Raw genomic sequence first — 144,179 nt, 5'->3', positions numbered from 1 at the left:
ATTATTTTTAGTCCTAAAATTTGCACCTAGGTCGCTGGATGACTAAGCTTAGCGACCCTAGTGGCCGACACAAACACCGGGCCCATCTAGGAGTGTCACTGCAGTGTCACGCAGGATGTCCCTTCCAAAAAACCCTCCCCAAACAGCACATGACGCAAAGAAAAAAAGAGGCGCAATGAGGTAGCTGTGTGAGTAAGATAAGCGACCCTAGTGGCCGACACAAACACCGGGCCCATCTAGGAGTGTCACTGCAGTGTCACGCAGGATGTCCCTTCCAAAAAACCCTCCCCAAACAGCACATGACGCAAAGAAAAAAAGAGGCGCAATGAGGTAGCTGTGTGAGTAAGATAAGCGACCCTAGTGGCCGACACAAACACCGGGCCCATCTAGGAGTGTCACTGCAGTGTCACGCAGGATGTCCCTTCCAAAAAACCCTCCCCAAACAGCACATGACGCAAAGAAAAAAAGAGGCGCAATGAGGTAGCTGTGTGAGTAAGATAAGCGACCCTAGTGGCCGACACAAACACCGGGCCCATCTAGGAGTGTCACTGCAGTGTCACGCAGGATGTCCCTTCCAAAAAACCCTCCCCAAACAGCACATGACGCAAAGAAAAAAAGAGGCGCAATGAGGTAGCTGTGTGAGTAAGATAAGCGACCCTAGTGGCCGACACAAACACCGGGCCCATCTAGGAGTGTCACTGCAGTGTCACGCAGGATGTCCCTTCCAAAAAACCCTCCCCAAACAGCACATGACGCAAAGAAAAAAAGAGGCGCAATGAGGTAGCTGTGTGAGTAAGATAAGCGACCCTAGTTGCCGACACAAACACCGGGCCCATCTAGGAGTGTCACTGCAGTGTCACGCAGGATGTCCCTTCCAAAAAACCCTCCCCAAACAGCACATGACGCAAAGAAAAATTAAAGAAAAAAGAGGTGCAAGATGGAATTGTCCTTGGGCCCTCCCACCCACCCTTATGTTGTATAAACAGGACATGCACACTTTAACCAACCCATCATTTCAGTGACAGGGTCTGCCACACGACTGTGACTGAAATGACGGGTTGGTTTGGACCCCCACCAAAAAAGAAGCAATTAATCTCTCCTTGCACAAACTGGCTCTACAGAGGCAAGATGTCCACCTCATCATCATCCTCCGATATATCACCGTGTACATCCCCCTCCTCACAGATTATCAATTCGTCCCCACTGGAATCCACCATCTCAGCTCCCTGTGTACTTTGTGGAGGCAATTGCTGCTGGTCAATGTCTCCACGGAGGAATTGATTATAATTCATTTTAATGAACATCATCTTCTCCACATTTTCTGGATGTAACCTCGTACGCCGATTGCTGACAAGGTGAGCGGCGGCACTAAACACTCTTTCGGAGTACACACTTGTGGGAGGGCAACTTAGGTAGAATAAAGCCAGTTTGTGCAAGGGCCTCCAAATTGCCTCTTTTTCCTGCCAGTATAAGTACGGACTGTGTGACGTGCCTACTTGGATGCGGTCACTCATATAATCCTCCACCATTCTTTCAATGGTGAGAGAATCATATGCAGTGACAGTAGACGACATGTCCGTAATCGTTGTCAGGTCCTTCAGTCCGGACCAGATGTCAGCATCAGCAGTCGCTCCAGACTGCCCTGCATCACCGCCAGCGGGTGGGCTCGGAATTCTGAGCCTTTTCCTCGCACCCCCAGTTGCGGGAGAATGTGAAGGAGGAGATGTTGACAGGTCGCGTTCCGCTTGACTTGACAATTTTCTCACCAGCAGGTCTTTCAACCCCAGCAGACTTGTGTCTGCCGGAAAGAGAGATCCAAGGTAGGCTTTAAATCTAGGATCGAGCACGGTGGCCAAAATGTAGTGCTCTGATTTCAACAGATTGACCACCCGTGAATCCTTGTTAAGCGAATTAAGGGCTCCATCCACAAGTCCCACATGCCTAGCGGAATCGCTCCGTGTTAGCTCCTCCTTCAATGTCTCCAGCTTCTTCTGCAAAAGCCTGATGAGGGGAATGACCTGACTCAGGCTGGCAGTGTCTGAACTGACTTCACGTGTGGCAAGTTCAAAGGGCATCAGAACCTTGCACAACGTTGAAATCATTCTCCACTGCACTTGAGACAGGTGCATTCCACCTCCTATATCGTGCTCAATTGTATAGGCTTGAATGGCCTTTTGCTGCTCCTCCAACCTCTGAAGCATATAGAGGGTTGAATTCCACCTCGTTACCACTTCTTGCTTCAGATGATGGCAGGGCAGGTTCAGTAGTTTTTGGTGGTGCTCCAGTCTTCTGTACGTGGTGCCTGTACGCCGAAAGTGTCCCGCAATTCTTCTGGCCACCGACAGCATCTCTTGCACGCCCCTGTCATTTTTTTAAAAATTCTGCACCACCAAATTCAAGGTATGTGCAAAACATGGGACGTGCTGGAATTTGCCCATATTTAATGCACACACAATATTGCTGGCGTTGTCCGATGCCACAAATCCACAGGAGAGTCCAATTGGGGTAAGCCATTCCGCGATGATCTTCCTCAGTTGCCGTAAGAGGTTTTCAGCTGTGTGCGTATTCTGGAAAGCGGTGATACAAAGCGTAGCCTGCCTAGGAAAGAGTTGGCGTTTGCAAGATGCTGCTACTGGTGCCGCCGCTGCTGTTCTTGCGGCGGGAGTCCATACATCTACCCAGTGGGCTGTCACAGTCATATAGTCCTGACCCTGCCCTGCTCCACTTGTCCACATGTCCGTGGTTAAGTGGACATTGGGTACAGCTGCATTTTTTAGGACACTGGTGACTCTTTTTCTGAGGTCTGTGTACATTTTCGGTATCGCCTGCCTAGAGAAATGGAACCTAGATGGTATTTGGTACCGGGGACACAGTACCTCCAACAAGTCTCTAGTTGGCTCTGCAGTAATGATGGATACCGGAACCACGTTTCTCACCACCCAGGATGCCAAGGCCTCAGTTATCCGCTTTGCAGTAGGATGACTGCTGTGATATTTCATCTTCCTCGCAAAGGACTGTTGAACAGTCAATTGCTTACTGGAAGTAGTACAAGTGGGCTTACGACTTCCCCTCTGGGATGACCATCGACTCCCAGCAGCAACAACAGCAGCGCCAGCAGCAGTAGGCGTTACACGCAAGGATGCATCGGAGGAATCCCAGGCAGGAGAGGACTCATCAGAATTGCCAGTGACATGGCCTGCAGGACTATTGGCATTCCTGGGGAAGGAGGAAATTGACACTGAGGGAGTTGGTGGGGTGGTTTGCTTGAGCTTGGTTACAAGAGGAAGGGATTTACTGGTCAGTGGACTGCTTCCGCTGTCGCCCAAAGTTTTTGAACTTGTCACTGACTTATTATGAATGCGCTGCAGGTGACGTATAAGGGAGGATGTTCCGAGGTGGTCAACGTCCTTACCCCTACTTATTACAGCTTGACAAAGGCAACACACGGCTTGACACCTGTTGTCCGCTTTTCTGTTGAAATACCTCCACACTGAAGAGCTGATTTTTTTGGTATTTTCACCAGGCATGTCAACGGCCATATTCCTCCCACGGACAACAGGTGTCTCCCCGGGTGCCTGACTTAAACAAACCACCTCACCATCAGAATCCTCCTGGTCAATTTCCTCCCCAGCGCCAGCAACACCCATATCCTCCTCATCCTGGTGTACTTCAACACTGACATCTTCAATCTGACTATCAGGAACTGGACTGCGGGTGCTCCTTCCAGCACTTGCAGGGGGCGTGCAAATGGTGGAAGGCGCATGCTCTTCACGTCCAGTGTTGGGAAGGTCAGGCATCACAACCGACACAATTGGACTCTCCTTGTGGATTTGGTATTTCGAAGAACGCACAGTTCTTTGCAGTGCTTTTGCCAGCTTGAGTCTTTTCAGTTTTCTAGCGAGAGGCTGAGTGCTTCCATCCTCATGTGAAGCTGAACCACTAGCCATGAACATAGGCCAGGGCCTCAGCCGTTCCTTGCCACTCTGTGTGGTAAATGGCATATTGGCAAGTTTACGCTTCTCCTCCGACAATTTTATTTTAGGTTTTGGAGTCCTTTTTTTACTGATATTTGGTGTTTTGGATTTGACATGCTCTGTACTATGACATTGGGCATCGGCCTTGGCAGACGACGTTGCTGGCATTTCATCGTATCGGCCATGACTAGTGGCAGCAGCTTCAGCACGAGGTGGAAGTGGATCTTGATCTTTCCCTAATTTTGGAACCTCAACATTTTTGTTCTCCATATTTTAATAGGCACAACTAAAAGGCACCTCAGGTAAACAATGGAGATGGATGGATACTAGTATACTTATGGATGGACTGCCGAGTGCCGACACAGAGGTAGCTACAGCCGTGGACTACCGTACTGTACTGTGTCTGCTGCTAATATAGACTGGATGATAATGAGATGTAGTATGTATAAAGAAGAAAGAAAAAAAAAACCACGGGTAGGTGGTATACAATTATGGATGGACTGCCGAGTGCCGACACAGAGGTAGCTACAGCCGTGGACTACCGTACTGTACTGTGTCTGCTGCTAATATAGACTGGTTGATAATGAGATGTAGTATGTATAAAGAAGAAAGAAAAAAAAAACACGGGTAGGTGGTATACAATTATGGATGGACTGCCGAGTGCCGACACAGAGGTAGCTACAGCCGTGGACTACCGTACTGTACTGTGTCTGCTGCTAATATAGACTGGATGATAATGAGATGTAGTATGTATAAAGAAGAAAGAAAGAAAAAACCACGGGTAGGTGGTATACAATTATGGATGGACTGCCGAGTGCCGACACAGAGGTAGCTACAGCCGTGGACTACCGTACTGTACTGTGTCTGCTGCTAATATAGACTGGATGATAATGAGATGTAGTATGTATAAAGAAGAAAGAAAAAAAAAACCACGGGTAGGTGGTATACAATTATGGATGGACTGCCGAGTGCCGACACAGAGGTAGCTACAGCCGTGGACTACCGTACTGTACTGTGTCTGCTGCTAATATAGACTGGTTGATAATGAGATGTAGTATGTATAAAGAAGAAAGAAAAAAAAAACCACGGGTAGGTGGTATACAATTATGGATGGACTGCCGAGTGCCGACACAGAGGTAGCTACAGCCGTGGACTACCGTACTGTACTGTGTCTGCTGCTAATATAGACTGGTTGATAATGAGATGTAATATGTATAAAGAAGAAAGAAAAAAAAACCATAGGTAGGTGGTATACAATTATGGATGGACTGCCGAGTGCCGACACAGAGGTAGCTACAGCCGTGGACTACCGTACTGTACTGTGTCTGCTGCTAATAAAGACTGGATGATAATGAGATGTAGTATGTATAAAGAAGAAAGAAAAAAAAAAACCACGGGTAGGTGGTATACAATTATGGATGGACTGCCGAGTGCCGACACAGAGGTAGCTACAGCCGTGGACTACCGTACTGTACTGTGTCTGCTGCTAATATAGACTGGTTGATAATGAGATGTAGTATGTATAAAGAAGAAAGAAAAAAAAAACCACGGGTAGGTGGTATACAATTATGGATGGACTGCCGAGTGCCGACACAGAGGTAGCTACAGCCATGGACTACCGTACTGTACTGTGTCTGCTGCTAATATAGACTGGATGATAATGAGATGTAGTATGTATAAAGAAGAAAGAAAAAAAAAACCACGGGTAGGTGGTATACAATTAAGGATGGACTGCCGAGTGCCGACACAGAGGTAGCTACAGCCGTGGACTACCGTACTGTACTGTGTCTGCTGCTAATATAGACTGGATGATAATGAGATGTAGTATGTATGTATAAAGAAGAAAGAAAAAAAAAACCACGGGTAGGTGGTATACAATTATGGATGGACTGCCGAGTGCCGACACAGAGGTAGCTACAACCGTGAACTACCGTACTGTGTCTGCTGCTAATATAGACTGGTTGATAATGAGATGTAGTATGTATAAAGAAGAAAGAAAAAAAAAACACGGGTAGGTGGTATACAATTATGGATGGACTGCCGAGTGCCGACACAGAGGTAGCTACAGCCGTGGACTACCGTACTGTACTGTGTCTGCTGCTAATATAGACTGGATGATAATGAGATGTAGTATGTATAAAGAAGAAATAAAAAAAAACCACGGGTAGGTGGTATACAATTATGGATGGACTGGCGAGTGCCGACACAGAGGTAGCTACAGCCGTGGACTACCGTACTGTACTGTGTCTGCTGCTAATATAGACTGGATGATAATGAGATGTAGTATGTATAAAGAAGAAAGAAAAAAAAAACCACGGGTAGGTGGTATACAATTATGGATGGACTGCCGAGTGCCGACACAGAGGTAGCTACAGCCGTGAACTACCGTACTGTGTCTGCTGCTAGTATAGACTGGATGATAAATAATGATATAAAAAATATATATATATCACTACTGCAGCCGGACAGGTATATATTATATAATGACGGACCTGCTGGAGTGGACACTGTCTGTCAGCAGAATGAGTTTTTTAATTTTTATAGAATAAAAAAACACCACACAAGTCACACGACGAGTGTACTTTTTCAGGCAGACATTCAATCACAATATACTATACTGGTGGTCAGTGTGGTCTGGTCACTGGTCACAGTGGTCAGTGGTCAGTCACACTGGCAGTGGCACTCTGGCAGCAAAAGTGTGCACTGTTTAATATGTACTCCTGGCTCCTGCTATAACCTATAACTGCTCCCCAGTCTCCCCCACAATTAAGCTGTGTGAGCACAGTCAGATATTATACATAGATGATGCAGCACACTGGGCTGAGCACAGATATGGTATGTGAGTGTGACTGAGTCACTGTGTATCGTTTTTTTCAGGCAGAGAACAAGAACAGAACGGATTATTAAATAATAATAAATTATAAAACTGCACTGGTGGTCAGGTCACTGGTCATCAGTCACTAGTATAACTCCTCCTAAGCTCCAGTAAGTAAATGAAGTGTCTCACTCTCACTCTCCTATCTATTTTAATTTCTAAACGGAGAGGACGCCAGCCACGTCCTCTCCCTATCAATCTCAATGCACGTGTGAAAATGGCCGCGACGCGCGGCTCCTTATATAGAATCCGAGTCTCGCGATAGAATCCGAGCCTCGCGAGAATCCGACAGCGTGATGATGACGTTCGGGCGCGCTCGGGTTATCCGAGCAAGGCGGGAAGATCCGAGTCGCTCGGACCCGTGTAAAAAAACATGAAGTTCGGGCGGGTTCGGATTCAGAGAAACCGAACCCGCTCATCTCTAGTGATAATACAGAGTGCTCTGCGGGTGGTAGACTTTACTGGGGGGCTGCAGCCCTGCAGCCCATAGGTACGATCCGCCACTGGTCCCTATTATGTGTAGGATTTATAAATTCTATGTCTATGATACTGTTATACGCAACTCAACAAATAGTATGTAGTACATATGTCTAACACAGAGGCATTTTAGATCACAGAAGAAATTGTATTCCTTGCGTTAAACTGGAAACTACCTTTGCAAGTGGTTATTTAAAACTATTTATCAAATGTAGATTAGCAGATTTGCCTTCCTATTAGTACAGATTAGCATATCCTTTAACAATATATATTCAAATAGTTTATTTTAAGTTTATTAAAATCAAAATAATTTTTTTAAGGACAGTCTAAACTAAAGTCTAATCCAACAAAGAAACTAGAAAGTATATATATAATATTTTAACGTGTATTATCATGATATAGGGGATTTTAAAAAGAAACAGCTGGCTGACTGTTAATAATGCTGGAGGGATGTTTCAGTAATAGTCTCTTGACCAGATTTGTTTTTCTGTCACCCACTATGCTCACAGCTGGGCTGTTTCATTGCCTTCAGTTCACATCAATATATCTTATCTTAAATGTCATATAGAAATGTTATATGTCTGCTCTATGTATACTTCAATAAAACCAAATAATTGTTCTTTCTTTATGATTGCTGGAAATTCAGATAAAATCAAATTACAGCGATTTGTGGATTGGTGATAAGAAGCAGCAAACTGTCTATGTCTCATGTTTCTTTGATAGGATAAAGAAAATATTTGTGGAAATGTATATTTCCAAGCCTATATAAATCTATAGAAATTGTTAGGAAATCAACTCTGGATTTTACACAAGACAAGCTGTAAAATAGCTTAATAAGAGCCTATTTATTACACTTTATTGGCCTGTTACACAGGGGGGGAATACTAGTTTCCACTTGTATTAAGTAATGACCCCATGCATATCTAGGGGCCCGATGTGCCCTCCACTTATTCATCAAACCTGCTTGATGGAACTGGCATTAGCTTCCAATGGCTTGCTCCTTCCTAATGGAAAAAGTTCCAGAGTGCAAAGAGGATCCTCCACCAATGGCCTTCTCTGCTCGCGTGAGTGAGTTCTGGGCCTAATTCAACATGCATCGCAAAAGCAAAATCTTTCTCTAATGGGCAAAACCATGTGCAGTGCAGGTGAGGCAGATGTAACATGTGCAGAGAGAGTAAGATTAGGGTGGAGTGTGTTCAAATTGAAATCTAAATTGCAGTGTAAAAACAAATCAGCCAGTATTTACCCTGCACAGAAACAACATAACCCACCCAAAATCTAACTCTCTTTGCACATGTTATATTTTCCCCACCTGCAGTGCACATGGTTTTGCGATCCATGCTGAATTAGGCCCTCTCTGCATGCTTTCCCGCTTACATTGCCAGGCATTGCTTGCAAACCTTTATAACTAGTATTAAGTGATGACTCGACTCTCTGGATGCTGGTGAGCAGTTGGACCTGTTTCATTAGGAGTGTCTGGACTCTTACATATGTGCTTGTCTGACTATTCTCAGACCTATTACCATTTTATAGGCACACAGCCTCACTGGAGTCAGCTATTATGAATTCTATCTATTTTCTTGAATTAATATTTTTGAAGCAGTTTTATGCTATGTAAATTTTTCTCTTACCATATGCACCTTGGAAAAACATTTTTTGTGGAGCCCTAATAAAGATTTCAAGGAATCTGTGAGATGCTGTGTGTCCTGTACGGAATTCCTTTATGCGGATTAATCCTCTATTATGGGGAAATTTGTAAGGTCATTTCAATTACCAGCGGGGTGCCCTAGAGGTGTGTTGCTTATTTAAATCTTGGATTGGGTTTTTCTATATGCACTGTTTCTGGTGGCATCATTCCATTGGAGTTTATTGAGTTTAATCGAGCTAATCCTCCTTGTTTGAGGATATTTGAAAGGTAACCTCACTACCAAAAGGTGGTTTAATTGACATCAGGCTTTGGGCTGTGTAATTACCTTCTTCCTCCAATGCGGTTTGTTTCTCACCTGAGGTGGTTACTCAGTTTGAAACAAATATACTATACTACGATATATAATAATTTCTGCTTCTCTTGAGAAACATACAAACATTAAAGAAGTGCCACAGATCAAAGACTGTATTGTTTGTGATTTTATAGAGGGCGGTGATTTTCTCTTTCTTTGATGGCTGCAATCTTTTTTTTTTTAATAAGCATTGTATAATCAATTACTGTCTATTACTAGTAATACTAATAAGTAGTGACAGTTGCAGTGTTAGAGATCATGGCATAGGTTCTTTTCTGAGCAGCCATCTCCAACCAGAGCGCGATGGTACTTAAGAATCCACCGCTGCAACTCGTGGCAAGCTGGATATTTGATTAGGCACCTCACTCAAGAGAAGAGATGAGGTCAAGAGGAGAAGAGGTGCTGCGGTCGGGAGGAAAGAAGATGTCTTTTGCACATGAAGAAGACTTGGAGAAGGCTCCACTGGCTAGAAATGGGCAGAAAATTATGGGTCAAGGAAAAGAAGGGGATTTTTTTCAGCGAAGGAGACAGTGGGGAATATAAAAGAACTAGCATTGTCTCCCTGTTGTTTCCTATGCTGTAGATGGCGCAAATAACCCTTTTGGTTATCATTGGGTGGGACTTGAGTAGATGGCCCATCAAGGTGTGCCCCATATTGCAGACCTCCAGAAGCCCAGTAAGTGTTATAATCCTGAGCATATTACTCATGTTTTGTTAGTTATTGTTATGATTTACCTTTGCTTCAGTTTGTGGAACTACAGGTCACAGCTAGCTCCTGCATAGTTGTCTCCCAGTGCCTCAGCTTCTGCACTCAGCAACTGACTCCACAGGTGCCTGGATTCTGAAATTACAGCTGGTTACATTAAACCTACTATTCAGCTTGTCAGCCTGCTCAGTCTGCACTCAGTAGCGGATCTTGCCATGGGCAAGCAGGACTTTTGCCCGGGGCGCCGTCTTCCGGAGGTCGCAGGGCACCATCCGGAGGGCGCCACACCAGGGCAAGATCCGCTGCTGCTGTGCCCCCCGCTGCCCGTTGCCCCCCGCTGCCGCTGTGAAGAGAAACTAGACGCATACGCGAGAAGTCCTTTACTGTGCGGTGCGCGATGACATCATCGCGCACCGCACAGCAAAGGTCCTCTCCACGAAGGGAACTAGACGCTACGCGTCTAGTTTCCCTTCGTGGAGAGGACCTTTGCTGTGCGGTGCGCAATGATGTCACCGGCCCTGTCTGCACTGCAGCTGCATGTTATATCAATTACTGGGGGCCTGTCTGGTGCTCACAGCTGATTGGTCCAACCTGTTCTTTTAAGCCTCTCAATCCCAAGGGGCTTTGCCAGTTATAGCTACTCCATATGGTGTTCTGCTCTCTGGTTCCTCTCTGGTCTCAGTACATCTGTCCAGTGGGTTTTGCCTTGTTCCTGCATTGAATTCCAGCTTCACCATCTTGCTGGCGACCTTAGTCTGCCGACTGCCGTTACCCTGTCTCCAAGTGTCTGCACCCCAGTCCGTCCGTGTGCCGCTACCTCCTGTGTCTCTCCTAGAGTTTCTGCTGCTGTTCCATCTCCACGGCCCCAGTGTACCATCTGGCCGTGTGCACCCTGCCACCCTCTCCAGTTCCTGTTTGTTCCTGCGTATCCCTGCGGTTTGTCATATACAACACCTCTACCATAACTCTAGTTCAGTTCAGGTATCAAGTGACCCAGACAGGGGGCCGCGACCTGCACGTCGGGAGCCGCGAAGCCCATATCCCCTTGCAGGGTTCCCTGGTGAAAGCCTCCCGGCGTGTTAAACTCCGCACCTCTGTTCTGGGTAACGTCAACCACTTGGTACCTGATCCCAAATTCCAGATTCTGCACCAGTTCCTGACAGTAACCCATTCTAGGGCCTTAAATCACCTAGGTCTTCCCTAGCCATGCCCTGCCTCTGCACACTAGGGAAAAGGCCACATAGACACGTAGTGGTATTGTAATACCTGCACCACCAAGCCGAAGCCCCTGTTCAGAACAATGTCTGCAGGCCCATTAGTAAATACAGGCAGTATATTCAGGGCTGTAGCCTAAGGCTTGGATAGATCACCCACCATTTTCCTGCCACAACTAAGCAGCATCCCTCTGAAATGGAGGCTTACATTGAGTTTATTTATAAGGGATATTGCTCTTGATACCCACAAATAGTAACTGGCAGTTCATACAGTATGTCCCTGTGCACCACTGTCAGTAGGTTCCACATCAGTCAGTCTCCCATTGAAGATATACTTTTGTTGCACTCCTCTTGTGCATTGTGAACTCTTTTCAGCTAGTTCACTTTTTGTGTGGCTGCCATTTGTATTTGTCACATTTGTCTATATTGTATTGTAATGTGCTGTAGAGTAACACACCAACAGGCAGATTCAATTACCTGCAGTGTTTACTGCGCGGGTAAATCCCCAGGTATAACACCTGGAGCTATTACATTTTTCAGCATTTTTGTTGCGCGGTAAACCCATGGGTAAAAGATTCTGCGTTAAGTGCTGGAATCTGTTTCCCTGAGTGCTAAGCTGCAGGGGGTGCATTTATGGGATCCGGTCTGAAGATCGACAGTATCTAGGTCGACAATGTTTAGGTCGACCACTATAGGTCGACAGTCACTAGGGCGACATGGATGGAAGGTCGACAGGGTTTCTAGGTCGACATGTGCTAGGTCGACAGGTCTAAAGGTCGACATGAGTTTTTCACATTTTTATTTTTTTTATTTTTTCATACTTAACGATCCACGTGGACTACGATTGGAAGGGTAATCTGTGCCGAGCGAAGCGGTAGCGGAGCGAAGGCACCATGCCCGAAGCATGGCGAGCGAAGCAAGCCATGCGAGGGGACGCGGTGCACTAATTTGGGATCCCGGTCACTCTACGAAGAAAACGACACAAAAAAAAAATCCTCATGTCGACCTTTAGACCTGTCGACCTAGCACCACATGTCGACCTAGAACCCCTGTCGACCTTCCATCCATGTCGACCTAGTGACTGTCGACCTATAGTGGTCGACCTAAACATTGTCGACCTAGATACTGTCGATTTGATGAACCACACCCTGCATTTATAGCTGATTCTTTCCTTGCAGCTCCTGAGGCTACGAGGAAAACTTGTGTTAAGTGCAACTTCTAGTGCTTAATACACAGGGTTGCGGCTTCTGATTGAATTGCTGAAGGCAATTCAATTACAGTATCTGCGGGTAAACCCCTCAATTAATTCAATCTTCCCCCAATCTGTAGATGGATAGTTACGCAGTTGTTTAGCACTCAGTTCTTATTCGGGTCAGCCTGCCTTGGTACATTAGAGTACATGTCAAGCTATTATAGTAGGTTACTTATCATGGTTCACTGTGGAAAGCTTTGCATTATGCCATTTTAGTGGGGAAGGCAAGGGAGGTGGTGCGATAAACCTAAACCAGCCTATGCCAGTATAGCAGGAGAGCTAAGCATTGCTCAGCTGCTCCATCAATTTCTTTATTAATAAATAGCCCTGAAAATGTTTTTCTATAGCTGCAATGAATGGCAATAGAAAATAGTTATTTTGGGGCTATTTGATAAATAGATCACTCAGTTATGTGTATTATTAGATAAATGAAATCAATTTACATAGGTAAAATCATGCACATTAACCATACATGGAAATTAAGTCAGTAAACACATCTAAAGCAAACTGAAACAGTGTCAAACATATATATTGATGAGCAGGTAATGTGCCAGTAAGAATATGTCTTTGTTATTTTACAGTCTGTGTTAATTAATTTATAAATGTGTCACTGTACATGGCGGACCCCAAACGTCAATTGTGAATAAATGGGGAATTTGCTTGTTGCATAATATGATGCTTGGAAATAAATTAGCAACCTATTATTTTTGCCAAGGTATGTTTGTGGAATACTGTATTATTATTATTTTTTTCACAGGAACATTACTCTGTGTTAGATTATGTGTCCGCAGGCTGGGTCAGAAAATGATGGCTGTTTTACAAATGTAATGATGAAATAACCTCAAAATGATTAATTTTGCACTATGCTTTACTGTATTATATGTGTAGATAATCAGTGATGTCTTTATTGGCAGATGCCTACAAGTAGGTAGGTGCATAGTGAATGTAAGCAAGGAGGTTAGTCCACATATGGGGCTAAATGTAATAGCCTGCAAGAAGCCAGAAGTGCGGGACAGTGTGATAGAATGTCTGTATTTTAAAGCAGCAATCATTTACAAGGCAAAACCAGGTTCATTTTGTCTTGTAAATGATTGCTATTTTAAAAATATGCCCATTCTCCCACACCTCCAGCTTCTCACAGGCTATAACATTTAGCCCGTTGAATCCAAACCAGAATAGGTTTTATTAAAGATAACAGGATGCAAGTGATAGAAGATAGCGGTAGTCAATATGATAAGGTATTAATCTCTCCTGGGTTAAGTACTGTTGAGTCATACAGCACTGTGATTCTCCAATAACACAGTGAAAGACTTGGGCACATGCAGACCCTTTATACATCCAAGTAAACAACATACACCTGTAATCTAATCAGCCTGACCTTTAAGCCTGGTGACTCAGACATGTGATGTTATTGTGATTGATGAGTCATGTACAATAACACTAAGTTAAGAGACAGCTTGTAGTGTTTAACCATTTGACTACATGTCAACAGTCCTGGCTCTCCTTTCCAGATATTGGGGGTGATGTATGAAAAAACGTCCTAACGGACGTTATGTGTCCAGGGGTGTATCACCACATTATCGTGGTGATACTCCCGCAGCTGCCGCCACAATGTATTATTGATGCCCCCGCCGATGTGGGAGGGCGTTATCCTACCTGTCCCGCGATAGCGCACCTTCCACATCGGCTGGGCTGGTAGCGCTGCCGCTGGCTCTCTGCGCATGCGCCCTTTTGCCCTTCACCCGGCTGGCGCCGCTGGCAGCCGTAGGCGTATGTGCGATTAGGCTGGGCGTTCGCCAGCTTCAGATGTGTTAGGAAGGTCATAGAGGAGGAGGTGCGGGCGGGACTATTGTCCACGATCAATAAAGTTTTAGTTTCAAACTTACAATAATAATAATTTAAAAAAAAACATCCCTGAATGCTGCTGCCACCCATATTGCCTGGTCAGGGGAGGCGAACTGGACCGGCGGCTTCAGGAGACGATAAGGGACAGCAGAGGCAATCATACATTGCCTCTGCTCTTCGTCTCCCATTCAGAACTGCGGGGAAGCGGTAAGTGGCGGGGGCGCGCGGCGGCCAGCGCATACGGCGTTAAAAGTGGCGTTCATACATTTGGGAACAGCGCTAAATGCTGCCTTAAGGTGCACTGTGGTCAGCGGGAACCACAGCGCACTTTCACACATCTGGCCCAATGTTTAGGTTTACAGGGCTCTTGTGGAATATGCACTATGAGCAAAGTCAAGAGGTGAAATTACGTGTAACTTTACATTTTTAATATGGTATAATATATGACCTATATGTACTAATTACAGTAAATTAGAAGAATATTCAAGGTTAATAAGAAGCACATGCCCAAACAGAACTTCTACTATATAGGAGGAGATGTAGCAAGCCTTGGAAAGAGATAAAGTGGAAAAATTGCCCAAAGCAACTAATCATCTTCTGTCATTTCAAACACTGTATTAGATAAATGACAGAAGTTCATTGGTCAACTTCTCAATTTTACCTCTCTCCAAGGCTTAATGAATCTGCCCTATAGACTGACATAAACACATTTACACACTTTGATACACAGACTGACCTTTACTCCAACACATAATAATACTAGCACAGATGAATTCTGATGACAGATACCAAATGACTATACCTTCCAATGATATGTGGTTAACGCACCGCCCATCGGGATCCTGGCTGTCTCAATACCGATGCTGGGATCCTGAGGGGAGTACTATACCGTCGCCGGAATACCGGTGATGTAGGTAATTCCCCCTCTATAGTGTCACAATCCTGACAGAATTTCTTATGTTCCGTGACTTACCTCAGCATATTCTGCAAACATGCTTCTGCTTCACATACTAACTGCAGTCTTGATTACTTGCTGATTAGCACATGAGTAGGAATTCCTCTGTGTAATTGCTAATTGTTCATCACACCCGGCTGGCAGTAAGGTCTGTACATGCTGTTCCTGCATAGCTCTCTCAGCATATTGTCTGCTTCCTAGTGTTTGGGCCTACTAGGCCTCAATCAACATGAAGCCTAAACCTGGAGTACTGCTGTGACAAATCCTGATCACCTGACTGCAGCACAGCCAATCATGTGACTGTCTGAGCTTCCCTACACCACCCATCCTACCCAAATCCTGCACACTGGTTGCTATAAGAATGCTGGGTAAGGACTGCCTAATCACCAGTGCTATGATTGTCATACCCTGTATGGTTGTTTGCTCTCAGCAGCTTCCAATTTACCTTGCTCCAGGAGATTCCATTCTACCCTGAGACCTGAGTTTCATCCTGCTTGCAGCTCTGCCTGGCTCATCGGTGTTCTGCCATCAATCTCTAGCTCCATCTGTGTTTTGCCATCGATCTCTAGCTCCATCGGTGTTCCGCCATCGATATCCTGCTCCATCGGTGTTCCGCCATCAATCTGTAGCTCCAACGGTGTTCTTCCATCGGTCTCCTGCTCAATCGGTGTTCCGCCATCGATCTCTAGCTACATTGGTGCTTCGCCACCAATATCCAGTACTATTGGTATCCTTCCCATCTTCAGTGGTCAGTAACATTGTGCTCATTTATATTGGGACTTCATCAGTGGTTTACACTGAATCCAAGTCTGCTGTTGTGTGTTCACCTATATTAGGACTTCATCAGTGGTTTACACTGCATCTGATAATACATCTTGCCATCTATGTTACATCTGCTACAGCATTGCCTTTGTTCCTATGCCTATGTTACTGCATTATCCGTGATACCGAATATTAAGTTTATTACCATCTTACGTGCTGTATAAAAATACTTATTTTACTTTGCATTCTCCTCCAATCTGGTCACATCTTCGGGCCTATGCTCAAGTATACCATATCCGGGTTTATGTATGTGAACTTTATTAAAGCACCCAGATTCCTATTCCAGTCAGCCCCTATGCCTGTGATCTCCACTGGTCAGAGTCAGACCTCAGGCGTGACATATAGGTGTCCACATCACCCACAGGGGGAGAATAGAACCTGTGGCAAGCTAAGCTCGACACCGAGCCCGCAAAGACCATCGTTGCACTCGCCCCCCTGCTGACATTATAGCACCCGGAATGCTGATGTCGGTATACTGACATTTGGCATCCCAGCCCGGCGGGATCACATACCGATCCCCTTTCAGCCATCTCGATTTTGAACAGTCCTTCTTTTTGGGCTATTAAATAATTAGGACTGTAGTTTGGGACAAGGGAGGAGTAAGCTTCCTTAGCATATCCCCTCAATAAAATTAGAAAAAGGAAGCTGAGAAAAAAAGTTTTACATTTTATGGAATATTTTGAAAAATGTCATCTTTAAAGATCAATCAACTTGAGATACTATAACTATTTTTCACTATTCTACCAGCCATCAGAAGAGACAATCCTAAATTATCTAAATTTTGTAAATTTTATAAAGCTGTTGTACAGTATTTCATATTGACCATGCATTGTACTAATATTTGTATATTAAATCTTAAAATGAATATGATGTGTCCTTATTGCCCTAAACAAACCTATAGCTTGTTTAAAAGAGACAGTTTGCACAGTAAATGCTCCAGAGAAAGCTGGGTTGTTTATACCAGCGAAACGCGTATAGCCTGAGCCTGATAGACACACCTCTTTAGAACTGGACTAAAGACAAATTCTACCCTGGTATTAATTGGACGGAATAACTACTTGGACGAACTGCAGCATACAAATAATCAGGATTTCTTTTTCATCCACTAGGGGTCACTGGAGTACTCTTGGGATATGGACGGTTCCACAGGAACTAGGCACTGAATAAATTAAAATGTGAGACTACTCCTCCCCTCCATATCCCAGAGTACCTCAGTGTTTTTTTGGCGCTCACAGAGCAACAAGGCTTGTGGAGTTGGTCCACAATTATTGGATTTCTTTTGATTTTTTTTCAATGTTCCACATCCCTTCCCCCCTTCCAGAAAGGTGAGGGTCCGGGATAGTGGAAGCTGCTGAAGCAGCTGTGGGTGTCAGGCCTCTCTGAAAGAGCTCCCTCACCACCACGTGCAGGACTCCTGCAGAAAAGGCTGGACGGAGCTTACAGAAGAAGCCCCGTCATAGCCCTCATCACAGGGTCCAGGTATGTTGGGACGGGGTGGTCAGCTCACGCTGCCGCCCTGCTGTGTGGGGATACTGTGTGTGTGGCCGCCCGCCGCCGCTTCCAGCGCCGCTGATTACGCTGCCTCCCCGCCACTCTGAGCCGCGCCGGCCACGTTGATTTTTGCATAGGCCGCTCCACGGCTCTATGTAGCGTGCTCCCCGGCTCCCGATGCCGCTTCCGGCTCCCTCTCTACCATAGCCCGGCCTCCGTGTATAGTGAGCGGTACACGGAGCACGGGGGGGGGAGGCACACAAATGAGAGTTAGTTGAAAAAGGCAGGCTCCATAGTAAAATCTCATGTTCAACTCTTGTTTATAAAAAATACAGCAGCGCTGCATATGTATTACAATAGGCTATTAAGCCTTTGTTAAACAGGACACAAGTTATATGTGCAGGTTTGAATGCAACATAAGATGTTTATTAAATCTGCTTACATAATTATAAGTCTGCACTTTGTGTTATACTGTGAGCATGGGGACATATTTAACCATGCTTCCTGTTGTTTTTCCTGTTGTATTTCCAGAATTTCCTGTATTACATCTCTCCTCCATTGAAGGCGCAGGGGTGTTAGGGGGAATTTGGGATCAGGCATATTGCTGGCGTGCACTGCACTTGGCCAGATATATATTTATAGAGACACCTTAGTGCTATTTACTGAGTCGCGCAAGTTGTCTGTATTTGTATTTTGTTTTGTCAGTCTGCATAATGTGTAAGACACCAGCAAAGTCTAAAAAGCAGTTTCACTGCAATGTCTATAAGAGTGTATTACCGGATGGATCTACCACATGTACAGTATGTTTTGTAAATTCAGAGACAAATACAATTTCTGCTCCGGTTTCAAAGCCAATTTTAACCCCGGACCCGCCATGGGCTATGCTAGCAGATGTCCTGGCTGGATTGCAATCAGAATTGGCCGCCACTCGACAAGAGCGAGAGGCAGCAAGATCTGAGTCTAGGGTGAGACCGCTAGAACTACCGGAGGGGTCTCAGCCTTACCAAAAGTATAAATCCTCTTTGGGTAAGAGGGATAAGTTTAATTTGTCTTATAATTTACCGGTTTCTGCTATGTTGCTTTCTGACGATTCTATGCCAGACCTCACTGTACAAGATGAGGTTGAGGAGGGCGAAGTCGACCAGCAGTCAGATGGTGACGATTTTGACAGCCCGGGCATTGATAATCTCATCAGAGCGGTGCGCCAGTTTCTGAAATTTACAGAAACTGAGGAGCCTCTGACAAATTATGAGGTCGTCTTTACTAAACGACAGAGAACTCCAATGTGTTTTCCTGTTTTGGAATCTCTTAATAAAATGTTACTAGAAACAAGAAAGAATCCGGATAAACGGTTTTCTATACCTCACAGATTTAGGTCTAGTTATCCGTTTCCAGACTCAGTAACAGCTACATGGGAGAATCCGCCATTGGTGGATTCGTCTGTGTCTAAACTTACAAAGAAATTAACCATACCAGTACCAACTGCTACTATGCTTAAGGACCCTTCGGACCAAAAAATGGAAGCTATGCTAAAGTCCATGTATACAGCAGCAGGAGTGTTGCTTAGACCTGGGTTGGGTGGCATTTGGGTAACTAAGGTGCTAATGGTATGGATAACAGAACTCAAGTCTGCCTTAAGTGATGATCACCTTATACTTCTCGCTGATCAAATCTGGGAAGCTGCTGACTATCTATGTACAGCTTCTACTGACATCTGTCAGCTCACTTCTTGCCTTTCATCATCGCTAGTTACAGCACGACGAGCACTCTGGCTACGTTCTTGGCAAGCGGAGGCAGAGGTAAAAAAAGGTATAGAAGCGTTACCTTACGGGGGCGAGAAGTTGTTTGGTCCTGAATTGGACAAATGGATTTCTGAGGCCACGGGAGGAAAGTCGGTTTTCTTACCATTGCCTCCAACAGTACCTAGAAGGAGATATTCTGGACCGGCGTTCAAATCCTTTAGACCTCAGTCCTTTCGCGGGCGTGGCAGGGGAATGGCCACACCTCGTAGACGAGGTCGGGGACGTGGTTTCCAACAAACCAATACCACTCGTCAGGATACTAAAGTCACCGGCAAGCCAGTGGCATGACGGGCTCCCAGCCCATCTCGGATCTCCTATTGTGGCCAGTTGGCGTGGCTTCATACGTCCACAGATGAGTGGATCCGCAATTTAGTTTTAAAAGGTTACAAAATAGAGTTTGACTGTCTCCCGCCAATGCGGTTTTTCAGGACAGGACATCCTGTATCGGACGACAAGAAGGCGGTTCTGCAGAGTGCCATTCAGTCTCTGCTGGATGCAGCAGTTTTGATTCCGGACCCTGTACACCAACAGGGTCAGGGTTATTATTCCAGTCTGTTTGTGGTACCAAAGCCGGATGGCTTGGTCAGGCCAATTTTGAACTTAAAGGGTCTCAACCAGTACGTCACTTACTACAGATTCAAGATGGAATCTCTGCGGTCAGTAATTGCAGGCCTAGAGCCACAGGAATTAATGATTGCGCTGGATCTCAAGGATGCGTACTTACACATTCCGATTTGGACACCTCATCAAAGGTTCTTGCGGTTTGCAATACGGCAGAACCATTACCAGTTTCAGGCTCTACCGTTTGGCCTCTCGTCAGCGCCTCGGGTATTCACCAAGGTGATGTCTGTGATGATAGCTCATCTCAGATCCCTGGGAGTGATAATAGTTCCGTACTTGGACAATTTACTCATCAAAGCTCAGTCTCAACAAATCCTCCTTCAACAGGCGTTGCTGACATACAATGTACTGGTTCACCACGGTTGGATTGTCAACTTCAAGAAATCACATCTAATTCCGTCTCAACGACTTCAATTCCTAGGTATGATTCTCGATACGGTAAATCAAAGAATTTACCTACCCGAACAGAAAGTACAGGTCATTCGTCATCTGGTACAATTAGTGCTCAAGCCATGCACAGTCTCGGTTCATTTGTGCATTTGCCTCTTAGGCACAATGGTGGCGGCTTTCGAAGCGCTTCAGTACGGAAGACTTCACTCACGTCCTTTTCAACTGGATGTGCTCGCACAGTGGTCAGGCTCGCATCTGCAGATTCACCGCAGGGTGAGGTTGTCTCCAAGGGCCAGAGTGTCTCTACTCTGGTGGCTCAAAGTACAGAATCTAACCGCAGGGAGACGGTTCGGTGCCTGGAATTGGATAATTCTCATGGCGGACGCGAGTTTCAGAGGTTGGGGAGCTGTAGATCAAAATTATCAGCTCCAGGGTCTCTGGGCGGATCACGAAAGATTGCTGTCTATAACTGTCCTGGAACTCCGGGCAATTTACAATGCGCTACGACAAGCAGTGCACATGCTGCAGGCTCAGGCTGTTCAGGTGCAGTCAGACAATGCGATGGCGGTCGCATACATCAACAAACAAGGAGGAACGAAAAGCCGCATGGCAATGCGGGAAGTAGCTCGAATCCTCAATTGGGCCGAGTATCACCAAGTGATATTGTCGGCAGTGTTCATTCCGGGAGTGGACAACTGGGAGGCGGATTATCTCAGCCGTCGGGATTTTCATCCAGGAGAATGGGCATTAAATCCAGAAGTGTTTCACATGCTGGTCCAGAAGTGGGGTTACCCGCAGGTGGACCTGATGGCATCTCGCAACAATCATCAAACGCCCCAGTACGTGTCCAGAACGAGAGATCCAAAGGCAGTGGCAGTGGATGCTCTCACAATCACGTGGCCATACAGTCTCGTGTATTTGTTTCCACCGTTTCCGCTGCTCCCTCTGTTGCTAAAATGGATCAAAACAGAGTCCGTCAAAAGTCATACTAGTGGCGCCTCATTGGCCTCGGAGAGCTTGGTTTTCGGATCTCCGCGGTCTACTCGCAGACGATCCTTGGCCGCTCCCACTACGTCCGGACCTGTTACAACAGGGTTCGTTCCCTTACCCCGATTTAGCGCGGCTGCGTTTGACAGGGTGGCTGTTGAGACAGCCCTCTTAAGAAAAGAGGGCATTCCAGAATCGGTTATACCAACCATGTTACGAGCTAGGAAGCCGGTTACGGCAGCTCATTATTACAGAATTTGGCGTGCCTATATAGGTTGGTGTGAAACTCGGAAGTTTCTGACATCATCTTTCAAGTTATCCCGTCTTTTGTTATTTCTACAGATGAGGTTAGATGGAGGTCTGCGTTTATCCACGTTAAAAGTGCAGATATCTGCGTTGTCAATTTATTTTCAAAGAAGATTGGCTTTATTGCCATCGGTACACACCTTTATGCAGGGTGTCCTCAGAGTACAGCCTCCATTCACTCCACCTGCTGCGCCATGGGACTTGAATCTAGTTTTAGATTTCTTACAGTCTTTTTATTTCGAACCCTTACAACAAGTGGATATTAAGTTTCTCACTTGGAAAACAATTTTTCTCCTAGCCTTGGCTTCGGCAAGGCGTGTTTCAGATTTGGGTGCCTTGTCATGCAAGCCACCGTATTTAGTGTTTCATGATGATAGAGCGGAACTTCGGATGAATCCCGCTTTCCTACCAAAAGTAGTGTCCTCTTTTCACATCAATCAACCAATAGTAGTTCCTGTGTTAACAGGAGATTCTGGAACCTTGGATGTGGTACGCGCACTACGCGTTTATGTATCCCGAACGTCTACAGTTCGTAAGACGGATACGTTGTTTATCCTCTATGATGCGGCCAAGATGGGTTGGCCAGCTTCTAAGCAGACCTTATCCAGATGGATAAAACTGACCATACGTCAGGCTTACCTTCATGCTAGGTTACAGCCGCCTACATCAGTAACAGCTCATTCCACACGTTCTGTGGGAACGTCTTGGGCAGCTGGTCGTGGAGCTTCTACGACACAGCTTTGCCGTGCGGCTACATGGTCTTCAGTGCACATGTTTGTGCGCTTTTACAAGTTTGATACTTTTGCGGCATCAGCATCTAGCTTTGGCCGTCTAGTGTTACAGGTGCCAAACAGCTCTTCCGCCCACGGGGGAAACTTTGGTAATTCCCAAGAGTACTCCAGTGACCCCTAGTGGATGAAAAAGAAAATAGGATTTTGGTACTTACCAGGTAAATCATTTTCTTTGAATCCATAGGGGGCACTGGACGCCCACCCAGAGCAGTTTTACCTGGTTGTGGTAGGTTCAGAGAATCTTATGGTAACACACTCTCACCGACTGCTTCAAATTAGCAAGTTCTATCGGGTTTGGTGTCAACTGTTAGTTGTCGTAACGTTATGTGTCAACTTTATTGTTTTCCGTTTTGTTATATGTAATTCTCCATTGTCAACCTCTATAGCTCCTGTTCAGCTCAGTAAAAAAACACTGAGGTACTCTGGGATATGGAGGGGAGAGTAGTCTCAAATTTAAATTTATTCAGTGCCTAGTTCCTGTGGAACCGTCCATATCCCAAGAGTACTCCAGTGCCCCCTATGGATTCAAAGAAAAGGATTTACCTAATAAGTACCAAAATCCTATTTTCCCCTATTCGGAGCACCAACTATTCTGCTGTGCCAAGCTGTGTGGATTTCTGTTGCACTTTAAACTGGGATTATCAAGCTGCCTCTGCTGACTTACTATGGACATTCCATTTGAGGGAGTCCTAGCCGGGGTATGAAATACATTGCCAAAAGAGCCATTTAAGTGTCTATTCCTAAGGAGCTTTTTAGTAATTATTTTTACTGCAAGAGCACTGTGACATTTTTATTCCTTTTTTATTGATGTGTGCTGCTAATCAATTGTATTACAACCTTTTGTATTAAACCGTCCCACTAGTATTATTGTCACAGCCAGCACTGGTACATACCTTATACTGTACTTTATTTAGTTTGCACAGTATCCCTTATTAGTGAGAATAGAAAATATTAACACTGTCATTGCTGGAAATGCCACTGAATGTCAGAGGTATTCTTTGAGTAAGAATGTGCGTATCTGTGTAGCAGAATTAAGGGATCCTATTGTGGAGAAGAGGTGGTAGTGTGATTAGATAGCACTGGATGTAGGAACACTTGGTTAACATATTTTAGTTAAATCTGTACCTGAGCTATACTGTAGTTGACTGACTGATTGAGTTCTGACACCAAGTGAACCTTACAGCATCAATAGCCAGGGACACAGTTTGTGATTTACTGACAACTGGTTCACAACAGTAAGATATTTTACATTCTTTCAACCATTTCCCTGAAAATTAATAATGGTAGTGACTGACATCTTCCTCTATTACACATCATACTTTGAATACTGCACACTTTAAATAATACTGCACAACAAAAACATGTCATATACCATTCGGGTTATTAAATCATTTTAATTATGCAAGTTGAAAATGGAGGTCACTATGAGATGTATTTGTACTTTTAATATTCTTGTGCAGCATCAAGACCAAAGAAAAACTATCATTGGCTGCATAATGGAGGATCCTAGACTGCTATTTTTTGCCTAGGCAACAACAAATTCCGGGTGACTTGTGCATTCCTGTTCCCTTCAAGGAAATGGTGATCTTAGGCTTGTTAGCAGATAAAGACTGTGTTACACACACCAACACTGCTGCCAAATAAACAGGGACACCAAGACTCTAGCTGTAAAATTTTAAATATAGTTGGGAGTCTCACCAAATCACCTTCACAGAAGCCTGATTTATTTTTTACTTTTTTGCAAATGCTTCTGCATTCCAAATTTGGTTATATGGCTTGTGAGAAAGAAAGACGTGACATTTACACGCAGTCAGCAATATCAGAATTGTATCATATGTAAGTGTATGAATTAACCTTGCATGGAACAACATGGCTGCTAAGTTGTGTACTAAAGTTGACCTAACTTTATCCAGGGAAATGAGGGAAAAGGAGAAATGTATGTTTCAGGGGGGGAGATGTACTAAGCCTGAAAAGTGATAAATTTCACTGTGATAAAGCACCAGCCAATCTGCTCCTAACTGCCATGTTACAGGGCGTGTTTGAAAAATGACAGTTAGGAGCCGATTGGCTGGTACTTTATCACTGTGATATTTATCACTTTTCAGGCTTAGTACATCTGGCCCAGGAAAAGATAGCATCTTTCATCTTGTTCCTGTCAGAAATGTTTGGGGGTAGAAAATGGCTTCCTTCATACTCAAACAACCAGACATGGTCACGCTAGGCCAGGAGTAATAAATTAAAGTATAATTTCACCTCTTAAGGAGAATGGAATGTCTGTGTCCCATTTGTACTGTATTTATGTCCATATTTGTAAATTTATATTTTTGTTATAACCATACCTTGGGCTATTTTGTTCAAATTAACAGATAATCAATTCTAGTGTATTCTCTGTGTCTCTAGGTGAATCTACAAGCATGTGAGGCCAAAGCTACTAATGAAGCATGAGTGTGCAATTAATAATTGTGGATACATATAGCTGCAAAAGACTGTCTGGTGTCCATATATTCATGTTTTATGGTTCTTTTGCTGGTGGCAGTTACTGGGATTTCACTAACCACCTGTGCTGAGGTAACCATAAGTCACTGTTGGCGATTTTCAGATCGAGGAATCAGGAGAAACGGCTAGCTGGTTGTGACAAAAGTGGTGGTAGTAGTGGGATGATAAGGATAATTTTTGTTTTTATTACAAGGACTTTAGCGAATTAATGGTGTGTGATTTTTTTGAAAAACTGCATCATAAATTCACTGGAGAATTACGCTCAAGGTTATGATATTGTAAACGGACATACAGTGCAAACAATCTCTGTTAACTCCCCTCCCCCCCTACCCCACCCCCTTGTCTTTCTTTTCTATCTTTTTTATTTGGCAAAGTAATTGTTGAGAAATGGGAGCTACTTTTGAGAAAATCCTTATGGACCTTTGCACGTGGCAATGTCTATCCTGGGTGTACCATTTAAGAGCTTAGTTCAGGACCCAGGGGGATATGATACAGAGCATAAGGATGTCAGTGAACTGGTTCAAGTGGAGAGTGAATCAGCTGGGTCGACTGTGATTTCCAGGGGTGTATCCTGTTCTGGACTTTTACTTACTATGGAAAGTAATATTGTAAAATTGGAAGCTGATGTGTTATCAAGCAGATGAGGCCCATGAAGTTGCCTCAAATTTGGATCCATATCTACAGGAGGCTCTTAAGTATGTGACATAGCCAGACAATGTGATGATAATGCAGCTCATAATCACAAGGGACCAGGCTGCTGCAGAACATGAAGCAGATCGCAGGTACTGTACCAGTTGGAGCTAGTTAAACTCTTTTGGTAGAGTGTGACCAGAGATGTGAATGCCAACAGATCCCATGTAAAGTATTTCCCTGTATTGGAACAGGGTAGAAGAATCAAAGCAAATGCCAGCTGTGTTTCAGAGAATCAGCTGGCCCTGGACATTACACCAGGTACTGACACCTTTGTTTGATCCAGGGAGACTGCAGAATGTGTGGCAGCCTGAGACGCTACAGAGTGCCAATACAACACAACGCCAGAGGATCAAAGTGGTTATTTTGACAAAGATGACCTATTTAACATGATGAGCATGGAGGAACTAACTAAGGAATGTCAGCTACAGAGTCTCTCCTGCTGTGACAAAACCCGCAGTGAGAGGATCAGGCAGCTCAGGTGGGCAGAAAATGACAAATGCAATGCCTTACAGCCTGGAGAGAGGCATACGATTGGGGGAATCTCGATACCCCATTCTGGCATGACTAGTGTCGCAGAGTGAATGATGGAAGATATTGCCTATGACTGCTTCTTTTACTATTTTGAGAAGCAACAGCCCAGCCTACAGGCGTTCAACACGATGAATAGGTACCACTGATAGCTATAGTCAGTGGGGATATTGTTACAGAGATATCATATGCTGAGGTGCAGTTTACCCTGAAGGGAAAAACTGATGGTGCGAGCAGCATGCTACCAGAGGGTGCGCAGGATATGCGGCTAGAGGAGCCTGCTTTGATATAGGATGTAAATGTTGAGAAGACTGTGGCTGTGGGAGGTGTGGATGGGGTACACCCAGTGCTGCTTATGACTCAGGTGTATCTAGACTGGGGATTTGGAAAAGGCGTAAGTATTGCTGGAGAAAGCTTTGGAGAGGCTGAATGCTGCATACATAAATTAGAATGATGTTATTAATAATGTAATGGTACACCCTAATTCTGTTTTTCCCCAGGTGACCCCCTGCTGACCAACCCAGCATGAGTCAAACTGCATGTTATAATGAAAAACTGTGGGATATACTGCTTATGACAATGTGCCTATGTTGAGAAATGACCTGATGAAACCCATATGCTGTAATAAACTTTGACCTGCTGGTATAGCTAACAATCCTGCAAATGTCTGTGGTAATTTGGGTGCAAGGGGGAATTTGTGAGAGTCAGGAAGTCAGGGTGTGAGTCAGAGAGCTGGAGAGGGAGGCATGGTGAATTCTGAAGATTCACGCCCTCTTCCTTCAGTGATGGAGGACAGGGGGATCTCTCACCAGTAAAGGAGGTGACCCCCGTCGAAACCAGTTTGGTGAAGTGTGGGAATCGCTGACACTAGGAGCTGCCGCGGTGGTAGACACGTGGGTGAGGAGAGACTACAGTCCAGGACTGACAGCGCCTTACCTCTCTCTGCCAGCGCTGATTGCATAGGAGGCCAGGAGAGTGATAGTGTGGAGGGCTGGAGCGCCGGTCAGGCAAGTCGATCCTCCAAATTCAGCGGCTGGTAGAAGTAGGGACAGCCTCCCTGAGGAATCGAAGGGGCTAGGCTACAGCACAGACCCATAGACCCAAATTCGGTGTGGTATGACTGGGTGAATGACCATCCCTCTGGAGCAGCCATTCAGCATGGAGTTGGGGGAGTGGCCTAGTCGCAGAGGGAGCGCAGCAGCTGAGAAGTGGAGTTAAGTAAACTCCCACTATGCACTATACAACCCCAGCTGCATGACACTTATCAATGTAGTTACAGGAGTGGGACATATTACCTTAGGCATTGCTTATAGCAGAATCAGTTATACAGCTGCTGAATTCAATTATACAGTATTATAAAATGATGCTGATATTTAGTGAAAGGATTGAATACATTAATAGTAACCGTTATATAGCATATTGGCCAAGATACCATACAAGAGACTGCTGAAGCCTTTGCTATACGTGACATACTGGACAATTGTAAGACATATTAAAGGTTACAGCTTCCCATATAGATACTACTGCATATGTTATTTATATCATCTGTTGGAGGCTGCTTAGTACAGAAGAGGACATCTGCTGCAGTCACCAGTCCGTGAGAAACAATTTGGTTACTAGTTAGACAGAAGACTTTGTTACATATAAAAACTTCCCTTTGGACAGCTAGAAAGGAAACATAAGTCGCAGTCTAGCAGACACTGAATTCTATATAGCTACAACAGTAAACAGAGGCTCGTATTATCCTTTCTGTACCAGGGAGAACTGATACTTCAAAGACAGTGCCGGAAATTATTAAGGGGAAGTATCTACAGCAAATTCAGTCCACAGTTAGAGCAACAGACAGGAATATCGGCCCCATGGACCCCATTAATATTTAGTTGAGACTACCTGATTTGCTATTTATAGCAGGATTTCAACATTGTAATGAAAAGATATCCTTCCAGATACTACTATAACTCTAACTCAGGAAACCCAGGGCCCCAACGAGTGCTCTATAACGACAAGGTTACCCAGGTTATTTGTTGCCTAAGAGAAGGCGGAGAGTTTTTTGTGTTGCATGCATTTATAATTGTATAGGCACACTAAGGCAAATAGTTTAGAAAGGGAAAAATGAGTATATTAAAAAATATATTTATATAATCATATATGGCTATGTAATGTTATTAAATATTTAGTACTGTGACATTAAAACTACTATACTTACCATTCTTCCTGGTGTTGCTGGAAGTCGTATGGAGAGAGCTGGAAAAGAGAACAGGTATATTAAAGTCAAAGGGAAGTTGTATTCAAATGCATATGAATGTATATTGAAGAATCACCTTATTAGGGGATAGGTCTTACCCAAGCAAGCCCCAACCAAAATAATCTCATAGCTTGGGTGGAGGCACATTTAGGGTAATCAATCAATAGATTAGTGTGAAAAGAGGGTTACATTTATGGAGGCACTGCTGAGATCCTAAGATAAGCGGACTTCTCCTGTGTACATTTAATTCATAATGGAAGCGGTGACTGGAAAAGACATTTATCGTAGGTGTAAAGAGAAGGGAGTAGATCCCTTGTGCAATTTCAGGTTAGGAGGAAATTTCAATGTCATTCGGGATGAACTGGTATTAAAGGAAATAAAAATACTATATGGTGTGATACAACCATACGTTGTGGATCGGTGGAGGGGGCAAGCTGGGGATACCTTTGCTTTGCTCATCAGCAATAATGCATTATTAGATCCCATACTACTTCCTGGCATGATCGTCGTGGAGAATGTCGCTGGAAGAAGATTTCAAATGCTGTGGCCCGATGATAGTAAGGATGATGGGGAGGAAGGGGCTACCCCAGTTGATAGCAATGGTAAACGACCACCCTTTTCTGGGGGAGATTCCCACAATAACCATTTAGGACAAGAGCCACCCTGTGATAAAGAACCCACAATAGCTTCACATGCCGAAGCAGTAGTAGATAAAGTTGTAAGTAATTTGGAAAGGTGGCACTTTGAAGGAGGATACCGTTGACTACGGATATTCTCAGGAATAACACCTGTTCCGGTGGGAGAGGAGACCTATGAACTATGGTGGGAGGCTGCCATCCAGCATTCGGAAGAATGGCAGTGTCCTGAGCACATAAAACGGCAACGTGTTGTGGAAAGTTTGAGGGGGCCAGCTATGGGAGTGATACAAGCCACCAGGAGGAGAAATACCCAGGCCACTCTAACAGACTACATAGAGGCTCTAGACTTCTCGTATGGAACATTGGAAGATGTGGGAGACCTGTTAGCTAGACTAAATAGCACGTATCAGGAGTATGGAGAAACACTAACGCACTACATTTACCGAGTAGATAGATTAATATACAAGATTGTCGATAAAGGGGGTATTGATAAAGAGCAAGTGGATGAGAGACGGATTAAACAAGTGCTCAAAAGGGGCCCTTACTAATAGCCCTGTTGCGCAGAAGTTACGATGCACCTTGTCAAAGACTACCCCACCGACTTTAAATGAACTAGTAAGGGAGGTTAAACTGGAGGAAGTACAGATTGAAAATTGTGAGAAGACCATAAAAAAGGTAAAGGTGGTGTTACCTGCTACTGATAAAACCACCCTGGATGAAAGGTTATTAAAGTTATTAGAAGAACAAAATAAAAAAATCGACCAGCTGATAGCTCTTCAGGAGGATCGTAGTAGTAGTATTAGGTCAGATCTGCCTTCAGGTATGGGATGGGAAATAGGTCGCCTCTGACCGAACGGACTAAGGGTTATCCACCCAATAATAAGAAGATAACATCAAAGCAGATGGGTGAGCATGGATATTTCAGGCCACATAAACCCTTTGGAGAAAGATGGAGTATCCAATGTGAAGACGCTTTCCAAAAATTAAAACAGAGTTTAACTGACGCCCCTGTACTAGCATATGCCGACCCATCGCTCCCATATACCATTCATATAGATGCGTCCTATGAGGGCCTTAGGGGAGTTCTTTATCAAGCCCCGGATAATAGGTTGAAGCCTATCTCCTACATCAGCCATGGATTATCTGGCAGTGAAAAGAACTACCCTGTCCATAAACTTGAGTTTTTGGTATTAAATTGGGCCATTGTGGACAAATTTCATGATTACTTGTATGGTGTTCCATTTACTGTTCATACGGACAATAACCCATTGACCTATATTCAGATAACAGCTAAGCTTGATGCTACTGGGCACCGCTGGCTGGCAGCCCTGTCAAATTACAACTTTACCATTAAATACAAGCCGTGGGTCAGTAACCAGGATGACGATGCGTTATCCCGAATGCCACACCGGGAGGTGCATATCTTCAGTGAGGAATGGGTTGAAGTTCATGCTGCTACTGTCAAGGGGTTATGCAATCAGATCAATATCATTCATGGTTCATCAACTCCCGCCATTGTGACTATGGGAGTGTCAAATGCCGCACTCCCTAACATGTACTGCTGGTTGAATAAATCTACCTTTGGAGGTTTAGAGATAGTGGATACTGAACAAATGAATGGGAACTGCAGGCTGATAATGATATATTTCCAATTATTCGGATGTTGGGGCATTCTCATCTGCCTGTTTCGAATGATGAATTGTCCACTAAGTCTAAGGTCTTATCCAAGCAAGTAAAGAAATTGATAATACATAAGGGGATATTTTACAGGAGGTCGAGACGAATGGATGGCACTTATAAGATGCAATTGGTTCTGACAGAAAAGACAAATTAATGGTATTACAAGCCCTACACAATGGGCATGGACACTTGGGGTACGATAAAACCCAGGGATTGGTCTCTGAAAGATTCTATTGGTCTTTCATGAATAAAGAAATAGATCAATACTGTAAAACGTGTGGAAATTGTATAGTTCGAAAAAAATTGCCTGAGAAGTCGGCTCCGTTAGTGAACATTATCAGTACGGGTCCTATGGAATTAGTTTGTATCGACTTTCTGGCCCTTGAGGATCGTGGAGGACGACATAGTAATATATTGGTTGTAACCGACCACTTTACTCGATACGCACAGGCCTATGTGACGTGTAATCAAAGAGCAGTGATTGTAGCAAGGACTCTATGGGATAGGTTTTTCATACATTATGGCCTCCCAGCAATGATACATTCCGATCAGGGACGGGATTTTGAGGGTCGATTAATTCGGGAACTGTGCAACTGCTGTGGTATCAAGAAATCCAGAACAACACCATACCATCCTCAGGGAGACCCTCAGCCTGAATGGTTCAACCAAACACTTTTAAATATGTTAGGTACATTGAGTCTTAAAAGAAAACCTTGGGGCATATTTACAAAGATTCGTGTTTTTGACGTTTTTAAGGGTGTTTGAACTCGAATGGTATCGGGTGCATTTTACTGCAACTTTCTGAATTCTGATACGATCATTCACTAAGCTGCCGATTTTTCCAAATTCGTATTTTCCGATGTCGATGTGATTCGTAATGTCAGGCAGTGTTTTACGGGAGTGATGAGTAAAACACTGCCTGACAAAACACAAGGAATCCCGGCCGGATCTGTGAGATCCGTGCAGGGCTTCATTGTGTACCTTAAGAAGGTGTTTAAAGTGTTTAAAAATCAGGAAAAAATTGCGTGGGGTCCCCCCTCCTAAGCACAACCAGCCTCGGGCTCTTTGAGCCGGTCCTGGTTGAAAAAATATGGGGGGAAAAATGACAGGGGTTCCCCCATATTTTATCAAACAGCACCGGGCTCTGCGCCTGGTCCTGGTTAAAAAAATACGGGGGACAAAAAGCGTAGGGGTCCCCCGTATTTCTTAAACCAGCACCGGGCTCCACTAGCCAGGTACATAATGCCACAGCCGGGGGACACTTTTATTGTGGTCCCGGCGGCCCTGGCATTACATACCCAACTAGTCACCCCTGGCCGGGGTACCCTGGAGGAGTGGGAACCCCTTAAATCAAGGGGTCCCCCCCTCCAGCCACCCAAGGGCCAGGGGTGAAGCCCGAGGCTGTCCCCCCATCCAAGGGTGGCGGATGGGGGGCTGATAGCCTTGTGTAAAAAATTAGAATATTGTTTTTAGTAGCAGTACTACAAGTCCCAGCAAGCCTCCCCAACAAGCTGGTACTTGGAAAACCACAAGTACCAGCATGCGGTGGAAAACCGGGCCCGCTGGTACCTGTAGTACTACTACTAAAAAAATACCCAACAAAAAACAGGAGACACACCGTGACAGTATAAGTTTATTACATACATGCACACCTCCAAACATACATACTTACCTATGTTCACACGAGGCTCGGTCCTCTTCTCCATGTAGAATCCTCGGGGTACCTGTGCAAAAAATGATACTCACATAATCCAGTGTTGCTTGTCTTCTTTGTATAATCCACGTACTTGGCAAAACAAAAAAACGGAAACCCGACCACGCACTGAAAGGGGTCCCATGTTTACACATGGGACCCCTTTCCCCGACTGCCAGGACCCCCCCTGAGTCCTGTCAAAGAGGGTCCCTTCAGCCAATCAGGGAGCGCCACGTCGTGACACTCTCCTGATTGGCTGTGTGCTCCTGTAGTGTCTGTGAGGAAGCACACGGCAGAGATACAATGTAGCGCCTATGCGCTCCATTGTATCCAATGGTGGGAACTTTGCAGTCAGCGGTTGACCGAAAGTAACCTCACCGCTGACCGCAAAGTTCCCACCATTGGATACAATGGAGCGCAAAGGCGCTACATTGTATCTCTGCCGTGTGCTGCCTCACAGACACTACAGGAGCACACAGCCAATCAGGAGAGTGCCACGACGTGGCGCTCCCTAATTGGCTGAAGGGACCCTCTTTGACAGGAGTCAGGGGGGGTCCTGGCAGTCGGGGAAAGGGGTCCCATGTGTAAACATGGGACCCCTTTCAGTGCGTGGTCGGGTTTCCAATTTTTTGTTTTGCCAAGTACGTGGATTATACAAAGAAGACAAGCAACACTGGATTATGTGAGTATCATTTTTTGCACCGGTACCCCGAGGATTCTACATGGAGAAGAGGACCGAGCCTCGTGTGAACATAGGTAAGTATGTATGTTTGGAGGTGTGCATGTATGTAATAAACTTATACTGTCACGGTGTGTGTGTCCTGTTTTTTGTTGGGTATTTTTTAAGTAGTAGTACTACAGGTACCAGCGGGCCCGGTTTTCCACCGCATGCTGGTACTTGTGGTTCTCCAAGTACCAGCTTGCGGGGGAGTCTTGCTGGGACTTGTAGTACTGCTACTAAAAACAATATTCTCATTTGTTCACAAGGCTATCAGCCCCCCATCCGCCGCCCTTGGATGGGGGGGACAGCCTCGGGCTTCACCCCTGGCCCTTGGGTGGCTGGAGGGGGGACCCCTTGATTTAAGGGGTTCCCACTCCTCCAGGGTACCCCGGCCAGGGGTGACCAGTTGGGTATGTAATGCCAGGGCCACCGGGACCACAATAAAAGTGTCCCCCGGCTGTGGCATTATGTACCTGGCTAGTGGAGCCCGGTGCTGGTTTAAGAAATACGGGGGACCCCTACGCTTTTTGTCCCCCGTATTTTTTGAACCAGGACCAGGCGCAGAGCCCAGTGCTGGTTGATGAAATATGGGGGAACCCCTGTCATTTTTCCCCCCATATTTTTTCAACCAGGACCGGCTCAAAGAGCCCGAGGCTGGTTATGCATAGGAGGGGGGACCCCACGCATTTTTTTTCCTGTTTTTACACTAAGCACACCCTTTCCCATAGATAACCATGCACGGATCTCACTGATCCGTGTATGGTTATCCAAACTGGACTGGAAAAAGCAGGTCTATTTTTTTGCTGCTTTTTTTAACGATTCGCAAAAAAATAGACCCGCACTTGAGCACTCAGAGACTAACACCCAAATACGAATGAATATTGAATACCCGTATTGTATGAAATAACAGCCGCGTTTGACCGATGGTCTATTAATTCGTATTTCAGAACTTTGCCGTTAAATCCATTACGTATAGACCAGACACTGCCGAGATTTGTGCTTAGTGAATTCCCGGATTGGGACTTTGAAAAAAAAACACAAATCGGACAAACTCGATTTTTTAGTAAATATTGTCCCTTGTTGGAAACAATACATATCACACTTCGTGCAATTGTACGCATGCACTAAGAATGAAGCTACTGGATACACACCCTATTTACTAATGTTTGGGCGAGAAGCTCGATTACCCATAGACGTGAGTTTAGGAATACGGGTTAGCTCGTCATCTGGGACTTCACACAGTCAATATATCAAGCAATTACGACAGCAGCTGAAGGAGGCTTTTAAACTGGCTCAACGTGAAGCTAAGAAATTAGGGGAGCGGAACAAATTGCGGTATGATAGTCACATAAAGGAACATTGATTACTTCCTGGGGATAAGGTACTAGTTAAACTTCTTGGATTACCCCGTCGTCAGAAATTAAATAACCGAAGGAAGTCCAAACCTTACATTGTCATAAAACAACTTAATGACCTTCCAGTATATCAGCTGATGCCAGAGAATTGAACAAGGGTCTTTAGTAACTTATCATCGGCACCATCTGTTGCCAATAGCACAAGACATTAGGTGGGAAGAAACAGAAAAGGAAGTGAAGGAGATAGCCAATTGGTAGTGCTACCAAAAGATGCTCCTTCCCATCTAGATGATGACAGGATAGGAGGAGAGATGGATATGGAACTCGATGAGCAATATGGTTCAGGGAGTTATTATAAAGACTCTAACCTGTTAGGACCTGTCATCGAAATGGGTACTCCCATAAACCCCCCAGAGCCGTCATTAAATAACACTAATGATGAATGGGGGAGGGGAGATAGTAGCGTATTTTCTGAGAGAGGATGGGACCATTCTTGTGATCCTCCCTTGGGAGAGAGTGTCATCGATGAGTATAATGTCGAGGAAGCCACCCATGCGGCCCTCCCAAGGCACCAAAAGATTCGTAGGCCCCCACGAATATTCACAGATGATACGCTAGGGACCCCTACTGAAGTTCCATTGGTATTACACCCCTATGCACTGATGCCTTGGCCTTATTTTAACCATGACTAGTAAGTTTGACTAAAATAAAGTTATAGTTGTAATAGCTATGTTCATGTCATGGTGATCTCCACCTTCTATGAAGTTGGAATCCCCAAGGGGAGAGTGTAATCCCTGGTTACTATTAGGGAGCTATATCAGTATGTGTATGTGTAATGTTGATAATGTTAATTTGTATGCTATAATACAGTGGAGGGGGAAGAAGCTGCTAGACTGTCCCCACGGCAGCATCATCCACATGCCACAGCCGGGGAGCAGGAGTCACGAGCGGTTAGAGAGGAGGTTATAAAAGGGGCTGCTGGTGCGGCAGTTGGGGGAGAGCCGGTAGCCTGTCAAAGAATGAGGATCAGTGATGGAGGACAGGGGGATCTCTCACCAGTAAAGGAGGTTACCCCCGTCGAAACCAGTTCGGTGAAGTGTGGGAATTGCTGACATCGGGAGCTGCTGCAGTGGTAGACGCATGGGTGAGGAGAGACTACAGTCCATGACTGACCACGCCTTACCTCTCTCTGCCAGCATTGATTGCATAGGAGGCCAGGAGAGTGATAGTGTGGAGGGCTGGAGCGCCGGTCAGGCAAGTCGATCCTCCAAATTCAGCGGCTGGTAGAAGTAGGGACAGCCTCCCTGAGGTATCAAAGGGGCTAGGCTACAGCACAGACCCATAGACCCAAATTCGGTGTTGTATGACTGGGTGAGTGACCATCCCTCTGGAGCAGCCATTCAGCACGGAGTTGGGGGAGTGGCCTAGTCGCAGAGGGAGCGCAGCAGCTGAGAAGTGGAGTTAAGTAAACTCCCACTATGCACTATACAACCCCAGCTGCATGACACTTATCAATGTAGTTACAGGAGTGGGACATATAACCTTAGCTACAGGCATTGCTTAAAGCAGAATCAGTTATACAGCTGCTGAATTCAATTATACAGTATTATAAAATGATGCTGATATTTAGTGAAAGGATTGAATACATTAATAGTAACCGTTATATAGCATATTGGCCAAGATACCATACAAGGGACTGCTGAAGCCTTTACTATACGTGACATACTGGACAATTGTAAGATATATTAAAGGTTACAGCTTCCCATATATATGCTACTGCATATGTTATTTATATCATCTGTTGGAGGCTGCTTAGTACAGAAGAGGACATCTGCTGCAGTCACCAGTCCGTGAGAAACAATTTGGTTACTAGTTAGACAGAAGACTTTGTTACATATAAAAACTTCCCTTTGGACAGCTAGAAAGGAAACATAAGTCGCAGTCTAGCAGACACTGAATTCTATATAGCTGCAAGTCATCATTTATTGGATAGAAAATGCTACAACAGTAAACAGAGGCTCGTATTATCCTTTCTGTACCAGGGAGAACTGATACTTCAAAGACAGTGCTGGAAATTATTAAGGGGAAGTATCTACAGCCTATTCAGTCCACAGTTAGAGCAACAGATGGGAATATCGGCCCCATGGACCCCATTAGTACAGACTACCCGATTTGCTATTAATAGCAGGATTGCAACATTGTAATGAAAAGATATCTTTCCAGATACTACTATAACTCTACCTCAGGAACCACAGGGCCCCAACGAGTGCTCTATAAGGACAAGGTTACCCAGGTTATTTGTTGCCTAAGAGAAGGCGGAGAGTTTTTTTGTGTTGCATGCATTTATAATTGTATAGGCACACTAAGGCAAATAGTTTAGAAAGGGAAAAATGAGTATATTAACAAATATATATAATCATATATGGCTATGTAATGTTATTAAATATTTAGTACTGTGACATTAAAACTACTATACTTACCATTCTTCCTGGTGTTGCTGGAAGTCGTATGGAGAGAGCTGGAAAAGAGAACAGGTATATTAAAGTCAAAGGGAAGTTGTATTCACATGCATATGAATGTATATTGAAGAATCACCTTATTAGGGGATAGGTCTTACCCAAGCAAGCCCCAACCAAAATAATCTCATAGCTTGGGTGGAGGCACATTTAGGGTAATCAATCAATAGATTAGTGTGAAAAGAGGGTTACATTTATGGAGGCACTGCTGAGATCCTAAGATAAGCGGACTTCTCCTGTGTACATTTAATTCATAATGGAAGCGGTGACTGGAAAAGACATTTATCGTAGGTGTAAAGAGAATGAGTAGATCCCTTGTGCAATTTCAGGATAGGAGGAAATTTCAATGTCATTCGGGATGAACTGGTATTAAAGAAAATAAAAAAAACTATATGGTGTGATACAACCATACGTTGTGGATCGGTGGAGGGGGATACCTTTGCTTTGCTCATCAGCAATAATGCATTATTAGATCCCATACTACTTCCTGGCATGATCGTCATGGAGAATGTCGCTGGAAGAAGATTTCAAATGCTGTGGCCCGATGATAGTAAGGATGATGGGGAGGAAGGGGCTACCCCAGTTGATAGCAATGGTAACCGACCACCCTTTTCTGGGGGAGATTCCCACAATAACCATTTAGGACAAGAGCCACCCTGCGATAAAGAACCCACAATAGCTTCACATGCCGAAGCAGTAGTAGATAAAGTTGTAAGTCATTTGGAAAGGTGGCACTTTGAAGGAGGATACCGTCGACTACGGATATTCTCAGGAATAACACCTGTTCCGGCGGGAGAGGAGACCTATGAACTATGGAGGGAGGCTGCCATCCAGCATTCGGAAGAATGGCAGTGTCCTGAGCACATAAAATGGCAACGTGTTGTGGAAAGTTTGAGGGGGCCAGCTATGGGAGTGATACAAGCCACCAGGAGGAGAAATACCCAGGCCACTCTAACAGACTACATAGAGGCTCTAGACTTCTCATATGGAACATTGGAAGATGTGGGAGACCTGTTAGCTAGACTAAATAGCACGTATCAGGAGTATGGAGAAACACTAACGCACTACATTTACCGAGTAGATAGATTAATATACAAGATTGTCGATAAAGGGGGTATTGATAAAGAGCAAGTGGATGAGAGACGGATTAAACAAGTGCTCAAAGGGGCCCTTACTAATAGCCCTGTTGCGCAGAAGTTACGATGCACCTTGTCAAAGACTACCCCACCGACTTTAAATGAACTAGTAAGGGAGGTTAAACTGGAGGAAGTAAAGATTGAAAATTTTGAGAAGACCATAAAAAAAGTAAAGCTGGTGTTACCTGCTACTGATAAAACCACCCTGGATGAAAGGTTATTAAAGTTATTAGAAGAACAAAATAAAAAAATCGACCAGCTGATAGCTCTTCAGGAGAATCGTAGTAGTAGTATTAGGTCAGATCTGCCTTCAGGTATGGGATGGCGAGCAGGAAATAGGTCTCCTATTATATGCTGTTTGTGTGGACAGCCCGGTAATCGCTCTTTTGAATGTCCAGTAAATAGTAATAGTCGAGGTTGGAATTATACTTATACTCGCCGGAGAACAGAACTGGTGGAAAACTCCCAACGGGAGTGCTGTGACCCCCTCACAGGCTCCCCAATCATAAATGTCCATGCTATGGGGAGTGCTCTGTGGTCCGATAACATTCCAGGAAGTCTAATGGGTCCCGCCCCATTGGTAAAAGCCCTGGTTATTGGGCATGAATGTACAGTACTGATAGATAGTGGATCTCAGGTGTCTATTATCTTTGAATCCTGGTACCGATCCCATCTGACTGATGTTCCTATCCAACCCCTCAGTGGACTCACCATCTGGGGTCTCAGTGAGCAGAAGTATCCCTATTTGGAGTATGTAGTTACCCGAATAACATTCGAACCTGGGTTGATCACTCTGAATGAGACTGTTCTTTTGGTTGCTCTCATTTGTCCTGATTCCCCTGGGGACAATGGCACGTTACCAGTAATAGTAGGTACTAACACAAATATGTTTAAAAATCTCAGTAATTGGTGTGATAAGCAGGGTGTGGACAAAGGCCATGGGAACTCCTTCGATGGTAATTACATAGGCCAGAAAATTGACAGTATACTAGAAGCATCGGGGAGTGAGGCAACCCCTGGCGAGGGTATAGATCAAGGATCTCCTGCTCTGGACACATGCTTCATGGTAGTGACATTGACCATGATAGTAAAATAAAGTTGCTTTCCCAGCTACAACTACGAGAATCGGTATTCTCTAAAGGAGACTGGGACCTAGGAACAGCCTTGGGGGTGGAACATAATATTAAACTGATGGATGATACCCCTTTTAGAGAAAGGTCGAGATGGCTAGCTCCTGCTGATTTTGAAGATGTGAGGAAACATCTAAAGGGATTGCTAGAGAATCATGTAATTGCGGATTCGGAAAGCCCCTATGCATCCCCTATTGCAGTGGCTCGGAAGAAGAATGGAGAGATCAGGCTTTGTATTGACTATCGGACCTTGAATAACTGTACAATACCTGATCAGTATACAGTGCCCAAAATTGATGAAGCTTTGGATTGTCTGCAGGGAAGCCAGTGGTTTTCTGTGTTAGACTTAAGAAGCGGATATTACCAAATACCCATGAGTGTGGACGATAGAGCCAAGACCGCTTTCATCTGTCTGATAGGATTTTATGAATTCCTCAAGATGCCCCAAGGTATAAAAGGAGCTCTAGCTACTTTTCAGAGAATGATTGAGAAAACCGTGGGGGACATGTGTTACCACGAGATACTTGTATATGTTGACGATATAATTGTATATGGAAACACCCTTTAAGAACATAATGAGAGGTTATTAAAGGTATTAGATCGTCTTCAAGCCAGAGGGTTGAAATTGTCAGTGGAGAAATGTCAGTTGTGTCAATCCGTTGTGAAGTATTTGGGACACATTGGTAGTAGGCAAGGATTTTCTACAGATCCAGACAAGGTTACCGCTGTAGTGAACTGGCCTCGACCCAACAGCTTGAAAGATCTGAGGTCTTTCCTAGGGTTTTGCGGCTATTACCAAAAATTTGTTCCACTCTACTCTAAGATTGTTCAGCATCTGACCAAACTGACTAAGTGTTATCCACCCAATAATAAGAAGATAACATCAAAGCAGATGGGTAAGCACGGATATTTCAGGCCACATGAACCCTTTGGAGAAAGATGGAATATCCAATGTGAAGACGCTTTCCAAAAATTAAAACAGAGTTTAACTGACACCCCTGTACTAGCATATGCCGACCCATCGCTCCCATATACCGTTCATATAGATGCGTCCTATGAGGGCCGTAGGGGAGTTCTTTATCAAGCCCCGGATAATAGGTTGAAGCCTATCTCCTACGTCAGCCGTGGATTATCTCGCAGTGAAAAGAACTACCCTGTCCATAAACTTGAGTTTTTGGCATTAAAGTGGGCCATTGTGGACAAATTTCATGATTACTTGTATGGTGTTCCTTTTACTGTTCATACGGACAATAACCCATTGACCTATATTCAGATAACAGCTAAGCTTGATGCTACTGGGCACCGCTGGCTGGCAGCCCTGTCAAATTACAACTTTACCATTAAATACAAGCTGTGGGTCAGTAACCAGGATGCCGATGCGTTATCCCGAATGCCACACCGGGAGGTGCATATCGTGAGTGAGGAATGGGTTGAAGTTCCTGCAGCTACTGTCAAGGGGTTATGCAATCAGATCAATATCATTCATGGTTCATCAACTCCAGCCATTGTGACTATGGGAGTGTCAAATGCCGCACGCCCTAACATGTACTGCTGGTTGAATAAATCTGCCTTTGGAGGTTTAGAGATAGTGGATCCTGAACAAATGATCCGGGAACAGCAGGCTGATAATGATATATTTCCAATTATTCGGATGTTGGGGCATTCTCATCTGCCTGTTTCGAATGATGAATTGTCCACTAAGTCTAAGGTCTTATCCAAGCAAGTAAAGAAATTGATAATACATAAGGGGATATTGTACAGGAGGTCGAGACGAATGGATGGCACTTATAAGATGCAATTGGTTCTGCCAGAAAAATACAAATTAATGGTATTACAATCCCTACACGATGGGCATGGACACTTGGGGTATGATAAAACCCAGGGATTGGTCTCTGAAAGATTCTATTGGCCTTCCATGACTAAAGAAATAGATCAATACTGTAAAACGTGTGGAAACTGTATAGTTCGAAAAAAATTGCCTGAGAAGTCAGCTCCGTTAGTGAACATTATCAGTACGGGTCCCATGGAATTAGTTTGTATCAACTTTCTGGCCCTTGAGGATCCTGGAGGATGACATAGTAATATGTTGGTTGCAACCGACCACTTTACTCGATACGCACAGGCCTTTGTGACGTGTAATCAAAGGGCAGTGATTGTAGCAAAGACTCCATGGGATAGGTTTATCATACATTATGGCCTCCCAGCAAGGATACATTCCGATCAGGGACGGGATTTTGAGGGTCGATTAATTCGGGAACTGTGCAACTGTTGTGGTATCAAGAAATCCAGAACAACACCATACCATCCTCAGGGAGACCCTCAGCCTGAACGGTTCAACCAAACACTTTTAAATATGTTAGGTACATTGAGTCTTAAAAGAAAACCTTGTTGGAAACAATACATATCACACTTAGTGCATGCGTACAATTGCACGAAAAATGAAGCTACTGGATACACACCCTATTTACTAATGTTTGGGCGATAAGCTCGATTACCCATAGACGTGAGCTTAGGAACACAGGTTAGCTCGTCATCTGGGACTTCACACAGTCAATATATCAAGCAATTATGACAGCAGCTGAAGGAGGCATTTCAACTGGCTCAACGTGAAGCTAAGAAATTAGGGGAGCGGAACAAATTGCGGTATGATAGTCACGTAAAGGAACATCGATTACTTCCGGGGGATTAGGTACTAGTTAAACTTCTAGGATTACCCCGTCGTCAGAAATTAAATAACCGATGGAAGTCCAAACCTTACATTGTCATAAAACAACTTAATGACCTTCCAGTATACCAGCTGATGCCAGAGAATGAACAAGGGTCTTTAGTAACTTATCATCAGCACCATCTGTTGCCAATAGCACAAGACATTAGGTGGGAAGAAACAGAAAAGGAAGTGAAGGAAGATAGCCAATTGGTAGTGCTACCAAAAGATGCTCCTTCCCATCTAGATGATGACAGGATAGGAGGAGAGATGGATATGGAACTCGATGAGCAATATGGTTCAGGGAGTTATTATAAAGACTCTAACCTGTTAGGACCTGTCATCGAAATGGGTACTCCCATAAACCCCCCAGAGCCGTTATTAAATTACACTAATGATGAGTGGGGGAGGGGAGATAGTAGCGTATTTTCTGAGAGAGGATGGGACCATTCTTGTGATCCTTCCTTGGGAGAGAGTGTCATCAATGAGTATAATGTCGAGGAAGCCACCCATGCGGCCCTCCCAAGGCCCCAACAGATTCGTAGGCCCCCACGAATATTCACATATGATACGCTAGGGACCCCTACTGAAGTTCCATTGGTATTACACCCCTATGCACTGATGCCTTGGCCTTATTTTAACCATGACTAGTAAGTTTGACTAAAATAAAGTTATAGTTGTAATAGCTATGTTCATGTCATGGTGATCTCCACCTTCTATGAAGTTGGAATCCCCAGGGGGAGAGTGTAATCCCTGGTTACTATTAGGGAGCTATATCAGTATGTGTATGTGTAATGTTGATAATGTTAATTTGTATGCTATAATACAGTGGAGGGGGAAGAAGCTGCTAGACTGTCCCCACGGCAGCATCATCCGCATGCCACAGCCGGGGAGCAGGAGTCATGAGCGGTTAGAGAGGAGGTTATAAAAGGGGCTGCTGGTGCGGCAGTTGGGGGAGAGCCGGTAGCCTGTGAAAGAATGAGGATCAGTAATGGAGGACAGGGGGATCTCTCACCAGTAAAGGAGGTTACCCCCGTCGAAACCAGTTCGGTGAAGTGTGGGAATTGCTGACACCGGGAGCTGCTGCGGTGGTAGACGCGTGGGTGAGGAGAGACTACAGTACAGGACTAACAGCGCCTTACCTCTCTCTGCCAGCGTTGACTGCATAGGAGGCCAGGAGAGTGATAGTGTGGAGGGCTGGAGCGCCGGTCAGGCAAGACGATCCTCCAAATTCAGCGGCTGGTAGAAGTAGGGACAGCCTCCCTGAGGAATCGAAGGGGCTAGGCTACAGTACAGACCCATAGACCCAAATTCGGTGTGGTATGACTGGGTGAGTGACCATCCCTCTGGAGCAGCCATTCAGCACGGAGTTGGGGGAGTGTCCTAGTCGCAGAGGGAGCGCAGAAGCTGAGAAGTGGAGTTAAGTAAACTCCCACTATGCACTATACAACCCCAGCTGCATGACACTTATCAATGTAGTTACAGGAGTGGGACATATAACCTTAGCTACAGGCATTGCTTATAGCAGAATCAGTTATACAGCTGCTGAATTCAATTATACAGTATTATAAAACGATGCTGATATTTAGTGAAAGGATTGAATACATTAATAGTAACCGTTATATAGCATATTGGCCAAGATACCATACAAGGGACTGCTGAAGCCTTTACTATACGTGACATACTGGACAATTGTAAGACATATTAAAGGTTACAGCTTCCCATATATATGCTACTGCATATGTTATTTATATCATCTGTTGGAGGCTGCTTAGTACAGAAGAGGACATCTGCTGCAGTCACCAGTCCGTGAGAAACAATTTGGTTACTAGTTAGACAGAAGACTTTGTTACATATAAAAACTTCCCTTTGGACAGCTAGAAAGGAAACATAAGTCGCAGTCTAGCAGACACTGAATTCTATATAGCTGCAAGTCATCATTTATTGGATAGAAAATGCTACAACAGTAAACAGAGGCTCGTATTATCCTTTCTGTACCAGGGAGAACTGATACTTCAAAGACAGTGCCGGAAATTATTAAGGGGAAGTATCTACAGCCTATTCAGTGCACAGTTAGAGCAACAGACGGGAATATCGGCCCCATGGACCCCATTAATATTAAGTAGAGACTACCTGATTTGCTACTTATAGCAGGATTTCAACATTGTAATGAAAAGATATCCTTCCAGATACTACTATAACTCTAACTCAGGAAACCCAGGGCCCCAACAAGTGCACTATAAGGACAAGGGTACAAAAGGTTATTTGTTGCCTAAGAGAAGGCGGAGAGTTTTTTTTTGTGTTGCATGCATTTATAATTGTATAGGCATACTAAGGCAAATAGTTTAGAAAGGGAAAAATGAGTATATTAAAAAATATATTTATATAATCATATATGGCTATGTAATGTAATTAAATATTTAGTTCTGTGACATTAAAACTACTATACTTACCATTCTTCCTGGTGTTGCTGGAAGTCGTATGGAGAGAGCTGGAAAAGAGAACAGGTATATTAAAGTCAAAGGGAAGTTGTATTCACATGCATATGAATGTATATTGAAGAATCACCTTATTAGGGGATAGGTCTTACCCAAGCAAGCCCCAACCAAAATAATCTCATAGCTTGGGTGGAGGCACATTTAGGGTAATCAATCAATAGATTAGTGTGAAAAGAGGGTTACATTTATGGAGGCACTGCTGAGATCCTAAGATAAGCGGACTTCTCCTGTGTACATTTAATTCATAATGGAAGCGGTGACTGGAAAAGACATTTATCGTAGGTGTAAAGAGAAGGGAGTAGATCCCTTGTGCAATTTCAGGTTAGGAGGAAATTTCAATGTCATTCGGGATGAGCTGGTATTAAAGAAAATAAAAAAACTAAATGGTGTGATACCACCATACTTTGTGGATCGGTGGAGGGGGCAAGTTGGGGATACCTTTGCTTTGCTCATCAGCAATAATGCATTATTAGACCCCACACTACTTCCTGGCATGATCGTCATGGAGAATGTCGCTGTAAGATTTCAAATGCTGTGGCCCGATGATAGGATGAATGATGGGGAGGAAGGGGCTACCCCAGTTGATAGCAATGGTAACCGACCACCCTTTTCTGGGGGGAGATTCCCACAATAACCATTTAGGACAAGAGCCACCCTGTGATAAAGAACCCACAATAGCTTCACATGCCGAAGCAGTAGTAGATAAAGTTGTAAGTCATTTGGAAAGGTGGCACTTTGAAGGAGGATACCGTCGACTACGGATATTCTCAGGAATAACACCTGTTCCGGCGGGAGAGGAGACCTATGAACTATGGAGGGAGGCTGCCATCCAGCATTCGGAAGAATGGCAGTGTCCTGAGCACATAAAACGGCAACGTGTTGTGGAAAGTTTGAGGGGGCCAGCTATGGGAGTGATACAAGCCACCAGGAGGATAAATACCCAGGCCACTCTAACAGACTACATAGAGGCTCCAGACTTCTCGTATGGAACATTGGAAGATGTGGGAGACCTGTTAGCTAGACTAAATAGCACGTATCAGGAGTATGGAGAAACACTAACGTACTACATTTACCGAGTAGATAGATTAATATACAAGATTGTCGATAAAGGGGGTATTGATAAAGAGCAAGTGGATGAGAGACGGATTAAACAAGTGCTCAAAGGGGCCCTTACTAATAGCCCTGTTGCGCAGAAGTTACGATGCACCTTGTCAAAGACTACCCCACCGACTTTAAATGAACTAGTAAGGGAGGTTAAACTGGAGGAAGTACAGATTGAAAATTGTGAGAAGACCATAAAAAAGATAAAGGTGGTGTTACCTGCTACTGATAAAACCACCCTGGATGAAAGGTTATTAAAGTTATTAGAAGAACAAAATAAAAAAATCGACCAGCTGATAGCTCTTCAGGAGGATCGTAGTAGTAGTATTAGGTCAGATCTGCCTTCAGGTATGGGATAGCGAGCAGGAAATAGGTCTCCTATTATATGCTGTTTGTGTGGACAGCCTGGTCATCGCTCTTTTGAATGTCCAGTAAATAGTAATAGTCGAGGGTTGGAATTATACTTATACTCGCCGGAGAACAGAACCGGTGGAAAACTCCCAATGGGAGTGCTGTGACCCCCTCACAGGCTCCCCAATCATAAATGTCCATGCTATGGGGAGTGCTCTGTGGTCCGATAACATTCCAGGCAGTCTAATGGGTCCCGCCCCATTGGTAAAAGCCCTGGTTAACGGGCATGAATGTACAGTACTGATAGATAGTGGATCTCAGGTGTCTATTATCTTTGAATCCTGGTACCGATCCCATCTGACTGATGTTCCTATCCAACCCCTCAGTGGACTCACCATCTGGGGTCTCAGTGAGCAGAAGTATCCCTATTTGGAGTATGTAGTTACCCGAATAACATTCGAACCTGGGTTGATCACTCTGAATGAGACTGTTCTTTTGGTTGCTCTCATTTGTCCTGATTCCCCTGGGGACAATGGCACGTTACCAGTGATAGTAGGTACTAACACAAATATGTTTAAAAATCTCAGTAATTGGTGTGATAAGCAGGGTGTGGACAAAGGCCATGGGAACTCCTTCGACGGTAATTACATATGCCAGAAAATTGACAGTATACTAGAAGCATCGGGGAGTGAGGCAACCCCTGGCGAGGGTATAGATCAAGGATCTCCTGCTCTGGACACATGCTTTCATGGTAGTGACATTGACCATGATAGTAAAATAAAGTTCCTTTCCCAGCTACAACTACGAGAATCGGTATTCTCTAAAGGAGACTGGGACCTAGGAACAGCCTTGGGGGTGGAATATAATATTAAACTGATGGATGATACCCCTATTAGAGAAAGGTCGAGATGGCTAACTCCTGCTGATTTTGAAGATGTGAGGAAACATCTAAAGGGATTGCTAGAGAATCATGTAATTGCGGATTCGGAAAGCCCCTATGCATCCCCTATTGCAGTGGCTCGGAAGAAGAATGGAGAGATCAGGCTTTGTATTGACTATTGGTCCTTGAATAACCGTACAATACCTGATCAGTATACAGTGCCCAAAATTGATGAAGCTTTGGATTGTCTGCATGGAAGCCAGTGGTTTTCTGTGTTATATTTAAGAAGCGGATATTACCAAATACCCATGAGTGCGGACGATAGAGCCAAGACCGCTTTCATCTGTCCGATAGGATTTTATTCATTCCTTAAGATGCCCCAAGGTATAAAAGGAGCTCTAGCTACTTTTCAGAGAATGATTGAGAAAACCGTGGGGGACATGTGTTACCACGAGGTGCTTGTATATCTTGACAATATAATTGTATTTGGAAACACCCTGGAAGAACATAACGAGAGGTTATTAAAGGTATTAGATCATCTTCAAGCCAGAGGGTTAAAATTGTCAGTGGAGAAATGTCAGTTGTGTCAATCCGTTGTGAAGTATTTGGGACACATTGGTAGTAGGCAAGGATTTTCTACAGATCCAGACAAGGTTACCGCTGTAGTGAACTGGCCTCGACCCAATAGCTCGAAAGATCTGAGGTCTTTCCTAGGGTTTTGCGGCTATTACCAAAAATTTGTTCCACTCTACTCTAAGATTGTTCAGCCTCTGACCGAACTGACTAAGGGTTATCCACCCAATAATAAGAAGATAACATCAAAGCAGATGGGTGAGCACGGATATTTCAGGCCACATGAAGCCTTTGGAGAAAGATGGAATATCCAATGTGAAGGCGCTTTCCAAAAATTAAAAGAGTTTAACTGACACCCCTGTACTAGCATATGCCGACCCATCGCTCCCATATACCGTTCATATAGATGCGTCCTATGAGGGCCTTAGGGGAGTTCTTTATCAAGCCCCGGATAATAGGTTGAAGCCTATCTCCTATGTCAGCCGTGGATTATCTGGCAGTGAAAAGAACTACCCTGTCCATAAACTTGAGTTTTTGGCATTAAAGTGGGCCATTGTGGACAAATTTCATGATTACTTGTATGGTGTTCCTTTTACTGTTCATACGGACAATAACCCATTGACCTATATTCAGATAACAGCTAAGCTTGATGCTACTGGGCACTGCTGGCTGGCAGCCCTGTCAAATTACAACTTTACCATTAAATACAAGCCGTGGGTCAGTAACCAGGATGCAGATGCGTTATCCCGAATGCCACACCGGGAGGTGCATATCGTGAGTGAGGAATGGGTTGAAGTTCCTGCAGCTACTGTCAAGGGGTTATGCAATCAGATCAATATCATTCATGGTTCATCAACTCCCGCCATTGTGACTTAGGGAGCGTCAAATGCCGCACTCCCTAACATGTACTGCTGGTTGAATAAATATGCCTTCGGAGGTTTAGAGATAGTGGATCCTGAACAAATGATCCGGGAACAGCAGGCTGATAATGATATATTTCCAATTATTCGGATGTTGGGGCATTCTCATCTGCCTGTTTCGAATGATGAATTGTCCACTAAGTCTAAGGTCTAATCCAAGCAAGTAAAGAAATTGATAATACATAAGGGGATATTGTACAGGAGGTCGAGACGAATGGATGGCACTTATAAGATGCAATTGGTTCTGCCAGAAAAATACAAATTAATGGTATTACAATCCCTACACGATGGGCATGGACACTAGGGGTAAGACAAAAAACCCAGGGATTGGTCTCTGAAAGATTCTATTGGCCTTTCATGAATAAAGAAATAGATCAATACTATAAAACGTGTGGAAATTGTATAGTTCGAAAAAAATTGCCTGAGAAGTCAGCTCCGTTAGTGAACATTATCAGTACGGGTCCCATGGAATTAGTTTGTATCGACTTTCTGGCCCTTGAGGATCCTGGAGGACGACATAGTAATATATTGGTTGTAACCGACCATTTTACTCGATACGCACAGGCCTATGTGACGTGTAATCAAAGGGCAGTGATTGTAGCAAAGACTCTATGGGATAGGTTTATCATACATTATGGCCTCCCAGCAAGAATACATTCCGATCAGGGACGGGATTTTGAGGGTCGATTAATTTGGGATCTATGCAACTGCTGTGGTATCAAGAAATCCAGAACAACACCATACCATCCTCAGGGAGACCCTCAGCCTGAACAGTTCAACGAAACACTTTTAAATATGTTAGGTACATTGAGTCTTAAAAGAAAACCTTGTTGGAAACAATACATATCACACTTAGTGCATGCGTACAATTGCACGAAAAATGAAGCTACTGGATACACACCCTATTTACTAATGTTTGGGCGAGAAGCTCGATTACCCATAGATGTGAGCTTAGGAACATAGGTTAGCTCGTCATCTGGGACTTCACACAGTCAATATATCAAGCAATTATGACAGCAGCTAAAGGAGGCATTTCAACTGGCTCAACGTGAAGCTAAGAAATTAGGGGAGCGGAACAAATTGCGGTATGATAGTCACGTAAAGGAACATCGATTACTTCCGGGGGATTAGGTACTAGTTAAACTTCTAGGATTACCCCGTCGTCAGAAATTAAATAACCGATGGTAGTCCAAACCTTACATTGTCATAAAACAACTTAATGACCTTCCAGTATATCAGCTGATGCCAGAAAATGAACAAGGGTCTTTAGTAACTAATCATCGGCACCATCTGTTGCCAATAGCACAAGACATTAGGTGGGAAGAAACAGAAAAGGAAGTGAAGGAAGATAGCCAATTGGTAGTGCTACCAAAAGATGCTCCTTCCCATCTAGATGATGACAGGATAGGAGGAGAGATGGATATGGAACTCGATGAGCAATATGGTTCAGGGAGTTATTATAAAGACTCTAACCTGTTAGGACCTGTCATCGAAATGGGTACACCCATAAACCCCCCAGAGCCGTCATTAAATAACATTAATGATGAGTGGGGGAGGGGAGATAGTAGCGTATTTTCTGAGAGAGGATGGGACCATTCTTGTGATCCTCCCTTGGGAGAGAGTGTCATCAATGAGTATAATGTCGAGTAAGCCACCCATGCGGCCCTCCCAAGGCCCCAACAGATTCGTAGTCCCCCACGAATATTCACATATGATACGCTAGGGACCCCTACTGAAGTTCCATTGGTATTACACCCCTATGCACTGATGCCTTGGCCTTATTTTAACCATGACTAGTAAGTTTGACTAAAATAAAGTTATAGTTGTAATAGCTATGTTCATGTCATGGTGATCTCCACCTTCTATGAAGTTGGAATCCCCAGGGGGAGAGTGTAATCCCTGGTTACTATTAGGGAGCTATATCAGTATGTGTATGTGTAATGTTGATAATGTTAATATGTATGCTATAATACAGTGGAGGGGGAAGAAGCTGCTAGACTGTCCCCACGGCAGCATCATCCGCATGCCACAGCCGGGGAGCAGCAGTCACGAGCGGTTAGAGAGGAGGTTATAAAAGGGGCTGCTGGTGCGGCAGTTGGGGGAGAGATGGTAGCCTGTGAAAGAATGAGAATCAGTGATGGAGGACAGGGGTATCTCTCACCAGTAAAGGAGGTTTCCTCCGTCGAAAACCAGTTCGGTGAAGTGTGGGAATTGCTGACACCGGGAGCTGCTGCGGTGGTAGACGCATGGGTGAGGAGAGACTACAGTCCAGGACTGACAGCGCCTTACCTCTCTCTGCCAGCATTGATTGTATAGGAGGCCAGGAGAGTGATAGTGTGGAGGGCTGGAGCGCCGGTCAGGCAAGTCGATCCTCCAAATTCAGCGGCTGGTAGAAGTAGGGACAGCCTCCCTGAGGAATCGAAGGGGCTAGGCTACAGCACAGACCCATAGACCCAAATTCGGTGTGGTATGACTGGGTGAGTGACCATCCCTCTGGAGCAGCCATTCAGCATAGAGTTGGGGGAGTGGCCTAGTCGCAGAGGGAGTGCAGCAGCTGAGAAGTGGGGTTAAGTAAACTCCCACTATGCACTATACAACCCCAGCTGCATGACACTTATCAATGTAGTTACAGGAGTGGGACATATAACCTTAGCTACAGGCATTGCTTATAGCAGAATCAGTTATTCAGCTGCTGAATTCAATTATACAGTATTATAAAACGATGCTGATATTTAGTGAAAGGATTGAATACATTAATAGTAACCGTTATATAGCATATTGGCCAAGATACCATACAAGGGACTGCTGAAGCCTTTACTATACGTGACATACTGGACAATTGTAAGATATATTAAAGGTTACAGCTTCCCATATATATGCTACTGCATATGCTATTTATATCATCTGTTGGAGGCTGCTTAGTACAGAAGAGGACATCTGCTGCAGTCACCAGTCCGTGAGAAACAATTTGAAAATGCTACAACAGTAAACAGAGGCTCGTATTATCCTTTCTGTACCAGGGAGAACTGATACTTCAAAGACAGTGCCGGAAATTATTAAGGGGAAGTATCTACAGCCTATTTAGTCCACAGTTAGAGCAACAGACAGGAATATCGGCCCCATGGACCCCATTAATAATAAGTAGAGACTACCTGATTTGCTACTTATAGCAGGATTTCAACATTGTAATGAAAAGATATCCTTCCAGATACTACTATAACTCTAACTCAGGAAACCCATGGCGCCCAACGAGTGCACTATAAGGACAAGGTTACCCAGGTTATTTGTTGCCTAAGAGAAGGCAGAGAGTTTTTTTTGTGTTGCATGCATTTATAATTGTATAGGCACACTAAGGCAAATAGTTTAGAGAGGGAAAATGAGTATATTAAAAAATATATTTCTCTGACGTCCTAGTGGATGCTGGGAACTCCGTAAGGACCATGGGGAATAGACGGGCTCCGCAGGAGACTGGGCACTCTAAAAGAAAGATTAGGTACTATCTGGTGTGCACTGGCTCTTCCCTCTATGCCCCTCCTCCAGACCTCAGTTAGAATCTGTGCCCGGCCAGAGCTGGGTGCTCCTAGTGGGCTCTCCTGAGCTTGCTAGAAAGAAAGTATTTGTTAGGTTTTTTATTTTCAGTGAGATCTGCTGGCAACAGACTCACTGCTACGTGGGACTGAGGGGAGAGAAGCAAACCTACCTGCGTGCAGCTAGCTTGTGCTTCTTAGGCTACTGGACACCATTAGCTCCAGAGGGTTCGAACACAGGGCCTGACCTCGATCGTCCGTTCCCGGAGCCGCGCCGCCGTCCCCCTTGCAGAGCCAGAAGACAGAAGGAGATGAAATCGGCGGCAGAAGACTCCGGTCTTGATTAAGGTAGCGCACAGCACTGCAGCTGTGCGCCATTGCTCCCACAGCACACCACACACTCCGGTCACTGTAGGGTGCAGGGCGCTGGGGGGGGGGGGGGGGGGCGCCCTGGGCAGCAATTATATTACCTTTTGGCTAAATATACACATAATACAGTCAGCTAACTGTATTTGTGTAAAAACCCCGCCATTAAATTAAAGAAAACGCGGGACAGAAGCCTGCCGCTGAGGGGGCGGGGCCTTCTTCCTCAGCACACCAGCGCCATTTTCCCTTCACAGCTCCGCTGGAAGCACGCTCCCCAGGCTCTGCCCTGCAGTATCCAGGTACAAGACGGGTTAAAAAGAGAGGGGGGGCACATAAATTTAGGCGCAAATCGATAAAAACAAGCAGCTATTGGGAAAATCACTTATTAGCAGTGTAAATCCCTGTGTTATATAGCGCTGTGGTGTGTGCTGGCATACTCTCTCTCTGTATCCCCAAAGGACTTTGTGGGGTCCTGTCCTCAGTCTGAGCATTCCCTGTGTGTGTGCGGTGTGTCGGTACGGCTGTGTCGACATGTTTGATGAGGAGGGTTACGTGGAGGCGGAGCAGGGGCAGATACATGTGGTGTCGCCCCCGATGGGGCCGACACCTGATTGGATGGATATGTGGAAGGTCTTAACCGACAGTGTCAACTCCTTACATAAAAGGTTTGATGACGCAGCAGCCTTGGGACAGCCGGGGTCTCAGCCCGCGCCTGCCCAGGTGACTCAGAAGCCGTCAGGGGCTCATAAACGCCCGCTAGCTCTGATGGTAGACACAGATGTCGACACGGAGTCTGACTCCAGTGTGGATGAGGATGAGACAAATGTACAGTCTACAAAAGCCATCCGATGCATGATTACTGCAATGAAAGATGTATTGCACATTTCTGATATTAACCCGGTTACCACCAAAAGGGGTATTATGTTTGGGGAGAAAAAGCAGCCAGTGACTTTTCCCCCCTTTGAATTAAATGATTTGTGTGAAGAAGCGTGGAGTTCCCCTGATAAGAAACTAGTGATTTCTAAGAGGTTACTGATGGCGTACCCCTTCCCGCCAACGGATAGGTTACGTTGGGAAACATCCCCTAGGGTGGACAAGGCGCTAACACGCTAATCTAAAAGGGTGGCACTGCCGTCTCAGGATACGGCCGCCCTAAAGGATCCTGCGGATAGAAAGCAGGAAGCTATCCTGAAGTCTGTGTATACACACTCTGGTACTCTACTGAGACCTGCTTTTGCTTCAGCCTGTATGTGTAGTGCTGCAGCAGCATGGACTGATACCCTGTCAGACAACATTGATTCCCTCGACAGGGATACTATTTTGCTAACCATCTAACATATAAAAGACGTCGTCTTATATATGCGGGATGCACAGAGGGACATTTGCCTGCTGGCATCTAGAATTAATGCAATGTCCATTTCTGCCAGGAGAGTATTATGGACTCGGCAGTGGACAGGTGATGCAGATTCTAAAAAACACATGGAGGTTTTGCCTTATAAGGGTGAGGAACTATTTGGGGACGGTTTCTCGGACCTCGTATCCACAGCAACTGCAGGGAAGTCGACTTTTTTGCCTCAGGTTCCCTCACAGCCTAAGAAAGCACTGTATTATCAAGTGCAGTCCTTTCGGCCTCAGAAAGGCAAGCGGGTCAGAGGAGCATCCTTTCTGGCCAGAGGCAAGGGTAGAGGAAGGAAGCTGCACCAGGCAGCCAGTTCCCAGGAACAAAAATCCTCCCCTGCTTCCACTAAGTCCACCGCATGACGTTGGGGCTCCACAGGCGGAGCCTGGTGCGGTGGGGGCGCGTCTACGAAACTTCAGCAACCAGTGGGTTCGCTCACAAGTGGATTTATGGGTTGTACAAATTGTATCTCAGGGATACAAGCTGGAGTTCGAGGCGACTCCCCCTCGCCGTTACCTCAAATCAGCCTTGCCAGCTGCTCCCAGGGAAAGGGTGGTAGTACTGGCGGTAATTCACAAGCTGTACCTCCAGCAGGTGATAATCAAGGTCCCCCTCCTTCAACAGGGCAGGGGTTACTATTCCACAATGTTTGTGGTACCGAAACCGGACGGTTCGGTGAGACCCATCCTGAATTTAAAATCCTTGAACACTTATATAAAGAAGTTCAAGTTCAAAATGGAATCGCTCAGGGCGGTTATTGCAAGCCTGGAAGAGGGGGATTTTATGGTGTCGCTGGACATCAAGGATGCTTACTTGCATGTCCCCATTTTCCCACCTCACCATGAGTACCTCAGGTTTGTGGTACAGAACTGTCATTACCAATTCCAGACGTTGCCGTTTGGTCTCTCCACGGCTCCGAGAATATTTACCAAGGTAATGGCCGAAATGATGATACTCCTTCGAAGAAAGGGAGTTATAATTATCCCGTACTTGGACGATCTCCTCATAAGGGCGAGGTCCAAAGAGCAGTTTATTGGTCAGCGTAGCACTCTCTCAGGAAGTGTTGCAACAGCACGGCTGGTTTCTGAATATCCCAAAGTCGCAGCTGATCCCTACGACGCGTCTGCTTTTCCTGGGAATGATTCTGGACACAGAACAGAAGAAGGTGTTTCTCCCAGAGGAGAAGGCCCAGGAATTGTCATCTCTGGTCAGGGCCCTTCTGAAACCAAAACAGGTGTCGGTGCATCACTGCACGCGAGTCCTGGGAAAGATGGTGGCTTCTTACGAAGCAATTTCCTTCGGCAGGTTCCATGCAAGGATCTTTCAGTGGGATCTGTTAGACAAATGGTCTGGATCGCATCTTCAGATGCATCGGTTGATCACCCTGTCCCCAAGGGCCAGGGTGTCTGTGCTGTGGTGGCTGCAGAGTGCTCATCTTCTCGAGGGACGCAGGTTCGGCATACAGGACTGGATCCTGGTGACCACGGATGCAAGCCTCCGAGGATGGGGGGCAGTCACTCAGGGAAGAAACTTCCAGGGACAGTGGTCAAGTCAAGAGACTTCTCTACACATAAATATATTGGAACTAAGGGCCATCTACAACGCCCTGAGTCAAGCAGTGCCCCTGCTTCAAAACCAATCTGTACTGATTCAGTCAGACAACATCACGGCGGTCGCCCATGTAAACCGCCAGGGCGGCACAAGAAGCAGGATGGCAATGGCAGAAGCCACAAGGATTCTTCGATGGGCGGAGAATCACGTGCTAGCACTGTCAGCAGTGTTCATTCCGGGAGTGGACAACTGGGAAGCAGACTTCCTCAGCAGGCACGACCTCCACCCGGGAGAGTGGGGACTTCATCAAGAAGTCTTCACACAGATTGTAAATCGTTGGGAACTGCCACAGGTGGACATGATGGCGTCCCGCCTCAACAAAAAGCTAAAAAAATATTGTGCCAGGTCACGGGACCCTCAGGCGATAGCCTTGGACGCACTAGTGACACCGTGGGTGTACCAGTCGGTTTATGTGTTCCCTCCTCTTCCTCTCATACCCAAGGTACTGAGGATAGTAAGAAAGAGAGGAGTAAGAACCATACTTATCGTTCCGGATTGGCCAAGAAGAACTTGGTACCCAGAACTACAAGAAATGATCTCAGAGGACCCATGGCCTCTGCCTCTCAGACGGGACCTGTTACAGCAGGGGCCCTGTCTGTTCCAAGACTTACCGCGGCTGCGTTTGACGGCATGGCGGTTGAACGCCGGATCCTAGCGGAAAAGGGCATTCCGGATGACATTATTCCTACGCTGATAAGGGCTAGGAAAGACGTGACAGCAAAACATTATCACCGTATATGGCGAAAATATGTTGCTTGGTGTGAGGCCAGGAAGGCCCCTACAGAGGAATTCCAGCTGGGTCGATTCCTGCACTTCCTACAGTCAGGAGTGACTATGGGCCTAAAATTAGGATCCATAAAGGTCCATATTTCGGCCCTATCTATTTTCTTTAAAAAAGAACTGGCTTCACTGCCTGAAGTTCAGACGTTTGTTAAGGGAGTGCTGCATATTCAGCCCCCTTTTGTGCCTCCAGTGGCACCTTGGGATCTTAACGTTGTGTTGGATTTCCTGAAATCTCACTGGTTTTAGCCACTTAAGACCGTGGAGCTAAAGTATCTCACGTGGAAGGTGGTCATGCTGTTGGCCTTGGCTTCAGCTAGGCGTGTGTCAGAATTGGCGGCTTTGTCATGTAAAAGCCCGTATCTGATCTTCCATATGGACAGGGCAGAATTGAGGACTCGTCCCCAATTTCTCCCAAAGGTGGTATCAGCATTTCATTTGAACCAACCTATTGTGGTGCCTGCGGCTACTCAGGACTTGGAGGCTTCCAAGTTGCTGGACGTAGTCAGGGCTTTGAAAATCTATGTAGCCAGGACGGCTGGAGTCAGGAAAACTGACTCGCTGTTTATCCTGCATGCACCCAACAAACTGGGTGCTCTGGCTTCAAAGCAAACTATTGCGCGCAGGATCTGTAACACGATTCAGCAAGCTCATTCTGCGGCAGGGTTACCGCATCCTAAATCAGTAAAAGCCCATTCCACAAGGAAGGTGGGCTCTTCTTGGGCGGCTGCCCGAGGGGTCTCGGCTTTACAGCTTTGCCGAGCTGCTACTTGGTCGGGTTCAAACACATTTGCTAAGTTCTACAAGTTTGATACCCTGGCTGAGGAGGACCTTGCCTTTGCTCATTCGGTGCTGCAGAGTCATCCGCACTCTCCCGCCCGTTTGGGAGCTTTGGTATAATCCCCATGGTCCTTACGGAGTTCCCAGCAATCACTAGGACGTCAGAGAAAATAAGAATTTACTCACCGGTAATTCTATTTCTCGTAGTCCATAGTGGATGCTGGGCGCCCGTCCCAAGTGCGGACTCTCTGCAATACATGTATATAGTTATTGCTTAACTCAAGGGTTATTGTTATGAGACATCTGTTACTGAGGCTCAGTTGTTGTTCATACTGTTAACTGGGTATGGTTATCACAAGTTGTACAGTGTGATTGGTGTGGCTGGTATGAGTCTTACCCTGGATTCCAAATCCTTTCCTTGTTGTGTCAGCTCTTCCGGGCACAGTTTCCTTAACTGAGGTCTGGAGGAGGGGCATAGAGGGAGGAGCCAGTGCACACCAGATAGTACCTAATCTTTCTTTTAGAGTGCCCAGTCTCCTGCGGAGCCCGTCTAATTCCCCATGGTCCTTACGGAGTTCCCAGCATCCACTACGGACTACGGGAAATAGAATTACCGGTGAGTTAATTCTTATTTTATATAATCATATATGGCTATGTAATGTTATTAAATATTTAGTACTGTGACATTAAAACTACTATACTTACCATTCTTCCTGGTGTTGCTGGAAGTCGTATGGAGAGAGCTGGAAAAGAGAACAGGTATATTAAAGTCAAAGGGAAGTTGTATTCACATGCATATGAATGTATATTGAAGAATCACCTTATTAGGGGATAGGTCTTACCCAAGCAAGCCCCAACCAAAATAATCTCATAGCTTGGGTGGAGGCACATTTAGGGTAATCAATCAATAGATTAGTGTGAAAAGAGGGTTACATTTATGGAGGCACTGCTGAGATCCTAAGATAAGCGGACTTCTCCTGTGTACATTTAATTCATAATGGAAGCGGTGACTGGAAAAGACATTTATCGTAGGTGTAAAGAGAAGGGAGTAGATCCCTTGTGCAATTTCAGGTTAGGAGGAAATTTCAATGTCATTCGGGATGAACTGGTATTAAAGAAAATAAAAAAAACTATATGGTGTGATACAACCATACTTTGGGGATCGGTGGAGGGGGCAAGTTGGGGATACCTTTGCTTTGCTCATCAGCAATAATGCATTATTAGATCCCATACTACTTCCTGGCATGATCGTCGTGGAAAATGCAGCTGGAAGAAGATTTCAAATGCTGTGGCCCGATGATAGTAAGGATGATGGGGAGGAAGGGGCTACCTCAGTTGATAGCAATGGTAACCGACCACCCTTTTCTGGGGGAGATTCCCACAATAACCATTTAGGACAAGAGCCCCCCTGTTATAAAGAACCCACAATAGCTTCACATGCCGAAGCAGTAGTAGATAAAGTTGTAAGTCATTTGGAAAGGTGGCACTTTGAAGGAGGATACCGTCGACTACGGATATTCTCAGGAATAACACTTGTTCCGGCGGGAGAGGAGACCTATGAACTATGGAGGGAGGCTGCCATCCAGCATTCGGAAGAATGGCAGTGTCCTGAGCACATAAAATGGCAACGTGTTGTGGAAAGTTTGAGGGGGCCAGCTATGGGAGTGATACAAGCCACCAGGAGGAGAAATACCCAGGCCACTCTAACAGACTACATAGAGGCTCTAGACTTCTCGTATGGAACATTGGAAGATGTGGGAGACCTGTTAGCTAGACTAAATAGCACGTATCAGGAGTATGGAGAAACACTAACGCACTACATTTACAGAGTAGATAGATTAATATACAAGATTGTCGATAAAGGGGGTATTGATAAAGAGCAAGTGGATGAGAGACGGATTAAACAAGTGCTCAAAGGGACCCTTACTAATAGCCCTCTTGCACAGAAGTTACGATGCACCTTGTCAAAGACTACCCCACCGACTTTAAATGAACTAGTAAGGGAGGTTAAACTGGAGGAAGTACAGATTGTAAATTGTGAGAAGACCATAAAGAAGGTAAAGATGGTGTTACCTGCTACTGATAAAACCACCCTGGATGAAAGGTTATTAAAGTTATTAGAAGAACAAAATAAAAAAATCGACCAGCTGATAGCTCTTCAGGAGGATCGTAGTAGTAGTAGTATTAGGTCAGATCTGCCTTCAGGTATGGGATGGCGAGCAGGAAATAGGTCTCCTATTATCTTCTATTCGTGTGGACAGCCCGGTCATTGCTCTTTTGACTGTCCAGTAAATAGTAATAGTCAAGGTTGGAAATATACTTACACTCGCCGGAGAACAGAACCGGTGGAAAACTCCCAACGGGAGTGCTGTGACCCCCTCACAGGCTCCCCAATCATAAATGCCCATGCTATGGGGAGTGCTCTGTGGTCCGATAACATTCCAGGCAGTCTAATGGGTCCCGCCCCATTGGTAAAAGCCCTGGTTAACGGGCATGAATGTACAGTACTGATAGATAGTGGATCTCAGGTGTCTATTATCTTTGAATCCTGGTACCAATCCCATCTGACTGATGTTCCTATCCAACCCCTCAGTGGACTCACCATCTGGGGTCTCAGTGAGCAGAAGTATCCCTATTTGGGGTATGTAGTTACCCGAATAACATTCAAACCTGGGTTGATCACTCTGAATGAGACTGTTCTTTTGGTTGCTCTCATTTGTACTGATTCCCCTGGGGACAATGGCAAGTTACCAGTGATAGTAGGTACTAACACCAATATGTTTAAAAATCTCAGTAATTGGTGTGATAAGCAGGGTGTGGACAAAGGCCATGGGAACTCCTTCGACGGTAATTACATATGCCAGAAAATTGACAGTGTACTAGAAGCATCGGGGAGTGAGGCAACCCCTGGCGAGGGTATAGAACAAGGATCTCCTGCTCTTGACACATGCTTTCATGGTAGTGACATTGACCATGATAGTAAAATAAAGTTGCTTTCCCAGCTACAACTACGAGAATCGGTATTCTCTAAAGGAGACTGGGACCTAGGAACAGCCTTGGGTGTGGAACATAATATTAAACTGATGGATGATACCCCTTTTAGAGAAAGGTCGAGACGGCTAGCTCCTGCTGATTTTGAAGATGTGAGGAAACATCTAAAGGGATTGCTAGAGAATCATGTAATTGCGGATTCGGAAAGCCCCCAAGCATCCCCTATTGTAGTGGCTCGGAAGAAGAATGGAGAGATCAGGCTTTGTATTGACTATCGGACCTTGAATAACCGTACAATACCTGATCAGTATACAGTGCACAACATTGATGAAGCTTTGGATTGTCTGCAGGGAAGCCAGTGGTTTTCTGTGTTAGACTTAAGAAGTGGATATTACCAAATACCCATGAGTGCGGACGATAGAGCCAAGACCGCTTTCATCTGTCCGATAGGATTTTTTGAATTCCTCAAGATGCCCCAAGGTATAAAAGGAGCTCTAGCTACTTTTCAGAGAATGATTGAGAAAACCGTGAGGGACATGTGTTACCACGAGGTACTTGTATATCTTGACGATATAATTGTATTTGGAAACACCCTGGAAGAACATAATGAGCGGTTATTAAAGGTATTAGATCGTCTTCAAGTCAGAGGGTTGAAATTGTTGGTGGAGAAATGTCAGTTGTGTCAATCCGTTGTGAAGTATTTGGGACACATTGGTAGTAGGCAAGGATTTTCTACAGATCCAGACAAGGTTACCGCTGTAGTGAACTGGCCTCGACCCAACAGCTTGAAAGATCTGAGGTCTTTCCTAGGGTTTTGCGGCTATTACCAAAAATTTGTTCCACTCTACTCTAAGATTGTTCAGCCTCTGACCGAACTGACTAAGGGTTATCCACCCAATAATAAGAAGATAACATCAAAGCAGATGGGTGAGCACAGATATTTCAGGCCACATGAACCCTTTGGAGAAAGATGGAATATCCAATGTGAAGACGCTTTCCAAAAATTAGAACAGAGTTTAACTGACACCCCTGTACTAGCATATGCCGACCCATCGCTCCCATATACCGTTCATATAGATGCGTCCTATGAGGGCCTTAGATGAGTTCTTTATTAAGCCCCGGATAATAGGTTGAAGCATATCTCCTACGTCAGCCGTGGATTATCTGGCAGTGAAAAGAACTACCCTGTCCATAAACTTGAGTTTTTGGCATTAAAGTGGGCCATTGTGGACAAATTTCATGATTACTTGTATGGTGTTCCTTTTACTGTTCATACGGACAATAACCCATTGACCTATATTCAGATAACAGCTAAGCTTGATGCTACTGGGCACTGCTGGCTGGCAGCCCTGTCAAATTACAACTTTACCATTAAATACAAGCCGTGGGTCAGTAACCAGGATGCCGATGCGTTATCCCGAATGCCACACCGGGACGTGCATATCGTCAGTGAGGAATGGGTTGAAGTTCCTGCAGCTACTGTCAAGGGGTTATGCAATCAGATCAATATCATTCATGGTTCATCAACTCCGGCCATTGTGACTATGGGAGTGTCAAATGCCGCACTCCCTAACATGTACTGCTAGTTGAATAAATCTGCCTTTGGAGGTTTAGAGACAGTGGATCCTGAACAAATGATCCGGGAACAGCAGGCTGATAATGATATATTTCCAATTATTCGGATGTTGGGGCATTCTCATCTGCCTGTTTCGAATGATGAATTGTCCACTAAGTCTAAGGTCTTATCCAAGCAAGTAAAGAAATTGATAATACATAAGAGGATATTGTACAGGAGGTCGAGACGAATGGATGGCACTTATAAGATGCAATTGGTTCTGCCAGAAAAATACAAATTAATGGTATTACAAGCCCTACACGATGGGCATGGACACTTGGGGTACGATAAAACCCAGGGATTGGTCTCTGAAAGATTCTATTGGCCTTTCATGAATAAAGAAATAGATCAATACTGTAAAACGTGTGGAAATTGTATAGTTCGAAAAAAATTGCCTGAGAATTCGGCTCCGTTAGTGAACATTATCAGTACGGGTCCCATGTAATTAGTTTGTATCGACTTTCTGGCCCTTGTGGATCCTGGAGCAGGGCCGAAACTAGGATTTTTGTTACCCGGGGCAAAACAGAAATCCGGCGCGCCCCCCCACCCCCCCCCCCCCAACACACACACACACGCACAGACAACCAACCCACCACCACGTGTAACTCTGTGCGAAGACTGACAATGCCATCAGCCAGTACCAGCTAACGGGCTCTTTCCACTCATGGGTGTCCACGACACCCATAGAGCGGGAATAGAACCTGTGGCCAGCGAAGTCCACAAGGGGCTTTTTTACACTCACCCCCTTTTGTGCCCCCAGTGGCACCATGGGACCTTAACGTGGTGTTACAGTTCCTTAAATCACACTGGTTTGAACCCCTTCAAACGGTTGAATTAAAATTTCTCACCTGGAAGGTGGTCATGTTATTAGCCTTGACATCTGCAAGGCGGGTGTCAGAGTTGGCGGCCTTGTCTCACAAGAGCACCTACTTGATTTTTCATGTGGATAGAGCGGAATTGAGGACTCGTCCTCAATTTTTGCCTAAGGTGGTTTCTTCATTTCACATGAACCAACCTATTGTGGTACCTGTGGCTACGAGTGACTTGGAGGACTCCAAGTCCCTGGATGTAGTCAGGGCCTTAAAAATCTATGTAGCCAGGACGGCTAGGTTTAGGAAGACAGAGGCTCTGTTTGTCCTGTATGCATCCAACAAGGTTGGCGCGCCTGCTTCTAAGCAGACTATTGCTCGCTGGATCTGTCACACGATTCAGCAGGCTCATTCTACGGCTGGATTGCCATTACCAAATTCGGTAAAAGCCCATTCCACTAGGAAGGTGGGCTCTTCTTGGGCGGCTGCCCGAGGCGTCTTGGCATTACAGTTGTGCCAAGCTGCTACTTGGTCGGGTTCAAACACTTTTGCAAAATTCTACAAGTTTGATACCCTGGCTGATGAGGACCTCGCGTTTGCTCAATTGGTGCTGCAGAGTCATCCGCACTCTTCCGCCCGGTTTGGAGCTTTGGTATAAACCCCATGGTCCTTACGGAGTCCCCAGCATCCTCTAGGATGTAAGAGAAAATAAGATTTTAATCCTACCGGTAAATCTTTTTCTCCTAGTTCGTAGAGGATGCTGGGCGCCCGTCCCAGTGCGGCCTAAATCTGTAAGACTTGTATATAGTTGTTGCTTACATAAGGGTTATGTTACAGTTGAGATCGGTCGTTGACTGATGCTGTTTTTGTTCATACTGTTAACTGGTTGCGTATATTCCAGGTTATACGGTGTGGTTGGTGTGGGCTTGTATGAATCTTGCCCTTAGATTACAAAATCCTTTCCTCATATTGTCCATTTACTCTGGGCACAGTTTCTATAACTGAGGTCTGGAGGAGGGGCATAGAGGGAGGAGCCAGTGCACACCCATACTAAAAGTTCTTTATAGTGCCCATGTCTCCTGCGGAGCCCGTCTATACCCCATGGTCCTTACGGAGTCCCCAGCATCCTCTAGGATGTAAGAGAAACTTTTTTAGCATAGCAGTGCTGCACAAGCGATCGCAGCCCTGCTATGCTGAAATACACTCCCCCATAGGCGGCGTCTAGTTGATCGCACGAGCAGCAAAAAGTTGCTACATGCGATCAACTCGGAATGACACCCTTAGTTAGACATTTGGGCTAAGTTAAAAAGGAAATAATACCCCATACATTGATACATATGTAAAATCACACACATACATACTGTCACACATCTAAACACATACACGCACGCATAAATTCACTCACATACATAGTCACACACCTGTATACATACATAGTCACACATACATACATACAGTGACACACAAGCACGCATACAGATATGTAGTGACACACCTATTCACATACAGTCACACACATGCACAACACATTCATACACACACATATAGTAGTTGCACACACATACAGTGCCCCTTCACTGTGTCACACTCACTATTTAGGCTGTGCTGTGTGCTGCTGCTCTTCTCCCCTCCTCTCTTCGATGGTGCTGGCTGGCCTGTCACTGTGAGTATAGTGCCGTGTAGCGCCGCCCCTTTTTCGGCAGTCATTCATTTTTCCAGCTCAGCAGTGCAATAGTGCACTGCTGCGGTGATCAAAGGCAGCAGGGGGAGACTGGGGTAACTTGTTCCCTGTGCCCCCTCTTAGTGCACAACAGGTAGCACACGACTGTCCACATAGAAGAAACTGAAAGTAAACTACAGCTCCCGCAGCAAGGGCTTCTGGGAGCTGTAGTTTATTTTCAGTTTTATCACACGGCAGCCTTGTGCTGCTCCGACGAAGGGACCTGTGCGCATCGGGACTCGGAGGGGGTGTAAGCATTGCGGCGCCCCCTCCAATCCGGCACCCAGGTCACATGCCCCCCTAGCCCCCCCCCCCCCCCCCCCCCCCCCCCCCCCCTTAGGTACGGCTCTGCCTGGAGGACGACATAGTAATATATTGGTTGTAACCGACCACTTTACTCGATACGCACAGGCCCATGTGACGTGTAATCAAAGGGCAGTGATTGTAGCAAAGACTCTATGGGATAGGTTTTTCATACATTATGGCCTCCCAGCAAGGATACATTCCGATCAGGGACGGGTTTTTGAGGGTCGATTAATTCGGGAACTGTGCAACTGCTGTGGTATCAAGAAATCCAGAACACCATACCATCCTCAGGGAGACCCGCAGCCTGAACGTTTCAACCGAAAACTTTTAAATATGTTAGGTACATTGAGTTTTAAAAGAAAACCTTGTTGGAAACAATACATATCACACTTAGTGCATGCGTACAATTGCACGAAGAATGAAGCTACTGGATACACACCCTATTTACTAATGTAAAGGCGAGAAGCTCGATTACCCATAGACGTGAGCTTAGGAACACAGGTTAGCTCGTCATCTGGGACTTCACACAGTCAATATATCAAGCAATTACGACAGCAGCTGAAGGAGGCATTTCAACTGGCTCAACGTGAAGCTAAGAAATTAGGGGAGCGGAACAAATTGCGGTATGATAGTCACATAAAGGAACATCGATTACTTCCTGGGGATAAGGTACTAGTTAAACTTCTAGGATTACCCCGTCGTCAGAAATTAAATAACCAATGGAAGTCCAAACCTTACATTGTCATAAAACAACTTAATGACCTTCCAGTATATCAGCTGATGCCAGAGAATGAACAAGGGTCTTTAGTAACTTATCATCGGCACCATCTGTTGCTAATAGCACAAGACATTAGGTGGGAAGAAACAGAAAAGGAAGTGAAGGAAGATAGCCAATTGGTAGTGCTACCAAAAGATGCTCCTTCCTATCTAGATGATGACAGGATAGGAGGAGAGATGGATATGGAACTCGATGAGCAATATGGTTCAGGGAGTTATTATAAAGACTCTAACCTGTTAGGACCTGTCAGCGAAATGGGTACTCCCATAAACCCCCCCAGAGCCATCATTAAATAACACTAATGATGAGTGGGGGAGGGAAAATAGTAGCATATTTTCTGAGAGAGGATGGGACCATTCTTGTGATCCTCCCTTGGGAGAGAGTGTCATCGATGAGTATAATGTCGAGGAAGCTGCCCATGCGACCCTCCCAAGGCCCCAACAGATTCGTAGGCCCCCACGAATATTCACATATGATACACTAGGGACCCCTACTGAAGTTACATTGGTATTACACCCCTATGCACTGATGCCTTGGCCTTATTTTAACCATGACTAGTAAGTTTGACTAAAATAAAGTTATAGTTGTAATAGCTATGTTCATGTCATGGTGATCTCCACCTTCCATGAAGTCGGAATCCCCAGGGGGAGAGTGTAATCCCTGGTTTCTATTAGGGTGCTATATCAGTATGTGTATGTGTAATGTTGATAATGTTAATTTGTATGCTATAATACAGTGGAGGGGGAAGAAGCTGCTAGACTGTCCCCACGGCAGCATCATCCGCATGCCACAGCCGGGGAGCAGGAGTCACGAGCGGTTAGAGAGGAGGTTATAAAAGGGGCTGCTGGTGCGGCAGTTGGGGGAGAGCCGGTAGCCTGTGAAAGAATGATGATCAGTGATGGAGGACAGGGGGATCTCTCACCAGTAAAGAGGTTACCCCCGTCGAAACCAGTTCGGTGAAGTGTGGGAATTGCTGACACCGGGAGCTGCTGCGGTGGTAGACGCGTGGGTGAGGAGAGACTACAGTCCAGTACTGACAACGCCTTACCTTTCTCTGCCAGCGTTGATTGCATAGGAGGCCAGGAGAGTGATAGTGTGGAGGGCTGGTGCGCCGGTCAGGCAAGTCGATCCTCCAAATTCAGCGGCTGGTAGAAGTAGGGACAGCCTCCCTGAGGAGCACAGACCCATAGACCCAAATTCGGTGTGGTATGACTGGGTGAGTGACCATCCCTCTGGAGCAGCCATTCAGCATAGAGTTGGGGGAGTGGCCTAGTCGCAGAGGGAGCGCAGCAGCTGAGAAGTGGGGTTAAGTAAACTCCCACTATGCACTATACAACCCCAGCTGCATGACACTTATCAATGTAGTTACAGGAGTGGGACATATAACCTTAGCTACAGGCATTGCTTATAGCAGAATCAGTTATACAGCTGCTGAATTCAATTATACAGTATTATAAAACGACAGCTAGAAAGGAAACATAAGTCGCAGTCTAGCAGACACTGAATTCTATATAGCTGCAAGTCATCATTTATTGGATAGAAAATGCTACAACAGTAAACAGAGGCTCGTATTATCCTTTCTGTACCAGGGAGAACTGATACTTCAAAGACAGTGCCGGAAATTATTAAGGGGAAGTATCTACAGCCTATTCAGTCCACAGTTAGAGCAACAGATGGGAATATCGGCACCATGGACCCCATTAATGTTCAGTAGAGACTACCTGATTTTCTATTTAAAGCAGGATTGCAACATTATAATGAAAAGATATCCTTCCAGATACTACTATAACTCTAACTCAGGAACCCCAGGGCCCCAACGAGTGCACTATAAGGACAAGGGTACCCGGGTTATTTGTTGCCTAAGAGAAGGCGGAGAGTTTTTTTTTTTGTGTTGAATGCATTTATAATTGTATAGGCACACTAAGGCAAATAGTTTAGAAAGGGAAAAATGAGTATATTAAGAAATATATTAATATAATCATATATGGCTATGTAATGTTATTAAATATTTAGTACTGTGACATTAAAACTACTAAACTTACCATTCTTCCTTGTGTTGCTGGAAGTCGTACGGAGAGACCTGGAAAAGAGAACAGGTATATTAAATTCAAAGGGAAGTTGTATTCACATGCATATGAATGTATATTGAAGAATCACCTTATTAGGGGATAGGTCTTACCCAAGCAAGCCCCAACCAAAATAATCTCATAGCTTGGGTGGAGGCACATTTAGGGTAATCGATCAATAGATTAGTGTGAAAAGAGGGTTACAATATTCTGTATTATTTTTTCTGAGATTTAAAGTATACTGTATGTACTCAGGGCCGGTTCTAGACCTTCTGGCGACCAGGGTGAAAGTTTCCTTCTGTGCCCCTTCCCCCCCCCCCCCCCCCGACAGGTAAAACAGAGTTAGTGCGCACCAAAGGGGTGCGCCCAAAAATAGTGGTGTGGCTTCATAGGGAAGGGGCATGGACACAGTTGTGCCCACTGTAGTTATGCCCCCAGTAGTTGTGCCGCCTATAGCTGTGCCCCCAGTAGCTGTGCCCCCTGTAGTTGTGCCCCAGTAGTTGTGCCCCCTGTAGTTGTGTCCTCTGTAGCTTTGCCCCTGTAGCTCTGCCCCCAGTAGTTGTGCCCCCTGTAGCTCTGCCCCCTAGTAGCGCCACTTACAAACACACACAAAAAAACAACACACAATACTCACCAACCGCGCTCCTGCTTCCCGACCGCTGCTGCTCCGTCTCTGACTGCCTGCTCCTTTCTATGCTGGAGACGCATTGGAAGTGAGCAAGCCCGCTAGACGGGTGAAACGCGTTTTCCGACCGAATATGCAATAGGACCTTGAACCTTTGAGAAAGCCATGCAATAGGACCTAATCTCGGGAGAATATCATTATTACTAATCGTCTCTTTGACCCAGGGACCTCGGCGGTATCCGGTATTGAATTTGACAATTTTCTTATTCCCAATCCTTGTCAGGCTATCTGAACTCCAAGTAACAACTAGGGAAGTTTGCATAGCACCTGGTGAAGGCGGGTAACACAGTGTATAGCATAATACACTATCCAAAATTGAGTGTTTCCCGGATGATGCCTAGATTACCTTTCTGAGATACACTGTGTAATGATCCCCCACACTGGTATATGGGAGGGATCATATATGTGGAATATGTTTCTTCAGATCATGGTGATAATTTTGCGTATGTAAACTAGATCCTTTCAAAACAAGTATAATTACCGTGTATCACTAACTTATGTGATGTTAAATACTGGAGATGATAGCTGTGTAAAAAGGATGTACGATTATTTTCATACATGGGAAGGAGTTCACAGTTGCCCAGGTATGATACACTTGTGCTAAAATTGAGTGATATGTTATTTTATTTCTCCCATATTCCCGCATACAATTTGAAGTGTGGATTGGGATTCTCTGTTAGACATAGCTCTATATGCTGCAGATCATATGTGGACAAAAACATCCCTTATGAAAGGGTATAGTCACATTGAATCTACTTAGGAATTCCTTAAAACCCATATTGAATACTATTCAGATGTGAAATTGTGTATATGTATCGTATCTTCTCCTTCTTCTTCAATTTGTTTTTTCATTTCTTACCTTATTTCGTGGACTCTCATCTACAATTCCTAGGAGTAATCCTGGGTCTAACATAGACAGCAGATCCACACTTTTTCTCAAATCTACTTAATAGGTGCACTCTCATTGGTGAGTGGAACACCTCATTTACGTGTTACTATCATACCTCACCGCTAGAGCCCAATCTCGTCCGATCTTGGAAGCAAAACGGTGATGGGCTGGGTCAGTATCTGTGGGGTGACCCTCAGAGAATACCCAGTGTAGTAATTTGAGGTTGTTCTTTTCAAACTCAATACCAACAGCAGGATCACCACTGCTTCTTCTTTCTAACTTTGACCTGCCCTGATTTATCTCAGGCAGGAATCTAATTAAATGATAATCTGTTAATTTCAGTGATACATAGGCACACACCCCCTCAGGGTCATGTACTGATTAAATATTCCAATTAGTGAGACAAGCATATGTGTCGACAGAGCACTCTAAATAATAGAGGATGAGATGTGACAGCGGATATATGGGACAGATACTCCCGTTGTATGAGGTACCTATTCGTGCATGACCTACTCAGGTCCCATTAAAACAAGCATTGCTTGTACTGGTAAGACATAAGATAGATGTATGACGACTGTGCCTACATCTTTATGCCAGTCTATATTGGGTATAGACCAAACCAGAACATACCATATTTTTTACTTCATTAATATGTTTGTGTTGTTTATATTTTTTCTTTCTTTTCTTGTACCAACTCCATGGGGAGAATGAGTGGATACTGACCTTATTTTAACAAGGCATAATAAACGTTATGTTTTAATATTATCATTATAACTTGAACAAGAGTGCACCCAAACAAGAGTCTTCTGTATTCTATTTTTGCTCAAGCTGTTTTCTGACTCTGGGTGCACAACCAGACTTTAATTAGAGATTTTCTCTGCATATATGAATACTGGTCCATATAAACACAAGTAATTGTGTATGACTGGTGCGGAATCACCAACCTTCCTTGGTCGACGTCACAACGTCTCTCCCATAGCAGCACCACACAGACACTAGAGGTCAATTATGACCTCTAGCATCTGACAATGGCGCCGGCTGCAGCGGGCGCCCACACAGCCCACAGCGCCTGCTGCAGCCGGGATGTGGGTGGGTGGCGGGTGCCTGTGGGGTGACGGCAGCCCCAGGCGCCAGCCCTGCTTGCCTGATCCTAGAATCGCTCATGTATGTACTGTATTTCTGTGCATATTTGTAAACTTATATTTTATTATAACCATACCTTGGACTATTTTATCTAAATAAAAGTGTATTCTTCATGTCTTTTAGTGAATCTACAAGCCTGTGAGACCACAGCTACTAACGAACCATAAGTGAGTGTGCAATTAATAATTATGGATACAGAGAACTGCAAAAACTGTCTAGTGTACATACGTTAATGTTTTTTGGTTCTTTTGCTGGTGGCAGATACCGGGTTTTCATTAACCACGTCACTGATTTTCAGACTGCGTTATCTGGAGAATCGGCTGGCCGATCGTGATATGGGTTAACAGGAAATTTTCAAAAACACTACAGTTTTACATTTTAAGTGAGTGCTTAGTTACCTTTCATATTCCTATTGGTGTACATTTTGGGTGTCTATCTATAGTGATACAGAACATTGGGCCGGATGTAATGTTGCCCGAGTTTGGTGGCCATGCGGGATGCTGAACAAACTTTGGCGGTTTTTAAAAGGGACAATCACTTACAAGTCATGGTTTAGTGTAGATAACAAGAGCCTGGCAAACCTACATAGCATAAGACTGAGAAAGTATGGTGACCTGTCACCTGATGGCATAACGAAGGCAGAAGAAAAGGGCAAAAGCAGCAGGAGTCTGAAAATAGAATACAGTGTTACAAAGAAGTAACAGGGCCAGCACAATGAGGAAATGGTGATCCACACTCCCTCACTCTTACAATTTACATTCAACAAAATATACTATTACATTATAATAATGCCTGTCCCAAAAAAAACTAATTGCAAATGTAAGAGTCTATTTACTAAGTCTTGGAGAGAGATAAAGTAGAGTGAGGAAAAGTACCAGCCAACTAGCTCCTAATTGACATTTTCAAAAACAGCCTGTAACATGGCAGTTAGGGGCCGATTGGCTGGATCTCTATCTCTCTCCATTTTATCTCTTTCCAAGGCTTAGTAAATAGACCCATTAATACCAGTGTCAAATTTTTATCAGGCCATTTGTGATTTTCTGACAGTCCAATAGCTGCAATGAGGATCAGGTAGAAATACAGTGTAAATAATAGTAGACTCATAACAAAGAATAAATTGGGAGATTAAAGACATGAGGTGCAGAGCAAAGCAACTGAGATGGTTCAAAAGACTTCAAGTGAGCACTTTCTACGGAGAAGTGCAGCCAGGGTGGTCAGTGCACAATCCTAGTACACTCTTCCATTATCCAACATCGCTGCCTTTCTGTCATTTTGAACTTTGCTTTGGCCTGTTCGAAATATTTTAATCTTTCACATTTATCCCTCACCTTGTCTACTGTAACTTCTGAGTATCTGGTCCTCCCCACATCCACCTTTCCCCCCCTACAAGCCACTCTAAATCCAACTGCAAAATGGATCTTCAAATTGCCTATTCCTACCTTCAAAGCTGACCCCCCCCCTTCCCCATAGTACAGGGTGATTCAAAACTCGCAGTCGCCCTTTTGTTTAAAAAACTGAACAGAAAATGGGAAAACAAACAGGCTTAGATTCAAGATGGAGCCCCTGTTCGGTACATACCCTAAACGATAGCCCACCTCACCCATACCTTACTGAGTATTCAGTTTTCACATTTCCTGCACAGTTTTTGAAACAAAAGGGTGCACTGCGACTTTTGAGTCACTATGTACAGATGTGTCCACATACATCTTTGCTATATCCGTCCATGTATGGCTTGATTTAACATACTATAGACTCAGAGATTTAGCCATGCCTTGTGATTTTTCTTAACTTGCTTCTTTAATATGTTACTTTATACACATTCTATTATGGCAAACATAAATTTAAAAATCCATCCACTCGTTACTCATGCAAAACACCTTAGCCATGTTTTGCATGTTGTGCCAAATTTAGCAAATTAGCAAAGATGTAAGTGGACACATCTGTAGCTCAATTGGGCTTGTTCTTTTGCCTCTCAAAACCCACACCTTCACTATAGTCTTTCATACTGTATAAGCACATGATGCTGCTTCCTCTGCATGTTCCACCAGCTCCAGTCCCATGCCTCCTCGGGTCCTGGAATGTCCTGTTTTCACATCACTGTCCTCTCACTTGAGCAGGGCTCCTGTTAAATATAAGATTAAATTACTTCAGTTTAATCACATAGAATAATATTTTACTAAGACAACACACACACCATTATGTATTTAGTCTGTATTCATAGTAACATAGTTGTTGAGGTTGAAAAAAGACAAATTGTCCATCGAGTTGAACCTATATTTTGATTTACTGCTAAGCACTGGATTATCATTCACTGAGCCAGATACTGTCATATTATTACAGATTATATCCTTGGATGCCGTTTTCGGCTAAAAAATTGTCTAACCCTTTCTTAACCACTTGCCTGGCATGGTCACATCAGATGCGACCATACCAGCAAGGGTTTTATCTGACCTGGTTGCACAGGATGCGACCAGTCAGATAAACAGTGTTAGCACTGGCGCCTGCTACAACCTGTCCTGCTCGCGAGTGCCAGTGCAGGTGCCGTTTTCCCCGCAGCTAGAAGCCAGTGTGGTGGACGTCGGGATGTACTCCTGCTGATACTACTTGCTCACACCCCACGTAAGATTCCGGTTGAAAACGGCTCTCATTTCATTTTACTGATCTATGTTGGATTATTACATTCAAAGGAACTTTGATACAAAGTGACTGTTTATTGGAAACATCTATTATACGGGTTCTACCAGCAGCTACACTTGATCTATATATTTTTTGACTTTGTAAATCAAGTCATTTAGCTATAAAGCTAGTTTTTACACCTCTGTGCACAGAATATGCTTAAGTCCACCTCCTTTTATTGGAAAGTATATATACTTGTCATCTTAGATGTTTAAACTACTAAGACCGGTCTTGTTTCATGATTTGTGATTATTCATATATTATTAAATATTTTTAATTTAATAGGAGTCTGTTATTTTTGTCAGCCATATCATATAAATTTATAATATAGCGCAAAAGTTTCTAACAATTGGAGTTTTGTGGTTAATTGCACTTGGGTGGCCCAGTGCAATTTGATTGACCTGCTAACCCCAGGTCATTAACTTTTTGCAGCTGATTGTTATTTTATCCAAAAGGGTTTTTTATAGCATTTGATATTAGCGCCTGTTAAAAAAGTTTTTTTCCCTGCTCTGAAGAGCTAACAATCTAGTGGGTTATGACATGGATATGACAAGATGTGAGATATGAAGGAGGGAAAAAGAAGAAAAGAGTGGGTTATGACATGGATATGACAAGATGTGAGATATGAAGGAGGGATAAAGAAGAAATGAGATATTGAAATGCTTTTTCCCATAATCTCTGGGTGAGCATATTATGAGATGTTCACTAAAGTTCCTCACAACAATGCTGAGCCTTTTTATTTTTATTTTCTTCATTCTCTCCCTTCTTGTATGTTTGGGGAACACGCAATGAAGATAACCCATTGAAGATTATCATTACCAGCAACACTTAACATGGGCTAATTATTCTACAAGAGGATTTTTTTCCTGGATATCTGCACATACGCAGTAGAGTCAGCTCGGCGCACGTATTAGCGAGAAGGGAAGGTACCCACACGGAGGCTGAACATGTGCCCCCTCCTCTCTTAAAATACCCCTGATAGAACTATACACATTATTATCATTTTAATGTATTGTTTTTTCCTTTCTGTGTTGAGCAACCATGCTTTCAAACTATATAGAGTATGGCCTAGTATCATCTACTATCATTAATCTGGCTGCATTGACAGTAACATATCTTTATGAAGATAGAACATTTGCTGGTACAAGTCTTACTACTTTTTTCCACGAATATTCTGCAGGACAGTTTTACAAATGTATCTCATCTCATCCTTTTATGGTATCATTACATTAACCACAGGACTTTTATTTCAGGGGGTTTAATAAATAGCACAACTACAGTGCTTTATGGGTATATTTCATGATGTTGTACTTAATTTCTTTTCTTACCATGATACAAAATGAATTACACAGTTCTGTGAAATTAGAGCCTCCAGGAGCTGCACAATGATTATCCCAGTTAAAAAAAATAATAATAAAATATCCCTAGGCTGTATATACTGCAGAGTAGTTTATAGAAATAGAGATGCTACTCCTCAGTATTGATTTCTAAATCCCTTTTATAGCTGTGTGGATAGCGAATTATGCTGCCAAGCATTTGAGAAATCTAATCCATGCTGCAGTTTGGAAAGAGAACAGCAGGTGGCAGCAGTACATGCCAGTAAAATGCAGGCTGCAGGGACAACCCTTTATAAGCCTTAATAAAGGAGGTCCTTGGAGTTTTCTCAACACACAGATGCACAATTTAGAAGCACACATCACATCAATGACAGGGGAAGAAAACTTAACAAGAGGAAAATAAAAAAAGTACATCTTTACTGTAGAATAAGCCTTTTTCCATTGAGAGAGATGAAGTATGTTTCACTGCTATTAAAAAGGACAGGTAAGGACTACATCTACACTTCCCATTATTTGTTACCTATGTTTTAAAGATTGCTCTTAGTCTGAGTATATTACTGTACTTAGTTTAATCTGCAGCTATACAAATCTCCTTTCAAACTGTTTACTTAAAAAGTATAGATCTGCATTATTATGTACATGTCACAAAATATACGATTCTATTCTTTTAATTGCTTTTATGTCATTCATTTTGTAAACAAACAAAAATCTATCTTACAATAAATTAGAGATGCTGTAAATTGCATTATACCAATTGCTGTAAAATTAATTACACCATTAATTACAAATACATTATATACAGTATGTATATATATTTTAAATTAGAATAATTGATATGTAAATGTCTATAATTCACACAATAGCACAATTGTCTATAACAACAATGCCATAAACTAAAATCTAATATTTATGTACCACTACAGAAAAATCTTAATAGCATCTATTATACAAAATAGTAATGAGATTCTTGTTGTGCCAGTATAGAAGATGTTGTAATATGCATAAACATGACGTATCTCTTTGTTTAGGTAACTTAATAATTGTGCATTGGCTTTGACATGTGCAAATAATTCCGAGTGCGCTTATTTAGTTCCTGCAAGAAAAATACTTAGCCCGCAGTAAAAGCAATTTGAGGTGTAATACAGTACCTGCAAGAAGAATCCTTAGTACAAATTTTATTATGTTGCCTAGAACATAACATTTAACATAGCATTACATTGAGCTTAACATTTGCTGAATGCAAGGTGAAGTCTTAATATAATTATAGTCTATAAATTGTGTACCGTGTACGTACCATACCAGTACATAGCGGTCTTTGTACAAATTCATTACACTAGGTAATTATATCGGTGCCTTTGGGACATGGAAAATATCTAATTCACTTTCAACAATCTTACTTTTCAAAATATCTATTCTGACAATTACTTAGCAAAGTAAGTCTACATATCCTCTGACATTAATAGTGTATAGAGCAAATACAGGTGTAAATAATATCATCTTGTTTCCTCCATTGAATTACAGTATACTGACTTGTAAAGGCAAAATAAAATTATTATAGTTATGGTTTCTAAAATATTTAGCATCTAAATTTCTAGATTCAAGTTGCAAAAATTTGATACAAATTAAGTTTATGTTAAGACCATTTTTTTATTCAATTTAATTTTTAATTTTAATTTGCATAACATTTTGAAGTAGTACAGTTTAGTTTATATTTACTGCTTAAAGCAGAGTATTACAGAAATAATTTAATCTTTAAAGTGTTAAATATTTAATTTGGAAAATGTGTTATGTACTCCATTATGGTATATATTATTATTATTATTATTATTATTATTATTATTATTATTATCATTATCATCTTTGTTTTACCTTATTATTCTAAACTATGAAACAGTTTTTGCATCTGGTTAGTTTGTAAACTAACTGTTACCACTTTACGTTTAGACTTCATGCTACAGTAGCAATGGTCTTTATTGTGTTGCTCTACGGGAATAATAACACAGGCAATAATCTTCCCTAGAACTTTTGTCACAAAACTATTGATTTCTGCCAAAAGCAACATCATGCCTCAGTTTCTACAACACACAAATTGTTTTTCCGACATTTTTCTCCCATTTTCCAGAGATTTATTTTGTGCTGTTCATATTTATTCTTTTTTTTTACATCACAACCACTTTATATTTGATTTTGGAAATTCATTTTATTCATAGTACTAGCATTCTTGTGTAAACAGAACCAAGTATATTTTAGGTATTTGTACATTATACTGTCAGATTATTTAAAAATAACATTAACACTTTGGAAGTATTTAAACGTAACTAGTAAACACGTAGCGCTCTCATTTTAGGAGCAATTCATTTTGATCCATGACACAGTTTGAAACCAGTTTAAACTTCTACTTTACAAGTTTTCCTAGACGTAGTGAAATATAGATTTCAAAGCAAAGTTTCTTAAATGAGAAGACATCTCATTATAACTCCTTAACAGCATTTAGTACTTCATTGTTAAGTTTTCAATTTAATTAATTGTGATTAGAGTGATAAACATATCTAACTGGACATGTGTATTTATTTATTTCAGAGCAACAATGGATCAGAACATATGTGTTCTAACTCACGTCATATTATATAGAGAGATGGCATCTCAAGACTCCCTACCGTCAGTTTGTGCCCTTAATAAGAAGTGACCAATTGTGTGCTCTCTACAGCTAGTATTCTTACATTACTTATTCCGCTGAAGACGTCACTGACCATGGACTACGACAGAGTGGCTGCCCTTTACAACCAGAATGGAGAATTGTACCTGAGAAACTTCACCTTAAACTACAGTTACAGCGATTATGAATTTGATAGTGACGATGATGTGACCAAAACAAGAACTTTTTATGCTGCAAAAATAGTAATTGGGGTGGCTCTTATTTGTATTATGCTGATTTGTGGCATTGGGAACTTTATATTCATTGCAGCGCTCGCAAGATACAAGAAGCTAAGAAATTTAACCAACCTGCTAATAGCCAACCTGGCCATTTCTGATTTCATTGTAGCCATAGTCTGCTGTCCCTTTGAAATGGACTATTATGTTGTGAAGCAGCTGTCTTGGGAACATGGTCACATCCTGTGTGCTTCCGTCAACTATCTAAGAACTGTTTCACTCTACGTCTCCACTAATGCTCTGCTTGCAATAGCTGTTGACAGGTAGGTCATGGTTATGTAGATTCACATCTTCAAGCTTTAAAGAAAGAAACTTGTGAGCAATAAAAATTAATCTACTGGAGAATATTCACCCATCCATTCACACATCCAAAACGAAAGAATATTGTACAATGTAGATTAGATGGCTGGATTAGCAGAATATTTTATAGTTCATAGAATGGATGTCAATTAGATGCAGCTAGACAACGGTGAATGTGATAATGTGGTAGTATTATAAAATTAGACAAATAATGATATAGAATTAGCGCTGTTGGGGTAATAGTGTGCCCAGCATTGCCTGTTATTATTATAGTTGTACTGTACAAGAGAGAGTAGGGCTAGAACAAACTATGGGCAAGCAGAACATTAAAATGTTAACAGCTGCACAGAGTAGTCTATCTGAGGTTCTAGGCATGGGAGCATGGGTTGGCTAACCTGCCCATCAATGTCTACAAGCTGCACAAAGACCAGGTCTATGTTATAATTTACCGTTGCCCAATTTTTTCTGCTCTTTCTCCATACCACCCATTCTGGCCTCTAGTCTATATACACATACATGGCATAATAAATAGGATTTTAATACCTACTGGTAAATCCTTTTCTCTTAGTCCATAGAGAATGCTGGGGACGCTTCAAGAACCGTGGGGTATAGACGGGATCCGCAGGAGACATGGGCACTTTAAGACTTTGAATGGGTGTGAACTGGCTCCTCCCTCTATGCCCCTCCTCCAGACTCCAGTTTAAGTAACTGTGCCCAGGGAGACGGACATTTCGAGGAAAGAATTTATTGTTAAACTACGGTGAGCATCTTACCAGCTCACACCTCAAGTATGCCGCAGAACGTGGCATTCAATAGAACACCAGCCAACGGCATGAAGAATATGCAGCAATCCGCTGACTGAAAGCGTAACACAACCTGTGTTTAAACACAACCAATAACAGCATAACGCATGCAACGGCATGAATAACGTCAGCAACAGGCTGACTTAAACGCAACACACCATGTGTGTAACCATACCCAAGAACTGCAGATACAGTACGCACTGGGACGGGCGCCCAGCATCCTCTACGGACTAAGAAAAAAGGTTTTACCGGTAGGTATTAAAATCCTTTTTTCTCATACGTCCTAGAGGATGCTGGGGACGCTTCAAGAACCATGGGGTTTATACCAAAGCTCTAGAACGGGCAGGTGAGTGCGGATGACTCTGCAGCACCGATTGACCAAGCAAGAGGTCCTCATCAGCCAGGGTATCAAACTTGTAAAACTTTGCAAAAGTGTTTGAACCCGACCAAGTAGCTGCTCGGCAAAGCCGTAATGCCGAGATCCCTTGGGCAGCCGCCCAGGATGCGCCCACCTTTCTGGTAGAATGGGTCTACACTGATTTCCAATCCAGCCGTAGAATGAGCCTGCTGAATCGTATTACATATCCAGCGTGCAATAGTCTGCTTGGAAGCAGGAGCCCCAATCTTGTTGGGAGCATACAGGACAAACAGAGCCTCCGTTGTCCTAATCTGAGCCGTTCTGGCGACATAAATTTCCAAAGCTCTGACCACATCGAGAGACTTCTATTCCGTCAAGGCTTCAGTAGCCACTGGCACCACAATAGGTTGGTTCATGTGAATCGATGAAACCACTGCTGTCAGAAAATTACTGACAAGTTCTCAACTCTGCTCTATCTGCATGGAAGATTAAATAGGGGCACTTGTGGGACAAAGCCGCTGATTCAGACACCCGCCTTGCGGATGCCAAGGCCAACAGCCTGACCACTTTCCAAGTGACGAATTACAACTCTACCTTATGTAAAGGTTCAAACCAATGAGATTGCCGGAACTGCAACACCACGTTAAGACCCCCATGGAGCTCCAGGGGGGCACAAAGTGAGGTTGGATGTGTAACCCTCCTTTTACGAAAGTTCGAACTTTTGTAAAGGAGGCCAATTGTTTTTGTAATAAAACCGATAAGACTGAAATCTGAACCTTAATCGAGTCCAACCTAAGATCCGCATCCACATCATCTTGTGAAAAATGGAGAAAACGACCCCACTGGAAATCTTCCGTAGAAGCCTTCTTGGATTCGCACCAAGACACATACTTTCTCCAAATACGGTGGTAATGTTTTTACGTTACTCCTTTTCTGGCCTGAAGAAGAGTAGGGATGATGTCACTGGAAATATCCTTTCGGCTAAGATCCGGTGTTCACCTAAAGATCCGGATACCAGGTCCTCTTTGGCTAGTCTGGAACAATGAGGATCACCTGAACCATTGTTCTTCTTATGATCTTTAGCATTTTTGGAAAAAAATGGAAGCGGAGGGGACGCATAGATCGACTGAAACACCCACGGAGTCACTAGGGCATCCACCGCTATTGCTTGAGGGTCCCTTGACCTGTAACAATGGGGGTAATTCTGAGTTGATTGCAGCAGGAACTTTGTTAGCAGTTGGGCAAAAACATGGCCCTCATTCCGAGTTGTTCGCTCGCTAGCTGCTTTTAGCAGCATTGCACACGCTAAGCCGCCACCCTCTGGGAGTGTATCTTAGCATAGCAGAATTGCGAACGAAAGATTAGCAGAATTGCGAATAGAAATTTCTTATCAATTTCTGAGTAGCTCGAGACTTACTCAGCCATTGCGATCAGTTCAGTCAGTTTCGTTCCTGGTTTGACGTCACAAACACACCCAGCGTTCGCCCAGACACTCCCCCGTTTCTTCAGACACTCCCGCGTTTTTTCGCACACGCCCAGAAAACGGCAAGTTTCCGCCCACAAACACCCACTTCCTGTCAATCACAGTACGATCACCAGAACGAGGATAAAACCTTGTTATGCCGTGAGTAAAATACCTAACTTTTGTGTAAAATAACTAAGCGCATGCACTCTGCGAACCTTGCGCATGCGCAGTAAGCGACTAATCGCAATATAGCAAAAATCAGCAACGAGCGAACAACTTGGTATGACCCCCAATGTGCACTGCAGGGGAGGCAGATATAACATGTGCAGAGAGAGTTAGATTTGGGTGTGGTGTGTTCAATCTGCAATCTAAACTGCAGTGTAAAAAAAAAGCAGCCAGTATTTACCCTGCACAGAAACAAAATAACCCACCCAAATCAAACTCTCTCTGCACATGTTATATCTGCCTCCCCTGCAGTGCACATGGTTTTGCCCAACTGCTAACAAAGTTCCTGCTGCGATCAACTCAGAATTACCCCCAATATCTCTGAAGCTTCTTGTTGAGTGGAGACGCCATCTTGTCTATTTTAGGAATCCCTCAATGACCTGTCACTCCTGTGAAAACCTCTGGATGAAAACACCACTCTCCCGGATGGAGAACGTGTCTGCTGAGGAAGTCTGCTTCCCAGTTGTCCACTCCTGGAACGAACATCGCTGACAGAGCGCGTATATGATTTCGTCGCCCAGCGGAAAATCTTTCTGGCGTCTGCCATTGCTGCTTCGGTTTTTGTTTGTAGAAAACCGTTATAAACGGCCCTTACCTCTAGACCGTTAATGTGGTGACAAGTAACCTAACTTGACCCTCTTCCTTGGAAGTTTTCCTCCTGTGTGACAACTCCCCCGCCTCGAAGGCCTGCATCCGTGGTCCCTAGGATCCAGTCCTGGAACTTGAACCTGCGCTTATGAGAACTGCGCCGCTACCACAGGAGTGAAATTCAGGTCTTGAAAAAAAAACAGGATTATCCCAGGTGGGAACCGGACCACTTGTCCAACAGGTCCTGCTAAAAACACCCTGGCATTTAACCTGCTCACTGAATGGCCTCGTAGGCCGCAACCATCTTTTTCATCAACGGAATGTATTGATGGATTGACACTGTTGCAGTTATGACCAGACTCTGGATCTTCAGAGCTTTTTTTTTTCACTGGAAGAAACAAACTCTCATCAGTTCTGTATCTAACATTATTCCCAATGCCGACAACTGCGTCGTTGGGATCAACAGTGATTCTGGCAAGTTCAGGAGCCAACCACGTTGTTGAAGAACTGTCAGGGAGAATGCAACGTTTTGCACCACTTGGTTTCTTGACAGGAGAGCGTCCCAGTACAGAATAATAATTATTCTTTTACTATCGAAGGAAAACCATCATACCGCCATCACTCCAGTGAGTTGGTAATGACAATCCTGAATAGCAAACCCAGGTAAGCCTAATGCGGAAGAAACCGTAATTAGACCCCATTTCTCCTTTTCCAGATTGGAGATCCCTGCCCTGAGAGATTCCATCTTGTAGTCCAACTTCTTAAGTAGAAATTTTTTTAGGATTTCAGATATAGGATTGGTCTGACCGAGCCGTCCAGCCTTGGGAGCACGAAAAAAGCTTGAATAACAGCTTCCTTATTTATTTATTTATTTTTGTGACCGGGACAGCAGGACAATGACCTGATCCTGACACAACTCTTGTATTGCGTCGCATACTACCTCCCCGTCCAGAGGAGAATCGGTAAGGTCTATTTGAAAAATTGGTGAGGGGAAAAGTCTGGTGTCCCCCTTGGGACTCTATTCTGAAAACTCACTGGTCCATGTCCGTTCCAGGACTGACTGAAGAGTATTAGACGTGGTCCCACCGGTGTGGGCTCCCGCAAGATAGACCCAGCGTCATGCGGTGGATGTGACAGAAACAGGGGATGATTTCTGCTTCTGCAAACTTGAAAAGGCTGCTGACCTCTTACCTTTTCACCTTCCTCTACCTGCAAAGAAAGGGAAATCCATATCTATGCGGTCGAAATGACTGCATCCTACAATAATGCGTCACCAACCGTTGCGAGGGAACATAGGGCAAGAAGGTAGACTCACCAGTGGCATCTGCCGAGATCAACTTAACAAGGCCATCACCAAACCAGGCTTCACCTTCATAGGGAAGGGACTCCAGTTCTTCTCGGAGTCAGCATCAGCATTCCATTGGTGAATCCACAACGCCCTCCTAATCGAGACCGTCATGGAATTGGCCCGCGAACCTAAGAGTCCTATATCCCTTGTAGTCGCACGGCAGTATTCTGCAATGTTCTAGATATGACCTAACTTAAGGAGTACCCTGCATACAACTACTCACCCATGCGCATGTAATGCAACGTACACGCGGACACATAATTAGAGTATCACATATCTTCCTGCATACGATCCTTTGTGACAGGGCCCCGCGCAGAACAGGGGCGACTCTCACTTTATTCTATCCACGGCGGGAAAAGAATAAACACTCGGAATCCTCCTGAGGATTTGAAACCATCTTGTCACGGCTGACCCAGAGTTTTTTCAACAAGACGCCAGCATTCATTAAATTTTTTTTATATATATATACATATATATATATATATATATATATATATCCCAAATGGGACTGGCACTCTCCTGGCTGGCGTTCAAGTACCCCGGTGCCTTCTGTGGTAGCAGCAATGTAGAAGTCCAAAAAAAGAACAGCGGCACTCGAGGATTTAGGTGAAGCAATCAATTTGTATTCAAAAAGATGATTACATAAAAGCCAACGTTTCGGGGCTTACGTGCCCCTTTGTCAAGGTGTGTAACTGTGAGAGGTGCAAGAGCTTACCTTATATCCCCGTGGAGTTCAAACGCAGTGCAGGCGTGTGGATGGAGCCGCCGGACTTCCGGTCGCGGCTCTGTGACGTGTGAAGTGCTGCGCCTGTTGCTGTGGTAACCGGAACGCTGGAGACGCTAGCCACAATTGGGCAGTGACCGGGTAAAGATGCGCGTGTCCATGGCAACAGGAACGCTAGAGTGCTGAGTGCTATAACGGGTGTATCCGTGGGCATCTGGGTTAAATGAAAATTGGTGAAAAAAAGTGCGCTGTGCTCGCTGCCTGGGTGCATGGGAACCATCACTACACCTTGGGGCACGGTGCGATCCGGGAGCCGAGGGATGAGTGGATGTGTCACAACCTGGTGGGAGTCAGACCTAGGTGGTAGTGAAAATGTCACTATATGGCAAATGGATAGAACGTTTAGGTGTAAACTGAAGTCTCAGATATCATGAGTCCGACTCACAGTCCAGATGAAGCTCTGGTGGGAAATATGACCTGGCCCAATATATGACCAGTGTCATAACAGGCGGCGAAGTCAGTGCCTAATGGGGGCTGTGAAAAGGGGACGGGCTTCCACCAGGTCTTGACTACCACGGGCTAGTGAAAGAAATATAAATGAGAACCCTGGGCTGTGTGTAGATAGAATGGTGACTTTATCTAGTTGTGCAGTTCTAAAACGCGTTATGGGGCTGATGTGCACTAAACTGTGCAATACAGGCTATAGAAAAATGTTCCATGAGAACTTCTCATTAAGTCCTCCTGGGTTGATGGTACCCAATTCGAAGATCCATTTGGATTCAATATGGAGTAATCTCCGATCCCTGTCCCCTCCTCTGATGTTGCGGGGTACGTGGTCGATGATCTGATGTCTCAAGTCGTTCAGTGAGTGGCCCTTCAGGGCGAAGTGCCTTGCAACAGGTTGATCCGATGGTTTGCCTGATAAGGCCTGCTTGATCGCGGACCTGTGGAGGGCCATCCTCTCTCTGAGTGTTCTGATGGATTTGCCCACGTATACCAGATGACACGGGCAGGTGAGTATGTACACTATGTGTGTGGTAGTACACGTAACCACATGCCTGATCTGGTATATTTTTTCTTTATGCGGATGCTTGAAGGAAGATCCCGTAGTCATGTTATTACAAGTGGTGCATTTGGGACACTTGTAGCATCCTGGGGCCTTTGAAAGGAACGTGGCAGGTCGTTGTATTTCGCTTTGAAACCCCGTGATGTCAGAGTGCACTATGATGTCCCTAATGCTTTTACCCCTGGTGTAGCATAACATTGGCCGCTTCTCTCTGAACGTGGGGAGTTTTGCGTCCGAGGCTACTATGGGCCATAAGGCTCTGGTGGCTCTCTGTATGACCGGGCTTGCTGTGTTAAACTGATTCACAAACGGTATCACCGCTTGGTTCCTGCGTGTCGTAGGTTTCAATAGTGATGCCCTCGGAGTCTCCATGATCTCTTTCTTCTGTGCTTGGAGTCTTTGGTGGTCGTAACCCCTTTGTGTGAATTTGTCAATTAGGGTTTCTAACTCCTGGTCGAGGGTAGAGCGGTCACTAATGATCCTGGAAGCCCTGATCATCTGAGACCTAGGGAGCCCCTCCTTCAGGGGTCTTGGATGATGACTATTTGCCTTTAGCAGAACATTTTTGTCGGTGGGCTTTGTGAACAAACTGGTAATGAGAGTTCCTTCCTTATTAGTGATCTTGACGTCCAGGTAGTTCACTGATTCGCTACTGATGTTGTAGGTGTATTTAATCGTGGAGGGTCTGTTATTTGCCTCCTCTATCAGTCGTTCAAACCGTGCTCTTTCACCCGTCCAGAGTAAGAACAAGTCGTCAATATACCTGACAAACAGCAAGATGTTTTGTGCTATGTCCTCGTCCTCAAAGAATACATTATACACCTACTGATGTTGTAGGTGTATTTAATCGTGGAGGCAAATAACAGACCCTCCACGATTAAATACACCTACAACATCAGTAGCGAATCAGTGAACTACCTGGACGTCAAGATCACTAATAAGGAAGGAACTCTCATTACCAGTTTGTTCACAAAGCCCACCGACAAAAATGTTCTGCTAAAGGCAAATAGTCATCATCCAAGACCCCTGAAGGAGGGGCTCCCTAGGTCTCAGATGATCAGGGCTTCCAGGATCATTAGTGACCGCTCTACCCTCGACCAGGAGTTAGAAACCCTAATTGACAAATTCACACAAAGGGGTTACGACCACCAAAGACTCCAAGCACAGAAGAAAGAGATCATGGAGACTCCGAGGGCATCACTATTGAAACCTACGACACGCAGGAACCAAGCGGTGATACCGTTTGTGAATCAGTTTAACACAGCAAGCCCGGTCATACAGAGAGCCACCAGAGCCTTATGGCCCATAGTAGCCTCGGACGCAAAACTCCCCACGTTCAGAGAGAAGCGGCCAATGTTATGCTACACCAGGGGTAAAAGCATTAGGGACATCATAGTGCACTCTGACATCACGGGGTTTCAAAGCGAAATACAACGACCTGCCACGTTCCTTTCAAAGGCCCCAGGATGCTACAAGTGTCCCAAATGCACCACTTGTAATAACATGACTACGGGATCTTCCTTCAAGCATCCGCATAAAGAAAAAATATACCAGATCAGGCATGTGGTTACGTGTACTACCACACACATAGTGTACATACTCACCTGCCCGTGTCATCTGGTATACGTGGGCAAATCCATCAGAACACTCAGAGAGAGGATGGCCCTCCACAGGTCCGCGATCAAGCAGGCCTTATCAGGCAAACCATCGGATCAACCTGTTGCAAGGCACTTCGCCCTGAAGGGCCACTCACTGAACGACTTGAGACATCAGATCATCGACCACGTACCCCGCAACATCAGAGGAGGGGACAGGGATCGGAGATTACTCCATATTGAATCCAAATGGATCTTCGAATTGGGTACCATCAACCCAGGAGGACTTAATGAGAAGTTCTCATGGAACATTTTTCTATAGCCTGTATTGCACAGTTTAGTGCACATCAGCCCCATAACGCGTTTTAGAACTGCACAACTAGATAAAGTCACCATTCTATCTACACACAGCCCAGGGTTCTCATTTATATTTCTTTCACTAGCCCGTGGTAGTCAAGACCTGGTGGAAGCCCGTCCCCTTTTCACAGCCCCCATTAGGCACTGACTTCGCCGCCTGTTATGACACTGGTCATATATTGGGCCAGGTCATATTTCCCACCAGAGCTTCATCTGGACTGTGAGTCGGACTCATGATATCTGAGACTTCAGTTTACACCTAAACGTTCTATCCATTTGCCATATAGTGACATTTTCACTACCACCTAGGTCTGACTCCCACCAGGTTGTGACACATCCACTCATCCCTCGGCTCCCGGATCGCACCGTGCCCCAAGGTGTAGTGATGGTTCCCATGCACCCAGGCAGCGAGCACAGCGCACTTTTTTTCACCAATTTTCATTTAACCCGGATGCCCACGGATACACCCGTTATAGCACTCAGCACTCTAGCGTTCCTGTTGCCATGGACACGCGCATCTTTACCCGGTCACTGCCCAATTGTGGCTCGCGTCTCCAGCGTTCCGGTTACCACAGCAACAGGCGCAGCACTTCACACGTCACAGAGCCGCGACCGGAAGTCCGGCGGCTCCATCCACACGCCTGCACTGCGTTTGAACTCCACGGGGATATAAGGTAAGCTCTTGCACCTCTCACAGTTACACACCTTGACAAAGGGGCACGTAAGCCCCGAAACGTTGGCTTTTATGTAATCATCTTTTTGAATACAAATTGATTGCTTCACCTAAATCCTCGAGTGCCGCTGTTCTTTTTTTGGACTTCTATATATATATATATATATATCTTTAAATACACCTATACACACATATATCTATATATATATATAACTCATATATATACAGTATATATATCCCTTTGTCAGGAACAGCAGGTCCCTAGTGACGTTAATACGTTCTTAATGTGTATGAAACATGTACTGTGGATCTAATCAGGAAACATCATGGTCGACATAAGAAACAGTATTCGTGTCGATCTCAGGGAGTAGTAACTGGGTAAAATAAAATTTTTGCGATCCCAAGGGGTCTGAGGGAAATCTATTCTATGAATATGACACCCTCCATAAATATTACTACATCTGTGTTCGTGCCACAGACCTATGCAACCATACTATACATACAGATACATATAGGTATAGCCTTTTCTGATATGCATTACATTATCATGACAATTTTTACCAAGTCAGATATTGTTGGTGCCGACAGGGTCACCACCACACGTCTGTGTCTCCCATATGGTTTTCTCTTGGGAAGAACATACATCTACTGACATGTTGACACTTATTTACATGTACCAAATACCTTTAGGAGTCGGCGGTGCCGACAGAGTCATTCCCACAGCCGTTTGTGGCAGAGCACTCAGCCTCAGATATGTCGACACTCGTGTACCAAACACCCACCGACATTACACTGGCTATAAGGGATAGACCCCAGTACATTCTGTCAGGGAAACACAGAAGGAGTTTAACAGCTCATTTCCACAGCGCTCATTATATAGTGTGCTTTTTATTTTTAACTTATATTGCACCAAACAACTGTGCCCCCCCTCGTTTTTCACTCTGATCTGTACAGCAGTGTTTTGGAAGGACCAGTGTCTCTGTGAGGAGAAAATGGCGCTGAAATGAGCTGTGAGGGGTAAGCCATGCCCCCTTAATGGCGCGCTTCAGCCCCGCTATTTCTTACACATACTTATACTGGCGGGAATTAAATATAGTGCCTAGGCACTTATATATTCATTTGCCAGACTCTGTTGAGGATTTATATGCTGCCCAGGGCGCCCCCCCCCCCCCCCCCCCCCGCGCCGCGCCCTGTACCCTACAGTGCCTGTGTGTGTGGGAGCATGGCGCACAGCGCAGCCGCTGTGCGGTACCTCAAAGCCGTCACTGAAGTCTTCTGGTCTTCTTTTACTCACCCGTCTTCTGACTTCTGGCTCTGCAAGGGGGGTGACGGCGGGCTCTGGGAACGAGCATCTAGGCGTACCTAGCGATCAGACCCTCTGGAGCTAATGGTGTCCAGTAGCCAAAGAAGCAGAGCCTTGAAACTCACAGAAGTAGGTCTGCTTCTCTCCGCTAAGCCCCACGATGCAGGGAGACTGTTGCCAGCAGCCTCCCCGAAAATAATAAACCTAACATAAAGTCTTTTCAGAGAAACTCAGTAGAGCTTCCCTGTGTGTGACCAGTCTTACTGGGCACAGAATCTAAACTGGAGTCTGGAGGAGGGGCATAGAGGGAGGAGCCAGTTCACACCCATTCAAAGTGTTAAAGTGCCCATGTCTCCTGCGGATCCCGTCTATACTCCATAGTTCTTGAAGCGTCCCCAGCATCCTCTAGGACATATGAGAAATCTATGTTATAAATGGATCACATATTATTCTCAGCCTTATTCCCTTTGTCTTCTGATATTAGCTATATGGTGGTCATTTGATCTATTCTATTCTAAGGGGAGATGTATCAAAGCTGCCAAAGAATGGAGAAGTGGAGACGCTGCCCATAGCAACCAACCAGCTTCTACCTACTGTATCATTTTATAGAATGCACTTACTAAATGATAGCTAGAACCTGATTGGTAACTACGGACAATTTCTCCACTTGCCAACTTCTCCATCCTTTAGAAGGTTTAATACATTTCCCTCTGGTAATGACCATGTAGGCTGTTACCGTCGGCTGTTTGGGGCTCATTCTTCTGGTCTGAGTGGTAATCTGCTGTTCATTTTGGTTGTACGAGATGTTGGTCATTAAACTGTTAGTCAGATTCCTTCCAATACAGTCACACCCACTCATTGGCATAGTCATGCTCATTAGTAATACGGAAAACTCCTGGGGCTGTTAAGGACATAATTGACTCTCACAAAAAATATTTAATATTTGAATTCATCATTTTAGAGGGTTTTTCAACAATTCAGTAAATCAGAAAGACAAGTTCTCAAAATTACTAAAACAGATTTTGCACTTATCACAATTTGCGCATTAAAGCAGCAAAGAATGGAAGGGTGTCCCAAGAAAGGGTGTTCCCTCACCCTCAAATGAATTTAGGAAAACTTTTTGGTATGGGGAACCTTTCCCTTTGCGCTTATAATCAACAATTAGAAAAGAAGAGGAAGAGATCAACTTAACTTAAAAGTATGAATCCTCTATTTCTCTGTGTGTATCTTCACAATGGAATACCTTGCAGGTATTATACATGGAAAACGTCCAGAGTAAATATATAAAAAAAGGAAGAAAAACAATCTAATGCAGTATGTTCATCACATATATCTTATATGCATAAAAATTGTTCATCACCAAAATAAAATCCAATATGTATATTTAAAAACGAATTACATTTAATAACAAAGATTAAAAATAGGAAAACTCCATTAATTTCATAAATGAATATTTGACATTCAATGATGTTACAATTAGGGAGGCCAATCCCGGGCCGTTTTTCAATCCCGGGATTCAGGATTGAAAAACGGTCAATCCTGGGATTCCCGGGATTGCAGTAGGGACCAGTGAAGGTTGTAGGAAGCAGCGCTGGAGGGAGGGTGTAGGTAGTGGTGCGGGAGGTAGGGAGGGTGTAGGTAGTGGTGCGGGAGGTAGGGAGGGTGTAGGTAGCGGTGCGGGAGGTAGGGAGGGGGTAGGTAGCAGTGCGGGAGCGTGGGTGTAGGTAGTGGTGCGGGAGGGAGGATGTAGGTAGTGGCGCGGAAGGGTTGGTAGCGGCGCGAGAGGGAGGGTGGGTGTAAGTAATGACACTTACTATTAGGCAGGCTGCCGCGGCAGCCATGGACTCACTGAACGCGGGAGCATTTCAAATGAAGCACCGGCCGCCAGCCAACCAGAGCTGGCGGACCGGCAGACAATCAGGGAAGCGGTCGCAGCAGTGGCTCTTGATTGGCTGCCGCTGCTGCGGCAGCTTCCCAGATTGGCTGCCGAGCCCCCAGCTCTGATTGGCTGGCGGCCGGCGCTACATTTGAAGTGCTGCCGCGTTCAGCTTGTCCTTGGCTGCCGTGGCCGCCTGCCTAATAGGAAGTGTCATTACTTACACCCACCCTCCCGCACATGCGCACTGTAATCCCTTGAATCCCGGGATTGGAAGCTCCAATCCCGGGATTCAAATCCCGGCATTTTTGGGCCCAAATCCCGGGATCCTCCCAGAAATTAGGAGGGTCAATTTGTGGGGTTATAAAGATCCCAGAAGGGAATAGAACAGGACATGCCTTGAAAAAGATCAGCATACTGATTGAAACGCATTGGCTAAAGGAAGGAGATTACAACGGCAGACTGACCAGACGTGGACAAAGGCGGGGTGCCCATTATAGGAGCTGATTCTTCCCCGGGGACTTTGAACATCTATACAGCTTTTTTAAGAGCACTTCTCTTGTCCGATTTCTGGTAGGAAGCCACCTTCATAGAAACCTGGATTGTATCATCATTGAATGTCAAATATTCATTTATGAAATTAATGGAGCTTTCCTATTTTTGAATCTTTGTTATTAAATGTAATTCGTTTTTAAATATACATATTGGATTTTATTTTGGTGAGGAACAATTTTTATGCATATAAGATATATGTGATGAACATACTGCATTAGATTGTTTTTCTTCCTTTTTTTATATATTTACTCTGGACGTTTTCCAATTATAATACCTGCAAGGTATTCCGTTGTGAAGATACACACACAGAAATAGAGGATTCATACTTTGAAGTTAAGTTGATCTCTTCCTCTTCTTTTCTAATTGTTGATTATAAGCGCGAAGGGAAAGGTGCACCATACCAAAAAGTTTTCCTAAGTTCTCAAAATTCTGCTTAATTCAAATACAATTACAATGAATTTATGTTTTCAAAAACAGTGTTTGAAAAGTAAATTTTACCTGAAATGACTGTTTGTAACAATTCATATTTTTGCTTAAAGGGATGAAGACTTATACTACTGTATATATTATGAACTGTCGCATAGAATTTGAGATTAAAACATTAACAAATGTACAGTATGGGCAAATATTTCCTTTTGGAAACACTTGTGCCCCCCAATAATAAACTATTATATGTGTGGCTGAAACATTCCAATAAAATACCAAAAGTGAACCATCATATCAGATGGAGCGTGTGTTTTACCATTACAAAGGAGTTTGGAATATACAAGTTGTAGGTTTTACCAGAAATATGGTATGGTGTAGTAGATCTAAGCAGGAACAGTACTAAGCTTATGATGCTATTGTTTGTTGTATCTGGAGACATCACAGTCAGCACACCTTGGAAGTGGTGCACCACCCCGGCTTCTTCTTTTTACCTTGGCAGGTTGGGGCAGCATCCTGGGGGTGTGATGCTTGTCTGTGATATCATAGCCAGGTGCAGCGCTCCCAGCATAACACGGATATGGAGGGCAGAAGCCTGAAGTTTCACATGTATTGAGCTGATGGCTGCATTTGCTTTATGTCAGTGGCTGTTGCCTCCAAAATCTCTTCATCAGTGACATACTGTATGTTGGAAATGTGTGTACAGTTTGGCAGAGTAATGTACACACCAGGGGAATTATAAGTAACCCATGCATAGGTGGATCCAGGGAGGGGGGCACTTGGGCCCGTGCCCCCCCAGATTTGATAAAAGAGCCGGTAGGCACTAGGACCCGCCGCAGCTCTAACAGCAAGTCTGTGTGGTAACCAATGGGGAGGCTGAAGCTGCAGCTCCAGCCTCCCCATGCTCACACCACAGCCTACCTCCCCCACTGCCAGCCGACCAGAGTCCAGCCCAGGCGCAGGGTTCAAATTACAGCATTGAGTAAGACTGTTACCTATGATGGTGCAGAAGGCTTCATTAGCCCTCACTGCACCATACAGTTTCCCAGCGCTTCCTCCTCCACTTCCTTTACCACCATGCTAGATGCAGTCAAACTCAGCCTCAGCTTTGAGAAGGCAGCCCGTGTGATTGTGACAGGGCTTTCCTGCAGATGTCTTATGCTGCTTGTTGGAGATCCAGCTGGCTGCTTCTGCTGATCAAAGATGGGCAGTATGAGTCCTGCAGTCTGAGTCTCAGTGCAGTGCCCAAAACAAGGTATGCTGCCCATGCCACCACCAACTAAAAACTATAATAATTATATTGTGCTGGGGTGCCTTCCAGGCTCCCATAACTAATGGAACAGGTGACCAACATTTCAAGGCCCAATCAGCCTTTTCATCAGGGTGAAAAAATAGGATTTTGGTACTTACCAGGTAAATCCTTTTCTTTGAATCCATAGGGGGCACTGGAGTACTCTTGGGATATGGACGGTTCCTAGGAACAAGGCACTGAATAAATTAAAATTTGGAACTACTCCTCCCCTCCATATCATAGAGTACCTCAGTGTTTTTTTACTGAGCCGAACAGGAGCTATAGAGAGGTTGACAATGGAGAATTACATATAACAAAACGGACAACAATAAAGTTGACACATAACGTTACTGACAACTAACAGTTGACACCATAACCGATAGAACTTAATAATTTGAACCAGTCGGTGAGAGTGTGTTACCATAAGATTCTCTGAACTTACCACAAACCAGGTAAAACTGCTCTGGGTGGGCGTCCAGTGCCCCCTATGGATTCAAAGAAAAGGATTTACCTGGTAAGTACCAAAATCCTATTTTCTTTTTCATCCACTAGGGGTCACTGGAGTACTCTTGGGACGTACCAAAGTTTCCCCCGTGGGCGGGAGAGCTGTTTGGCACCTGTAACACTAGGCGGCCAAAGCTAGATGCTGATGCCGCAAAAGTATCAAACTTGTAAAAGCGCACAAACGTGTGCACTGAAGACCATGTAGCCGCACGGCAAAGCTGTGTCGTAGAAGCTCCACGACCAGCTGCCCATGACGTTCCCACAGAACGTGTGGAATGAGCTGTTACTGATGTAGGTGGCTGTAACCTAGCATGAAGGTAAGCCTGACGTATGGTCAGTTTTATCCATCTGGATAAGGTCTGCTTAGAAGCTGGCCAACCCATCTTGGCAGCATCGTAGAGAACAAACAACGTATCCGTCTTACGAACTGTAGACGTTCGGGATACATAAACGCGTAGTGCGCGTACCACATTCAAGGTTCCAGAATCTCCTGTTAACACAGGAACTACTATTGGTTGATTGATGTCAAAAGAGGACACTACTTTTGGTAGGAAAGCGAGATTCGTCCGAAGTTCCGCTCTGTCATCATGAAACACTAAATACGGTGGCTTGCATGACAAGGCACCCAAATCTGAAACACGCCTTGCCGAAGCTAAGGCTAGGAGAAAAATTGTTTTCCAAGTGAGAAACTTAATATCCACTTGTTGTAAGGGTTCGAAATAAAAAGACTGTAAGAAATCTAAAACCAGATTCAAGTCCCATGGCGCAGTAGGTGGAGTGAATGGAGGCTGTACTCTGAGGACACCTTGCAGAAAAGTGTGTATCGACGGCAATAGAGCCAATCTTCTTTGAAAGTAAATTGACAACGCAGATATCTGCACTTTTAGTGTGGATAAACGCAGACCTCTATCTAAGCCCATCTGTAGAAATAACAAAAGATGGGATAACTTGAAAGATGAAGTTGGAAACTTCCTAGCTTCACACCAACCTATATAGGCACGTCAAATTCTGTAATAATGAGCTGCCGTAACCGGCTTTTTAGCTCGTAACATGGTTGGTATAACCGATTCTGGAATGGCCTCTCTTCTTAAGATGGCTGTCTCAACAGCCACCCCGTCAAATGCAGCTGCGCTAAATCGGGGTAAAGGAACGGACCCTGTTGTAACAGGTCCGGACGTAGTGGGAGCGGCCAAGGATCGTCTGCGAGTAGTCCGCGGAGATCCGAGAACCAAGCTCTCCGAGGCCAATGAGGCGCCACTAGTATGACTGTGAAAGACTCTCTTTTGATCCGTTTTAGCAACAGAGGGAGCAGCGGAAATGATGGAAACAGATACACGAGGCTGTACGGTCACGTGATTGTGAGAGCATCAACCGCCACTGCCTTTGGATCTCTCGTTCTGGACACGTACTGGGGCGTTTGGTGATTGTGGCGAGATGCCATCAGGTCCACTTGAGGGTAACCCCACCTCTGGACCAGCATGTGAAACACCTCTGGATTTAATGCCCATTCTCCTGGATGAAAATCCCGACGGCTGAGATAATCCGCCTCCCAGTTGTCCATTCCCGGAATGAACACTGCCGACAATATCACTTGGTGATACTCGGCCCATGCGGCTTTTCGTTCCTCCTTGTTTGTTGTTGTATGCGACCGCCGTCGCATTGTCTGACTGCACCTGAACAGTCTGAGCCCGAAGCATGTGCACTGCTTGTCGTAGCGCATTGTAAATTGCCCGGAGTTCCAGGACATTTATAGACAGCAATCTTTCGTGACCTGCCCAGAGACCCTGGAGCTGATCATTTTGAACTACAGCTCCCCAACCTCTGAGACTCGCGTCCGCCGTGAGAATTATCCAATTCCAGGCGCCGAACCGTTTCCCTGCAGTTAGATTCTGTACTTTGAGCCACCAGAGTAGAGACACTCTGGCCCGAGGAGACAACCTCACCCTACAGTGAATCTGCAGATGCGAGCCCGACCACTGTGCGAGCACATCCAGTTGAAAAGGACGTGAGTGAAGTCTTCCAAACTGAAGTGCTTCGAAAGCCGCCACCATTGTGCCTAAGAGGCGAATGCACAAATGAACTGAGACTGTGCATGGCTTGAGCACTAATTGTACCAGATGACGAATGACCTGTACTTTCTGTTCTGGTAGGTAAATTCTTTGATTTACCATATCGAGAATCATACCTAGGAATTGAAGTCGTTGAGACGGAATTAGATGTGATTTCTTGAAATTGACAATCCAACCGTGGTGAACCAGTACATTGTATGTTAGCAACGCCTGTTGGAGGATTTGTTGAGACGGAGCTTTGATGAGCAAATCGTCTAAGTACGGAACTATTATCACTCCCAGGGATCTGAGATGAGCTATCATCACAGACATTACCTTGGTGAATACCCGAGGCACTGACAAGAGGCCAAACGGTAAAGCCTGAAACTGGTAATGGTTCTGCCATATTGCAAACCGCAAGAACCTCTGATGAGGTGGCCAAATCGGAATGTGTAAGTACGCATCCTTGAGATCCAGTGCAATCATGAATTCCTGTGGCTCTAGACCTGCAATTACTGACCGCAGAGATTCCCTGATTGAGACCCTTTAAGTTCAATATTGGCCTGACCGAGCCATCCGGCTTTGGTACCACAAACAGACTGGAATAATAACCCTGGCCCTGTTGGTGTACAGGGACCGGAATCAAAACTGCTGCATCCAGCAGAGACTGAATGGAAATCTGCAGAACCGCTACCTGTTGTTTGACACAGGCAGACCTGTCTTGAAAAACCGCATTGGCGGGAGACAGTCGAACTCTATTTTGTAACCTTTTAAGACTAAATTGCGGATCCACCCATCTGTGGACGTCTGAAACCACGCCAACTGGAACGTCTGAAGGCGTGCTCCCACAATTGGAGATCCGAGATGGGCTGGGAGCCTGTCATGCCACTGGCTTGCCGGTGACCTTAGAGTCCTGACGAATGGTGTTAGTTTGTTGGAAACCACGTCCCCGTCCGCGTCTACCAGGTGTGGCCATTCCTCTGCCATGCCCGCGAAAGGACTGGGGTCTAAAGGATTTGAACGCAGGTCCAGAATACCTCCTTCTAGGTACTGTTGGAGGCAATGGTAAGAAAACAGACTTTCCTCCCGTGGTCTCAGAAATCCATTTGTCCAATTCAGGACCAAACAACTTCTCGCCACCGTAAGGTAACGCTTCTATACCTCTTTTGACCTCCGCCTCCGCTTGCCAAGAACGCAGCCAGAGCGCTTGTCGTGCTGTAACTAGCGATGATGAAAGGCGAGAAGTGAGCTGACAGACGTCAGTAGAAGCTGTACATAGATATTCAGCAGCTTCCCAGATTTGATCAGCGAGAAGTATAAGGTGATCATCACTTAAGGCAGACTTGAGTTCTGTTATCCATACCATTAGTGCCTTAGTTACCCAAATGCCACCCAACCCAGGTCTAAGCAACACCCCTGCTGCTATTTACATGGACTTTAGCATAGCTTCTATTTTACGGTCCGAAGGGTCCTTAAGCGTAGTAGCAGTTGGTACTGGTTAGAGATGTGCACTTGAAATTTTTCGGGTTTTGTGTTTTGGTTTTGGGTTCGGTTCCGCGGCCGTGTTTTGGGTTCGACCGCGTTTTGGCAAAAACCTCACCGAATTTTTTTTGTCGGATTCGGGTGTGTTTTGGATTCGGGTGTTTTTTTCAAAAAACACTAAAAAACAGCTTAAATCATAGAATTTGGGGGTCATTTTGATCCCATAGTATTATTAACCTCAATAACCATAATTTCCACTAATTTTCAGTCTATTCTGAATACCTCACACCTCACAATATTATTTTTAGTCCTAAAATTTGCACCGAGGTCGCTGGATGACTAAGCTAAGCGACCCTAGTGGCCGACACAAACACCTGGCCCATCTAGGAGTGTCACTGCAGTGTCACGCAGGATGGCCCTTCCAAAAAACACTCCCCAAACAGCACATGACGCAAAGAAAAAAAGAGGCGCAATGAGGTAGCTGTGTGAGTAAGATAAGCGACCCTAGTGGCCGACACAAACACCTGGCCCATCTAGGAGTGGCACTGCAGTGTCACGCAGGATGGCCCTTCCAAAAAACCCTCCCCAAACAGCACATGACGCAAAGAAAAAAAGAGGCGCAATGAGGTAGCTGTGTGAGTAAGATAAGCGACCCTAGTGGCCGACACAAACACCGGGCCCATCTAGGAGTGGCACTGCAGTGTCACGCAGGATGTCCCTTCCAAAAAACCCTCCCCAAACAGCACATGACGCAAAGAAAAAAAGAGGCGCAATGAGGTAGCTGTGTGAGTAAGATAAGCGACCCTAGTGGCCGACACAAACACCGGGCCCATCTAGGAGTGGCACTGCAGTGTCACGCAGGATGTCCCTTCCAAAAAACCCTCCCCAAACAGCACATGACGCAAAGAAAAAAAGAGGCGCAATGAGGTAGCTGTGTGAGTAAGATAAGCGACCCTAGTGGCCGACACAAACACCGGGCCCATCTAGGAGTGGCACTGCAGTGTCACGCAGGATGGCCCTTCCAAAAAATACTCCCCAAACAGCACATGACGCAAAGAAAAATTAAAGAAAAAAGAGGTGCAAGATGGAATTGTCCTTGGGCCCTCCCACCCACCCTTATGTTGTATAAACAGGACATGCACACTTTAACCAACACATCATTTCAGTGACAGGGTCTGCCACACGACTGTGACTGAAATGACGGGTTGGTTTGGACCCCCACCAAAAAAGAAGCAATTAATCTCTCCTTGCACAAACTGGCTCTACAGAGGCAAGATGTCCACCTCATCATCATCCTCCGATATATCACCGTGTACATCCCCCTCCTCACAGATTATCAATTCGTCCCCACTGGAATCCACCATCTCAGCTCCCTGTGTACTTTGTGGAGGCAATTGCTGCTGGTCAATGTCTCCACGGAGGAATTGATTATAGGCCCTCATTCCGAGTTGTTCGCTCGCAAGGCGATTATAGCAGAGTTACACACGCTAAGCCGCCGCCTACTGGGAGTGAATCTAAACATCTTAAATGTGCGACCGATGTATTCGCAATATTGCGATCAAAACCGAGTTAGCAGTTTCTGAGTAACTCCAGACTTACTCTGCCTGTGCGATCAATTCAGTGCTTTTCGGTCCCGGCTGACGTCATAAACACACCCAGCGTTCGCCCAAGCACTCCCACCGTTTCTCCAGACACGCCTGCGTTTTTTCCGGAAACGGTAGCGTTTCCTGCCACACGCCCCTAAAACGCCGTACATCCGCCCAGTAACACCCATTTCCTGTCAATCACAATGCGTTCTCCGGAGCGACGAAAAAGCCGTGAGTAAAATTACTTTCTTCTTAGTAAAGTTACTTGACGCATGCGCAGTGCGAACATTACGCATGCGCACTAAGAGAATTCTCACTGCGATGCGATGAAAAATACCGAGCGAACAACTCGGAATGAGGGCCATAATTCATTTTAATGAACATCATCTTCTCCACATTTTCTGGATGTAACCTCGTACGCCGATTGCTGACAAGGTGAGCGGCGGCACTAAACACTCTTTCGGAGTACACACTTGTGGGAGGGCAACTTAGGTAGAATAAAGCCAGTTTGTGCAAGGGCCTCCAAATTTCCTCTTTTTCCTGCCAGTATAAGTACGGACTGTGTGACGTGCCTACTTGGATGCGGTCACTCATATAATCCTCCACCATTCTTTCAATGGTGAGAGAATCATATGCAGTGACAGTAGACGACATGTCCGTAATCGTTGTCAGGTCCTTCAGTCCGGACCAGATGTCAGCATCAGCAGTCGCTCCAGACTGCCCTGCATCACCGCCAGCGGGTGGGCTCGGAATTCTGAGCCTTTTCCTCGCACCCCCAGTTGCGGGAGAATGTGAAGGAGGAGATGTTGACAGGTCGCGTTCCGCTTGACTTGACAATTTTCTCACCAGCAGGTCTTTGAACCCCAGCAGACTTGTGTCTGCCGGAAAGAGAGATCCAAGGTAGGCTTTAAATCTAGGATCGAGCATGGTGGCCAAAATGCAGTGCTCTGATTTCAACAGATTGACCACCCGTGAATTCTTGTTAAGCGAATTAAGGGCTCCATCCACAAGTCCCACATGCCTAGCGGAATCGCTCCGTGTTAGCTCCTCCTTCAATGTCTCCAGCTTCTTCTGCAAAAGCCTGATGAGGGGAATGACCTGACTCAGGCTGGCAGTGTCTGAACTGACTTCACGTGTGGCAAGTTCAAAGGGCATCAGAACCTTGCACAATGTTGAAATCATTCTCCACTGCGCTTGAGACAGGTGCATTCCACCTCCTATATCGTGCTCAATTGTATAGACTTGAATGGCCTTTTGCTGCTCCTCCAACCTCTGAAGCATATAGAGGATTGAATTCCACCTCGTTACCACTTCTTGCTTCAGATGATGGCAGGGCAGGTTCAGTTGTTTTTGGTGGTGCTCCAGTCTTCTGTACGTGGTGCCTGTACGCCGAAAGTGTCCCGCAATTCTTCTGGCCACCGACAGCATCTCTTGCACACCCCTGTCGTTTTTTAAAAAATTCTGCACCACCAAATTCAAGGTATGTGCAAAACATGGGACGTGCTGGAATTTGCCCAGATTTAATGCACACACAATATTGCTGGCGTTGTCCGATGCCACAAATCCACAGGAGAGTCCAATTGGGGTAAGCCATTCCGCGATGATCTTCCTCAGTTGCCGTAAGAGGTTTTCAGCTGTGTGCGTATTCTGGAAAGCGGTGATACAAAGCGTAGCCTGCCTAGGAAAGAGTTGGCGTTTGCGAGATGCTGCTACTGGTGCCGCCGCTGCTGTTCTTGCGGCGGGAGTCCATACATCTACCCAGTGGGCTGTCACAGTCATATAGTCCTGACCCTGCCCTGCTCCACTTGTCCACATGTCCGTGGTTAAGTGGACATTGGGTACAACTGCATTTTTTAGGACACTGGTGAGTCTTTTTCTGACGTCCGTGTACATTCTCGGTATCGCCTGCCTAGAGAAGTGGAACCTAGATGGTATTTGGTAACGGGGGCACACTACCTCAAGAAATTGTTTAGTTCCCTGTGAACTAACGGCGGATACCGGACGCACGTCTAACACCAACATAGTTGTCAAGGCCTCAGTTATCCGCTTTGCAGCAGGATGACTGCTGTGATATTTCATCTTCCTCGCAAAGGACTGTTGGACAGTCAATTGCTTACTGGAAGTAGTACAAGTGGGCTTACGACTTCCCCTCTGGGATGACGATCGACTCCCAGCAGCAACAACAGCAGCAGCGCCAGCAGCAGTAGGCATTACACTCAAGGATGCATCGGAGGAATCCCAGGCAGGAGAGGACTCGTCAGAATTGCCAGTGACATGGCCTGCAGGACTATTGGCATTCCTGGGTAAGGAGGAAATTGACACTGAGGGAGTTGGTGGGGTGGTTTGCGTGAGCTTGGTTACAAGAGGAAGGGATTTACTGGTCAGTGGACTGCTTCCGCTGTCACCCAAAGTTTTTGAACTTGTCACTGACTTATTATGAATGCGCTGCAGGTGACGTATAAGGGAGGATGTTCCGAGGTGGTTAACGTCCTTACCCCTACTTATTACAGCTTGACAAAAGCAACACACGGCTTGACACCTGTTGTCCGCATTTCTGTTGAAATACTTCCACACCGAAGAGCTGATTTTTTTGGTATTTTCACCAGGCATGTCAATGGCCATATTCCTCCCACGGACAACAGGTGTCTCCCCGGTTGCCTGACTTAAACAAACCACCTCACCATCAGAATCCTCCTGGTCAATTTCCTCCCCAGCGCCAGCAACACCCATATCCTCCTCATCCTGGTGTACTTCAACACTGACATCTTCAATCTGACTATCAGGAACTGGACTGCGGGTGCTCCTTCCAGCACTTGCAGGGGGCGTGCAAATGGTGGAAGGCGCATGCTCTTCACGTCCAGTGTTGGGAAGGTTAGGCATCGCAACCGACACAATTGGAGTCGGACTCTCCTTGTGGATTTGGGATTTCGAAGAACGCACAGTTCTTTGCGGTGCTACTGCTTTTGCCATCTTGAGTCTTTTCATTTTTCTAGCGAGAGGCTGAGTGCTTCCATCCTCATGTGAAGCTGAACCACTAGCCATGAACATAGGCCAGGGCCTCAGCCGTTCCTTGCCACTCCGTGTGGTAAATGGCATATTGGCAAGTTTACGCTTCTCCTCCGACAATTTTATTTTAGGTTTTGGAGTCCTTTTTTTACTGATATTTGGTGTTTTGGATTTTACATGCTCTGTACTATGACATTGGGCATCGGCCTTGGCAGACGACGTTGCTGGCATTTCATCGTCTCGGCCATGCCTAGTGGCAGCAGCTTCAGCACGAGGTGGAAGTGGATCTTGATCTTTCCCTAATTTTGGAACCTCAACATTTTTGTTCTCCATATTTTAATAGGCACAACTAAAAGGCACCTCAGGTAAACAATGGAGATGGATGGATACTAGTATACTTATGGATGGACTGCCGAGTGCCGACACAGAGGTAGCTACAGCCGTGGACTACCGTACTGTGTCTGCTGATAATATAGACTGGATGATAATGAGATGAAATCAATATATATGTATATATAATATCACTAGTACTGCAGCCAGACAGGTATATATATTTATTATGTAATGACTGATGACGGACCTGCTGGACACTGTCAGCTCAGCAGCACCGCAGACTGCTACAGTAAGCTACTATAGTAGTATGTATAAAGAAGAAAGAAAAAAAAAACCACGGGTAGGTGGTATACAATTATGGATGGACTGCCGAGTGCCGACACAGAGGTAGCTACAGCCGTGGACTAACGTACTGTGTCTGCTGATAATATAGACTGGATGATAATGAGATGAAATCAATATATATGTATATATAATATCACTAGTACTGCAGCCGGACAGGTATATATATTTATTATGTAATGACTGATGACGGACCTGCTGGACACTGTCAGCTCAGCAGCACCGCAGACTGCTACAGTAAGCTACTATAGTAGTATGTATAAAGAAGAAAGAAAAAAAAAAACCACGGGTAGGTGGTATACAATTATGGATGGACTGCCGAGTGCCGACACAGAGGTAGCTACAGCCGTGGACTACCGTACTGTGTCTGCTGATAATATAGACTGGATGATAATGAGATGAAATCAATATATATGTATATATAATATCACTAGTACTGCAGCCGGACAGGTATATATATTTATTATGTAATGACTGATGACGGACCTGCTGGACACTGTCAGCTCAGCAGCACCGCAGACTGCTACAGTAAGCTACTATAGTAGTATGTATAAAGAAGAAAGAAAAAAAAAAACCACGGGTAGGTGGTATACAATTATGGATGGACTGCGGAATGCCGACACAGAGGTAGCTACAGCCGTGGACTAACGTACTGTGTCTGCTGATAATATAGACTGGATGATAATGAGATGAAATCAATATATATGTATATATAATATCACTAGTACTGCAGCCGGACAGGTATATATATTTATTATGTAATGACTGATTACGGACCTGCTGGACACTGTCAGCTCAGCAGCACCGCAGACTGCTACAGTAAGCTACTATAGTAGTATGTATAAAGAAGAAAGAAAAAAAAAAACCACGGGTAGGTGGTATACAATTATGGATGGACTGCCGAGTGCCGACACAGAGGTAGCTACAGCCGTGGACTAACGTACTGTGTCTGCTGATAATATAGACTGGATGATAATGAGATGAAATCAATATATATATATATATAATTATATAATATCACTAGTACTGGAGCCGGACAGGTATATATATTTATTATGTAATGACTGATGACGGACCTGCTGGACACTGTCAGCTCAGCAGCACCGCAGACTGCTACAGTAAGCTACTATAGTAGTATGTATAAAGAAGAAAGAAAAAAAAAAAAAAACACGGGTAGGTGCTAGGTGGTATACAATATTATATATATATTATATACAATTATATATATATATATATTAAACTCATAAACTGGTGGTGATTATTAAACTGGTGGTCAGGTCACTGATCACACTATCAGCAACTTGCAAGTAGTACTCCTGAGTCCTAAGCAGACAATCACAATATATATTATACTGGTGGTCAGTGTGGTCACAAACAATGGCAGTGTGGCACTCTGGCAGCAAAAGTGTGCACTGTACGTTATATGTACTCCTGAGTCCTGAGTCCTGCTCTCAGACTCTAACTGCTCCCCACTGTCAGTGTCTCCCCCACAAGTCAGATAATACAGTCACACTATCTCTATCACTTCAGCAAGTACTAGTAGTAGTAGTACTCCTCCTAATGCTCCCCAAAATTACTACTGTGTCTCTCTCTGTCTCACTCTCTTCTCGAATCTCTATAAACGGAGAGGACGCCAGCCACGTCCTCTCCCTATGAATCTCAATGCACGTGTGAAAATGGCGGCGACGCGCGGCTCCTTATATAGAATCCGAGTCTCGCGATAGAATCCGAGCCTCGCGAGAATCCGACAGCGTGATGATGACGTTCGGGCGCGCTCGGGTTAACCGAGCAAGGCGGGAAGATCCGAGTCGCTCGGACCCGTGTAAAAAAAACTGAAGTTCGGGCGGGTTCGGATTCCGAGGAATCGAACCCGCTCATCTCTAGTACTGGTATGGTTAATTTCTTTGTAAGTTTAGACACAGACGAATCTACCAATGGCGGATTCTCCCATGTAGCTGTTACAGACTCTGGAAACGGGTAACTAGACTTAAATCTGTGAGGTATAGCAAACCGTTTATCCAGATTCTTTTGTGTTTCTAGTAACATCTTATTAAGAGATTCCGAAACAGGAAAACACATTGGAGTTCTCTGTCGTTTAGTAAAGACGACCTCATCATTTGTCAGAGGCTTCTCAGTTTCTGTAAATTTCAGAGACTGACGCACCGCTCTGATGAGATTATCAATGCCCGGGCTGCCAAAATCGTCACCATCTGACTGCTGGTCTACTTCGCCCTCCTCACTCTCATCTTGCGCAGTGAGGTCTGGCATAGAATCGTCAGAAAGCAACATAGCAGAAACCGGTAAATTATAAGACAAATGAAACTTATCCCTTCTACCTAAAGAGGATTTGGACTTTTGGTAAGGCTGAGACCCCTCTGGTAGTTCTAGTGGTCTCAGCCTAGACTCCGATCTTGCCGCCTCTCGCTCTTGCCGAGTGGCGGCCAATTCTGATTGCAATCCAGCCAGGACATCTGCTAGCATAGCCCATGGAGGGTCCGGGGTTGAAATTGGCTTTGAACCCGGAGCGGAAATTGTATTTGTAGCAGAATTCACCAAATATACTGTACATGTGGTAGATCCATCCGGTAACACACTGTTACAGACCTTGCAGTGAAACTGCTTTTTAGTTTTTGCTGGTGTCTTACTCATTATGCCGACAGACAATACAAAATACAAAGACAGACAACTTGCGCGACTCAGTAAATAGCACTAAGGTGTCTCTATAAATATATATATGGCCAAGTGCAGTGCACGCCAGCAATATGAAATCTGATCCCAAAATCCCCCTACAACCCTGCTTTCTGGGTTGAAATTCTGGAAACACAACAGGAAAAAACAGGAAGCATGGTTAAATATGTCCCTCATGCTTACAGTATAACACAAAGTGCAGACTTATAACTTATCCAAGCAGATTTAAATAAAAACATACATATGCTGTATTTAAACCTTTAGTGTAAGACCTACACTCCCATCTGCACCTATAAGTGAAACCTGTTAACAAAGGGCTTAATAGCCTATTCTAATAACATATGCAGCACAGCTGCTGCTAAGACACACTTCTCCTCCCGCTGTGTGCTTCCCCCCCCCCCCCCGTGCTCCATGTACCGCTCTCTATTACACGGAGCCGGGCTTACATATGCTGAAGAGGGAGCTGGGAAGCGTCAGCGGGAGCCAGGGAGCGCGCTGCATAGAGCCGTGGAGCGGCCTATGCATGAAGAACGTGGCCGGCGCGGCTCAGTGAGCGGCGGGAGGCAGCGGTAATCAGGTAGCGGCGGCGGGCGCTGGAAGCGGCGGCGGGCGGCTGGAAGCGGCGGCGGGCGGCTCTCACACACACACACACACACAGTGTCCCCACACAGAGGGGCGGCAGCGTGAGCTGACCGCCCCGTCCCAACATACCTGGACCCTGTGGTGAGGGCTATGACGGGGCTTCTTCTGTAAGCTCCGTCCAGCCTTTCCTGCAGGTAGTCCTGCACGTGGTTGTGAGTGAGCTCTTTCAGAAAGGCCCGACACACCACAGCTGCTTGTAGCAGCTTCCACTATCCCGGACCCACGCCTATTGGAAGGGGGGAAGGGATGTGGAACAGTCGAAAAAATAAAAAAATAAATCCAATAAGTGTGGATCAGCTCCACACAAGCCTTGCTACTGTGAGCACCAAAAAAACACTGAGGTACTCTGGGATATGGAGGGGAGGAGTAGTTCCAAATTTTAATTTATTCAGTGCCTTGTTCCTCCGAAACCGTCCATATCCCAAGAGTACTCCAGTGACCCCCTAGTGGATGAAAAAGAAATTGGCAATAAACCAGGATGCACTCCTACAACCAATCATTACCTGATGGCGTATTCTGTGAGGCCATGCCCCCTGTGATACCACACCCCTTATCTGGGAGCACACGTGCCTTAGGTGCATGTAAATATAACTATTACCGTTACCCTATTATAGTGCCCCCCCTTTCATTTTCTCCTGGATCCGCCCCTTAACCTATGTACATGTCCACTTAAGTTTAACCAGGCAGTGTGGTTCATTGAACAACTGAGGGTACAGCCTTAGTCACTGTTACACTGGTTGATGGGCATGAATCGGAGCGTATGCCGGAGCGGGGTTCAGACAGATTACCAGCTAGTAACCAGAGCCAGTGCTAGGGGGTTCGGCGCCCTCCTGCAAAAGATAAATTTGCACCCTCCCATATGTAATAATGGGATAGGCGCACACCGCAAAAAGGGGTGTGATCTCACCAGAAAGGGGCATGGCCACACAATAGTACCCCAATTCAAATTACGCCACACAGTAACACAATCTTATTCAAATTACACCATACGTAGTGCCCATGATTCATATTGTACCACATAGTTGTGTGCCTTATTCAGGTTACGGTGTGGGTAGGGGGGGCTAGGCACCACTGGGAGGGGGGGAGGGATTAGGGTTAGGCACTAAGGAGAGGTTAGGGTTAGGCTGCGGGAAGGGAGGGTTAGGGGTTAGGGGAGAGGGGTTAGGATACTTACCTCCCCCTGTCGGGATTTTAAACATCGGGATGCCGGCATCGGTATCGTGATCGCTAGTATCCCGTCCGATGGTCACTTATACTGAACCCCTGTAATACGCAGGATGTATAGCAGCAGCTAATAGCACTACAGTATTTCCTGTCTGCTGTCCATGAGCATGTCGCTGAGCTGCAGTAACAGAGTATAACACCGCACATACAGGACGCCACAGCAGGGGGATGGGGTATACCGTGCCCAACACTAAGCCATACAGATAAACCCTCAGCTACACTATGCTTTGCCGCTTCCCATTGTGCAGCTCTCACTGCATCCATCTGCCCCTGCCTCACCCAGCGGTCACCTGGGACAGGATACGCAGTGGCGGTCACTGCATTTTGCAGTGCATTATTATACACATGTCCTGCAGTAGGTGATCAGTACGATACAAGAACTTGTGTGCAGGTGTCCAACTCACTTGTTAGTCACCTTAGACATGAGGGAACAAGACTTAGCCAGCTGTGCAGACAGAAGCACAGCAATAGAGGCACCTAGTAGGGTACACAGCCCCCCTATGCTAAGATACCACAGACCCCAACTTACATCATACTTGTCGCTGACTTTCAGGTACAGAGCTCTCTTCCTCAGAGACCTGGCTGCAGAGCAATGAGTACACTACAGTGAGTACAGGGTGGTAACCAGCAATGCACTCCATGTCCAGCAGTACTTAGCCATTCTGAGGGTCCCTGAAGATAGGCCAGCCCAGGGCGATGCAGCAGGAGAGGGGGGCAGAGTCAGGGAGCTGGTAGCTCTGCCAAGTGGATGCTGCTTGTACTTACATGGTGTGGGTGAAGCAATAGGACATCACGGGGAGGGGGGAGGCAGGTCCTATCAGTGCAGCAGCAAAGATTTTCTCCGTGGAAGCAGCGCACTTCAAGCTTCCGGCACCGCTGGTAGGGGAGGAGAGAGAAGAGAGGGAGCCGGAGGGAATTGCTGAGTAGGTTGCGCTGGCTCTGCTTGGTGACTGTCTCCTGGATACGGGTACTGGAATAGCGATATCGCAGGGTAAAAGGTCGCAGGTCTCTGTAGCAAAGAGGGAAATGTTCATCTCCCACTATGTTACTCACGCACAGTAACAAGATGGAGCTGCTCATGCAGTAATAGTAGTGGTGGCCATCTTGGTAAAGAAATGAAGCAACATCTCGGAGAGGCCATTGGAGACTCCTGTTCCACCAACATACTGTAATCCACTCAATCAGTGGTTTGGATCAGGGCTGTAACTAGTGGGGTGTGACTGGTGCCACTGCACAAAGCACAAGGTTCTGTGGTTGCTGCCCAACAGACCTTGGATCTGGCTAACAAGGTACCTGGAACAGCACCTTGCAGCCAGGTATCACTGTGGCACTGCCACTTGGAGCGTCCTTTGGAAGATGGAAAGCTTTGTTATGGCACTGGATTAGATGCCCTCTAACCATTAGTATCCTAGTGTTAGGCGCCGGGGTCCGCTTGTCTGCGCGGCCCGGCACCTAGCAACTAGAGACGCCGTGCGCGTACAGCCGCCGGCTCCCTAGCAACGCTAGACGCCGGGCGCGCTGAGCCGCACGGACCCTAGCAACGGGGACGCCACTGGCGGACCGCGTTCCCCGTTGCTAGGCTTTAGGGAATTAAGATATTCACCTGCTCTCTGGCCGTGCAGCAAGGCAGCTGCACGGCATTTATTCTAATCAGCCTTTAGCAGCTGATTGGAGGACTCCTTGTTAAATACACTCCCAGGGCTTCTCACAGACGCCGGTAATAGCTTCCTGCATGCTGCCTTTGTTTGCTGAGAGTCTGTTTCCAGTCCTGCTGTATCCGGTCATTCCAGTCCTCAGAAGTCCGGTATTCGGGAGTTGTCATCTCATCCCAAGAGGTCGTTTGGTTCCCTGGAGTCCTGACTGATCACCGTTTTATATCCAGTGGTGTTCGTGAGTTGCGGCTCTGCCGTGTCTTGCGGCTCAGCCGCTTTACCTTGTATATTTTGTGTTTGGAGCATTTGCGGAGGGTTCCGCTTCCACAAGTCCTCTCTGGTACTCGGCGGTGCCGGGTAGGAGAATTGGACAAGTGGATATTTTTGTTGTCATTTTCCCTGGCGGTTTCTCCGCACATATTATAGTTTTGAGTTTGCTTAGCCCCTGGCCTGGTTGTTTAGTTAGATGGCCTCTTGTTATCACCCTGTCTCGGGTTTCCCTTTGTCTCTCATTAAGACCGGGGGGCATCGAAGTTGGGCAGACATAATCCGCCCTTCAAACGCGGCTGCCAAGGGCTCAAGAAACCATAGTCTTGCAGGGGATTTCTGACAACACGGGCGAGACAACAGAGTTAGGGCGCCAGGGGCTATTTTCCTGTCCTGCTCCCTTCCCCAGCATTCCGTTCCAGTGCTCCGGTCCTTGCTATAAGATCTCCTCTGACCAGAGTGCTGGAATCATAACATTATTACCGGCCATACCAAAACTTAAAATTAAACGGGGTTTAATTTTTTCTCATTCAGTTTTGTGAGAGTTTATCGGCCTCATGAATCCAACAGGTTTAGGGCCAAATCCTGGTCAGCTCTTAGTCAGCCAGATTCAAGAACTTACTCAGATGGTTCAGGATCTTTCTCTTCGGGTGAAGTCGCAGGAAGATCTTTTGCGAGCTTCCCCAAGGGTAGTCCCTGAACCAAAGATGCATTTGCCTGACCGTTTTTCTGGTGATAGAAGAGAGTTTTTTAATTTTAAAGAATCCTGTAAACGTTATTTTCGTTTAAGACCGACTTCCTCGGGTACTGAATCTCAGCGGGTCGGGATTATTATTTCTTTGCTCCAGGGGGATCCTCAGACCTGGGCATTTGGTTTAAGAGCAGAGGATCCGGCATTGTTGTCAGTTGACGCTTTTTTTGAGTCTTTAGGGCTCTTGTATGATGACCCTGATAGAGAGGCATCCGCTGAAAGTCAGTTGCGCGCTCTCAGACAGGGTAGAAATCCTGCGGAGGTTTATTGTACGGAGTTTCGCCGTTGGTCGAACGACTGTGGCTGGAATGACCCAGCCCTGCGCAGTCAGTTTCGCCTCAGCTTATCAGAGTCTATAAAAGACAGTCTCCTTCAGTACCCCGCTCCTGAGACTCTCGATAAACTCATGGAGCTTTCTATTAAGATTGATCGTCGTCTCAGAGAGCGGAGGGCTGAAAAAGGAGCACCTGTAAGGTCAAGTCCGTGTGTATATTCCATTCCTGAAGACGTAGAGGAGCCCATGCAGATGGGTCTCTCCTGGCTGTCTCCTGAAGAAAGAGCCAGAAGGCAAAATTCTGGTCTTTGTCTGTACTGTGGGAGTAAGGGACATTTCGCTCGTAATTGTCCGAACAAGTCGGGAAACGCTTTGACCAGGTGAATTGTGAGGGGGTTCAACTAGGTCTGCAGCTTATCTCCTCGAATAACTCCCTTTTAGTCCCAGTTAAAGTTTCCATTGGCAGCCTCAGTTCTTCGGTGTCGGCTTTTGTTGACAGTGGAGCTGCAGGAAACTTTATGGATTTAACTTGGGCTAAGGCCTTAGGCATTCCTCAGTTACCTTTGGGTAGGTGTGTCACCATGCATGGCTTAGATGGGAGTCCGCTGTCTAATGGGATTATTTCTCTCCGTACACCCCCTGTACTACTTACAGTAGGAGCTCTACATTCCGAGAAAATCGAGTTCTTTCTTACACATTGCCCAGCAGTTCCAGTTGTTCTGGGTCACCCTTGGCTGGCCTTTCATAATCCCACCATTGATTGGCGGTCGGGGGAGATTTCACAATGGGGTACTTTTTGTGATAAAGAATGTATCACGTTTCCAGTCAGAGTAGCAGCTATCATTCCAGAACTCATTCCGGTGGAATACCAGGAGTTTGCTGATGTTTTCTCCAAAGGCAATGCGGACATTCTGCCTCCCCATCGGCCTTATGATTGTGCTATTGAGTTAATTCCTGGTGCCGCATTGCCAAAGGGAAGATTATATGCATTATCCGGGCCAGAAACTGCGGCTATGAATGATTATGTAAAGGAGAGCCTTGAGAAAGGATTTATTAGACCATCAAAATCTCCTTTAAGTGCAGGCTTCTTCTTTGTGGAGAAAAAGGATGGCTCGCTTAGACCTTGCATTGATTTTAGAGCCCTGAATAAGATCTCAGTTAAAAACACCTATCCTTTGCCGTTGATTTCTGTACTCTTTGATCAGTTACGTTCTGCTGTGATTTTTTCTAAAATTGACCTTAGAGGAGCGTACAACCTCATCCGAATTAAATCTGGAGATGAGTGGAAAACGGCCTTCAGTACTCAGTCGGGTCACTACGAATACCTGGTGATGCCGTTCGGCCTGTCCAATGCTCCGGCAGTTTTTCAAGACCTCATTAATGATGTGCTCCGTGACTTCCTAGGGAAATTCGTGGTCGTTTACTTAGACGACATCCTGATTTTTTCTGAATCAATGGAAGAACATGTTACCCAGGTGCGTCTGGTTCTTCAAAAGTTACGTGAGAATCATTTATATGCCAAGCTGAAGAAGTGTGAGTTTCATGTCACGGAAGTATCTTTTTTAGGGTACATAATTTCCCCTCAGGGATTTTCCATGGAACCAAAGAAACTCCAGGCCATCCTTAGTTGGGCGCAACCCACCAATTTAAAAGCAATTAAGCGCTTTTTAGGGTTTGTGAATTATTATAGGAGGTTCATTCATTCTTTTTCTGACCTGGTTGCTCCCATTGTAGCTCTGACAAAGAAAGGAGCGGATCCTACCAACTGGTCGCGTGAAGCTGAGTTGTCCTTCCGGGCCATGAAACAAGCCTTTGTCTCGGCTCCAGTCCTCAGACATCCTAATCCGGAATTGCCCTTTGTGGTGGAGGTTGATGCCTCGGAGGTTGGAGTGGGGGCTATCCTTTCTCAAAAGGATCCGGAGTCTCTGAAGTTACATCCTTGTGCCTTTATGTCCAGGAAATTCTCCTCCGCTGAATCCAACTATGACGTTGGTAATCGGGAGTTACTGGCGGTAAAGTGGGCTTTCGAGGAGTGGAGGCATTGGCTGGAGGGAGCAAAACATACTATTTCGGTATTGACTGACCATAAGAACCTGCAATACATTGAATCGGCTAAGCGGCTTAATGCCCGGCAGGCACGTTGGGCATTATTTTTTACGCGTTTCAAATTTATAATCACTTTCAGGCCTGGTTCCAAGAATACTAAGGCTGATGCCCTGTCACGTAGCTTTCTTCCGGTTCACAATAACAATCCTGTTACCCCCATACTTCCATCTTCGGTCATCTGGGCGGGCCTCACACAAGATTTATTTACCCAGTTAAAACAGCTTCAACACCAAGCTCCTAGAATTACTCCTGCTGGTCGTCTTTACGTCCCTGAGTTTTTGAGAGCTACTGTTTTAACGGAATTCCATGATAACAAAGTTTCAGGGCATCCAGGAGTCTCTAAGACATTGGAGTTAGTCTCTCGCTCAGTATGGTGGCCTGGTCTTTCTAAAGACGTCAAGGAATTTGTTTATTCATGTCAGGTTTGTGCACAGCATAAGGTTCCCCGTTCCTTGCCCATCGGGCAACTTATGCCCTTAAATGTTCCTCTCAGGCCGTGGTCTCATATTTCCATGGATTTTGTGGTTGACCTTCCCCTTTCAGCCGGATTCCGAGTCATATGGGTGGTAGTGGACCGTTTTAGTAAAATGGCTCATTTTATTGCTCTTCCCCGATTGCCTTCTGCCCAAGGGTTGGCAGTTTTGTTTCTCCGCCATGTATTCAGGCTTCATGGGTTGCCTACTGATATTGTTTCTGATCGGGGTCCACAATTCATCGCACAATTCTGGAAATGTTTTTGTGCCTCATTGAAGATGAAATTGTCGTTAACATCCGGTTACCACCCACAATCCAACGGGCAAACCGAACGAGTTAACCAATCATTGAAACAATATTTGCGCTTGTATTCAGCCAAACTCCAGAATGATTGGTCCGAGTTTCTTCCGTTGGCTGAATTTGCTTACAATAATTCTTGTCATTCCTCCACTAAAGAGTCTCCATTCTTTTCAGTTTTTGGTTTTCACCCCAGAGCTAATTCTTTTTTTCATCATTCCTCAGTCTCCTCGCTAACCTTAACCTCCCATCTCAGAGCCATTTGGAAAAAGGTGCACCTTGCTCTCAGAAAAGCGACCTTTCGAGAGAAGAAATTTTCTGACAGGCTCCGACGTCCTTGCACTTTTAAGGTGGGAGATAGGGTGTGGTTGTCGACTCGCAACATCAGGCTTCGACAATCCTCGGCTAGACTGGGACCCAAATTTATTGGGCCATTTCTTATTATTAAAAGAGTCAACCCAGTTGCCTTTCGGTTACGTTTACCAAGATCTCTCAGGATTGGAAATACGTTTCATTGTTCCCTGTTGAAACAATACGTTTCTTCCAGTAGATTTCCTCGGAAGATCTCTCAGGGTAGATCTCCAGTGGATGTACAGGGACAACAGGAGTTCTTGGTAGAGAAGGTTCTCGATTCCAAATTGTCCCGGGGTCGGCTGTATTTTCTAGTTCACTGGAAAGGCTATGGTCCGGAGGAAAGGTCTTGGGTCCTGGATAAGGATCTTCATGCCCCGAGGCTCAAGAGGGCATTTTTTCGGGAATTTCCTCAGAAACCTGGCTTTAGGGGTTCCTTGAACCCTCCTCAAGGGGGGGTACTGTTAGGCGCCGGGGTCCGCTTGTCTGCGCGGCCCGGCGCCTAGCAACTAGAGACGCCGTGCGCGTACAGCCGCCGGCTCCCTAGCAACGCTAGACGCCGGGCGCGCTGAGCCGCACGGACCCTAGCAACGGGGACGCCACTGGCGGACCGCGTTCCCCGTTGCTAGGCTTTAGGGAATTAAGATATTCACCTGCTCTCTGGCCGTGCAGCAAGGCAGCTGCACGGCATTTATTCTAATCAGCCTTTAGCAGCTGATTGGAGGACTCCTTGTTAAATACACTCCCAGGGCTTCTCACAGACGCCGGTAATAGCTTCCTGCATGCTGCCTTTGTTTGCTGAGAGTCTGTTTCCAGTCCTGCTGTATCCGGTCATTCCAGTCCTCAGAAGTCCGGTATTCGGGAGTTGTCATCTCATCCCAAGAGGTCGTTTGGTTCCCTGGAGTCCTGACTGATCACCGTTTTATATCCAGTGGTGTTCGTGAGTTGCGGCTCTGCCGTGTCTTGCGGCTCAGCCGCTTTACCTTGTATATTTTGTGTTTGGAGCATTTGCGGAGGGTTCCGCTTCCACAAGTCCTCTCTGGTACTCGGCGGTGCCGGGTAGGAGAATTGGACAAGTGGATATTTTGGTTGTCCTTTTCCCTGGCGGTTTCTCCGCACATATTATAGTTTTGAGTTTGCTTAGCCCCTGGCCTGGTTGTTTAGTTAGAGGGCCTCTTGTTATCACCCTGTCTCGGGTTTCCCTTTGTCTCTCATTAAGACCGGGGGGCATCGAAGTTGGGCAGACATAATCCGCCCTTCAAACGCGGCTGCCAAGGGCTCAAGAAACCATAGTCTCGCAGGGGATTTCTGACAACACGGGCGAGACAACAGAGTTAGGGCGCCAGGGGCTATTTTCCTGTCCTGCTCCCTTCCCCAGCATTCCGTTCCAGTGCTCCGGTCCTTGCTATAAGATCTCCTCTGACCAGAGTGCTGGAATCATAACACCTAGCCAACAACCTAGGATGACCTGATCGTAGCGCCAGCACTGGACATACAACAATCTTGTAAACTCTTACGGTGCTTGGTCACCAAGTCACTCCTATATTATTATAAAAGGACTATGGGCCTAATTCAGCATGGATCGTAGATGTGCGAAAAAACGCACATCTACGATCCATTACACTGACATGCAGGGGGCGCACAGCACAGTGCAAGTCCGCCCAACATGCCGGATCCAGCCCCCCGCAAACATGCAAAAACATTGCATGGCGACAATGCTTTTGCATGTTTAGGGTAGCCCTCTGCCTATGCAGCCTAGCTGTGAAGGCGGGCGGCTACCCGACATGTTTCGGGTTGCAGAGGCTGCATGTGACGTCGTGCAGCCACCGCGGACTGCCGCTTAAAGATGGACACATCGGCATTGTCCGGACGCACACCAAAAATGCTCCCACAACGCCCCCTCCCCGCCCCACGAATGCGTCTGCCTGTCAATCACATTTTTACTGCTTTTCACATCTCACAGTGTTCGCATGCGCAGTGCAGCTGCTGTGCGTGCGCAAACTTCATAGGGCTTTAGCATGCTGAATTAGGCCCAATGTTCCAACAAAATCATAAAATATATAAAACAATCTAGAAACCCCACTAATACTAGAGGCCTTGAATCAGTCACTACACAGTAGTAGTTGTGGGTGTTGTGAGTGCTTAGCCATAGCCAGTATTTGTGCAGCTACTATCCATGTTTATGCATGCCATTTTTAGTCATATGGAGAGGAATCTGAGCACCTCCAATCATTTAAAACAAAAACAATTGCCTCCTATATATATACGAAACTGGGGACATTCTGTGACATATCAATGTCAGCCTAAGGTCACTGATACCCACTATGGTTCACACCATAACTCCACATACTTAGCCACACCCCCTAGTAAATGTGGCCCAGATTTTCAGGACTACAGTATATTTGTCATATGAGCCAATGTAAAAATAATCATGCAAATACTATTATAAAAATTTGATTTACTTTTTAAACTGCCTTTATGGGTCTGCAATGGGAGAAGGAGAGCCAAGAGGAGGATGAGCATGGGGACCAAACAATGTTCGCCATGCAAACTGAACTCACAGCAGGAGATCTAAAAAGGGGTGAGAGGAAAAAGAGGGGGTAGACTGAGAGAAAAGAAGAACGAGAAAGAAAAAAAATCAGGGTAAAACAAAAAAAAAAGAGATGATGAGAGGAAAGAGTGGAGGGAGAAAAATTGGAAGAGAGAGAGTACAGAGGGATAGAAATGAGGGGGAGAGAAAAGAACGGTGTCACGATCCGGGTTTCAGGACACCATTATTTACCTTTCAGGTGTCTCCTGAGGCTGGCTTAGCGTTCCAGGGCCGACTCTCAGTCATGCTGCTAATATCCTCACTTCATGTCTCCACTCTGCCAGTCTGCAGATGCTGTAAAAGGGGAGAGAGAGAAGGCTCTTGTGTGGGCACACTCTTTAGAAAGGAAGGAAAATTCCTATATCATATGAAAATAAATATTTAAAACATAATTTTTAATGTTAACATTTAAAACGAGATTACCCATATAGATGATCCATGTGAAATAAAGATATAATAATTAAAGATTTTAAAATGTTCTGGTCTGTTTTATCACAGTGTGTGATTGGAAAGGTTGTAGACATTTGATCGTCTTACCCCCATTTCCCCTGACCAGTACAGAATATCTGTATTGATGGGACCGGGGAGTGGTCATAAAGGATTATTTGATAAGTATGTCCCAATAGGGCTACTTAAATTCAAGAATTAATGGTCACCAGCATTCAAAAGGACCCGACTTTCTGACGTATGCCACAATAATTGGTCGTAAGCCTCAGATATGAAAGAATATCATAGAAGTAAGAATTAGTGGTGATACTGCTGTTGGCGTCACAACTCACATAGAAAGGGAAATAATCCCTGCTCTACAACACCAGGTATTCGCAGGAAGTCTCCTCTCCCGGTACTAACCCGGCCCAACGCTGTTTGGCTTCCAAGATAGGACGAGATCGGGCATTGGCAGCGTGGTATGATAGTAGAGAATTTATATGATAGTACACCAATGAGAGTGCACCTATATACGAAATAAGAGAAAGAGTGGAGAGAGTTAGGGAAGCCAAAGAAAGGGATGAATAAGTAAAGTAAAAAATGTGTGGATCTGCTTTCTACGTTAGGCACGGCTCATCAGATCCCACGTCTGTGGTATTGTGCTCCGTGGATCGCAGATGAGAGTCCACGGAAAAATAGTAGAGTATGAACAGGAGATACAAAATCTATGATTTAGGTTAAATTGTCTAACAAAAGACAGCACAAAAACTGGTGAGAGATTGCGTTAGAAATCAGATAGATCATACAATAATTATCTGTGTCACCAGAGAAGACAGCCCTTAACAATAAGCGCTGGTATTTGCACATAGGTGGAAAGAGAAAATTAGTTTCCAAGATTTAAATACATAGCATGTTACTCAGGCTGGGCAAACAATGCAATCGTGGTATTTAAGCATCAATTTGAAGAATCTCATTAAGGATTATAATACACCCTGTGCTGAGTGGAGAAATTCATTTACGTTGGAAAATCAAGTGTTATAAATCACACAGACTGCCAGAAAAGCAATATTATTATCAGTAACCAAAATAGCATTGAGGATCACAATGGATGGAGATCATATAGCAGTATATTGGCCTCTGCTGGTGATAAATCAGCACGAAAAGTGTAAGGTATCTATCAGGTACTGCAATAGCAAATCAAATGGAAAAAATATAAGTATATACAGCTTCTGTTTGGGAATAAAGCCTATGGCAAAAATCTGTATGTACACTTCACAAGTCTGCTAGGATATGTGGTGAAATACAGGGTATAATAGTACACAGATATAATACAGCTGTTTGTGTGTATTATACACAGGACAGCTGTGGGCTTACGATCACCAGGATTGAAAAGGTCAGGATGGGCAGGTCAGAGCATCGTCAGGTACAAATGCAGGAACCAAGAGTTCACTCCATATGCGGTCCCCCCCCCCCGTGGAAGACGCGTTTCGCCCTGGCGGGCTTGTTCATTTCCGGGTTTGGAGGGGTAGGTGGGGAACGGGGTTTTAAGGCAGCTAACCCGAAAGTGAACAAGCCTGCCAGGGCGAAACGTGTCTTCCACGGGGGGGGGGGGGGGGCATACCGCATATGGAGTGAACTCTTGGTTCCTGCATTTGTATCTGACGATGCTCTGACCTGCCCATCCTGACCTTTTCAATCCTGGTGATCGTAAGCCCACAGCTGTCCTGTGTATAATACACACAAACAGCAGTATTATATCTGTGTACTATTATACCCTGTATTTCACCACATATCCTAGCAGACTTTTGAAGTGTACATACAGATTTTTGCCATAGGCTTTATTCCCAAACAGAAGCTGTATATACTTATATTTTTTCCATTTGATTTGCTATTGCAGTACCTGATAGATACCTTACACTTTTCGTGCTGATTTATCACCAGCAGAGGCCAATATACTGCTATATGATCTCCATCCATTGTGATCCTCAGTGCTATTTTGGTTACTGATAATAATATTGCTTTTCTGGCTTAGTCTGTGTGATTTATAACACTTGATTTTCCAACGTAAATGAATTTCTCCACTCAGCACAGGGTGTATTATAATCCTTAATGAGATTCTTCAAATTGATGCTTAAATACCACGATTGCATTGTTTGCCCAGCCTGAGTAACATGCTATGTATTTAAATCTTGGAAACTAATTTTCTCTTTCCACCTATGTGCAAATACCAGCGCTTATTGTTAAGGGCTGTCTTCTCTGGTGACACAGATAATTATTGTATGATCTATCTGATTTCTTTTTTTTTAAACATTAAATTTTTATTGAAGAGTTTTCACACAGAAATGGGGAACAGAAAAAAGAGATAAGGGAAACATAGGGGTATTCCAGAATGGTTACAATAATCAACGTACACACAGCACACTGTTGGATGAATAAACAATTGGTTACATTGGGCGTTCCGAAACCGGAAGAAGAGAAAGCACAGAAAGGAGACAAAACAAAAATAAATAAATAAATAAAAATATCTGGTATCACAACATCCTTGAGGAGGTCAGTCTAGGTGGGGCAAAGCACAGACAAATCGATTGGAGAACTATAGACGGTTAGCCTACCTTCACTCCCCCTATAGTCGGACCAGCTTAACCATTTCAAGTGGATAGAGTTAGCTGAGGAAGAATATTTAGCCTCAGCTGTTTCGAAAATGAAATGTTTATGAATCTTATTTTTTATAATCGCTAAGGAAGGAATATTCTCAGATTTCCACAATTGTGCTATAGCAGCTTTAGTGGCTATCAAGATATGCCCCAATACGTAGCGATCACCTGCAGAGAGGTGGTCTACGTACAAATGAAATAACGCCAGAGCCGGATCCAGGGGGATGATGAACCCTAGAACCATGCTAGCCATACTGAAAACTTCTCTCCACAGTGGTTGGATACGAGGGCAGGCCCAAAAAATATGAAAGATGTCCCCCGTAGAGCCGCATTTCCTCCAACATAATTTAGATTGTGAAGGCCAGATTCTATGTTGTCTCTCGGGGGTGAAATAGGCCCTCTGTATAAGCTTATAGAACATTTCGGAGTGGTTAACACATTTGGAGACTTTAAAACAAGATCTAAATATACTGTCCCAATCTGCATCAATAAAGGGTCTATTCAAATCACTTTCCCACAAAATCTGAGCTTTTAATTTAGTCTGTGTGCTGTTTGACAATTGAAAATGATACCACCACGTAATCCCATATTTATGCGAGGACGTCTCCAATCGGCTTTTAACATAAGCCGGAGGAGAGGGTTTGTGGAGGTGTGGGGGAGTGAATGAGTGTAACCAGCTTCTCACCTGCAAGTATTTGAAAAAGTCTTGAGACCGAATCCCAAATCTTTCTTGTAGTTGAGAAAAAGACATCAAGACGTCTCCCAAATAAAAATCGCCCACTGTGGAGAGTCCCTTCTGAATCCAATCCTCTAGGGAAATATTAGGAATCAATGACATAAGAGCGATTAACGACAGACAGGGGGACGGTAATTTAATCTCTTCCGAAGAGGATACTAGCTTATGCCATGAATCTAGGGTCGTTTTAATAGACTTGCAGGATCCGGACCTACTTCGAGCAGCAGACGGTGACAACCAAAACAAATCAGACAGAGTAATAGGGTTCACATAAGAAGCTTCCAGAATAACCCATGGTTTCAGGATCGAGGTGTCAAACCAGTCTCTAGACTGACTTAACAGACATGCAGCATGGTACTTTTCTATATCTGGGAAAGCTACCCCACCAGATTGTTTGGGCATAATAAGAATTTTTTTAGCAATTTTTGGTCTAGAGCCTCCCCACACATATCTAATCAGGACCTGATTAAATTTATTATAGTAGAATTTGGGAAGGGGTCTTGGTATGGCGCGAAACAGGTACATTAATTTCGGCAATAAGACCATCTTGGCAGCAGCAATCCTACCCAGCCAAGACACCTCCTGTAGCATCCACTCCCCAGTCAGCTCCGTAAACGCTTTTAATAACGGGGCATAATTACACTCAATTAAATTAACTTCTCTGGTTAAGTTAATCCCTAGATATATCAAGGAACAGGACTTCCAGGCATATTTGTACGAATCCTTCAACCGAGAGACCACAGTCGGAGATATATTGAGTGGGAGGGCTTCAGTTTTATTAGTGTTTAATTTGTAAAAGGAAACATCCGAATAGTCTTGGAGGACATTATGGAGAACTGGCAAGGAAGACTCAGGATCAGAAAGACACAGTAAAATATCGTCTGCAAACAGGCTAATTTTGTGAGAGATGCCCCCTATAACAGGGCCACTAATCGAATCCCGGGATCTAATGCAAGCAGCCAAGGGTTCTATCACCAGTGCGAATATAATTGGAGATAACGGGCAGCCCTGACGAGTGCCATTGGAGATATTAAAGGGTGAAGAAAGACATCCATTAACAAAGACCCGCGCACAGGGCGTGGAATAAAGAGCCAGGATAGAGTCTAAGATCCTTCCAGAGTAGCCAAATTTGTCCAGAGTTAATCTCATAAATTCCCAGTTCAACCTATCGAACGCCTTTTCGGCATCCAGAGACAAAACTAGAAGGGGTTCTTTTCTACAGGCAGAGTGCTCAATAACATTAATCACCCTACGTGTGTTATCAGGGGCCTGTCTGTTTAATATGAAGCCCACCTGATCAGGGTTGATAAGAGAAGGGAGAAGGGGACTGATACGGTTGGCAACTAGTTTGGCATAAATTTTTAGGTCCGTATTTAATAGAGCAATTGGTCTAAAATTTTGGACTGAGGTAGGATTTTTTCCCGGTTTGGGGATGGTGATGATTTGAGCTTCCAGCATCTCTTTGGGAAAGTGGCCAACTTCTGAGGCTTCATTAAACACTGACAAGAGCACCGGGGCTAAACTCACCTTAAAGGATTTATAGAAACCAGAAGGATAACCATCAGGTCCCGGGGCCTTATCCGCTGGAAGAGAATCAATAGCCTTTTTCGACTTCGGCTAATGTCCAAGGCTCACTAAGGGCGCTACAAGTCTCCGGTGGCAATGAGGGGAGAGGAAAATCGCTCAGAAAATTTTGAATATCAATGCCTGTAGGTTGAAAAGTGGAAGAATCCCCCTTCAAGTTGTATAGTTTAGAGTAATAAGATGCAGAGACATTTGCAATCTCATCAGGGTCGTAGACTCTCTTACCTCTATCCGAGTGGACAATATGAATTTTTTCTTTAGCTTTCTTACCCCTCAGCTTCCTCGCCAGTAGTCTACCAGCCCGGTTACCATAAACATAGAATTTTTGGTTCAGTCTATGTAGGTTGCGTTGGACTTCCGCTAAATAGAAAACATTTACCGACTCTCTGGCTTCCTTCAATGAATTAAGAAGGGCTTTATCGTGTGGATGTGCCTTGTGAGAACTCTCCAGGGTAGCGACTGCAAGCTCAGCTTGTTCAAATTTTTTACGATATGCCCTTTTAAGTTTAGCCGCTGTTTGAATCGCTGTCCCTCAAGTTACTGCTTTGAGGGCGCACCAGAATGTGAAAATAGATGTCTCCCGAGGAGAGTTCTCAGCAACATAATACTCCATGGTGGTTTGGATAGCCAGTGTGGTCTCCGGCTGAAGAAGACTTAGTTTACCTAAATGCCAGGGGGCCGGGGTAACCTTTCTACTATTAACATCCCATTCGATGAATAATGGGGAGTGATCCGACCAAGACATGGGGAGAAGAGAAATTTTACGGATGGACTGCAGAGTCCACTTATCTGCTAAAGCTAGGTCTATTCTTGAATAAGAGGCATGTACTGGGGAATAAAATGTGTAATCTCTGTCCATTGGGTGCTTAATGCGCCAAAGGTCTAAAAGATCATATTCCGCCAATAACTGGCTAAAGCCCTTTGCATTCCTATGGAGCTGACTGGAGAGTGAGGGCCGCTTGCCAGAATTGTCAACCAGAGGGTCCAGGGTCAAGTTAAAGTCCCCCAATAAAAGTAAAGCACCCTTGGCCAATTGTTGCACCTTAGCACAGAGCTTCCTGCTAAATGCTAGTTGCTTAGTGTTAGGAGCGTAGCAAGAAACTATTGTCACCTCTTTATTTTCGAGAGTACCAACCGGAATTAGAATTCTTCCCTCGGGGTCGCAGTATTGCGATGTGAGGGAAAACGCGCAATGCTGAGATACCAAGATTGCCAACCCCGCCTTCTTCGCTGGTCCGTTGGTCAAGTAGCAATGGGGAAATCTCCCATTAGTAAACCGTGGGGGGGCAGATTTAATAAAATGAGTCTCTTGGACGGCTATGATTTGGGCTTTAAGTTTATGGAAATAATTAAGTGCCAACCTCCTCTTATGTGGGGAATTAAGACCCTTCGCATTTATAGAGACAATGTTAACCATACTGTAAAGATATCGAGGATTGCATATCAATCATCAACCAACTGGTATGTAGAAAGTGTGTGTAGCAATTGCCGGACAGTAGGAGAGGGAAAGGGAAAGAAAGGATAGAGAAAAGAAGAATAACAGGAAAAGGAAACATAACATTAACCCCTCGAGGGGGCACAGTTGGACGCCTAACCATGGCGACTCAGAATTAAGTTGTGGGGGGTAGTGGTCAATCTACCCTCACCCGAACCAAAATTAAACCAGATACAGTTCCTCGGCCCTCCATCTCTGGTCCCCCGCACCGCCATCTGTCGGGACTAAAGAGACTCAGGTAGAATTCCCAACTAACAAAAAAATGTGGGCGGCAAGTGGGGCAGCAGAGGCAGAGAACAAGCAGTTAACTAAAGGTGTTGAGGCAACACCCGAAAACAAACTACTAACATTCAGTTATCACGTGAACACCTGCATCAAACAACTATCAAGGAACTGGTGCAACATAGGAAACATGACATGACAAACCGTGTAGAAAAACATGAAATCAATGCAAACGTAGTACATCAAACAATGCTCAAAGATCTGCTGCCGAAGAGGCCCAGTCCCGCTGCAGGCCCCGTTCGGGGGAGGTGTGTGTAGAAGAGCTTGCAGAGAACCATGACGCTAGGATCTTTTTACCTTCCTCAACGTTCGTTATGACAACAGTAGAACCTTCTCGAGAAATAAGCAACTTAGTAGGAAATCCCCATCTGTATAGAATGTTCTCTTTTCGTAACACTGATGTGATGGGGTAAAGAGAGCGCCTTTTCGCTAGAGTAGCAGGGGACAGGTCTCCGAATATCTGAAGTGACCCCAGAGCCTCCGAGGAAGTATCCGAGGGTCTAGCAGCTTTTAAGATCGCCTCCTTCACGTGGAAATAGTGCAACCTCATAAGGACATCGCGGGGGACTCCATCAGGAGCGTTCCTGGCTTTAGGGAGCCTATGGATGCGGTCGATTAGAAAGTCCACTGAGCGGTACGTGGGGAGGAGTTTGCTAAAGAGGTCAACTGCAAAATCGTTCAAAGCGCTATTAGCGACAGCCTTCGGGACACCTCGCAGCTTTATATTATTACGTCTCGATCTGTCCTCTATATCAGAGAGTTTGTCTCTGAGCGCCGTGACCTCATTTTGAAGCAGTTCATGAGAAGAGATCAGATCGTTGTGCGAAGACACCACTTCACCCATTTTTGTTTCTAAGTGGTCAGTGCGGCCACCAATCTCGTCAATAGATTGCTGACATTCCCTCATAGTCGCTCTAAATTCAGCCGCAACTTCATCCTTAAATTGCGTTAGGAGGTGTTTCATAGCGCCAACCGTAAGTGCGTCACTATCTTCGATGGAACTAGTGGGTACGGTAACAGAGGTAGAGGCGGACGCATCTCGGAGTGGCGAGGGCATAGGGACAGCCTGCTTAGGGGCGTCACTCCGTGCATTTTTTGTTTTAGCGGCTTGAGGCGAAGGTTTAAAGAACGCCACCTGGGAAACCTTTTTAGCGGCCTTATATTTCTTGGGAGGCATAATAAAGCTGAACGGTAAAAGTGGAGGGACTGGAGGTAAGAGGCGTCTGTAATATCAGTCAAGGAAGGATCCACATAAAGGCTGAGTTGTCATATCATGCCATAGGAGCATTCGGGTGGGGGTAGAATTATCTCAGTGCAGTCACATCATAAAAATGTGGTCATGAAGCCGTGGGGACACCGCAGCTGAATGTCTCGGGAGGTGTCGGGGTATCTGCGGTCGTATGAAGTCTGCAGCACAATATGTATTAAATATCGAACACACTGTGAGAAATGCCTGCAATTATGCTCAGTGGCCACCAGATGGGGCAGTTGAAGGAGAAGAGAATACTGCTGAGAAAAGTTAATTGCTCCACAAATGAAGAAAAGCACAATTCCCTTAACAGAGGCCCCAGGGTGAGATCAAAGGGAGAACAGCGCCAGGGGCCACCAGTCCCGGTGTGACCCTTATCCAGAGTCCCCCACAACACACAGGCACACCACTACCTCAAAGCAGCTCCTTTGGGGCTGTCCAATATGGCCGCCGCATCTCCCTGGGTGCCTGTTCCACTGCTGTCCACCGCTGCCAGGCGTCTCCCCGACCTGCTGCCCCAGGGAGTGTCCACCCTGGGGGTCTGGGGAAGGCTACTGATGGCTCCTGTGGCTCTGGGAAGGTCCGCGCCGCTTCCCGGCGCCGCGACTCCGCTCTGGAGCTCAAAACGCGGGCACCGGGAGTACGCGAGGCCCCGGCTTCTGGAGGTCCGTAGGCCGCGAACCTGCAGGAGCAGTGAGAACTGCTCCCCGGCTCTGCGGCGGTCACTGCTGGACACAGGAGGGCTACAGGTGAGAAAGGGGAGCCCCCAGGGAGGGTATATAGCATTAATATATAGAATATGCTGGTATTAATAAAGTTGGAGAGAGGAGTGCAGCAGAAGCACGTCTGCTCTCTTCTCCAGCCAGACCACGCCCTCGATCTATCTGATTTCCAACGCAATCTCTCACCAGTTTTGTGCTGTCTTTTGTTAGACAATTTAACCTAAATCATAGATTTTGTATCTCCTGTTCATACTCTACTATTTTTCCGTGGACTCTCATCTGCGATCCACGGAGCACAATACCACAGACGTGGGATCTGATGAGCCGTGCCTAACGTAGAAAGCAGATCCACACATTTTTTACTTTACTTATTCATCCCTTTCTTTGGCTTCCCTAACTCTCTCCACTCTTTCTCTTATTTCGTATATAGGTGCACTCTCATTGGTGTATTATCATATAAATTCTCTACTATCATACCACGCTGCCATTGCCCGATCTCGTCCGATCTTGGAAACCAAACAGCTTTGGGCTGGGTTAGTACCGGGAGAGGAGACTTCCTGGAATACCTGGTGTTGTAGAGCAGGGATTATTTCCCTTTCTATGTGAGTTGTGACGCCAACAGCAGTATCACCACTAATTCTTACTTCTATGATATTCTTTCATATCTGAGGCTTACGACCAATTATTGTGGCATACGTCAGAAAGTCAGGTCCTTTTGAATGCTGGTGACCATTAATTCTTGAATTTAAGTAGCCCTATTGGGACATACTTATCAAATAATCCTTTATGACCACTCCCCGGTCCCATCAATACAGATATTCTGTACTGGTCAGGGGAATTGGGGGTAAGACGATCAAATGTCTACAACCTTTCCAATCACACACTGTGATAAAACAGACCAGAACATTTTAAAATCTTTAATTATTATATCTTTATTTCACATGGATCATCTATATGGGTAATCTCGTTTTCAATGTTAACATAAAAAATTATGTTTTAAATATTTCTTTTCATATGATATAGGAATTTTCCTTCCTTTCTAAAGAGTGTGCCCACACAAGAGCCTTCTCTCTCTCCCCTTTTACAGTACATGTACTCTCTGGCTCTGGGCGCACCACCAACTAGGACGACGCCATTAATTTAAGAAAAAACAGCAGCTTTTTTCTTTCCAATTTTGGAGTGTCTATTTGTCCGATTTTGGTTTTCTCATATGAATACTGTATCAATTTGACTGGTGCCCGATCGTCCTCTGTCTAGTCTTAAGTATTAGTCTGCAGATGCTGTCATAAGGAACTCTTATTGCCTGGATGGTGTTTTTAGCCGCCGCGGCCTCCGCCGCCATTGCTGCGCTTCTAGTGCTCAGATGGCTCTGCATGACGTCTCCTGTCAGTTGCGGCCTCTGCCGCCATCATTGTAATTCAAGTGCACAGGCGGGTCTGCATGACGCTTCTCACCCGCTGTGGTCTCTGCCGCCGGCTCCATGTGTCTGATGCGCGAGTTGGCGTCCATGGGCTCCTGCGGCCGCCGCCATTACTGTAAACTCCCATGTGGTGCTACAAACTAGATTTCCCTCCAAGTGCCAGTATGGGCACAGCCATGTTGGTCCTAATCACATGACGCTATTTCCACCAATCCACAGCATTGCTGAACTCTGCCTGATTGCTCATCCAATCCCTGCACTGCTGATGGTATAAAGGGACTGATCCTGAACCAGGAAGTTGTCAGTGCTTTGGTTGTCATTACCAGTGTAACCTGTCTCTGCTCCTTGTGGTTGATTATTAAGTTCCAGGTATTCCAGCTCCTGTGTCTTCATTCCATCAGAGACCCGCACCAATCACCACCTTGCGGTGCAGCCTGACTTCACAGTGTCCTCACTGCTCTCTGCTACTGGCAGTGCTCTAAAACACCGGCTTCCAGTGTCTGGCTCCCAGCGGTGTTCAGCTTCACAGTACTATCGATGTTCCGCCATCGGTTTCCTTGATACCATCGGTGTTCAGTCATCTATTCTTCAATATCACCGATCCCTAGCATCACCAGTGTCATTCAATTCTCCTCCTGTTAACACTGGTTCATCTGCACTTCTTCAGCAGTTCTCCATCACCGGTTCCAACCGGCAAACCTGGCAGTCTACGTGTACGATCTACTCTACAGTACATTCAGCCTCTGTACAACATCTGCTGACCAGTTCATATCTCCATCTTATTATTTCAGCGTACAGGTGTTGGTGAAAGGACTTTCCATCTCCTAATCTCCTAACCCCTCAAACTAGTCTTGTTGTGGATACCACACCTAAGGACATTTCATCTATTGCTGCATCCAGTGGAACTGTGTACTGTTTTTAATCATTCCTCATATTCTACTACTGCTACTGCCGTTTACTATCTGAACTTTGCTGAATAAATATTCATTAATTTTATCCTTGTTGTCGTGGTCACACCTTTGGGCATTGGTGGAACAAATCTATCTGCATGTCTAGAAGCCCTATACTGCCACCAAGGTTTACATACACACCAGCCCCTACAACTGAGGCCACTCCTGGTCAGCACCAGCCCTCAGTTGTGACAAACGGCAAGAGGTACTGTAGGTAGGAGATAAGGCAGGGGGACACAAGGGAAAAATGGGGGAAAGAGCAACTGGGGAAAAGTGGGAGAGAAAGATGAGGGAAGAAGGGAAGAAAGAAAGTTGGGGGATAGAGGGAAGAAGACAGAGGGAATAACAAAGAAAGAGATAGGGGAGAAAGAGGGGAAGGAGAGAGAGAGAGAGACAGGGTAAGAGAGGGGAACAGGGAAATAAATTATGGGAAGTGGGAGAGAGAAATGGGAATGGGAGAATAGAGCAAAAATAAGGCCTGCCAACACTGGGCACAATAGCTACAGGTACTTACAGAGATCAATTTTTTAAGAATTTTTCATTCTTAAGACTCAGATATAATGTTAAGTAAAAAATATTGTCTTAAGTTACTGAGACTTTTAATACATATTTCTCTTAAGTTTTGTATGAACATTGTAAAAACTGCTTAGCATTTTTTCATGCAGGCAAGAAAACAGTTTTGGTAATTTTACAAGTTTTATATACTAAATTAATATTTTATCTTAATTCATCTGCTTCATAATTATCTTTAAGAAATCAATCATCGAAGTGACGGCAAGCTGTCAAGCAAATTGTTTTCCAATTTGTTTGGAAACTAGTTTATAAAACTGGTGATTTATAAGTTGATTTCCCTTTAAGAGATTCAGTGTTTAGGATATGTCCTTAAATTAATTAAAATATAGTTATTCCAATATCTCCATCAATTAACAATATGATATATTAGGTGATCATAAGTCCTCTTATGATGGTGTTTTCGAACAATATAAAAACATAATATGCATTATAACAGAGTACCCAGACACAAAATGCCCAGATTTGTTTTGGGCCAATAAATCCATTCTTGAAGGTTTATATGTATTTTACATAAAATTACTCTTTTCATACACTCAACACTATTACCTTAATTCCTTAAACTTAAAAAAAAAGGATTAACATTTTTACTCATGGATAATCCATTTGGATTCCAAATTGAAAATCCCAAATATTTCATCCTGTACTAAACATTTTGAAGAATAACCTCCTCTCAGGAAAAGATTATCTATATTTAGGTCTGTGGATCTTATTCTAAGTATAATGAATTGCCAAGGGATAGTATTTCTTGTATGAAAATAAATATACTGTAAGACAAAACATAGTTACATGGGGTGTATTTTCCCTAAGGATAAGAATATATCATTTTAGTGCCATTATATAACATCTCAGTCTGGGGTGTATTGTGAATAATAAAAATGGATTGGGCCTTGGGAAAAATTCTAAGACCTGCAGAATCAACTGTGAGATGTAGACACAACTAGGCATGATTTGCACTCTGTTATACATAGTCACATCAATTGCAGGTGAGGTCATTGTAACACACAATGATTGGCAGAGTCACAAAAACAGCAGACATTTTCGGGATATATATACAAAGCATGGGCTTAAGAGACCTACATACGAGGCAGCTTTATAAGGGAGGTATTACATTGATCAATATACAAGCAAGCAATTTAGGAACCTGTGTACAATATATAGAACATCCCAAAGGCTAAAACACAACATGCATCTTTGTGACTGGCATGAATGTAGAGCATCCCAGTGACCCCACATACATAACAGAGAGCATTCTAGTGACTCCCATGGGTGATTGCCATACAATACAGAGAGCTTCCTAATGACCAAGTCAAAATACAAAGTGCACCTTAGTGATCCTTAAACAATACAGAGAGCACTCCAGTGACTGATATACAATACAGAGAGCATAGCCGTGGCTCACATACAATGGGGGTCATTCCGACCCGATTGCTTGCTGCAGTTTATCGCAACACAGCGATTGGGTCGGAATTGCGAATGCGCCGGCGCACATGCCGGACGGCCGAAGGCCGTCGTTCAGTAGGGATCGCCTCTGCCTGATTGACAGGCAGAGGCGGCCGCAGGGCGGGAGGGGGCTGGATGGCGGCATTAAGCTGACATTTAGGGGGGCGTGGTCCGGCCAACGCAGGCATGGCTGGACCGCGGGGGGCGGGCCGCAGCGGTAACGTGATGTCTCATGCAGCAGCTGCGGCCAGTGGCAGCGACGATCAACTCCCGGCCAGCCGCAGGAGTTGCGCTGGCCGGGAGTTACTCCACAAATACAAAAGCATCGCCACTGTGTGATGCTTTTGTATTTGTGCAGGGGGGGCCGGACTGACATGCGTGGCGGACTAGCCCTGTGTTGGGGTTCCCCCCGCATGTCAGGGAAGATGATCGTAGCTGTGCTAAATTTAGCACAGCTACGATCAACTCGGAATGACCCCCCAATATACTTACATAGAAACCAAGTAAGGGATCAGTGAATAAGTTGCCTGTAAATTTGTGTATACAATGAGGCACTTCTCTAAAATAAAAATGCCTAGGGTTATCATTTACCTTGATCTTGGTAGACATACTGCTCATGATAACTAAGAAAGTAGAAATAAAATGAAACAGTCCAATATGCAGCAGCACTTATGGAGATAAATGGAGACAAAACTATCATAAAATTGAGATGAAACAATCATAGAAGGAAAGAATGCTAGTATATGGGATGTGTAATGTGAAAAATATACCAACACAACAATTACAGTCAAAAATTATTCAAATTAATTATACTGCAGTAATATACATTTATAAAAATACATCTAAAATTTAGGAACCAAATACACCCTCTTCTTGGTAGGATCAATTATTGTGTCAATAGAGAAAAATTCAACATTATTCTGGACAATAAGTTGACGGCCAAAATGTGTACAATAAATTTTAAATTAATTATGTCAAACAATGCTGGGTTTAGATAACAACACATGTATTGTAGACTTAATTTGGGTACACACTGAGCGATATATCAGCTGTTCAATCGAATGGCCGATATAGCGTGAGCCTGTCAGCGGGTGTGTACCCCCGATGTGTCTGTGACCGGTGTCGTTCACATACATATCTCGTCGGCTCTGCAGCACAGCCGATGACCAATATATCTACAGATATATCAGCGCATTTGACTGTGTGTACGACTAACGGTCGGTACACTTGCTGCAGGGTCTGCTGATGACTGACATCTCAACTAGGTAGGCACGCCCATTTGTGATATGAGGCACAACACATTGAGCGGACAGTTTGTGTGTATGCACTTACCAATCTTTAGATTGGAGGGTCACTAGGGTCTAGTCAGGGCAAACAACATCTCTCCACATGCCAGTTCCCGGGCAACACAGCCACGCCTATTTGCTCTAAATATAGCTGAGAAAGGACTTTCCTGTGGATCGAAATTAATAGATGCAACATGCGGACAATTCTTTCTAGCATTAATGGATGAAAAGTTCACATAAGAGTAACTGTCTGAAAAGTTATTCACTCCCATATAATGTTATATGGATGTCATACTGTACTAATCACCCTCGAACACTTACATTAAGCACAGGACATGCAGATGCCAACATCTTTGTTGGCTTGTTGGCCTGTATCAGCCTCTTCTATTTGGGGACTAGTTGCAAAGTGGTGATGATGGAGGCTTCAGTATTGCTCAGGACCAGATGGCTGCTTTAACGAAGAACTTCAGCAGAACCAAGCAGGGATCTAATTTCTTCATTCTCTGCCTGTCTCTCTCACATCCCTAAGCTCCTCTTTCTCTCAACTTATCCTTTGGTCAGCCTATTTCCGTTACAGGGCCCTCCCTCTCTCATCTGTCAGCCCTCAGCCTATCAATCTGTTTCTTTCAGCCTGTTATCTGCCTCCTTTTCAGCCTTGGTCATATTTAGCAGGTATTAACAAGGCATAACTGTTCAAACTCAGCACAATGGTTCAAGTTTCTAGCACCCAAACACATAGTCAACCAAAACAAAAGCTCAAGGTTTTGCAAATGATTAGAGAGTATGCACATCGCCCGAGAAGAACATGCTCCAAATTGCTGTAAGCACACATCTGTGAATGTTCTAGAGGGCCTTATTTAGCCCATTGGCCCAGCAGGGAAAGACTGGTACATGATAAAACCTTTGTTGCATGCTACACTAGTCCCATAACATTGTGACCAGAAATCATGTGGGCCGATAACATTTATAATAACTTCTCACAGTAATGTCACAACAGGGGTGTGGCCCGCACCCAGGTGTTTCATGAAAAACTGCTCCAAACCATTTAATACACTTTTTTTTAGTAACCTGATCGCATTTCCCATACTTATAATGGGAAATGCGATCTGGCCGAAGTTGCTAAAAAAACATTTTTTTAAAACACTGCAGTGAGCCCTGTGATAATTACACCAGCTGGCATTAAATAAGTCTCAATTAAAGTTTTATGGTGCAAAAATACTGGAACGTCACAATTAGTCCCCGTAATAGAGGTTTCCCACTAACCCCGATCCCATTTATCCAGGTTTCACTGTATGTTTAGTCCAATAAAATGTAATTGGTAAAATTGTTTCACTCTACAGTCATAAAGCCATTATTGTGATATTCAAAAAGATGATGCCATACTATGTAAAAATAAACTGTAGCTCGATAGAATACCTGCTGGGTTTTTTTGGATATTTTTTTTTTAATACTGTATTTAAGAACACGTACCAACTGAAGCAACATAAATATTGTGATGTGGCCAGTGGTACCCTTTTAAAACAAATTGGACTGTATTTACACATTAGTTCACAAACTGTGATAACATTTGCATTATAAACATTATAAAAAGAGGAAATTAAGTTAAAAAAAAAACAGTGCAATCAAAGTTATGAAAGTGATCTTAAAACTACTAAAAACAAACAAGTAATTATTGCCTCTATATTTATGGCTAAATTCACAAACATACACTATATGGTAGAGATATGCGGCGGGCACTTTTCGTGTGTTGTGTTTTGGTTCTAATTCCCCGCTCGTGTTTTGGTTTTGGATTGGTTTTGCCAAAATCACCCTTTCGTGTTTTGGTTTTGGATCTGGATGATTTTTTAAAAAAAACATAAAAATGGCTAAAATAACAGAATTTGGGGGTAATTTTGATCCTACGGTATTATTAACCTCAATAACATTCATATCCACTCATTTCCAATCTATTCTGAAACCTCACAATATTGTTTTTAGGCCAAAAGGTTGCACCGAGGTGGCTGTATGACTAAGCTAAGCAACACAAGTGTGCGGCACAAACACCTGGCCCATCTAGGAGTGGCACTGCAGTGTCAGACAGTATGGCAGATTTAAAGAATAGGACCCACACAGCACATGATGCAAAGAAGAAAAAGAAGTGCACCAAGGTTGCTGTATGATTAAGCTAAGTGACACAACCACCTGGCCCATCTAGTAGTGGCATGCAGTGGCTGAATGTCAAAAGTGGCCCGCAATTTTTCAGTTCACTGACAGCATCTCCTGCACGCCCCTGTCATTTTTCAAAAATTCTGAAATTGGTGGACTTATACGCCAGTACCCCTGGGCTAATACAGCAGTACCCCTGGACTTGTACGGCAGTGTCAGACAGGATGGCACTTTAAAAAACCATGCCCCAAACAGCACATGATGCAAAGATGAAAAAGAGGTGCACCAAGGTTGCTGTATGACTAAGCTAAGCGACACAAGTGTGTGGCACAAACACCTGGCCCATCTAGGTGTTTGTGCACTGCAGTGTCAGACAGGAGGGCAGATATAAAAAAAAGGCCCCAAACAGCACATCATGCAAAGATGTAAAAGAGGTGCAATGAGATAGCTGTATGACTAAGCTAAGCGACACAAACAATTGGCCCATCTAGGAGTGGCATTGCAGTGTCAGACAGGAAGGCACTTAAAAAAAAAAAATAGTACCCAAACAGCACATCATGCCAAGAAGTAAAAGAGGGCAATGAGGTAGCTGTATGACTAAGCTAAGCGACACAAGTGTGCGGCACCAACACCTGACCCATCAAGGGTTGGCAATGCAGTCCCACGAGCAGATACCAGACGCATGTCTAGCACCAGCATAGTTGTTATGGCCTCAGTAATCCACTTTGCAACAGGATATATATATATATATATATATATATACATACACGGCAGTATCACTGGGAATTATATGGCAGTACCATTGGACATATACAGCAGTATCACTGGAATTATACAGCAGTATCACTGGAATTATATGGCAGGATCACTGGACTTATACGCCAGTACCACTGGAATTATATGGCAGGATCACTGGAGTTATATGGCAGGATCACTGGACTTATACGGCAGGATCACTGGAATTATACTGCAGTACCGCTGGACATATACGGCAGTATCACTGGACATATACGCCAGTACCACTGGAATTATACAGCAGGATCACTGGGATTATACGGCAGGATCACTGGAATTATACTGCAGTACCGCTGGACATATACGGCAGTATCACTGGACATATACGCCAGTACCACTGGAATTATACAGCAGGATCATTGGGATTATACGGCAGGATCACTGGAATTATACGGCAGTACCGCAGGACATATATATGGCAGTATCAATGGACATATATGGCAGTATCAATGGACATATACGGCAGTATCACTGGACATATATGGCAGTATCAATGGACATATACGGCAGTATCACTGGACATATACGGCAGCACAGGAACACCACCACTGGACTGATGCAGGACAACACAGCACCACTGCAATAGACTGCATTTATACAGCAGCACTGGACATATGGCAGCAGAGGACACCACCACTGTGACTGGACTGATGCAACACAATACACCTCTAAACTGATGTAGCACAACACAGCACCACTGGACTGTACTTATACAGCAGCACTGGACATATGGCAGCAGAGGACACCACCACTATGACTGGACTGATGCAGCACAATACACCACTGAACTGATGTAGCACAACACAGCACCACTGGACTGTACTTATACAGCAGCACTGGGCATATGGCAGCAGAGGACACAACCACTGTGACTAGACTGATGTAGCACAACACAGCACCACTGGACTGGACTTATACAGCAGCACTGGACATATGGCAGCAGAGGACACAACCACTGTGACTGGACTGATGCATCACAAGACACTAACACTGAACTGATGCAGGACACTGAGGACGAAGATACGTCCTCTCTCTACACTCTCCAATGCCGGAGTGAAAATGGCAGGTACGCGCGGCTCCTTATATGGAATCCAAACCCAGCGAGAATCCAACAGCGGGATGATGACGTTTTGCCTCGTTCTGGATTCCGAGTCAGGCGGGAAAACCCAAACCTGACTCGGATCCGGGCTCGGGTAGTGAAGTTCGGGGGGGGGGCTCGGTTCTCTGAGAACCGAACCTGCTCATCTGTACTATATGGACAAAAGTATTTGGCCACACCTGTTAATTATTGAATTCAGGTGTTTCAATCGGGTTAGGTTCGTTATGGCGGCGGTTGGGATGCTATTGGTCAGAATACCAACCACAGCATCCCAAGAGTGAGAATCCCTACAGGGGGAAGGTAAGGAGTCTAACCCTAACTCTCCCAGGGGGTGCCTAACCCTAACCAGGGCAAGATTAAAGTATGTGGGGGCCCTGGACAACAAAATTGTGGGGGCCCCTATAGTATACAAACACAGCACTGTGGCTGCTGTGTGCTGTAGGTGACACTATTCCCGCACCTGCAGCACACAGCGCTGTGTTTGTATACTATATAGTATATTATATATATTATGTATGTATGTATGTATGTATGTAACTATGTATGTGAGTGACAAGAAGTTTTAACAATAAAAAACATTAGTAGTATGCAGTGGCGGAACATGAAAGTGGTGGGCCCAGGTGCAAAAAATATGCTTTGGGTCCCCTCCCTTTTAGGCCCCACAGTAGTGTACCATATCCTCTGTGTGTCAGTGAGCACCACCCACATCACCTCTGTGTGTCAGTGACCACCCCCGCATCCCCTCTGTGTGTCAGTGACCACTCCTGATTTCCCACTGTGTCAATGACCACCCCAGCATCCCCTCTGTGTGTCAGTGACCAACCCGCATCCCCTGTTTGTGTGTCAATGACCACCCCCGCATCCCCTCTGTCAGTTAACAACCCCACATCCCCTGTCTGTGTCAATGACCACCCCCGCATCACCTCTGTGTGTCATTAACAACCCCGCTTCCCTTGTCTGTGTCAGTCACCACCCATGCATCCCCTGTCTGTGTCAGTCACCACCCCCGTTTTCCCTGTCTGTGTCAGTCACCACCCCTGCATACCCTGTCTGTGCCAGTCACCACCCCCGCGTCCCTTGTCTATGTCAGTCACCACCCCCACATTCCCTGTCTATGTCAGTCACCACCCCCACATCCCCTGTCTGTGTCAGTCACCATCCACGCATCCCCTGTCTGTGTCAGTTACCACCCCCGCATCCGGATGATCAGCTCTGCGTCGAGTGTCCGGCGGTGTGCCACACAACACATAGCTGCCCGCATACAGTCACACACTGCCGGCGCCGCTGAGGAAGGAGCTGAGAGTAAAATGACGCTGCCTTACTCTCAGCTCCTGGATGTTCCACCAATCCCAGCGCCTGCGGCAGTGAGTATAAACCTGAAATCCCATGACTCGCGAGAGTCTGACTGCAGCAGCACCTCCCGCGGGCGGTGCTGGCTGCGACCATTTACTGGGGAAATCAGAGACACAGCTGAATCATGCTGTGCTCCGATTTCAGTGCCGGCAGCATGCGTGATTCAGGAGGTGTGTGTGAGCCCTTAATGCGTGGGGCTCCCGGGATGACCACCCCTGTTGCCCCTCCTTGGATCCGGCCATGACCCTAACCCGCTTTCCCCGCAGCCTAAACCTAACCCCCCTTCACAGAAGCTAACCCTTCCCCTCTGCAGCCTAAACCCAATCTTCCCCCCTCCCCACACCCTCTTCCCCCCCACGGCTTATTGTCCTGTATGCCGGGAGAGTAACATTCCAGGTGTTGGTATTCTGGCACCAGAATTCTGATCCCTCTCAGGTTTCCATCGCCGGTCTTCTTGGCTATGCTGGTATCCCAGCATCGGTATTTTGACAGCCGGGATCCTGACCGGATCCCGTTTCAATCAGACCTGTTGCCACAGGTGTATTAAATCAAGCACCTAGCTATGCAGTCTCCATTTGCAAACGTTTGTGCTGAAGAGCTCAGTGACTTCAAGCATGGTACTGTGATAGGATGCCACCTTTGCAATAAAACGGTTCATGAAATTTCATCCCTGCTGGATGTTCCACGGTCAACTGTAAGTGATGTTATTAAAAAGTGGAAGCATTTAAGAACAACAGCAACTCAGTCATGAAGTGGAAGACCATGTTAAATCACAGAGTGGGCTCAATGACTGCTAAGGTGCATGGTGAATAAAAGTCGCCAATGCTCTGCTGATTCCATAGCTGAAGAGTTCTGAACTTAAAGTGGCATTAATGTAAGCACAAAACTTTGCGGCGGTAGCTTAATGGAATAGGTTTCCATGGCTGAGCAGCTGCATGCAAACCTCACATCACCAAGTACAATGCCAACCATCTGATGGAGTGGTGTAAAGCACACAACACTGGATTGTGGAGCAGTGGAAATGTGTTCTGTGGAGCGATGAATCACACCTCTATTTGGCAGTCAGAAGGGCGAGTCTGGGTTAAGCGGAAGCTGGGAGAACGTCACCTGCCTGTCTGCATTATGCCAACTGTGAAGTTTGGTGAAGGAGGGATAATGGCATGGGGCTGTTTTTCAGGGTTTGGGCTAGGCCCCTTATATCCAGTAAAAGTGCAATCTTAATGCTTTAGCATTCCAAGACATTTTGGAAAATTTCCAACTGTGTGGCAACAGTTTGGGGAAGGCCCTTTTCTATTCCAACATGACTGTGCCCCAATGCAAAAAGCAAGGACTATAAAGACATTGTTTGATAAATTCGGTGTGGAAGAACTTGACTGGCTTGCACAGAGCCTTGACCTCAACCCCATCAGGCATCATTTGAATGAACTGGAATGGAGATTGCGAGCCAGGCTTTCTAATCCAATGTCAGTGCCTGACCTCATAAATGTTCTACAGAATGAATGGGCATAAATTCCCACAGAAACACTCCAACATCTTGTGGAAAGTCTTCCAAGAAGACTGGAAGCTGTTATAGCAGCAAAAGGGGTACCAACTCCATATTAAAGTATACGTATGTATTTGAATACAATGTCATTATAGTCCCTGTTGGTGTAATGGTCAGACGTCCAAATACTTCTGTCTATGTAGTGTATTTTAAGAATGTATCATTTACAGTTCATCTTTAGAAAAGACTGGTAATGTGTGATTATGGCGTTATGGAAATCAGAATGTCAAATTAATTCTCTAAGTTTCTTTTAATTCACAAAATGCATTTGTAGTACTCACAAATCTGGCTAATTTTTCTTAGAGGACATTTAAAGCCAAAGGTAAACTATTTTACCTGAAATATTACATAATCCATAGCATTTATTAAAGTATAAACATTTTGTGCACTATAAAGAAAAAATAACTATTTTATTCATATTAATTTGATTACATTTTTTTTTTACAGATACTTGGCCATTGTACATCCACTGAAGCCTCGGATGAATTACAAAACTGCTTCATTCCTGATTGCCTTGGTTTGGATAATCTCTTTACTCATTGCCATACCTTCAGCATATTTCGCTACAGAGTCAGTACTCTCTATTGTAAAAAGCCAAGAAAAAATATTCTGTGGTCAAATTTGGCCAGTTGACCAACAAGTCTATTATAAATCGTATTTCCTTTTCATTTTTGGGATTGAGTTTGTTGGCCCAGTTTTCACAATGACTTTGTGTTATGCCAGGATCTCCAGAGAACTTTGGTTTAAAACAGTTCCTGGCTTCCAGACTGAGCAAATACGTAAACGCCTGCGATGTAGAAGAAAGACAGTTTTGGTGTTGATGTGCATCCTCACAGCTTACGTTCTTTGCTGGGCCCCATATTATGGATTTACCATTGTTCGGGATTTTTTCCCAACGTTTTTTGTAAAAGAAAAGCACTATCTTTCTGCTTTCTACATTGTAGAGTGCATTGCAATGAGCAACAGCATGATAAACACAATGTGCTTTGTGACTGTCAAAAACAATACTATGAAATATTTCAAAAAGATCATGCTTCTGAAATGGAGGTCCACTTATAATGGAAGTAAATCTAGTGCTGAGTTAGACATTAAGACAACTGCCATAGCTGTTACAGAAGAGATTGAGTGCATTAAACTCAAATAATGTATTTGTATGCTATAAATTTATTTAATCTATAACTCCATCCAAAATTTCAAAAGGTCCCTAAGGTATGATAAGTACATAGGCCCAGTTTTATGAAGCCTTGGAGAGTGATAAATTGCACTGTGATAAAGTACCAACCAACCAGCTCCTAATTGTCATGTTACAGGCTGTGTTTGAAAAATTACAGTTAGCAGCTGATTGGTTGGCACTTTATTACTGTGCAATTTATCACTCTCCAAGGCTTGATAAATTTGTGCCATAGGGGGGGAATGTACTAAGCCAGGGGTAGCCAACCCTGGTCCTCGAGAGCTACCAACAGTGCACGTTTTCCAGGTCTCCTCACATAATCCACCTGTGGATCTTTTCAAATGTAACAGTAATAACTGCACATGTGCACCTGCCAGGTGAGCTGGAAAACATGAACTGTTGGTAGCTCTTGAGGACCATTGTTAGCTACCACTGTACTCAGCAGTGATAAGCATGTAGAAATTAGTCAGTGAAGAAGTTACCCATGGCAACCAATCAGCTGCTCTGTATAATTTATATTAGTATGCAAATTATAAGTGTTACTTCAATGCTGATTGGTTGCCATGAGCAACTTCTCCACTGGCTCACTTCTCCGCTCTTTTCACTGCTTAGTACATATCCCTCACAGTTTGATAAGTACACTGTTCTGCTTGCCAGTGTTAGAGCCATTTTCGACTATAGCGGTTCTTGTACAAAAGCTCCAATGGTCCATATATTCATTCCTTTCCCCTAATAAAGTGAGTCTCTTTGACACAGGCTGTGCAGCTGTTACTTGGCATTGTCAAACTCACTTGAGGTCATTCTTTCTTTGCTAAGTATGACTTGTACAACTTGTGTACATTTCTACGTTGTACTAAATGTTTTGTAGAGCACATGATATGGTTTTCACTCTCAATAGACACTGAATGTAAATAAGCAAATGCAATGTGCACCATTTATTTTAAATGCCATGTTTTACTTCAGAATGAAAGTACTCTACTAACGATTCTCACAATCAGTGTTTCAGTAAATGTACATCCTTGAATTACTGTATGTGTCTTATCAGCAGTTTATTTTTACTAAGCGCTAACTGTCGGCTTGTGAAAATAATGCACCCAAGGGGAGTACAACATTTGGAAGAGCAGTATAGTAAACTACAGTATGAGAGGAGAGATTATATAATATGTTTTCTCCATCCATTTGCTATCATAAAGAAATGTTACGCATTGAAAACTTGCTATATTTTCAATTTATAAACAGTTACCTGCAGCATTAAAACAATTTTTTATTTTACTTTCAAAAGTATGAAAATTTATCGTCTATTTTTATTCTTGTTTATTTGTATAACACCACCATGTTAAACAGCAGTTACAAGAGATTATTGAATTATTTATGTCATTGCTAACCACTTCACTACCATATCATCCGTCCATATATATGTTATGTTAATTTTAATGGTGTCTGCCCATTTATGTAAACAAAATGGAAATTAACTTTTAAATAATGTACAGGGTTTTTATTCTGTGTTTTAACTTTTGTGTTAAGTATGGTGTTTGCTCGTGTACTTTCTTAGGGCCAAATATACTGTACTAAGCCTTAAAAGGTGATCAAATGGAAAGTGATAAACTACCAACCAACCAGCTCCTAACTGTCATTTTTGAAATACAGACTGTAACATGGCAGTTAGGAGCTGATTGGCTGGTACTTTATCTCTCTCCACTTACTTTCAAGGCTTAGTGCATACTCCCTTATTGTTTGAATGACCAGATATAGATTTCACCTTAATGATCTGAACAATTTCTGCATTTTGGGCGGCTGCGATAGCAAATTTGACATTGTTAATATAAAGAGATATTTGTTTATAGACTATTGGATTAAATATTTTAATGTTACAAATAAATACACTTTTAATGAAGTCTTTCCATACTTTAGTTACTTTGAGGTTTGATAAAGTTGTTAGGTCCATAGCGTTGGTATTTGTCATTATTTTTTTCTCCTTGTGTTCTTTTTCACTATTTTATTCCCAATATTTTTGATTGCATGTTTTTTAACCAGGGAGGACCATAATCTGCCATCCCTATTTCCCCATACTAAGAGCCTGATTCAAGTTTGTACAGTAAGTAAAGCAAAAAAAAAAAAAGTAACTGTCTGGAACAGACCATGTTGCCATGCAAGAGGAGCAAATACATTTATATGTTTTCTGTGCAGGGTAAATACTGGCTGCTTTTGCATTTAGCCCACAAATGTTAGGTTTATATTTATACTGCAATTTAGATTTCAATTTGAACACACCCCAACCACATCTAAATCTCTCTGGACATGTTACATCTGCCCCACCTGCAGTGCAACATGGCTTGCTTTTTTGCTTTACTTACAAACATGAAGCAGGGCCTAACATATCAAATGCAAAATGCATCTATTAGTAACTGCTACAGCAAATATTCTGATTCAGGTACCCGTTACTCCCATTTCCCATCTTTCTTCAATCCTTATCATCCATATTATTTAACCTAGAACATGTATTATCCACATTCTCTATCTCGTGCTTCATTACTGTCCCATTTTTTCTTCAATCCTTATCATCCATAGGGAAAGATGTACTAAGCCCTGGAGAATGAAAAGAGAAAGAAGAAAGTACCAACCAACCAACATGAGGTTAAGGTCCATTTATTGAATTTTGGTGCTGCCCAATAGCAATGAGACAAAGTGTTTAGCGGCGATAGATAGTTTTTTAATATAGGAGATCTGGTAGGGGATGTATCAAACTTTCTAAAGTAGTCAGATGGAGATTCTATTGTTTTATAGAAAGGTACCAGATAAATCATAGTTAGAAGCTATGTGGTTGCTATGGGCAATTCCTTCACTTGTCCGCTGTAGAAGGTTTCATATGAGTTTGGTACATTATGTCGGCATTTACCATACCAACATCCATAATGTTAACATGATCCCATTGTCAACATTAAATATGGTAAAAAGAGATACATTTTCAGGGAGCATTGAAGGTATGGAGGAAAGGGGAAAGTGTTGTTTATAAGGAGTTCCGTCAAAGGTATCCGGACTCCAGGTCGACAACAAAAAGGTCGACACACCTTAGGTCGACGCCAATTGGTCGACACACCTTAGGTTGACATGGACAAAAGGTCAACATGGACAAAAGGTCGACAGGAACAATGTCGACATGGAAAAAGGTCGACATGAGTTTTTCACAATTTTTTTCTTTTTTGGAACCTTTTCATACATAATGATCCACGTGGACTACGATTGGAACGGTAATCTGTGCCGAGCGAAGCGAAGGCACCATGCCCAAAGCATGGCGAGCGAAGCGAGCCATGCGAGGGGACGCGGTCCCAGAGCCGGCCCTAGCCAATTTGATGCCCTAGGCAAAAATTTTGTTGGTGCCCCCTAGCAGATAATCCCACCAACAATCTTAGTGTTTATACACAAACACCAAAAATAACTTGGTTTATTGCTTTTTTTATTGTTAAACACGTGTTAAATACACAAAATATACCAAAACAGTATAAATATAAAAGAACCAAAAAGAGCAATATAAATACCTCCAAATGAACTATAAAATATAAATAAAATAACTGTGCAAACATCAATCAAAAAGAATAAATATAAAGGAAACAAACAGAGCAATATAAATACCTCCAAATAAACTACACAATATTAATAAAATAATTGTGCAAACATCAAAATGTTAAACAAAAGTAGGTGCAAAACTTGAGTAAAATAATGCTGATTACATGTAATGTTGTTTTACAGACATACTCGTCTTGACTTTCTTGTAGGGATGTGCACTTGAAATTTTTCGGGTTTTGTGTTTTGGTTTTGGGTTCGGTTCCGCGGCCGTGTTTTGGGTTCGACCGCATTTTGGCAAAACCTCACCGAATTTTTTTTGTCGGATTCGGGTGTGTTTTGGATTCGGGTGTTTTTTTCAAAAAACCCTAAAAAACAGCTTAAATCATAGAATTTGGGGGTCATTTTGATCCCAAAGTATATTAACCTCAAAAACCATAATTTCCACTCATTTTCAGTCTATTCTGAATACCTCACACCTCACAATATTATTTTTAGTCCTAAAATTTGCACCGAGGTCGCAGGATGACTAAGCTAAGCGACCCTAGTGGCCGACACAAACACCTGGCCCATCTAGGAGTGGCACTGCAGTGTCACGCAGGATGGCCCTTCCAAAAAACACTCCCCAAACAGCACATGACGCAAAGAAGAAAAAAAGAGGCGCAATGAGGTAGCTGTGTGAGTAAGCTAAGCGACCATAGTGGCCGACACAAACACCTGGCCCATCTAGGAGTGGCACTGCAGTGTCACGCAGGATGGCCCTTCCAAAAAACACTCCCCAAACAGCACATGACGCAAAGAAGAAAAAAAGAGGCGCAATGAGGTAGCTGTGTGAGTAAGATAAGCGACCCTAGTGGCCGACACAAACACCTGGCCCATCTAGGAGTGGCACTGCAGTGTCACGCAGGATGGCCCTTCCAAAAAACACTCCCCAAACAGCACATGACGCAAAGAAGAAAAAAAGAGGCGCAATGAGGTAGCTGTGTGAGTAAGCTAAGCGACCCTAGTGGCCGACACAAACACCTGGCCCATCTAGGAGTGGCACTGCAGTGTCACGCAGGATGGCCCTTCCAAAAAACACTCCCCAAACAGCACATGACGCAAAGAAGAAAAAAAGAGGCGCAATGAGGTAGCTGTGTGAGTAAGATAAGCGACCCTAGTGGCCGACACAAACACCTGGCCCATCTAGGAGTGGCACTGCAGTGTCACGCAGGATGGCCCTTCCAAAAAACACTCCCCAAACAGCACATGACGCAAAGAAAAATGAAAGAAAAAAGAGGTGCAAGATGGAATTGTCCTTGGGCCCTCCCACCCACCCTTATGTTGTATAAACAGGACATGCACACTTTAACCAACCCATCATTTCAGTGACAGGGTCTGCCACACGACTGAGACTGAAATGACGGGTTGGTTTGGACCCCCACCGAAAAAGAAGCAATTAATCTCTCCTTGCACAAACTGGCTCTACAGAGGCAAGATGTCCACCTCATCATCATCCTCCGATATATCACCGTGTACATCCCGCTCCTCACAGATTATCAATTTGTCCCCACTGGAATCCACCATCTCAGCTCCCTGTGTACTTTGTGGAGGCAATTGCTGCTGGTCAATGTCTCCACGGAGGAATTGATTATAATTCATTTTAATGAACATCATCTTCTCCACATTTTCTGGAAGTAACCTCGTACGCCGATTGCTGACAAGGTGAGCGGCGGCACTAAACACTCTTTCGGAGTACACACTTGTGGGAGGGCAACTTAGGTAGAATAAAGCCAGTTTGTGCAAGGGCCTCCAAATTGCCTCTTTTTCCTGCCAGTATAAGTACGGACTGTCTGACGTGCCTACTTGGATGCGGTCACTCATATAATCCTCCACCATTCTTTCAATGGTGAGAGAATCATATGCAGTGACAGTAGATGACATGTCCGTAATCGTTGTCAGGTCCTTCATTCCGGACCAGATGTCAGCATCAGCAGTCGCTCCAGACTGCCCTGCATCACCGCCAGCGGGTGGGCTCGGAATTCTGAGCCTTTTCCTCGCACCCCCAGTTGCGGGAGAATGTGAAGGAGGAGATGTTGACAGGTCGCGTTCCGCTTGACTTGACAATTTTGTCACCAGCAGGTCTTTCAACCCCAGCAGACTTGTGTCTGCCGGAAAGAGAGATCCAAGGTAGGTTTTAAATCTAGGATCGAGCACGGTGGCCAAAATGTAGTGCTCTGATTTCAACAGATTGACCACCCGTGAATCCTTGTTAAGCGAATTAAGGGCTCCATCCACAAGTCCCACATGCCTAGCGGAATCGCTCCCTTTTAGCTCCTCCTTCAATGCCTCCAGCTTCTTCTGCAAAAGCCTGATGAGGGGAATGACCTGACTCAGGCTGGCAGTGTCTGAACTGACTTCACGTGTGGCAAGTTCAAAAGGTTGCAGAACCTTGCATAACGTTGAAATCATTCTCCACTGCGCTTGAGACAGGTACATTCCACCTCCTATATCGTGCTCAATTGTATAGGCTTGAATGGCCTTTTGCTGCTCCTCCAACCTCTGAAGCATATAGAGGGTTGAATTCCACCTCGTTACCACTTCTTGCTTCAGATGATGGCACGGCAGGTTCAGGCGTTTTTGGTGGTGCTCCAGTCTTCTGTACGTGGTGCCTGTACGCCGAAAGTGTCCCGCAATTCTTCTGGCCACCGACAGCATCTCTTGCACGCCCCTGTCGTTTTTAAAAAAATTCTGCACCACCAAATTCAAGGTATGTGCAAAACATGGGACGTGCTGGAATTTGCCCATATTTAATGCACACACAATATTGCTGGCGTTGTCCGATGCCACAAATCCACAGGAGAGTCCAATTGGGGTAAGCCATTCCGCGATGATCTTCCTCAGTTGCTGTAAGAGGTTTTCAGCTGTGTGCGTATTCTGGAAACCGGTGATACAAAGCGTAGCCTGCTTAGGAAAGAGTTGGCATTTGCGAGATGCTGCTACTGGTGCCGCCGCTGCTGTTCTTGCGGCGGGAGTCCATACATCTACCCAGTGGGCTGTCACAGTCATATAGTCCTGACCCTGCCCTGCTCCACTTGTCCACATGTCCGTGGTTAAGTGGACATTGGGTACAACTGCATTTTTTAGGACACTGGTGAGTCTTTTTCTGACGTCCGTGTACATTCTCGGTATCGCCTGCCTAGAGAAATGGAACCTAGATGGTAATTGGTAACGGGGGCACACTACCTCAAGAAATTGTCTAGTTCCCTGTGAACTAACGGCGGATACCGGACGCACGTCTAACACCAACATAGTTGTCAAGGCCTCAGTTATCCGCTTTGCAACAGGATGACTGCTGTGATATTTCATCTTCC

The 144,179-nt window shown here is 44.7% G+C and overlaps 1 protein-coding gene and 3 pseudogenes across 17 annotated transcripts; 3 read left to right on the top strand and 1 right to left on the bottom strand.

Moving 5' to 3' along the window:
• The first annotated feature begins 50,480 nt into the window (after positions 1–50,480).
• Positions 50,481–139,159, top strand: PROKR1 (prokineticin receptor 1). 17 transcript variants are annotated; one of them, XM_063918505.1, is made up of 7 exons: positions 65,885–66,057; positions 67,115–67,144; positions 69,955–69,998; positions 70,093–70,213; positions 74,012–74,328; positions 76,425–77,038; positions 136,542–139,159. In XM_063918505.1, exons 6-7 carry the CDS (start codon positions 76,596–76,598, stop codon positions 137,236–137,238), a joined length of 1,140 nt encoding a protein of 379 aa, XP_063774575.1. In that variant the 5' UTR covers positions 65,885–66,057; positions 67,115–67,144; positions 69,955–69,998; positions 70,093–70,213; positions 74,012–74,328; positions 76,425–76,595; the 3' UTR covers positions 137,239–139,159. The 17 variants fall into 17 exon arrangements, with proteins under 17 accessions (XP_063774582.1, XP_063774578.1, XP_063774587.1 ...); XM_063918504.1 differs by having other exon boundaries at positions 65,885–66,264; positions 70,130–70,213; XM_063918501.1 differs by having other exon boundaries at positions 65,885–66,264.
• LOC134912869 (5S ribosomal RNA) lies at positions 68,790–68,907 on the top strand (annotated as a pseudogene).
• Positions 115,143–115,261, bottom strand: LOC134913868 (5S ribosomal RNA; annotated as a pseudogene).
• On the top strand, positions 123,954–124,071 carry LOC134912491 (5S ribosomal RNA; annotated as a pseudogene).
• Positions 139,160–144,179: the final 5,020 nt, after the last annotated feature.

The sequence above is a fragment of the Pseudophryne corroboree genome, chromosome 4 (assembly GCF_028390025.1).
Source record: "Pseudophryne corroboree isolate aPseCor3 chromosome 4, aPseCor3.hap2, whole genome shotgun sequence".
NCBI classification, from domain to species: domain Eukaryota; kingdom Metazoa; phylum Chordata; class Amphibia; order Anura; family Myobatrachidae; genus Pseudophryne; species Pseudophryne corroboree.
This window is presented reverse-complemented; position numbering and strand designations above follow the sequence as displayed.

Excerpts from the sequence above, each read along its gene's own strand:
- PROKR1 (XM_063918517.1), top strand. The coding sequence starts at position 76,596 with ATGGACTACGACAGAGTGGCTGCCCTTTACAACCAGAATGGAGAATTG. Across the intron at positions 77,039-136,541 it reads CTTGCAATAGCTGTTGACAG|ATACTTGGCCATTGTACATC; the intron begins GTAGGTCATGGT and ends TTTTTTTTACAG.